Source organism: Amblyomma americanum, chromosome 1 (assembly GCF_052857255.1).
Source record: "Amblyomma americanum isolate KBUSLIRL-KWMA chromosome 1, ASM5285725v1, whole genome shotgun sequence".
Classification (NCBI taxonomy): domain Eukaryota; kingdom Metazoa; phylum Arthropoda; class Arachnida; order Ixodida; family Ixodidae; genus Amblyomma; species Amblyomma americanum.
Window position 1 is genome coordinate 123,952,276 of NC_135497.1, and position 129,945 is coordinate 124,082,220.

The window sequence follows — 129,945 nt, forward strand, 5'->3', positions numbered from 1 at the left end:
TGGTGTCGTCCGCAGCGACGACAGCGCCTGGGGTGGGGGCAGCTGGCCGTCACGTGGTCGAGGCGGCCACAGCGACGGCACTGGATGGGGCGGGGCAGGGCTGGCCGCAGTGAAAGTCGTAGCTTGTAGACGGCCACATGGGACGGTGGCTTTGGCGTCCCAAAGCGGATCTGCAGGGTGGTGCCCTGGCCACGCCGGACTTCCAGGATGGGCACTGGTGCTTCTAGTGCTGAAGGCAGCTCGGCGTCCCCAAGGTCAGCAGGCACTCCGTGAACGAAGCCCGTGGAGGTGCCCTTGTCTGCAGCCGGTCGTGCTCGCACCTCTATCCCAACAAGGGATTGGATAGCAAGGAGAGCTGCCAGGGCCTCCTGGGTGACTGCGTCCGCAGCCGCCACGTTCCGTGAGGGGTTAACCCGCACGGAGGCGACACCTGGTATGGTGGACAGCTCCACTGCAACCTGGAACCTGCAGCGTTGCTGAAAGGTGTCGCCCTTTTCCCGAGGTCGCAACAGGACAGTCCCCACCAGGTTGTCCACCGCCTCAGGGGGAAGGGGGGGGGGGGGGGGGGTGGGACGGCGTGGCCCACGTCGGCACCCTCGTGGTTCCTTCAGGATCCAGCCCTCCTCAGTGTCCCCCTCTGCTGGGGGAGGGGGTGCCTCAGAGGTGAAACGGCTTGGGGGTGAAGTGGTCGCTCTCTTACACTACCAGGACGGTGACGTAACCGATGTCGGCAAGGAATGTCCGGCAGGTGATGATGCCCAAGTGCGCATGCTCAAGAACATGTCATTGATGTCGCATTTTTGAGGACTGGTAGGCTAAACCATGCAGTAATCCCTCTCCGCTGTCGCAGAAAGGCTGCAGCGTGCCTCGGCGGTTGAAGGTGTCGAGCAGGTGAAAAGCACGGCCTGGACGAAATCAGGAAAGGATTCGTGAACGTCATTGTCGCTATACCTCCGCCGCGCCCACTGGCCGGGATCCGTGAAGTGGTCGCTCTTTTACACTGCCAGGACGGTGACGTAACCGATGTCGGCAAGGAATGTCCGGCAGGTGGTGATGCCCAAGTGCGCATGCTCAAGAACATGTCATTCATGTCGCATTTTTGAGGACTGGTAGGCTTGACCATGCAGCAATCCTTCTCCGCTGTCGCAGAAAGGCTGCAGCGTGCCTCGGCGGTTGAAGGTGTCGAGCAGGTGAAAAGTACGGCCTGGACGAAAAACAAGGAAGGATTCGTGAGCGACATTGTCGCTGTGCCTCCGCCACGCCCACTGTCACATGACGTCGCTAAAGACAAACCTACGAGTCAGCATTTCTTACTTGGCTGCCATCTCGCAGCGCATTGCAGCGAAGCATTTGGCGTCTGCGCTCAAGTGCAAACGTTACCGTTATGCTGCAGATACATAATTTCGACACTTGCTGCACCTTCATACGTATTCCGTGTTCTCTTGAGTTCATATACTGCGAACTGATATCCCCTAGCTCAAAGTGTTTCTTGCGTCGTCTCAACCAGAACCACTGAATTGTTGCTGTTGTTGCCGTCTCAGAAACGAAGGCACATACCCACGGTGGGGGATTGGCCAGGGTTTGGTGCAGATTCAAACAGGGGAAAAAGTCATCCAGGCTTATCTCAAGCGGCAATAAGCTGTCCACTTTCCACTAATTTCCTCTTCATTTTCAACTGCAACACTTAAACTATAGTTGACTTTTTTTATTTTTGCGATGCCATGGTTCGTTTTCCCCAACTTTCGGCATAAATTCGTATGCGGTGGACGCACTCCGCAGTCACGTTACGACCTCAGATTCAGAAGCTGCGCTAAACAGGGAAGAACGGCCGATTGGGCGAGTTGGAAATGCTCCATAATATTAAATCAGCGCTAAGCAACAGGTACAAAGAACGAAGGGAACACACACAACGGCGCTGTGTGTGTTCCTTTCGTTCTTGCTCCCTGTTGCTTAGCGCTGATTTAATATTATGGACTAAATTAGGACACTGGAACACTTTTTGGGGCTAGGGGGCATTTAAACATTTAATAAATTTTACTTTTGTTTATATTTTTATATTATGCACTGTTCAAATATGTCTGTTTAATGCACATAAAAGTTACAATGAACAGAACAGCCTTATAAAGATGTACGCATGAGTAGTGATCGACTGCATTAAAGAAGTTCGCGCATAGTCTTTCAATTCTGCTAATCATGCTCATAAACAGAGGTCAGTTAATCAACCACTTGTGTTGGGTCACGATTGGTTTAGACTACTTAAAACGAAGAACTTCTACAGACAGAAATGGTGGGGGGGGGGGGGGGGGGGCACTTCTTGCGAAGAGAAAGAGTGGGTGCGAAGAGCTTTAAAGAGAAGAGAATGAGCGGGCGGGCGGCAACGGATAGCGAGCGGGAAGCCGCCGTTGCCAGTCAGAGCCGAGGGGTGCATGGAAGAGTGGAGCGGGGGTACGGAATGTCACTTATGGACTGGATGCCCACGCCCCCTGCTCGCGTGAACGCAGATGGTGACGCGTGCTCTCCTGCATTAATCGCATCGGTCGTCCGTGAATCCTTTTTAGTGTGAAATCACTTCTAGCCGCACTCCTCGGGTTTCAGCGGCGTGTTTGTGTGCAACCTTTTAGCAGCAAGTGTCACTGGGTCAGTGGACACCTCAATCGCGCTGTGAGTAGGCGGTGGCGTCCGCCTACAAATTGAGGCAGTTACGCGCGTTTCCTTTTTCTAAAAACCAACGGAAGGTTCAGACTCCGTCGATTTTGGGGAAGGAAAGACGCATAACTGGCTCCCTGGATAAGCGGGCACCCCAATCGCGCTTTGAAGGACGTGGCGATGGTGTCCACCTGCAAAAAGCCGTGTTTTCGTACAATATTTCGTGATTAACAATGCTCAACAACCAGCCATTTTTTTGCATTTAACTCGCTATTGAATCGCCAGCACAGGTATACATTCCACCGAAACTTACTGGTCTCAGTTTTGATATAAACGGGGAATTGGGACGTTTACATAACCGAGAGCACGATAAGCCTTCGTGTGCGCTAATCAGCGCTCGTCGAGCGCATGTACCGATAAATTTGTGTCCGTCACATTGCTCCTATAAGAGGTGTGATAACTAAGTAATTGGAAGTTCAGTTGCGTTGATAAGTACAGGAAACCGTAAACAAGGAGACGTGGAATAACTGCACATTACTAGCGGTTTCTTGCAGATTATTACCTCTAGTCATGCAATAAAGCGGGCTGAACGACAGTAATGTGATATGTGATCCGCAGCATGATTGCGCCTTTATCCATGACGTCTGGAGACGGGGGAAAATATTGAGTACGCTGGTGAAGGCAGGCGCTTTTTGTGGAAAGTCTGTACCCCAAGCAGCACAGGTAATCGGCACAATACTGCAACAGGATGGTTCCATCCTGGTCCTTTGTAGGACCGGCCTTTGCCAATAGGGGTTCCAATATTGGGCCAATTACCTGTGCTGCTTGGGACGCTGCGCGTAGCATTCACAACGTGCATGAAGTGCTCGCCTACGAAAAAGTTGCACAAAAACGTACTGAAAAAAAAATCTCTGCATGATTACAATACTCGATACTGCGCGTTATTACTGTGGAGATGTCGCGGCTTATTTCTGCGTTTGAATGTAGAAATTTTGTTATTTGTTTGTTTAAAAGTTGAGAAGTATTCAAGCAGGTATCATTGTTGGACCTTGTGGACGTCACGCTGCGCTTCCGCTTCGGTAGCTTACACACTGCGATGCGCTTCTGCACGGGCGGCGCGTTTACTGCTACATCTACAGAGTATCGTAATCGTGCCCTTTTCACCCCTTCTTTAATTCCAGGTGTCTTTAGTCCAGGTGCCCACCACCTGTATGACTGCTACGACGCTGTTCTTTACAACGCTTTTAATTAAACTTGTACACAAACCCGCGCAGAGCGTCCGAGAGGCGTTTCGAAGCCTTTGACGGGGCGAATGAATCAGTACCAACGTGCCCAAATCGCAGTCAGCTTGTCCACACAGCCCTTTTAAGAGCTGCGCTGTAAATCGTGCTTGCATACGCTCAGAGTTATCGCAGCCATCGCGTTCTAATGCGCTCGCCTCCTGACCGTCACGACCAACGCGAGCAGTATAGTGAGACTTTTTTAAAGCCGTGTTTTTCGCAGCACGCGGAGAAAACGGTACGAAACGGCGGACGACTGATCATGTGGGCCAGCTGCACAGCCGGCCGCTCAGTACGCCGCGTAGCGCGACGCCCGGCCCGAGCGGGTGTATGTTTGGTTCGTAATTATTCGCCGTCCGTTTTCAAGGTATCGCGGGCAAACGTCGGGGATTCCGCGGCGCGGGGCGGGTTGGCCGGTTCCGGTCGTGTTCCCCGAGGCGGATGCGCTCCGCGAGCTCCTCTTTTGTTGCGTTCCGGGCAGTTCGCGCGCCCGCGGATTGCCGGGCGATGGCTCTCACGCGCTGCTGCGCAAATAGCGGAACGCCGCACGAGTGGTGCTCCTCCGTCCGAGAGCGGCGACCATGCGTCCGGGCCGGGAGCGCCGCTCGGGCAGCGCCAGTCCAGCCCGCCGGCGCCGCCGAACGCTGGAGGGGACCCGTCCGCTCCGCCACCGGCACACGCACAGTAAGCATGGCACATGCGCTGCCCGCGACGCGCGCCGGGAAGTGGCCAGTGTCCGCCGCTGGCGTGCACCCGACAGGAGGGATTGTTTGCGCCACTCTTGCTGCCGTTAAACGCTCAGCGCCGCCACTTCTACCTAGCCCGGCTAACGCCGGGTTTCGCGGTTCCCGTTAGCTAGGCTCCAAGTGTGTGTATCCATGCGCAACAAACGAGGTTATTTTTTCTTTTTCATTGACGAAGGAGATTTATTAAGTAAGGTGCGACCAGTGCGCTTATTTCATCTTGAGAGCCGTGCTGTTTGTACAAGCGGCCTTAATGCAGGATAGCCACCGGCATATCACTGCTCTACTTACTGGCGTTAACGAAGCCTCAATCGGCGGCTTATCTGTGTGTGTGCTGCAAAGTTTAGGGCAGTTGCTATGCGATACTTTTTTCATGTTGTCAATGTCGCGTAACGATGGTGAGCTTCGAAATATTGACCTCCAAAGTCGTCCCTTCGCTCGCCTGATTACGCGATCAAAAGCGATCGTCCCACGCAAAATCGTTCCCACTCGCCTACTCCGAGCCAGCCACGCTCATAATTGTTTCCTTTTCAGTCGCCGGACTCTACAAATCATCGCCCGCTCAGCACCCAGCTGGCGTCGCCGCACTTCCGCCTCATCGGCGCTGCATGGGTCATGCGGTGCTCCTCAGTGCGTAATCAGGTGGTCTTTGGCAACGGATATATCTCGAAGCTAGCTCGCGCCTGCTTATAAATTAGCGTGAGGCGGCTTTTCGAGGTATAATTACCGTCCCACGACATTCACGATATAAGCGTATCGCGATACTGTAGGGTAATTAAAGCTTTGTTGCAGCAAGTGTTTTCCGAGTTCCTGTCCCTGTACTCTTGCGCCGTTTTATTCCATTTACGATAAAGCTTGTTGTATGTATTTTAGCTATAGGTGCATTTGTGTGAACAGTTATTCCCGAGAGAAATCGCCGCCCAGCTCAGTGACAGAAAGATAATCACGAGACAGGTCAACTTATTTTGAAGATCGTTCGTGTCAAGCGACGTAAAAACTTCCGAAGATACATAAGCTGCCGTTTTTCTGTTACCCTTTCCTGGCCACTTGTGGCCCACCATGTCTCATCTAAAAAAAGACGAGAATAATTAGTTCTTCCGTACTCGGCTCACACTGTTAGTAGAGCTCCCTGTTGGGCAAACCTTTCAGTTCGCTAGGTTGCACCGAGATGTCCCAGCGGGATTACGGCAGCGCTTGACCTCGTTCGCCGCGCAGCAGAGAGAAGGGAATCTCGTCCGTGACCTTGATATTGGACGGTTAGCTCTTTATCCTCGTGGCGGCCTGGCGCCGTCTGCGCTGGGAATTCGTGTTATCTGATGGCACAATCGATATCGTAAGCAGAAACGCGTACGAAATACCAGATTGCTTCCTAGGGCGGTCTATGGACCTCCTGCATGTTTGTAAACAAACGAGGTGGCGCTGCAGTCGCTAGCGAGCTCGTGGTAGGCAAAAGGTCGGGGAGTGGCGTCGCGGATAGGTGTTGAGCGCGGGTTTTCAAGGCTTGTAGGCGCGTTTCCAGTTTCTGCGAATCATAGCAATGGTCGATGCTTCCAACTTAGTAATTTGTTGAAGTACACGAGCTCGCGTTGGCCACGTGCGGCCTATAAAGAGAAATAGTTTGCCACTGTATTGTATATATGGTTAGTAGTAAACATGTACAAAGCGTTCCTGCCGTTTATTTATGCGCTAGGCATTGAATAAAGCAAGTTTTGACACTCTGCACTAGCCGGAATGATTTTACTTCGGGAGAATAGTGAGGGGAAGTTCTGGCCTTGTTTCGTCGGAGCAGACATGCGCTCATCGTCTGCTGACATATGTACGTGTCGCGCTGTGCGAAAAGTGGGGACAGCGTCGTGTCCCTGATCTCCTGTCTCGCTTCGCGCTGTTTTTAGCCGCATGACCACGCACCAGCCAGGCCGACTTGTCCTCTTGTTAAGCTGGTCGATTTGGTGAAAATTTTTGATTTCTAGAATTATTTCTTTCCTAGCCCTGAAGTCTAGTTTCGTGACGAAAAATTATAGCAAAATATTGAGTACATAAATTTGTACTCAATTACGCTTCTTAGAAGTGTGGTCGTCAAAAATTGTGAGGTAATTTCTTTGATCTCAGTGCCGCATTTCTTTGACCAAAGCGAAGATGCCATAAACTTTAAGGTTCGTTTTGTGACCTCTCACATTTTCTGCGACTGGATCACTCACCTTCGTAATTCGCATGAAAATCAAATGATTCCCTTTTTCGCAAACTATTCCTGAGACGTTGAGGAGCTAATAAACCTCTCGATTTATTTCCCTACACGTGCAGTACTGTGTTAGTTATTTCTTGTAAGAAACGTTTTCATGTAACTATGCATGCATAAGTACTGTCATATAGAAAAAGAACTAATCGCGTCATCGTACAGAACAGGGCTTTATGTACATGCTGGCATAAAAAAACTGCGCACTATCTACTCAATTATCTGAGACCTTGGGGGGACTTGATGACGGCGTTAATTATAATTACCCAGAACTGCACCAGGTATAGCTATAAATAAAAGGAATTACTGAAACTAGCGTAGGAATTTCATATTTGCACCAAGTTTAGCTACATATCGCGTGCAGGAATAACGAAAACACTTTTCATTGCCGCGTCCCCTCTCAATCTCGCCACGTGTCTGTTAGTAGCACGCCTGCGGCTGCTTCTTTCCAAACAAGCTTCGCGATCATGTACTACCTCATGAAACATGACACATGCATGATGCAATGAAAAAGCATATGGCGTTTAGCACACTTAAGGTACGCTATTCTAAGCACACCAACGCGACCGCGCAAGATTGACACAACTTACCAGAATTCTTTCTACTCGAATGAAATAATTACGTCGTCATATCAAGAAACAGTTTCAAGTAAATATTAAATGTCATAAAACGCGCCATTAAAACATGATGTGCTATTAACAAAAAAAAACGCATTCCTTGGGGGCGAGTGAACCTGTCGGCGCCCCGTGCACTCCGGCTCAAGGTGATAAGTACGTGTGCAGCTGCATATGTCTTTTTTTTCCTTGAGCAATTATGAGCCTACTATCCTGAAGTTCAGGTGAATGAACGCAGTAACTTGCATGCTATTAAGTGCATTGAGTGGCAGTGCCTATCGACTCCCAGACTTCGCGCTTTACTACCGTGTCCCAATGCCTGTTTGCCAGTTTCCGAATGCGGCATTTATGCGCGAGAAACCTATCGAGGCTAATTTAATATTTTTTATGCTACTACGCGGATCCAGCAGTGACGCAGCTGGTCAATACATGCTGCTTCTACAGCGCACAGGCTTGAAGCAGCAGCCGGTAGCTGCGGCAGCTGCGGTAGGCACGGGCAATCGGAACCTGTTTTGCCTACCATGCGAAAGTCGCTGCTAACATCAGCGCCACCGCATCTTCGTGACGTCGCGGGGTGAAGGAGGTCCATAAGCCAATCATGGTCAGCAACGTGCAATAGGGATACACTTTTCCGGCAGGCCATGCGATTCCGAGTCGTGCGTCTTTCTCCGGCAATATGTTGATTCGACTGTTATAATGTTTGCAGCACATATACCGTGTGCTTAAACTGACCCCTATGTGGTTTCGTTTTCAACAGAACTAGAGAACGGTGTATATCCAGGTATCCTATATATATATACATTTCTTTTTGACTACTCATAGTCTAATAGTCTATAGACTGTGTATAGACAAAACTCTGCTAGAAGTGTGTGGCCATAAATCTATAGACTGTCTATAGGATTTCTATTGCCTATAGACTGTTCTTTGGGGTTCGTCTATAGAGAGTATTTGACAGAAGTCTATGGACAGTCTATAGATTGTCTAAAGTTTTTGTAAGGGGCCTCTTTGAAGTGCACCACGCAGCGCAAGTTGCACCTGAGTCCGCGACCTCATTTCGAAAGCCAAAGCGCATTACCCACCGCAAAGCCCTGTCCTCAATTGCGCCGACGCTGTGGTCTATAGCCGAGTTTGCTTTCTAGCTTTCTCTCAGCCAGCGGACCGATAAGCGCTACGAGCTCAGGAATGTCTTGGTGCGGCGTCACGCTCTGACAATGTCATGTTGGTGCTTATCCGGTTGGTCGTCGCCAGGAAGTCTGCGGCATTTTCGAGCTCACTACGGCTGGTCGAAGAAGCAGAACTTCAGCTTGGGACTTTCCAACGCTCATAGCGTTTACGAGAATTTTAGAAAATTCGCTCGTCTTGCATAATTGCAGGTTCACATCTGCAGTGAAATTCCACGCCCTAATTCTGCCAGCAGATAACGTATTTTTAATGATAAGTGATATCTCATCTCTGTTACAATTATCCCCGTAGAGAATGTTTATTTAGCCAAATAGTACCTTGCAAAGGTAGGTTGCAAGTTGCAACTTCTAACGTTAGCGCTGGTCCTGTCGGGTTTGTTTCTCTTTTGTCCCCGTATTTCGCGCAGTTTTCTTTGTGAATCATGAACCAACTAGCCCAAACTAGAGTTCTCGTTCTAACGTTAGGGTCAAGTCTGCCGAGTGCAAAAAAGCTTGCACCACGACTACGATGCTCGGTAAGGCGTTAGTTATTACAGCGCAGCTGTTGCGAGTGGTTTCAGTGTTTGAATGTAGAAGTTTTTTTTTTCTTGAACAAAATTTGGAGCACTGAAGCCGCTTTCGCAGTTGGGTCTTGGCGGCGCCGGCGCTGTGCTTCTGTGCGGGTGGCGCGTTTACGATTAAGTTTATCGAACATCGTAATCGTCATACGAGTTTAAAACAACTGCGCTGTAATAAAGCATTATCAAGTATCGTAACTGCATGCACCTTTTTCGTACCTTCCTTAATTACTTTATTCACAATACCGTCCAGGTGTCCACCCATTGTATATATGGCTGCCACCACGCCTTTCCTTAGAGCTATACTTATAACTCCTGCACAGGCGCATACAGAGCGGCCTGGAGGCCTTTCGAAGCAGCGTCTTACAAAGCCGCCACCCGTTTACAACGAAGTTTGTAGGATGCGCGAGGCACGACCTGCGTGCAAGGGGTGGTCACGTGATCGCGATGGAGGGCCATACGAGTGGTGACGTGTTCAGAGATGAGCGCTTGCTCCACTTCAAGACGACGAACAGCTGTGCTAACAAAGGAGTAATTACTCATTAGCATCCGCCCAAGATAAGATATACAGCTACAATGGAAAGGAATAGAGCTTTCTTGAAAGCTCCGTTGTTGAACAAACATTCGTCCTGGTCCGGGGATCCAACCTGGGACCCCCGCCTACCCAGAGCAGTTGCTCTACTAACAGGGCTAACCAGGGCTGTTGGCAGATGGTAGGGCGAGGCCCATTGATCAACGACTCAAAGCGGGAACAATGTTCATCCAATGATAATTAGTAATTACTCTCTTATTACAAAGTTACTCCACCTTGGGGGTTTCCCCTAAATTCATTGGGCTAATAGCTGAGCTGTAAAACAGACCACCTTACTTACGCGTATCGATTTATTGCACTGGTTCTCACACTATGAGAGAAGGCTAAGCGGTGGCAGGAGTAGCACTGTATGAAAGTTTGAACAGCGGCTTGAATCTGCTGCTGACTCTCCCAGTTTGGTTGCCACAAGTGAGCAGCATCTTCAGTTGCTTTGCGGCAGGTTAAAACGCGGTGTCTGTAGTTTTACTAGCCATCAGCGCACTACCATTGTACCTAGGTTCGTTTTAGGAGTTTGGCAACTGGAATAGATTAGGTGGATAACTAGCAGTGCTCTGAGACGCTTTATTTATTTATTTGGTTATTTATTTTAAAACATAATTTTGCTTATTAAAAAACTGAACAGTAAAAAATAGAGATAGAGCTGCAGTTCATCGTTTCGTCAAAATATCCTCCTTAATTCCGGTGTCAAGTCTGAATTTCGCAACCGAAGCGGGTGACGATTGTTGAGATGAAGCCCATCGTTGACTGATTAGCAGTTACTATTTGCGCTTGTCGTGGTACGTGTCTCACGCCGAGTACTTTACCACTTATGAGCCGTTGAGACTGTGTGCCCATGGGGTTTTAAGCCATTCACTGATTGGACATCATCGTCAAATATTACTCCGGACATTATCACTTTTGTTAATAATCGTGTGGCCATTGCAATAATAATGGCTAAAATGTGCACGGACAATATGCGAACTTTTTTTTGACCTGGTCCGTGCTCTGTATCTGCGTTCACAGAGCGAAGAGCTTCTACTCCCCCCGGAGCGTACGCACTGGTTCTGCGCTCTTGGCTGTGACCGAGTGATCGACGCATTGGAATGCCGGTCGCCGAGGACGCCGCAACGGCATTCGGTGAGCTCGCGCAGCACTTCTCCGCGAAGCCGAGTAGCACCCAGGCTCTGCTACCGGTAGTTTAGTGTGTGCGTATGAGCTCGGGAATGGAAGGTGCCGGTTATTTGGAGGCGGAAATTTTTCACTCTGTCCCGCTCCCCATGAATATATCAGCTCCAGAATGCATTAGCCGGCCAGTGTCACCCAAGTGTAATCGGCAACGCACAAATTACATATTTAATAGCGATAAGATTTAACTTGTGATAGCAGTATCTTTGCCGCATCCCAATCCCCGCCCGATGACTGCACCTGCTCCCGGGCCGTCTTGAACGACGTCACCACAAGTGGCAATTCAAGCGGACTCAAAGTTAAACCTTCATAGCCGCCTAGAAATTCGGAGAAAAAAAAAGGAATCTGGAACACAGTATAAAAGACGACCAGCGGTGCAATTCTATCTCTCTCTCACTCTTGCCCTTTTCCCTGTTCTTCAAAGCGCGGGCTGTGCGCCATGTGATGGAGTCGGCTTTCCGGGCGGCGCCGCTCCTCCTTTTAGCACCCGCGCACGACTCAGGTGTGTCGCGCGCGCGTCCTTTCATTTATACGGAGCTCGCCTCACGAGAACCGCAACGGTCCTCGACCCTTCATCTCATTGTGTCTTATTTTGCGTCAGACAGTCACTCGCGACTCCGTCTTTTTTTCGTCCGGTGCGCAAAGAGATCGCCGCTGCATAGCGCAGATGTGACCACCGGCACGGGTTGCTTTGACGCGGCAGCCCTCGGCGCATCATAAACAACTGGCTCGGCGACTAAGCTCTCCGCGTGACGCCGTTTGAAATGCCGCCGGGCTCAGGTGTGCTTCGCCCTGCGCTTTTCTCTCCGCGACTATTTTCCATGCCCTTTTTTTAGCAGAAGATGAAACTACATGCTCGCGGATCCCAGCAAGCGCAGTTTTCTTCGCCTCGTCGGCAGCTGCTTGTTCTCTGCATTGGGGCATTTGAGTCGGCGCAGCAGCTGCTCGCCAGCACGGATGGCGTCGATCGCCAACGCTCTTTTTTTTTTCCTTGTAGCCCAAGCATGAGACAAGGGTGCTACAGCACATACGCTCCTCCTGATTCTGATTGGGCTGCTTTCATGCTACATCGCTTCGTGCGCAGCCGGAATTTCTTACACGAGAAACTTTATCGTCCACTTTCCCAGGGTCGAACACGCTGCTGTCAAGCGTTCCTCACTCCAGGATACGGCCCGGCATGTTTTATTTTTCTGCGCATTTGGATAATGCTTTGACCCTAAAGCAAGGAACAGACACCACAAAACTCATCGTTAACACAATTCCAGCTCGTATTTCTCAACCTTGCCGGTGTAACATCGGTCGTAAAATGCGATTTATTGGTCCTGTTTTGAGCGATGATGATTATGGATTTTTATGGCGCAAGGTATTGAGCCAAAGAGCGCCATGGCGCAAGGTATTGAGCGGAAGGGTCGGCGAGGCAATAGTGTTGCTAATACATGTACTTACCTTTCCCAGTAGCGAGTGGTTTTGTACGAAAAGTTAGGCCAAACGAAGAATGATTATTTTCTGTATTTAATTAAAATGTTCTTACAGTGTAAGTTTAAATCGAGTGGGCACTTGGCTCTGTTAGAACAACGGTTTCTCTATTATCAATGCATGTCAGGACAGCCGAAAATGGTGAATCACGCCCTTTCCGGTTCCTCACTCCGAGCCTTCCCCGCTTCCTAGCTTTTCTGCCCATTCTGGCAAGTGGGTCGGCCGCACTGCGCCACGTCGCGGAAGGTGCAGGAAGTGCAGCCGGAGTGACGTCACGCGAGGCTCCCACCGTACGCGCCGGAGCGCGCATATTTGCGAAGGACCGGTGAACGAGGCGTCTACGCTGCTCCCATTGGAAAGAGGGTGATCTGATTTAGGCATTAATAATAACTGAGGCGTTGGTTACCACGTTGGAATGCAAGAAATTATCCAAGCCAGAACTCGGCGATGGTGCTATTCGGCCTCGGAATCGTTGCTCGTCGCGAAACGACCGCTGCGACCGTTGGGCCGGTTATTCATCGCTTGTGAGCGAAACTGAGTTCCTTGATTCGGGACGCGCTTGAGGGTGTTAACATCGCGACTGGGAAGCGCGTTTTTTTTTTAGTGTGGTTTTATTATAAATGGCACCTGCTTCAGCCACAGGCATCATAGCCCTCCACTGGGAAAGTGATAAAACCCCAGTCAGGAAGGGTGTCATGCATGAATACACGATCTCTCCAGTACGATTCATAGAGTGTTTACAGGACGTATTCAGAGAAATATATTGGGACGAATTAGGGATAAAAGTTGATGGGAACACCTTAGTAATCTCCAATTTTCTGATGACATTGCGCCTTGCTAAGCACTCGGGGGACGAATTGCAAATCATAATCGGTGGCCTGACGGGCAAAGCAGAACGGTTGGCCTAAAAATGAATATTAAAGAATCTAAAGTAATGTTTAGCAGTCTTGGAAAGACGCAACAGTTTACGATAGGCAGCGAAGCATTTGAAATTGTCGGAGAGTACATCCACTTAGGGCAGGTAGTAACCGATGACTTGGACCACGAGAGCAAAAAAACTAGGAGAATACGAATACGGTGGAATGCCTTTGGCAGGCACTCTCAGGTTATGAATAGCAGCTTACCAGTAACCCTCAAGAGGAGTGTACAACAGCTGCATCTTACCGGTACTCACTTATGGGGCAGAAACTTGGCGGCAAACGAAAAGGCTTGAAATTATGTTGAGGACAGTGCAGCAAGCAATGGAAAGGAAAATGGTTGATAGGTGTAACGTTAAGACTGCAAGAGCAGAGTGGGTCAAGGGACAAACACGAGGTAACGACATCATAGTCGAAATCAAGAGGAAGAAATGGGCATAGGCAGGGCATGTAATGCGAAGGCAAGATAACCGATGTTCATTAAAGGTAGCAGACTGGATTTGAAAGCAAGCGCAGCAGAGGGTTGGCAGAAAGTCAGATGGGCGGGTGAGATTAAGGAGTCTGCTGGGATAAGATGGCCGTGACTGGCACAGGGCTGGGTTAATTGGAGAGGTATCGGAGAGGTATTCGTCTTGCAGTGGGCGTATTCAGGCTGTTGATGGTCATGACATTATTTTGAGCTTAAATAAAGAATCACGCTGAAGTTATTTTAAATAAAGCAGCTGAAATAGGTATTTCTCAACACCACAGCGAAAATTCCAATAGCAGAATTCCAATATAATCAAATAGGTTATTAGTTCTGCTATTAGAATTTGAATCTGACAGGCTATTAGATTCCTTGACGCATGGTAGGCAGCATTTGCAGGCCTACCGTGGTGACACAAGTCTCCAGCTGAAGCACGCATACACTAGCGCCCTTTGCGAGCACTGGGACATGGAAAGTACGTATCCGGTACACTTCCCGTATACAAAAGTACGCAGCGATCAATGGTCATTTATAGTCCCCTATGAACAGCGTAGCCATAGGTACTAGTGGCGAGTTGTTGACCAGCAAAGATGTCTAAATAAATACTATGACTAGATATCAATTTTGTGTCATCTAACACTGAACAGGTTTTTCTGCAACGTTCTGTTAACTGAGGACCCATAAAGAAGTTAGCGCTGTTTTTGTTTCTGATTGCTCATGCTGCTTTCTCTCCGATTGATAAAAACTTAAATTAGACCAGTCTTGTACACGTTACAGAAAACAAGTGAACTATTACAATTACTTTATCGGAAATGCAACTGATTTCAGTGATGGGTTACAGTCCGTGACAAGTGATTGAACAATTACACAGAAGTAATCGATTACTATTACGTTATTTTTCACCCATATTTTATTAGCATATCACAAATATACACGGAAGAAAATGTGCTGGTGCGGTTTGCTGGATCTATATTCCGTTGCAGTACATACGAAGTTTTCTTCGGCATTTTTTCCACGTTTTCTTGTGAACATATCAGTAGCCACACTGAAGGGCATCTCTAAGCACTGGGGGGAAGGGGTTTCCTTTAACATACGGAGGCCATGCGCACCACCTCAAAGTTTCGCAAGCGCCGCGCTTCGCTGTTGTCCGCGCTCAGAGAGACAAAGCCCAAGCCCACTAAACATGACATTCCATTCTGCCATCGTGGGTAAATGCGAAATGAGAAACGCGGAACCCGGAACACGGACTAGCCAAATGCAGGCAACGCGGTCTTGCATGTGCGGATATCCTTGCGCGCGCGGCTTCTTCTTCTGCGCAGCTCGACCATTGTCGCTGAAACGCGAGGAAATTCCGCGCTACGCCAGTGTTTGCCACCGCGGTGAGGTTCTCGAAGGCCTACCACTGGCGACAACTTGTTTGCGGTAAAAAAAAAAGAAAGTAACAGATTATTAGCAATCGATTACTGACAAAAATAATAGAATTACCGAGAACGTTGCACACAAAAAGCAACCAATGCATTAAAAAACTCAAGATGTGATTTACTACAAGTAATCAATTATTTGTAACGCGTTATGTACAGGTCTGAATCAGACTGATAAGGGATCTATACTGCAAATACATGAATGTATTAGACGGAAACATGTTTGTATTAGAATTTTCTTATTGGGCATGCTCTGCAGCTTCCACGTTGAAAATTTTGGGCTCAAGTTCAATAAAATGTTAGCTAAGTTATCTTTGTTAATTAACAAATTAGGCGCATTAAGAATATTCTGGCGTGGTCAAGACGACTGCCTTCCACCCTTCATTAGCTGCATCTTCGTAGAGCCCACTATTTTTAACTCGATTGCGTTGAGGGTCCCGTTCAGCAGAGAACCCGGCGTCGTCGTCGCCGGCGCGAGCTAAAAATCCCAGAGAAGCAAAAAACAAACTGCAGGTGGTCCTGCATTCTAGGTCATGTGACCTCGTGACGTCATCAAAACATGCCCACCGTGGCGGGTGCCATCCTGCCCACCGGACTGTGAGCCCACAGTGGCAGGTAGCAGTTAAATTAATGATTGGTCTCGAGAGGTCGCTAAATATGATGTTTTTGGCTTCCTACAAATTTGGGTCATAACGTCTCCCTCATGCCCCTAGCCGTGTCTGTCCAATGATGCTTGTTCAGTGAAATGTACAGTTGCTGAAAAGGGAGGTCGGGAAGTTTCCACGACTGGGGACGTATGGGCCGGTGGATCTAGTCTAGCAATGTGTTGTCCTAGAGTTGGCTTCCCAACTGGTGGCAACAGGTGCGGCATCATTCCTCAGGTAAACCCCACGGGCTATTAACTGCCGCCAACCTCGCTGGTGCAAGCAGTGCTCATAAGGCTGAAGCTGAGCGCCCTCATGAACACTGAAAGTTTTACTCAGCTCACTGCATCATGCCTATTTCGTTGATAACTTGTTAATGTGACAAGTGTATCGATGAGGCAGATGGAAAGTATATTACAGAGCTGTTCAAGTTAGAGCACACCTTAAAGGGCGCGCACGGCCTAAGAGGTAGAAAGTATGGCTCCTAGATTGCTTCCGCACCGAAATAATCGAAAAGGCACTGCCGAATCGTCTGGGAGGACAATCCAACGGAAAAGCGCCATGACCAGAACATTGAATACTAGTCATTAAATACTCCGTCATTAAATACTAGTGGGATGTGTTCACAGTACGCAGGGCTACTTTTATCAGAAAACGCATCAATGCCTAATAAATAAGCTGTATGTTCTAGGCCCCGAAGCAGTCTCAACTTGCCCTTTCTTTAGATTAGGTCCTCCAACAAGGCAGGTGTACTTCATTGGTACGTGATAAGATGATTGGGCATAAATAATGAACATTGCTTTCCGTTAGTCATGCAACCTTTGTTACAAACGATGTAATGAACCCTTCAAGAGATCTCATTAAATCCACAGCTCCTTGACAACAGACAAGAGAGACATGCGCCGCAGGTGCTTCCATTCTTTTGAAGAACTGCGCACTCTCGAACCCTCACTGCTATATCTTCCGCACGTATCTGCCATTTTGCTCAGGTCAGCTACTTTGTTAATGCAGGTCATAGCATCCTGCTTGTAACAAAGAGCTGATGCGGGCTTGAACGAACAACAGTCTTGCTTCGTATCTGCATGTTCAATCTGGCTAACGGCTCACACTCTCCGCAAGCAGGAATACCTCTGCGAGCCTAAGATCCAGTATGATCTCACCGATCCGCGCGCTGGCCCTTTGTTTGAACTCATCGCGACCGACTGTACCGAAGCTACGTGCAGGCGCGCTGTTGTTCGCGAGTGGAGCTGCACGGAGGATCGTGACGCTGGGGCACCTGCCCGCCATCCGATCACGAGTCGCGACGCCAGGTGCACCAGCCCAGAGCACGGCTGGGCAGTTCAATGAGCGCAGGCGCCCTCTGCGGGCTCGATTGGGCACGCTCCGCCACCACGCCATCCACGTCCCTCCACCTCCAATCGCTCCCCCCCCCCCCCCCCCCCCCCCACGCACACACACTCCACTGGCTGCTCATTCTCAATATAGACAGATCGCGGAGAAAAAGGCGTTGTGCAGGACCGCTCAGCGAGCAACAGAGACTTTTTAGAATAGGGGGACCCTATCAGAGGGATAGCGGAAATAACTGGGCGCCAGTGCGCATGTACAAGCCATACCGCCCCTAAGGTAATTGTCCGGCGCGTGTTCACTGGCGGCCCGCTTTTCTCCTATCCGCCTAACAGAGAGGGTGCTTCTATTCTAAAGTAGCAGTAGTAAGTGGTATTATTAAAAATAACAATAGGAAGGAAGGAAAAGATTTTTGCTAGCTCCGGCATCAGCCATCGATACTGAAGCACCTGAGCTGGGGCAATATTCGAAAGCTAGCTAATATCGCTGTTCAGGGAGCCGCACCTTTGAGTGCTAAAATATGACTTAAATAGCCGGATCAGGCCGCTTGCGTACAGCGTGGGGTAAGCTAGCAGGCAGTGCGCAACGAGGTATAACTTCCGTGTGAAGCACGAAAGAAAAAAACACACAGTGTGCGCCAGCCATGCCTTATAGCGGTCTCTACGGGCATCACCTTCTTGTACTGGGGAGCTGCCATTTCTCGAAATATGGACTATGTGCTTAAATCATTAGAAACTTATTTTTTCAATGATGCATACCCCAAAATGTAGCGCCTGTTAAAATTGCAGCGAGGGAGCCAAATTTTGTGCTTTAGTTGTCCCGCACATGAAGGTTTGGCTTGGTTTATGGGGGTTTAACGTCCCAAAGCGACTCAGGCTATGAGAGACGCCGTAGTGAAGGGCTCCGGAAATTTCGACCGCCTGGGGTTCTTTAACGTGCGCTGACATCGCACAGTACACGGGCCTCTAGAATTTCGCCTCCATCGAAATTCGACCGCCGCGGCCGGAATCGAACCCGCGTCTTTCGGGCCGGCAGCCGAGCGCCGTAACCACTCAGCCACCGCGGCGGCTTTGTCCCGCACATGAAGGCGTGAGAGAGATGGAACACGGAAATGGAAGGCAGGAAGGCTAACCAGAAGACTCCGGTTGACTGCCGTGTACTGAGGAATGAAAAGAAGTGATAAAATAGGAGAGTACAAGACAACAAAATAAGTGAAACGTAAAAAGCGGACGCGAGGAATGTACGGCACAGTCCGAACCTATCGTGCAAGCTTGGCGCCCTAAGAAAGCGAGGCAGTCCATAGCAGGCATTCAGGGCTGACGATCGCTCGAGTACCCGTCCAAGGACCCTGTTGTCTGGCAGAGGGCGAGTATCAGGGTGGTCAAGTGCACTGCACAGCGCTTATTTTCCTGCACTGAACCGAGGGGGCAGACAAGGCACTATATGCTAAACAGTCTGCTGCCACAAGCGATGCAGATAGAGCTGCGGCCCAAATGAATGGAAAGCACCGAGTGCCATGATCAGTCGTCTGTGGGCGTCGCAGACTTTGGGCAAAACAAATGGAACCTTACGAAGCGATGTCGGAACACATGCCCAAAACATCAACAAAGAGTACAACGTACGTTTCATACGTTTCTGCCAGAAATATTTACGGCTAAATATTTAGTCGCATATATAAACCACCGCTAACGTGTTGGCGCTTCTTTTTCACGTTGCTCAAAGACCGGTTTTGCGCAAGTGATTGTATGCTCGACCAGTCGGTCAGGTCTGTAAATGCGCTGTCGAAGTACCCACGCACACAAAGTTCAGTCATCTACGAGCTACCTGTACATAAACTCAAGCTTCCTTTTATCTTTCTCTTTAACTCCTTTTAATCTCATCCTCGTCTGTATGCTGGCCCGTTGGACGTTGACTGAACATTGTCGGATTAACCTTCCTGCATTTTCTTTTTTCTCTATCTCCCTCACCTTGTACACAAAAATGCAGTTTCTGTGAGCATCTGTCCCGGATTTCATTTCACTTGTCCTTGGTCTTTTACGCGCTGTGATGACACAAGCGTAATGAGAGGAATAAAAAATCCGGAAACCACGCATTGTGAAGCACTCGCTTCCAATGCCTGCCGCACAGATGGATAAAATCTTCTGACGAAAACAACCTGGTAGTCCTGGGGCCTAGTATACTTTGTGATCATGAACACGATATCTTGGTGCAGGCAGGGCCAGATGCTTTGCGATGTTGGGTACCGTGTATCAAATATTTTTTTAGGATGCAGCTTTTCTAGCAGGCTGCTCGCTCAATTGAGACTCGTACACTAGATCCCTTACGATGCGGCACAAGCAAATAACGGATGGCGGTGTTTTTTAGTTGTACGCAAAAAAAAAAAAGAACAGCTGCAAACTGAAAATAAAATGAACGGAGATTGTACGAAAATAGAAGTTGGAAGACATCAAATCATTTGATCTCAACTGGACCTCATGCATACCATCCGGGAACGTTACGATTAAAGCCGCATTGTACAACCTCTCCACAACCGCCAATGGGCATCGAACACAAATGTTCGTTCTTTATTATCTATTTGTGGGCAGCCTTTTCACCAGGCTATTACTTAATGAAGTCGAGCCGCTCCCTACATCCCACTTCCGCTTTTAACACTACTTTTAAGAAACGCAGACTGAAAGTCTCATGAACGAAGCGGTGCAAGATCGGCGCATTTCTATTTCGCATGAAAAAAAAAATCAGTTTACAACAAATTACATTGATTGAAGAAACACCATGGATCACTTTAATCGATGAATTTAGCCGATAAGAAAACACAGAAATGGACCCTGTTCACTTCGTTGAATGCAGGCTTTTGCTGGAGTTGCCAGCCGCCAACCAGGACTGATCAGCCCGTCTATTTCGTTTCTTCGAGCCTTACGTACCACAAGACCAACCCCGACATTGCACGAAAATAGCTCTCTAACGTTAAACAACAGTTAGCGGAATCTCGTGCCTAAAACTTACATTCCACACTAGGGACCGTACTTCTTAACGTTTCCTTTCGTCTTCCTCTCTTTTGGTTTCGGTGGCTGGCCGCTGCTTCCCGCTGACGTAGGCCTCGTCAGCTGACATCGATCACCGAAGGCCAAATTAACAAAAAACGAAACGAGACGTTACAGAATATGGTTTCTAGTGTTGTCTACAAACTACCGCCTATAGCGCCTTGCCCCCATTCTCCGTTACCGCATAGGCAATTGAAGGCGACTGAGCGTGTTCTGCAATAACGGCTTTCTTCTGTCAACAATCGTGACCTTTCTAACCAGTGACGTCACGGCGGCTTTGAGCCCGTACGGGGCCTCGCAAATGTGCGTCTCTTGCCCGATAATAGCTAAACGGAGAAAATGCCAGACCTCGGCGCGTCGGCAGATGCGAGCGATGCTTTTGTGCGTCGCACATAACGTCGCGGTGGGCGGCGCGCGCGCTCGCGCGCAACCTTGGAGTGCGTGCGCGGGCATTTAGTTTCCGCCACCTGGCTCGCGCGAGGAATCCATGTCGGAAGACGGGCGTCGTCTTCCGCGTCGCGCGCGGAGGCCGTTGCTACGTCCAGCGGCTCGCCAGCGGCGCCGTGAAGGCATTCGCTGAGCTCGCGGCGGCGCGGACGTACAGATACGCCGCGGGGTGCGTTTCGCCGGCGCTCGCCTTGCAGCTGCCGCTGCGTTCCGCGGAATTTACAGACCCCGACAATGGAAAGAAGAAGAAAAAAGTCAGCCATGGCGGCGACGGTAGACGTCCTATACGGACCGCGGAAAGGCAGAAAAAAAAACTGGATGCGCCGAATCACTCGCTGCCTGTGGATCCCTCCTTCGGAGCGTCTTCCTTCAGCTTCTTCTGGCACTGTTAACGGGCGACGCATGCGGTATGAGCGCAGCATTCTGATCTTCGTGCTCCTGGGTAATACGCGGGTACAAACACGACTTCGAGGTTCATGGAAGGCCTGCGACGCGTCTCAGAGGCACAACGTTGAAGAAAGCAAAGATAGCATCGAAAAGGGAAAGAGATAACTCGCAAGCGGCACAGCAGAGTGCATGGGGAGTTATCTCTTATCTGAGGAATAGCGGTCATAGTGCGCATGACCCATCCTTGCAGATGGCTATCGCAGTTATTTGTCCTGAATAATGGCGCAAGGATTAAGCAATGGCACGTAAAAGCTGCAGCGCTCTCAAGGCTGCTGCAGTAAGTACGATACGCCATGGAACAGAAAGGAGTAAGTTAAAAATCTACGAGTGGGCGGTCTCGTACCCATTTTTGCGCTTTACTATTAACCACACACGTAAGAAATCTGAAGCCGGTCATACGTCCTGCTAAATGTAGTTATGCTTGCTCGTGTATATGCGAATGCCCCTGGTAGTGCGCTTTGTATATGTGATCGCTGGTACGCCGTGTGCGTTCCCGTATCCATAGGAACCACACACTATATGATGTGCCGATGATGGTGGTGGAATGCAGTGTGATGCTCCTCTTCTTACGCTAAATTTCTCGCTCTTTACTGCTCCCAGCCGTATACCGCTGCTGGCATGTGGGGTTTGACGTCCCGAAGCAGCACGTTGGCCCATATACTCAGGAATAACCTCGTTTAGACCACAATAGACACTGATCCTGTCGCTGTACATCTCGATTTCACGTGGCACACATGGACACGCAAGGCAAACAATATGTCCAGTCCACCTTGGTATAGCACTCTCATTGGCGGCCTGCAGGCGAACGCTGTGATTTATGGTTACGACATAATGCGACAACAAAGCCGACGCCGGGCACCCCAGGGGATGTCCCATTTATGGGCATCGCTGGAGAAACGATCCAGGAGCCACTGGCTGCAGGTTCAGGCGTTGGCCGCTACAAAAGAACTGAACCTGCGTTTGGAGCTCATTTTCGCAGTCTATTTCTGGCAATCCTTTCGCCGCAGTAGATGGGTCCTGTCTAACCCTATTATTTCGAATCCCCTCGTCACGGGTCTACTGTCGCATAGTACGCGCTTTTCGCACAATGGTTCTCGGGTGACCGCGCTGCACAAACGCCGGGGACAGTTGGCGGCGAGCTCTGTCCAGCGGCACTGCAGCATGCAGCCCTGCGCGCACTGGCGCTGTCGCGGCCAGCTGGGCTGGAGGGAGGGGCGGCCCGCGTGGGCGCCCCGAAAGCAGCGTCCCGGAACCGAGAGGAGGGGCGGCACTTTTGTCTCTCCGCCAGGGGCCCATTACGTCTCGGTTTCCGGTGCCCGCGGAACCCGGGGGGAAACGGTCGCCGCCGTGCGGTTGCATTCCGACCCGAAGCAGCGGGAGCGTCGGATAGCCACCAAAGACAATGCCTGGGTGGATCGCCCGGCACCACTTTTCCCACGCGTGTGTGTCGCTCGCGCGCTCCGACAGGCGGCATAAATCTCGCTGCCCGTGCTCATGTCACCGCCGGACGTCTCTGTCGCCCGTCGGACCCGAAGCGGTGCGTTGCTATGCAGGTGTGGTACAGGTACGCCGATACGGCGACACGCCGGCGCTCTGAAGTACTCTACCTGATAGCCGCGCCCGTGGCGGTGCGGTGTCGCGTCGCCTATGCTGTGCCTCTGACGACTTTATCGGTGCTGAAAACAATGGCGTCCTTGCTAGTGCCTACAACGGATAACTGCTGAATGTGGTTGCACGGGGAATCAAATGGGCTATCAGTACAACAGACACCCGTGCTTCGCTGTTTACCTTCCAGTGCATGTCATGCGCCTTGCGAAGTCTGTGTGCCACATTTTGAGGTGCACGTGAAGACGTGACCACTTTTCTGTCTGTGTTCACAGCGCATTTTCCCAGAAGAAAAAATATATAGAACAAAGTGATTGGTATAGAAACTGTTCCGAATGCACATTGCGCTTCTTGAACTTTATTTGCAGAAAAAAAAATATGTGTGGTTCATGAAAAGAACTTTCTCGCTCAATGGCGACGTAAAACAAACAAACAAACAAACTAACTAACTAACTAACTAACTAACTAACTAACTAACAAGAACTCATGGGCGACGTGGTCCCGTGGTCCCGTGGACTCGTAGTCCAAATAAGAAGCTGTCCCATATTAACAAAGGTGCTATACTGCCACGAAGAAGGTATGCACCAGTGGCATGCTCCAAAATCAAGGCATCAACGCTTTTGGTTTGAGAGCGTCATTCTGCCCGCGTTCGCCAAATTAGAAAAAGGTGCGGCAAATTGCAGCACATGAATGGAGGAAGTAATGGCTCCAAGTTTAAACATTTCTCTGGTAACCTAAACGCGAACGGTGTCTTCACGAACCACAAAAGGTTAAAATTTTGAACACGGCCGTATGACCTCAATAAACAAATAAGCAGGATTTTTGTTTTCTAAAAGATGATTGTCGGAGGGGCGTATAAGCCAAGCAAGTAGACAGCTCGAAGCTTAGCTTCTAACGAACCGAAAGCTGCGGCACGTACAGAGAGAGGCGTGGTTTAGCGAGGCTATATACCAAGCAGTAATTTTGTTCCAAAACACTGTACATGATTCCGCGAGAGGCGAGACTGGAGCGGGATTTCCATTTGGTTTAAAACTCCCCTACGTCTGACAAGCATACCTGCTGTTCCAGGTGTGGAAGGCTTTTCTGCATTGTGCATCCTAACAATGCATGACATGTTTCTGACTCTGTCTACAGGCCCTTATAGGTTCTTCTGTTGAAATTTTAGAACACCGTGAGGAGTAGATGCAAAGTCCTCAAGTAATGAAAATTTGAAAGCTTAAAAAAAACTGCGTCTGTCACTCGACGCCACACTCAAGACTGTACATTCGTAGTGTCCGTTGCCGATCGTCAAACATAAATTAGATCGCCTTCATTTGATTCTCCTCTGATATATCTGACATTAAAAAAACTGCATGCTGCTTTTTGTTTTGACCTGCTGCACGTTCTAAAAAGATTCAAAGGAGTTCTTGCATCTCAGTTTATATGTAGCAGATAGCATTTTATGTGGCGCCATGGCCAGAGCACCTGATCACAGGGCAGCAGCGCAAAGCAATAGATGCAAGAATGACAGTAACAAATGCTGCACCATTAGCAATGAAAGGCGTTGGCCAGCTTATAGTAAATATCACTTGTAGATTTTTTCTCGTACAGGCAATGCATGTATGAGTGCTAGATGTTCACGAGAAGTAACATAGGCAGTATATTGTGTCAACGTCGGAAAAGGCCCTCCACTTTGCCTGCCGCTCTTCCACAACCCATCCACGTACTTCCGGAACCTTTCCCCCGTGCTGGCCTTAACCTTCAAGAATATAAACGACTTATGACGTACCGCAATTCTTGAATTACTCGAAAAACGCTACAGTTACAGCTCAAACGTAAAAGACGGGAAAAGATGAACTTAAAAGCCCTAATTCATCCCTGTTTGGAAAAAAAATGTTACCAGCGTTGCAGATAAACTAAACAACACACGGCGAATGGAAGAGAAAAGTACTGCAGCCCACAACTATGTTCTTTTTTTTTTTGGTAGATATGCCTATGAAATTCTGGAGAGTAGTCAAGACAAGTTACCGTTTTAGTTTTACATTTTCAACTGACGGAAACTGCGTGCGCGAGCGATGATACTGCGATTTGTTGTGTCTTCAGTAACCATCCAGAGTACGTCTTTCCCCCCGTGTACCGAACATCGAAATCCCTGGATATGGTATCTTCGACATTTTCTCAAGCCTAGGCGTTGGCAATATTGCTGGGCCGAATACAGTCTTAGCATTTTGAAGTAATATGCAGAGGGGTGGTCGAATCATCTGTGTGTTGTTCAAAAAGGTAACTGGGCGACTCACTCATGCCAGCCGCATGCATTCTGAAGGACCGGCAGAATCGCATCATTGTGCAACTCAGAAGCAAGGATAGTACTGAAAACTATAGGCCTAGCAACTACGTGTAAAATTTGCGAACACCTGATTTTCTACACACAAAAAGAAACAAACAAAATAAACTTCCCGGATACCACTTAACAGCCCACTCCCTCAAGAGAAAAGTGTACAACAGCTGTATCTTACCGGTACTCACCTACGGGGCAGAAATGTGGAGGCTAACGAAAAGGGTTTAGCTTAAGTTAAGGAGAACACAGCCAGCCATTGAAAGGAAAACGATAGATGTAACGTTAAGAGACCGGAAGCGGGTCGAGTGGCTGATGAAACAAACACGGATTAATGGCATCCTAGTCGAAATCAAGAGGGAAAAAATGAGCTTGGGCAGGGCATGTGATGCGAAGGCAAGATAACCGAGGGTCCTTAAGGGTAACGGAGTGGATTCCAAGAGAAAGTAAGCGGAGCAGGGGGCGGCAGAAAGTTAGGTTGGCGGATGAGATTAGGAAATTTGCAGGCATTGGGTGGACGGAGCTAGCAAAGGACAGGGTTAATTGGACAGACATGGGAGAGGCCTTTGCCCTGTGGGTCTAGTCAGGATGATGATTATAATGATTATGATGATAATGATGATGATGAAGCGATGAAGTGAGGGCGCTATTTTTACCGCAACCTTGACCCCACTCCACTCTCTATCGTGTTTGCCATCGAGTCAGCACCCACACAGTCATTCTTCATCTCATAAACCTCGATAAGACTAATTGTGTACTTTATGAGACTGTACATGGAAGATAGTAAATTACCATCGGCTGCGAGGATAATCGGCGTGGACATGTGCGATCGCCGTCGTCATGAGGACGATTATAACAAGTCTCGTTATGGCATGAGAAGAAACAAGGGCAGCCTGGTTATTTTTGGCAAAAACGATACCTCTTCTCAATCGAGACTGTGCAAGTGGCGTTTTTCTCGCAGCCGCAACCGAATGTATCTGTGTTTAGGGTTGTCCGAGTAGTCTATTGCGGATAAAGCACGGATGCAATGTGGGAAATAATGGTGTCAGAAAATTACTCTTAAGGCCTTTTTCGATGTTAGCTAACAGGAATGAATAAAAATGAAAAAAAAATTATTTAGAAACCATCTGTGGCGATTAGCTGGAGGTATTGCGTCTTGTTTATCTCTCTGTGATCCTTTCATTCTTAAAACGGCAAATATATTGAATTTTTAGACCCAAACTAATGTTGATAGATAGGAAAGCATACAGGGTCTGTGCGGTTAATATATCGTGCGTTTCACCTAAAATGTTCTCTAAATTTAAAAAGAAAGTTTTTTTTTTAACTAGAAGAGCGCTTTTTCGGCGTAGCATTGCCAGCGGTGCAGTGCGTATCATGATACAGTCGATACCTGCTAAGTAGGAGGCTGTTTAGCTAATATTGAATAGTGAACGTTTTACTATTACTGTTTAATAATTTAAATTTCCTCAACTATATCCTGTCCTGCTAGACTCCATATTTGTTGAGAGGCGTGTAGCCCGCCGTACGTAACATCCGTGCCAATTTTTAGAATTTCGAAAATGCAGTCACCTTCGCCGCTCGTGAACCAACGAATTTTGACTATTTCGACGAATTACGCGCACTGGAGGGGTTGCTTTACCTGCAAGCTTTTCGAAAGCGCATGTATTGTGGTGCGATGTAGGCAATTCCTGATGGGCCACAGCGCCGAGGGTAACTGCGTTTTCGAAATTATAAAACTGATATGGATATTACATACGGTTAAACTTCACCTCGGAGACGCGAAGGCTGTCTTCTATAAGTGTTTATCAATCTTGCCTGTATCTTTTTATTATAGTATACGTTGCCATGCGTGCACGAGAGGGGAAAACACTTCTAAAAGGAAAGTGCAGTGCTACAGGAGAGAGCTGTTCAGCTTCAAAAGTGAAGCGGGTAAAAAAAAAAAAACACCTGCATGCATTGTTTCGTGCACGTGCGTCAGAAATAGGAGATCAAATCTGCTTCCTTGTATCCGGAGGAATTAGATGCATGAAATTTCTGTAGTTCAAAAACCCAGGCCCCAAGCCACAAAGCGGACACACTTTGGGAAAGTCAAGCATGCATGGCTATAAATATCAGCATCACACGCCCGACGCAACGTTGGAGAATCGATTAAACCGAACATCGCGCGAGTTTGTTTCGCGTCCAGTTCACGACTATTTGTCGGCATGCGCTTCATTTGTGAGGACGTCCTTGCAGTGAAGATGCGCTCATGAGCTGGTCACTGCACTAACCTCAGTGGCACAGGTTAAAAAAAAAAGAAAGAGCAAATAACTTGTTCAAGGGAAGAAAAAAAACAGCTGATAAGAGGCAAGGTGACGGAAGGTGTTGAGAAAACAAACAATGGCTTAAGAATAAAAACATAACACAACTGGCACCGCCTACACGTCCGACCAGCCTGAATGACGAGAACTCGTGCCGTCGGTCGCTGTGCTACCAGGCTGCCACGACTTCCGCAGATGGAGCCCAGCAGTTGATGGATGAAACGGCGTGCATTGGGCTGTCACGGCGGTTCCACGCACGGCCACGCTCCGCCTCTGCCGCTGTCTGATTTTGCACCCATCGAACGAAGCAAGAGCGGACGCGGCTTCCTGTCGTTCCGAGGACGGATTGTTTCCAAGCAGCAGGGGAGCTTAGTGACATTTCAAGGAAAACAAGGGTGCCAGTGCTCGGCTTGGATGCTTCCCCTTGACTATCGGCCAGTTATACGCGCGCAGAACTGCTCACTGGAAGGACCCCTCTTTTCATCGCAAATGCTCACACCAAAGCCGCGACTGCCGTAATCTTAAAAGGAAATGACGTCAGATTGTCGGTTGGTCAGTAGCAGAGCTGAGCGTTCGGGGCGTCGTCGAATAGCGCGAGTATACGAGACTAAGACGAGCGCAAGCAGTACCAAAACAGCCTTACGTTGTGCTCGGCTAATATCTGCTCTAGTTAGTTGGGTTAATTTCTTGATCCACGTGTCTGTACGCGCATCGTTAAAAGAGCCTTGGTGCGCAGCATGCTTCTGCACCACAAAACTCTTAAGCGCGCTTCCCGATGAGATGCGAATTTGTAATGCGAGGGTAATTACTCATTATTTAATGAGTGGTTACTTCCGTATTACAAATTTACTACACCTTAGAAAATTCCCCCCAAACTCAATGAGCTAAGATGCGAATTTATGCCACTAGGTCACGTGAGCACGACCACGCAAATGCCCTGGTCGTTTGGCCGCAAAACAAGCGGGTAAGTCGACGAATGGATGAATAATCTATATAATACAATGGGGGCTGGAAAATGTAAGCGGCCGCCTAGGCCTGCCTTACAAGGCACTTTCTCCTTCCTCTCACTGTCGGGCGTACGGAGCGGACGTGCGCAGGCCGCTCGCCCCGCATAGGCGGCTCGAGTTGCTATGCCGATCGGACCAGCCCACTGCGGCGGCATACCTTGCTCAGCGGAAGCACCAAAGGCTCACTCTCCCCGAAAGCAATAAAGAAGCGAGACACAAGGTGTGATGCATGCGGAGTCCTCTCGGCTGGCCGCTGGGGAATCCAAAATCGGCGCTCTCGCGGCTGCGCATGCGCCGTGACCGGCGTGACCTTGCGCTGGGCGCGCCGCCCAGCGGACGCGTGGTCCGCGACCCAATCTCTCTCGGCGGGTCTCCGCGGGCAGCAGCAGCAGCCGCCCCAGCAGCCGACTGCGCCGATACGGGCCCCAGTTTGAAAGTTGCCCGGCAGCTCCGCGAGCGTGTTCTCCTGACCGTTGCTCCTCGCGGCGCGTGCACTGCGCGGCCGCACGTAGCCGCTTCTCCTCGCGCGTTGCGCTGTCTGTGCAGTTCGCTGAGTCCGTCTCCGAGCGCTCTTCGTGCGCATACCGGACCGGCCAAGTCCCTCAACAGGCCAGCCCGCGGGGGCGGGGTGGCGAAATATGGTCCTGTGCGGCGGACGACCGGGGGCTGACGATGACGGCCGCCAACTGCTGCGAAGCACCGAACAGCTCAACCAGCAGAAGCAAGGCAGTGAGTATGAAAAGGGACGGGGCCTGATAGCGTCCAAAGGGGAGGAAGGCGCTCGGGGACCTCTTCGGCCGACGGCGGCCCAACCGCTGGCGCCTCGACGCCCGCGTGTGGTCGCCGCACACGTGGGAGATGTGGCGGAGAAGTGGCCTTGCAGGAGAGGGGTGTGCGTGTCTGAGCGCCGCGCAGAAGTGTTGCCCCATGCTTTCGTTTTGTTTTCGTTGTTTTTGAATCTCCGCCGTGTAGCGCGCTCTGTCCGATAAACTAGCGCAGAACTGCGGACATTCATAGCGTGGGTGCGAAAATTTACGCTCAACCTTATCTAACTGTGAAGCGGAAGGGTGAAAAGTTATGCCAGCGACACGTGCAGTTAAAAGTGATTTCGGGTGAGCTGCTCGTTCTCATCAGTGCTACATGACGCGCATCATATGTAAACACTCGTGTCAACATCGCGTTCCAACTTGCCAATTCAAGAAACTAACCGTTCACTTCCACCGTTAATGACGCAGAGTGCAAAACTTGCGCAAATTTAGAACACAAAACTTGCGCAAATTGTTGAAGTTGTAATCTTGCATCGCATCCTGTCGCTGATACGGATTTAATACAGTAAGCTGTTAGAGCTGGGCTCCATTTTGGCCCTTCTTGTAAAGCCGTAAATGGCGGTAAAGGGGAAAGAAAGAAGGCAAAGAAAAAGCAGGCATATTGGCAAGTTTTTGCTACATCATTTCAGTGTACTTTACCTGCAATGTCTGGACAGAAACGGTAACCGAGCACTTCCGTCACGGAACCGTAGCACGTCTCAACCGGGTCTCGTAGTACGAGAGTCGCGTCACTTGTATCTGGGGGGGCAGCTGCCGCACGTGCGCTTCTATCACGCTTTTGTTTTCTGTTTGTTTGGTTTTCGAGGCCACTTTGCACCGAGAAAATTTGGGACGCCAGCTATCCCTCCTGTACGCGCCGTTCGCCCGCAGCTGCAGCAGGCGCACTTGCGACGCCATGGAAACGGGAACGCTTCGAGGCGACGCGCAGTGTGCAGCTGGGCTCCCGCCGCATCCATCCAATATTTGTATATACATGTAGGTCGCAACCCTCGACGCTATGTGGCGCTGTTCGAAGAGCAGTTGTTTCCCAGTTCGGCAACTAAAAACTCTTATAAGCACGGCGCCCAGCGCAAAACTTTCACGCGTGAATGAGTCGAAAGGATGGGCGTTGCTAGCCTGCGCTGGCAGCGCATATTTGGCGCACAGGGGCAGCCGGAGAACCAACCAGCACGCACACAAAAAGCGACATCAGTGACATGTGCAGAGCGACATGCGATTCCCTCTTAATGTACCGATCTGAGGAAGAGACTCTGCTTACGCCGAAGACACAAAACAAGAATTCTATCTGCAGCCGAAGGCATGCTGCCGAGGAGTATGTAGGATTCGGGAGGGCGCAGGCGAGTTTTTTACGGTTTCCTGCTCTAAAGGACACGCCTAGGAGGAGGGTCCCGGGCGGCCGAAAAGAGAAACCGTGGCAAACACGAGGGCCACGCGTTCCGAATGCGCGGAACGAGGATCGAGCGAAGGTACAGAGGAAGCGGTGTGAATCGGTGGTGGCGCGACGGACGCTGTGTGGTCGTGCGCGCGTAGTTAACAAAGCGTAGCGGCCGAAAACAATGACTTTGCCTTGCGCGAACTGAGACGTTAGGGAGGGTTGCACTGTGGATGGCTGCTGAGAACTGACGGTATACGCTTCAAGAGCGAAGCCAAGTTTCCTCGTGAGGCTCAACGTGTGACCTTTTGTGGAAGCCTCTGAGTGTACACAGGTCGCTTTCACTGCGTCTGGAAAAACTGACAAGCTGGTAGGAGGGTGCGAGCACGAACTGTCTTGAGCTGCTTCCCTGCCTGCAACGAAAAACTCGACCGTGGCCCCCGGAGCAAAGCGCCGTGCTGATTGCAGTGAGCTAGAATATGGGTGCACGGTAGTATATACACCGTTCTAGCGCATTGTGTACTGTACAGTGCGTCACTTGATGTCGATTTCCATGCGGATGTAAATTTAGAAGCTGCTCGCTGGCCAATACTAATTCATATTAAGTGTCATTCCACTCAATGCTGGCGATAACTTGCTGGTTGGCGTTCTTTATACGTTGATGGAACAAATTATATCCTTTGTTGATCGTTTAAATTTTGCGCCCGTACCTCTTGAAGTTAATCGGTGAGATTGCGAACCCTGTATCGCTCCAATGGAATGTTGACTCACATAGGGGTGGCATTTGATTGTATGCGCCATGGTTCCCTCAGTCGTGGAACTGGAAGCGCTGCAGGTGTATAGTCAGGGGCCATATAAAGTCATCTAGATCGCGAAAAGCGTTGAAGTCTTTTCAAAAAGTAATCGGTCTCCGCAGTTAACCAGTGCTAAAGAAAGGCAATCATGGTATCTCTGTAACCGCAGCCTATTTTCCAGACGCCGTGCCATGAACTAGTGTAAAGCATACTAAACTCAGGGGCGCCGATATCTAAGCTTGTGAATGTCCATCTGTAAGAATCGTGAGGCTCAAATACGGTAACGTGTCAAATAATGTTGTTTGGTTTAGATTGGAGATAAAGTAGTCGAAAAATTCATTTGACTGCACTGGCCACCTAATATTAATCCTCATGGAGCAGCCAGGCGCGGCACATTTCAGGTACATGGTAGATAAATAAGCGAAAAAAGAAACGACTTCCTCTCTCCCGGCATCGCAAAATGAGCTCGTCGACGGCACATTTTCGCAACCGGATACGCAGGTATATCCGGACAGCGAACTCTCTCCGAGCGTAAGTTTCACCGGCAGTTCCATCCGATGCATGCATGCTGTGGCTCTGCGCTCGGCATCAGTGCGAAGCGACGGGTATATTATACAGGGCCAGGCAGCGGTGCAGTCAGAGAACGAACGCGCCGCTGTAGATACACGATGAAAAGTGGGAATATTTTGAGACACGAGTGTCTCTCAGTGTCAGCGATGAGTCGCGTTTATACGTGTACACGCGCGAAATGCGGGCATGATCGCGGCCGACGAGGACAAGCTTGCTCGTTGTGCGTGCAGCAGGTTCTTGGCTCGTGGAGTGCATAAGCACGCGAATACATGTGCGTTGCAGTGGAGACGGCGGAGTTTGTTTTGTTGCCGTATACAGTTGAACCTCGTTATAACGAAGTTGAGGGGGCCCGTCGATTACTTCGTTATAGCCGTAGCTTCGTTATAGCCCGTGTTGACCGAGCTTCCGAGGGGAATCGTCATTGCTGGTTTCATCCATTATTTCTTTATAACGAAGTTGGAATAGAGGTGGCATGGTTGTTTACTAGACTTCGTTAAAAGGACCCGCTCAATTAAACAAGTGGACAGACGACGGGGGCGGCAAAGCAACAAATGGGGCGTATCTGTACTCATTCGAGAAATTTTAGAAGGAAGATAGAGGAAAAAGTTGCCTTCCCTCAATTTAAATATGCGTTATTTAAGACGAGATGAAGCAATATCTTGCCCGTAGTTGTCGTCTTCATAGACACTCGAAAGTTTCTCCCCAACTGTGGGCGCATTGCGACCATACACAGCGGCCGCGTTCTGACTAGCGACGGCAGCTTTGTTGGCGTATCTCGCATACCACGAGCGCCCTTTTAAACATAACCCTCTATCCGCACGTGCGACCGGCGGAATGGCGAGCTTTCTTTCTCGTCATTTTACTGTTGCAACAGCCGCGACCTTGGCAGGTGTCGGCCTGTAATTATGCCGGCTAAATTCGCCGAACTCGGCTGTGCACTGGTTTAACGAGTCTCTCGAGCTCCTCCGAACACTTGGAAGATGGGGCAGTGTGCGATCGACTGAAGCGCCATGGTACGGACGGCTGGTTGCTCTTACTCAGGCAACCAGCTGGTCGCTCTCTCTCTCTCTCTCATCTGCACCCCTCTCCAATAGGGGCCCGAAAAGTCATTCGTCGTCATATCGTGCCTTCTGACATCCCGGTTAGCCGCGCATCATCCTTGGCAGGTGACGCTAAGCAAAAGAACGACTTTCAGTTCGCCTTGAGACAGACAGCAGGGAACCGTTGAGCCGGCTGAGCTCTTCTGCCGCTTTGCATGAACAACAATCTTATTACTTGGGGCAACTACGTTGTCTCACGTGATTAGATTATTTACGAATGGGCTGTAATTGCTTAGCGAGAAGCGTATCATGCGTATTCTGTTTGCTGACCTCACAGAATACAAATGAAGCAAGAACTTGTTCCTGCAAACGCGGCGAGGGCTTTTGTGACAACTCAACGCAGTCTCATCATTAGTGCGTATTTGCTGGCTGGTATATCTAAAGAGCATGCCCACAGACCTCGAATATATGTTCTACGGTGAGAGAGAGAGAGTAAAATGACCCAAAGTAAAAGTTATGCCTCCTCAAACTTTGGCAGAGCAGAAACAAAACGAAAGCGCAAAGAGAATTCGACAGTTTGATTTCGTAATTTACTAATTCGCAAACAGGTGACTTCTGTATTTGCAATACAGAAATGCCTATATCTACGACGCTGCAGGCAGAGGTATTTCTAGGTTTCCATAAGCGACTTGTGGACAAAACAAAAATGTGTCATATGGGTATTGGAACCGCACAGTCTTTGTCAAAAGTGTGCATCACAAGGGGTCTGCTTCTCAGCCCTACAGCGCAGCTCTTCTTACATAAACAGGGGCCCTGATTTCACGAAGGCGAGAGGAACTTAAGTCCTTAACCCTCCCAAGCTTAGGAGCGTCAAATGTCCAGAAGAGATCCGCTACACGGCTTGGAATCAAACCTCTTGGGCTGTATACTTTTGACAAAGACTGTACATAAATATATTCAAAATAGTTTGTTCTGAGAAAAAAAAAGGGGGGGGGGGGGGGTAGAGAATGCTGGGGAGGGGGATGGCAGAGCAAAAGAGAGAACATGACGGAATCGAATGAGAGCGGCTGCTCGTCGAACAGGTGGCGGGCATTATTCACTAGCAGACCGTGTCTTTCCGGTCGTTTGAGTCCGACTCGCGCCCACAGCCTCGGTCAGCCCCATTGACTCCCCGGGAAGGGAGCTGCACTGCCTGGGCCGGCAGTCCCCGGTCTGGCCAGCTACGGCGGCTATACGCCACCACCGGCTGCGTGACAGATACACGGCAATGCATTCGACGCGCCTCGCCCGCCCCCTGGCGCCTTTCGCTCCGTCCGTGCGCAGCCCTCGCCGATGCCGGCCGAGACTGGCGTCGCAGACAGCGCGTGTCTGCTCTGCCCTGCTCACCTTGCTCCCCCTGCGAAAATTGAGGGGCAGCCGCAGCGTTCCGCTTCGCGCCGTGCACGAACGGATGCGGCGCTCTGTGGAGCGGCGCCGACACTTCAAAAGAAATGCTTTGCCCCACGGGTCTGGCTTGCGCCAACGAGCTAGACAGTGTGATGTCCGAATTAGCGTTGAGGCCGCGACTGACTGTCGTCTGCGCCTTGCCTCTGAGACGCCAAAAGTAAGTCGTAGCTGGCCTCGCGTGGCTTGCTCCGAGGAACTAGAACGTCAAATATTCCTAGACTATACGGCCGACTTTCGTTTATTTTGCCGTCTGGACGGGGGATAAAGTACGCGAAGCTAAGGCTCACCTCGCTGCGTCGTTAAGCGCACAAGAAAGTTGATTCCTCGGCATAGTTTACAATCTTATTCTGAAGTTTGCCCTTACTACGCTACTAATCACGCGCACAACCTGTACACATTTCGTATTTTGTAAATAGTTTGTGTATATTACCTCTCCCCCTATCCTCTCTCCCTGTCCCCTCACCTCTTTCATTTCATGTCTCCATTCTGCCTGCTATACTTTATTTCCGCTGCCCCGTGTCAGATGCTTCAGTATCGATGGCAGATGCCGGGGCTAGCAAAAATCTTTTCCTTCTTTTTTATTATTATTTTAATAAAAAACACTTACTACAACTAATTACTACGTTCGAGCAAGCCAGACGAGGTGTTTTGGGCCAGATACCCCACGTGCGTATATAACCTCATGTTTACAGTCGTGCTCTGTAACTTACTCGCTATATGTGCGCACTGCGCATAAAAATATGCAAAAATGCGAACTGATGAGTGGAGGGACGTCGTGATCATTTGCTACTAGGGGGCGTGAGATTGTTTTGTTAAGTGGCAAAGACGCCGCACATGGAGTGAAAGGGTTATTCAGTTTTCTTTAAGTCTGTTGTTGTTATGTTTTGTTATTTGCATAGATGTTCAGGCTGCATCATGCCAGCAATCTTTTACCATAAAAAAGTAGCAAATGAAGCATATAACTATGAGAAGGTATACAGAGCTGACAGATAACAAGAGCCGAAGTAGCTTAATGCTTCCAAACTAAAAAGTGCAAGCTTTCCAAGACTACTACTTTGGTTTTTCAGGAGTCCAAAATTTTTTCGTAGTATGAATGTTTACTTGCACAAAAGAAAAATAAAACCTGAACTGAAAGAGCCGTCGCGTTAGCTCAGCGGTTACGGTGCTCGGCTGCTGACCCGAAAGACGCGAGTTCGTCTCCTGCCGCGGCGGTCGCATTTCGATGGAGGCGAAATGCAAGAGGCCCTTGTGCTGTGCAATGTCAGTGCATGTTGAGGTACCCCAGGTGGCCAAAATTTCTGGAGCCCTTCACTACGGCGTCCCTCATCGCCCGAGTTGCTTTGGGACGTTAAACCCCATAAACCACACTAAACCATAACTGAAAGTTGCGAATAGCACCGGAGGCCATTTTTTTCACAAGGTCGCGGGGTCAGGGACCGTTGAATGAGAAATCTGCTGTGTTTAAAATTAATAGGTAAGTCCCACAACGGCTTCAATCCTACAGTGTTTGAAAGACGGGTTTGCACGTTTTTGAATTCAGCAACTAGAAAACTGCACGAAGAAGGCAAGACTAGAGGAGAGGCAAGAACGCACACGCAAACTTCCAACAGGATTTATTTCGAGTAAACAAGTGCCCTATAAGGCTCTTCAAAATCACAAAATATGATTTTTCGTACACGAATCCTTTGCGTTTGCACCTCGTTTTGTTATGTTGAAAACCCATACAAGGCACCTGCTTTGACGAAACAAATCCAGTTGGAAGTTCTGCGCTTTGCGTGTGCGTCTTTGCGTCTCCTTTCATCCTGTGTTCTTCGCGCAGTATTATAATTGCTGAATATATGAACCGAGTAGCGCAACATCGTGTCTTACTACGTTTTTGAAATTCGGATACTTTCAGATTTAAACAATTCCCCTGGAAATGAAGAAGCGTTGTGAGCACTGCCGCTCCCGCTTGCTTAATAGTGCTTTGTTTTCCGTTTTGGGGCTGCCTTTACTAATACCCAAAATAACGGCTTTCTTTTCTTGACCGCTTTACTTACATTCCGACTGCAACTGCACGACCCTTGCAAATACTCCGCGCCAACGGGACCTATAACTTGGTGTTGCACTGCAGCGGTCACATTAGTCTGTGTCTCATTTAGCGCCGAAGGTGGTTGAGCAGGCAGGTATTCGCCATGCTGATTCTTAAGACCTCATTTCGGGCTCACAACAGATCGCTTCTTTTATTACTCCTATCACACCCATCCCGTGTAGCTGCGTAACGGAACTCCTACAGCCCAAAGTCCAAAAATCGGTGTGATTGTGCCATTGCTAGTTTGCTAATCATCTCGGTAATAAAACAGCTAAAGCCTCCACATCACCATGTCCAGCACACCTGCACACGAGTACACATGCTAAAAACTTTTAAGCAATATTTGGTTTCCAAGTATTAAATACAGTAGGCTATTCCTTGCCACACGGCAGCTCAAGCTCCGGCCAATGATAGGGCAACACAGCCTCTCAGAGGTTCAGTCACCCCGCTGGGGAGTGTAGTCAAATGGCTACGAGTCGTAAGAGCAGTGAGACAGCTGTATGACATTGAGAAGTGTATTTATCAGAAAAACGCCAGCTCAAGCTAGACTGCATCATCCATACCACGCTGTCATCTCCCTCCGAAACCCAAAAATCACGGCTTCTTGCTGGTTCCCGGGCTGGCTTCGGAAAGCGGGGAACAGCAGTCAAGCAGCCGGCATAAGCGCAGCCTACGCCATCACAGTTGGCCGTGACGCTGTATTCAAATTAAATAACACGCGACCGCTATATACACACGTTAATCGTCCCGAGAGCAGTGGTCTTCTTGCAACCACAACGAAGATGAGGCACGCCCTCTCCGTCGGAACGAACGAGTGCTTGCACCTCATTGGGGCTGGCATTCTGAAGCCGCCCGCGGTCAACCGCCCTGCTGACCTTCTACCCTCCCACCAGCGACCGTGGCGTCTCGACACTCTGCGCCATGGCGCGCGAGGGCTTCCCCTGCGTCTCCAGCAGCTCCGGGGCCATGTGCTGAAAGCGGAGCGGGTCCACCTGGGGATTAGCCGCAGGGGTAGCAGCTGGAAGGAGGAGTATGGCAGCAGCGCAGTCGACAGCCAGCTCCAAGAAGCGGCCTCCAAGATGATGTCCGTGCGACCGGCATACCGCCTTGCGCTGGGTGCGGGCAACGATGGTCTTGTGTCTGGCGCCCACTCCAACCCCGTGCAGCGGTCCGCGCCGAACAGCGTGCTCTCCAGGTGACACCGAGACCAGGTGACGCAGGCGCTGCGGGTACATCAAGGCCCGCACAGCATGACCTGTTGCCAGATGGGGGAGTCGAGCGGTGGCGTCGTTGACAACCAGCTGCACAATGCAGTCACTTTCGCCACGATGACGATGCAGGCCGAATGCAGCGACAGGCACCGCGCGCTGGGTTCGGGAGACGATGGCCTTGCGAACAGCGTCGACTCCAAGCCCGTCCAGGTGTTTATGTAGACCGGCGTGCTCCGCTTTGCCATCGGGGATATCAACCTCGCATGGATGGTGGATGGCAAAGATGCGGCAGCTTGGCATAAGGTCGTGGCGACGTTGCATCAAGCCGGTAAACGCTGTGATGTTCTTTGATGAGTAGTCGTGTTGAATACCTACTGGCAGCGTCAGGTCCAGGAGGTGCAGCCACTGGCCCTCAGACAACTGCGCACGAGCAAGGGAGATACTCCAAGGCGCTTGCGGCTGATGCAGTTCACACGTGTAGGACTGATCCTCCATAGCAGCAGGGGGCCCGACGACGTCCTCCAGGAAACCAGGGGCGGTGAGCTTGTGCGCAGCGCAGTTGGTTCGAGCGTCGCGCCGGGCTCCAACTGGAAGGGCCCAGGAGCTGCGTGAAGCGTCGGCGTCGCCCTCTTCGAAGAACGCCAGCACACTGGTTTCGCTTTACGCTGAAGGGGAAACGTCACTCGCTGAGAGACTAACCGGGAGGATGGTCAGTTCCGTCGAGCGTTGAAGCAGGCAGAGACCAAGCCCAGGGCGCCCGCAGCTTGTTCCAGCAGCCTAACGCCGAGCGCAGTTCGAATACGCTCGTGCCGAGGGATGCGTGGGAGTGGAACGAGCTTTTTTTGTATTCTTTTCTTCCTCGGGCGCACAGGGGGCGTTGCATCACATATATATATATATATATATATATATATATATATATATATATATATATATATATATATATATATATATATATATATATATATATATATATATATATATTACTCCTGGCACTGAAATGCATTCACTGCGACACTTGGTAGTAAACGAAACGTCTTTGGGTGGCATTCAGTAAAATCAAATGCAGAAACCGAACAAATAACACGAGAAAGTTAGTGCGAAACTTAAGAGGTGAGAGTTTATTTTGTTGCTTCTTTTCTTTTTCTCTCACTGCTTTGACCAGTAAAAGGAGAACCGCAATGACATCTATGTTGCGAAGGCTGCTGATATTTACTTTAAGCGCCAAACACTGATACCTCGCGCAGCATGAATTGTTTCGTAGAATATTATTCAATGAAGGATAGCTTCGATTAAAATCCGCTGTGAACGCGTATAGGTATCAGCATAGGGACTTATCTAGTGAAGCACTAAGTGTTGTTCATGTTTCAATGACATCACAAGTGTCGACAATATTTTGTTGATTTGCACGCATTAAACATTTGTTTCTGCATCCCATATGCTTGTCTTTTTATGAGCATTCACTGATTAACCACGACATTTTCTTTTAGGGCTTGCAGACCGCTCATTATATTTATCCCATTTTTATTACTGCGGCGAGAGCGCAGTTTTAAAAAAATGTGAATTTTAAATATCTTACCCAACTTGACTCTGATGGTCTAAGTAAACAGCTGATGAGGCATTAAGGATCGTCATCGTCATGGTCGTTATCGGCAAAGGTCCTTCTCGTGCTTAAAAGAGGCTGAATTTTTCTGAGGTCTGAGGTTCTTAACACTCGTGTAATCCATATAAGGTCCATATATCAACATTTTTATATCGAAATGAAAATGGCTGGGATGTCAAACATAGCATTATTTGCAGTCGCTATCGCTTAGTGATGTGGATAGTGAGATACGTGTACGTATGAGGCCTTATTCAGTGATTAACTACTGTATTGTCTTTTAGGGTTTGCAGATTTTGATTTATTTTTACTACTTTCTTACTAATTATTTCTACCCTCTCCAATGTCGCTAGTAAAAGTAGGCCCTTCCTAGCAGTTTACTACCTATGGTCGTTAGTAGCTGGTTAGTAACCGTTCCTTCAACATTAAAACAAAGTCGTAGAAGATAATTGACACAGACCGCTGCGTGAATAAAATGGTTTTGTGAGTAAACATTACTGCAGGGACGTGCGGTTACGTAGACTAATCTGTTTTTACAATCACTACTTCATAATTAAAGTTGGTATCTTAGCTCAACGGCTAAAAGCAACTAGCCCCATAACTTCAGATTTAGGGAGTATGTAAGACGAAAATGTTCACCTCTGATTTGTGCTTTTCTGGTATTCTGAACCTTTGTGTGTTTCCGGTAGGATTGTTTGATTTCGTCGCTTCGTACAATTTGCACACGTAATGCCCCGTATGTCGAAGCCTAAGTGTGTGACTTACGGCCAGCACGCTGTGGTAGCACTCACTGGTGTCGGGCATTGGTGAAATTGAACAGATGGCGTTTTTGTTAATTTTCTCAGGGAACATTTACCAAGCCACGCCGACAGACCGTACGAAGAACATAGCAACTCATGCGAAAACAGCTTCATCGCATTTTCTTAGTAAATACTATTACCCCTTTTTTGTGTGTGTCGCTGCAGTGCTCTTCACTAGCTTCTTTGAAGTAGTAACTTTCACTAGTTCAACTTTTTGACATACCTCTAATTACTAAGGTAGTGGTTTTTAGAACGGATATCTGGTTAGTACTTAGTGACTGTCTCTGGCCTTTTTCTTAAGATACCTCTGATGGCATTAATGTCAGTTTAGTTACTATAGTAAAAAGGTTGCCGGTCACAAAGAGGCGCCCATATGTCATTGCACTGTGTCGGGGTCCTTGACTGCTGCCTTTTGCTTCCTCAATGCATCGTATAAGAATGGTGAAGGATTCATTTTGGCGGCAAGAACGCCAGCCAGTTTGTTGTTTCTATAGATACCTCTTTATGCTGAGTACTGCACAAAGTAGTTCAAGGTAAGCACCAACCAAGCGATATGGTCGCATTCGTCGCTATACTCATATGTGCGTATAAGCGATTATCGAACCATGAAAGATACGCGTGATCATGTCAATATTCTCTCGTTCAAACAGTATGTTGAGGACCTGTGTTACAGGTTCATTACTAAGTAATGTTGAGAGATGTCGGAAGTATGAAAATGTAGCTCGGGCATTATTTGACTGCTGAGATCGAAGGTGTGGTGTGGGTGGGCGCACACTTTTGTACGTGGTGAGGGCGGGGGTGCGGTAGCAAGGAAGTTTTAAGAATGCGAGGGCGGAGAAGCAAAGATGAGGACATTTGCCCGCCCCTCATTGTCTTAAGTTAGGAGCGAGCCTTAGATCTCCTAGGGCACTCATGACAGGCTTGAACGCAACGAAAGCTGTCGGTGAGTTCCTGGGGTATGACATAATGCGCTCTATTCTCTTTCTGCGTTGTTTTCACATAGCATCGACGCTAGTGGAGCAGTGTTGAAGCTTGGATCCTTTACAAAGATGGACCGCTGTAAATGATTTATCGAAAGGGCCTCCAAAGGCCTCCAAATGAAGGACACTAAGAATTCATAATTCGAAGCCTGTAAAGACCGCTGGTAGCATGAAACAGCGCGAGCAATCATACATGCAACAGGTGGTGTCTGTAGTGCCGGACAGTACCCGCGTTGGGAAGCATTTTATGCAGTGCTCTTCTTGATAGCATCAGGTCAGCATGAAATAGCTTGAGGCGCATAGGATCAGGGGTAGCCGCCTGTCTCTAACTGGCGCTTCACAGCAGAGAAGTCAAGCATGTGCCCGTTTTTGCTAGCCATTTCGCAGGCTGTACCAAAAATGGTCGCCGTGAAAATAATTAGCGATGATGCCACCATCTGCGTTAATTTGCTTGTCTTACCCTGCCGTATCCCTTTGGAGGCACTTCAGTATTCGGAGTCCTAAACTCAATAGGTGTCCTCAATGTTCTTCGAACACCTCGGCTTTTTTCGCCGCTTCGTCGTCCAGCGAACACTATGAATGTTTTCGCGAGAAACCGTCAAGTGCTGTAGCGATGGTCCGATCACGATGGGCGGCATAAAGCATGTGATAGCAGCGTTCTTGCTAATCGCAAAAGGTGAAAAAAGTTGGAGCAAAACATGACGCAAATCCAAACGACAAGCCTTTCCTCACCGTCCACCCATCTCTCAGGCGTCCATCGCGCCTGCTGTGAGGCGTCTCTGTACTGCCGCGGAAAATCTGAAAGCCACAGCGAGAATAACAACTCTCGGCGAGGCATCCTTTCCGTGTCGTGAAAAGGGCCCGGCTGGCACTTGCCCAGAGCCTCGGCGGAATATTATCTCCCGCTCGCTGTGGTGGGGAGCAAGTCCGGGAAAAATAAAACACGTTATGTCACTCGCCGTGCAGCCATGGCCACTTTTATTTTGAGCTTCCGTGCGTTTCAGGGAGCGTTTAACGACCTCGTGCTCCTTTTAGCGCGTGCTAGCTCTAGTACGCTCTACACTTACGTCCCATGTATACTTGCTGCCAACAGCTGTCATGCACGGTCGCGACAGACACACGCAGATCGCACCGACGTGTTGTGAAGCGCCGCTCGGCTATCGGCAGCGCCGAAGACCCCGCGGAGCGAGGCACCTCGTCGCATCTGTACTGGCTCGCTCGTTTCCTGGACGGGGTCAACACACGAGGCGCGCTGACCACATGGTCCGGCAGGGCTATTTTTCACCTGCCGTCAAATCGATGGCGCAAGAGCCGTCTTTTTCTGGCTGCCTCGACGCGCAAGCGCGTGTTTATATTCCTTATGGTTAGTCGCCATGACGACACTGTTGCCTCGGAGACCCTTTTATGTCGGAAACCTCGCGGCGTGTCGACACCCCTCCGTTTCTGGGCGGTGTATGGGATGGCTGTGATTAAAGCTAGCTCGCGAATAGCGCTTCTTTACGTGGACAGCAAAAGTTTCCTTCGTTTCCGTGAGCGGTTATCCGTTTCTAGCCGCCTTTCAAGCAGGAGATAACTTACAGCGCGAAAAACTGAAACACTGTTTGAGTGCTGCAGAGTTGCCTGCATTTTACAAGGATAGCCAGAGGTGCGGGCTAGTCGTGCTTTTTGAAACAGCGCAAGGGACACGAACGCTGATATTTCTCCTCCACCCGCAGGTGCGCTATTGCAAGTAGTTTCGTAGAATATATAAAAAATCGAACTTTAGAGTTCGCTCGGCACGGCGATGCGATGATAAGATAGCCAAGCGAGTAAATGTAAAGCAAAATAGCAGTGCAAGTGCCCTGATTTTGTTTCGGCTCAGTCTTTCTGCTGACGGATAAAATCGCGAAAGGTATAGTTTTCTTGACACAGGTAACCACATGTCATATCAGATAGATATGGCTGTGCTGTTGCGAAGCCTTGACTTACCCGCGGCATGTGGGGGTCGCTTAAAAAAGAAATCGTACAAAAGGGGGCAGGGGGTGCGGAATAGCGTGTCCAGCGTGCTCTGGAGCACCGGGCTTGACGCAGAAGTGTATCGTTTAATTATGAATACGTGCTCTATAGAAACGAGATTTTGGAAGCTTATGAACTCCAGTGCGAGGTGCGACGAATGCATAGACATTGCAATAAATTATGAGACGTCTACGCAAGCTGCGCGCAGGTGAACTGGGCGAGTTGAAGGTGCAGCCCTTCGGTGCATGTACGGAAAATTCAGCGCGAAACAAGACGAAGCTGGAAAGCAAGAGCACACACACGAACGCTCCTCGTGCACTTTCGGCGCCGTTTGCGCTAGCCCAACCCGCGGAGCCTCACAGCCAGCAAAGAAGGGCGAGCACGCACGCACGCACGCACGCACGCACACACACACACACACACACACACACACACACACACACACACACACACACACACACACACACACACACACACACACACACACACACACACACACACACACACGCGCGCGCACACACACACGCACACGCACACACACACACACACACACACAGCAACGAAGCGCGTATACAGCCGATGGCGATCTGCTGCACTGAGCCAAGCGATCTGCTGCGGCTTTGCATACCTCGTTCGGCGCGGCTCCGGATTGGATTTTCTCAGCTAATATCTGATTGTGCCCCAAGACAACCCGCGCCAGTGGGTCTTAGTGTGGGTCGCTATGCGCATTTGATCAACCGGTATACATTATTTCGTTGTGCTTAGTGGCAAGAGATAGAGAGACGACTGCACACAACACTTCATAATGGACACAAAATTTAAACCAGCTGAAATAACTTGCTGGCTAGTGCCTTTATTTCTTGTTTCGTTTTGGTATTCTTCCTTTGTGTGCATTGTTCAGCTGTCTGCATTCGTGTCACGGACGCGGCATCTAGCAATTAAGAATATGGCACCGATTCAACCTCTTTTTTTCCGGATCAAGACACTCGTTAACAAGGGCACCTCAGCAGTGCTCTGAGGGCGCTCTCTGTACAGGCGCGCCGGAAATTGCGAAGTACTGTAGTCAGAGCGTTCCGAAACACGGGCTCCTTTTCACACATCTAAAAAAATAAATAAAAATTATGATCAACGTGGCTGACGTGCTAACTATATTTTTGCTGTAATGATTGATAGCGGCAAGAACTTAGCTTATAGCTTATTTTTGTTTTTATACATATTATGCATCCATGCATGCGTGAATACAATTCATGTTTTCGTATACGTACCTTACCAACTTTCCTTTATTAATTAAAGTATATAGTAAGTCGGCGTGTGCTCTGTAGATTTTTGTTTCTTCGCGTCTCGTGTTTTTTTTTATTTTCTTTTACGCCGTTTGCTGAGGTGAATGCGTGCCAACCAGTGCACCTTTTCTCCTGTGCAAGTGAAAGCATTGTGAAAGGGAACAACACGCGAGTGCGTGCCGATGTGGACGATGGCGTGCCGGCACGCCCTGCTGCGCATTTCTCGTCATATCTGCTGTATGTATGGAGATTGGAGCTATGCACCTGGATTGTGTGTGTACCGCCGAAATAATGACACTCTTTAAAATTGGATTCACGCCCCGTTGCAAGAGCTACGCGCAGCGTCTCCAATATATAGTACGGAATAATTTCAGAGGAGTCAAGAGCGACCGCAGTGGTGGCCTAGCCGTTTGAGCATTCGCCTCAAAGGTGCGGGGTTCGATCCGTAGTGCCGCTGGGTACGCACAGGTAATACAGTGGGTACAAGCTTTCCGTTGGCCTGGTGCTCGGCTTCTATAGGGTGCAGTGCTTAGGAAAACGGGTCTCTGGCCCCACGTCATGTTGAGTAGGCCGAAAATGCCTTATGCCATGGCGTTTTTTGGCCAAAGGTGCCATTGCCCCGTTGAGGGAGTCCTGAAACACCTGCTCGTACGTAAACTCGCTCAATCACTGAATTGTGTTGTCATGAACACCCTAGCCAAATAATACACTTTCACGCGCAGCAAAGAACCAGCAACCGTGCGCAAAAGTTTGCGAGCCCTTTCCGGTGACTTTTTCATACTTCCATAACTACAACGCATTTGACGGAATAGAGAAGACACACAACAGAGCGCTGACTGACAACTAAATTTATTGATTCAATGCACATGGTAACTAGCGCTAAAGACAAGGGCCGAAGAAAGAAAGACGGACACCACGAACGCTTTCTTCCGTCCTTGTCTTTAGCGCTAGTTACCATGTGTACGTTGAATCTAAAGATCACCAACTAGCCCACTTGTCCGCTTTAAATAAATTTATTGGATGGCCAACAGGCTTTTTGCATCCACTGGTGACTAGATAAGGAAAAAACGCACAAAAACATCCACGGGAGGAACTAATGCCGGCTGGTAACTGGCGCATGTCAAATCTAACAATCAAGATACTTGATTTCGCTTTGGCACAATGCTACTGACGGTGCGTTTATACAATCGTCCTGCAATCTTACAATAATAGGTGCCTCCAATATCTCTCTTGTTAGTGCGTCACGATTTTTTTCCACGGCGCTGCATTCTGTGTACATCGGTTCACAAAGTTTGCTGTCATTATCTTCTGCTTTGTAGTCCCTGCAATGTTTGAATACGTAGCCTGAATTGGCCATAAACGAGACATTGTCACAATGCTCTTTTAATCTTTGCTTAAGACAGCGGCCGGTCTAGCCAGCGTACTTGTTCCCACAGGAGAAGGGCAGAGAATAGACGACACCTTTTTGACAAAGACCAAAACGATCACCGTGCCTAATTGAACACCCACGTGGTTCACAATTCCTGACATTTACCTTTTTGCACATGCTGCACAACTTTTTAGGCGCTGAAAAGACAACATCAACATCAGCACGCTTTGGAAATTCTTCTGAGGCTGTGCGAAACCTATGGCACGACAACAACCTTTCGTTTCTCCCTTTGCCTAACGAAGTCGCTAGTGTTCTGAGCTCTTAGGTATTTTTGCGGTTTTTTTTTGTATTGGGGTTTTTCGTACTCGCGCATTCCTCCGTTTCGTGCTCCTGCGTATGTCGGTTAAGAGGTGGCAATTCGATTCCTTCAGAATTCGCGCAGCAATCATGGCCCCGGCCAGTCAGCCGCGTCGCTCCGGCGGGTCAGGAAGCTCGTCCCCCGGGGAATTCCCGCGAGCGTCGACAGCCAGTGGTGGGGCCGTCGAAGGAGCGCCGACCTTTCAGCGTGCAAAAAGTGACGAGGGGAGAGGGAAAGGCGCGAGACCGGTGAAATTCAACTTATGACTACAGGCAACTCAGCTTCTACCGAACGCATTAAAAAAATTCTACAGAAGGATATTTGTGAAGCAGTGCCCTTTAACATCCCAGGCATACCACAACTTTATTGAGAGTCCCTTTCGGAGCCCCTTTAAAAACCGAATCGTCATTGAGAGTCACGAGAGCAAAGGGGGCCTTCATCGGCACGCTGATGGCGTGCACTTGTGCTGCGTATCAGAAGTGCACGGCTTAAACGCCACGCGTCCGAGTGCGCAGCGTTTTGGCGGCTGCCATGTGTCAGCCCTGAGATGCGAGCAGCGTGCGAGCCGTGGCCGAAGGGGCCTCGTGCTGCAGGACGTGTACACACTCGTGCAGCCGCACTCGAGCCCGCTTTGTTTCGCAATCTCTTTTCGTATCGCGCACGAGCGCGAAAACAGGAAGTCACGCAACCGGAAGGTTTTGGTCTATTGTAGTCGTAGCTAGTCTAGAGCTGGTTGCGCCATTGCAGCTTACTTACACCAACGAAACAAGTATACGAACACATGAAATTGTACGTATTGCGGTTTCATGACGTAGAAAGTGGTTTATTTGTAAAACAGATGGAAAAGGTCGCATAGACAGATGTCGGAGTTAAATGCATGACAGTATTTGAGTGCAAGTAACTTATCTGAATATTATTAGTTAAGGCGGGCATCCGGTAAAGGACGTTGTCCCAGAGGAAGTCATTTTGCGCGATTAAACAGTGCAATAACGTTTTAAATAAACCGGCCGCATACACGGTCGGAATGCGTTTCATAATACTGACAGAGTTGCTGGCGGTGTGTTAATGCTCTACTAGTGAGCACTATTACGTACCAGTTGATCTGTTTACGTGTACATCATTTTCACTGGTCTGGTGGCGCAGCGAAAAATGTTTGGAACTGCGCGGCATACTTCTGGTCACTATAGTTGTGGGCGTGCAACTATAGAAACATGCTTCGAGCGTTATGCATGGGTCCGTAATGTAGGCTTACTGGGGGTCATTCCATAACAGCGGTGAGCTGACTACTTTAATGACGCGCATCAGACATCCGGCCAGTACGCGAGTTGTCTTGCCAACAAAATGTTGGCCGATCGTTCATATGTTTCTTGTCGTTGGCGCGAAAACGCAGTGATATTTCTCCAAGTAGTGCGGCAAAAAAAAAGGAAAGAAAGAGCGGCAACGAAATGAGTTAATCACAAGTACACCGGCCTCTAGGACAAGGGGACAGAGGGCGCACACTTAAAGCTAAACGTTTATAGTCGGGAGCTCAACCCCGAGTCCTTTAAAACCTTCAGGAACGCCTTCACCGCTTTCCTTTGAGATGAAGGTTTAGACCAAGGCCCCAGAATCTTGGTTTCAGTGAAAGGACGTGAGTCCAAGAACTAGACTGAGCAGCATGTGACAAGAAATTTAACGGGACATACAATATGGAACTTCCGAACATTATTGGTTAATGGTTTTATGGGGCTTAACGTCCCAAAGCGACTCAGGCTATGAGGGACGCCGTAGTGGCGGGCTCTGGACAATTTCGACCACCTGGGGTTCTTTCACGCGTACTGACATCGCACAGTACACGGGCCTCTAGCATTTCTCCTCCATAGAAATTCGACCGCCACGACCGGGATCGAACCCGCGTCTTTCGGGTCAGCAGCCGAGCGCCATAACCACTGAGCCACCGCGGCGGCTCGAACATGACTGTATTGTTGTATGTTGGGTTTAGCGTCCCGGAGAGACACACGGGCTATGAGGGACGCCAGAGTGAAGGTCTATGGATTTATTTCGACCGCCTGGGGTTCTCTAATGCGCGCTGACATTGCACAGCACACGGGCGTTTTTGCATTTCGCCTCCATCAAAATGCGGCCGCCGCGGGCGGAATTAAATCCCACGACCTTGGGACTTCCAAACGTGAGGGAAAGCCAAAGCTCTTTGTGTATTTTTCCTCACAGTACGCGTACCTGTGGAGACAATTTTCTTCGCGTAACGAAATCGCGAGTGAAGTATTCAAGTGTCTGGCCGCTCTCTCGGCCACAGATGGTTCCTGCCCAAGGTCTCGACGTTGAGAAAGTGATAAGCGGCGCACTGTTTTGTTCAACGTTCCCGATTTCAGCGGTGGCACCGGTTGGCTGCAGAAAAACAGTATTAATGTAATGTCGCTATGTGATGAGCGGTAACTTTCCAGGGCGCCAGTGCAGTATACGATATGAAGGGAACAGTGAGAATCCGAAAGATCACTGCGTCAGTTTGCTCACTTATCGCGTGACTGTTTAACTTCCAGGCAACTTTTAACGTCGACAGTGGCAGCAGTGTGTGTTCTCTATGCTGTAGCGAAGACAAAAAGAATAAGAAAAACAAAAAGAAAAATGAACGGAGGGCGCGGCGGAGTTGCTCTGTAGCACAGGAAGGTGATAATAAAGTTTCTTGGACACGTTGGTACTCACAATATGCGTACACATCCCTACTTCCGTACAAAAAACAAGGAGCTCTGCATGAAGGATGGGCCTTTGCAGAATACATTGTGATAGACACGAGGCCTTATATGGTGCATCCAGCACATACCTTCTGGAGGCAGAAACTATTGAGTTTGTACTGACAAAGCTTGAAACGTTTCTTCCGTCAGTGCTCGCGATTAATATCGTATTTAATTATTATCATTCGACCTGATCATCCGTCTGCTGTATTACAGCACAAATAACGTAAACCTGGTATTCCGAAATGCAGTATTAAGAACTATTCATGACTGCTAAATGAAGCGTTTGCATCACTGCAAGGCTACGAAAAAAAAGCAATCTTATTATGGTAGACACCAAGATGTATTGACCTTCAATAGAGAGATTTAGCATACCTGAGACATACTAGCGGATACGTATACCGGTTTTACGTACCGAAGCTGCGCATGCGCATTGGCAATCGCGTGGCTGCGTAGGACCACTGCGCGCGCGCGCAACAGTCGTACGTAAACCCGGTATACGTCTCCGGTATAATCGAAGTTTATGTAACCGTAGTTTGAGTCCAAGACGAAGCTAATATTATGACACGAAAAGCAGTCTCAAAAGAAAATAATGATAAAGGTAGAAATAGAGACAGAGAGAAGGACGGTGCGCCGTCCGGATGGCGTAGCGCGGGGGCGACGAACCTACAATGCAGCATAAAACGATCGCTGTTGCCCGAAAGACCTCAATCGTCTTCCCGTAGAGGTACTCGCGCAATATAATAGCTGTGGAGCACTTTCATTTTCATACTTTCCATTATTCTGTTCCCCCCATCTTCCTTTCACCCTTCTTTTTCTCCGGTCTTCCACGTCCCGCCGTAGAAAAAGGCGCGTGTCGTCTTTGTTCCGTCTTCCCCGTCGAGTGAGGCGCGCGCCGCGAAACAAACCGCAAAAGAGCGTTTGCCGGACTCCATTCGGCCAGCGCACTTTGTTGGCTTACCCCAGAGATGCTTCACCTGAGCGCGCCCAGGACAGGTTTTGCGACTCCGCTTCTGCCGTGTTCGACATACCGGACGTGACGTTGCCGCGCGTCGAGCGGAAGCGCGACGGGGCACGCATTTCTGGCGCTGGCTCGCGGCGCGCGTTTTACGCGAGCTGCTAGGTTCGGTATTTGTGGCTTGAACCTGCCAATTAGTTTTGCTCAACTGTCTTGTGATATCGACTGCTTATCGCTTCCCGGCACTCCCTGACCTGGCAGCCTCAAAATGGGTGAGTCCACTTGTCTAATCCGCGAACGTCAGTGTACGCAGCTCCGAGTGGCAAACGTACGCGGACGGTATCAAGGTGTATACCTCGGGGCGGGGCTTTGCGAAGTGACGCGGCAGGCTTGCTTCGGAATTTCTGCGCCTGTAGCGTATAAATAAGCGTCGCAGGATCGGCACTTGATTGGGCGTGTTGGTTTTTTCGTGCTTGATACTTGCTGTCTTCTGCGAAGAAGTTCAGATGTCAGGTCGAGCAGCGCGTTCATTGTTTCAAGAGGCACGCTGTTTCGGTCGCTTCGAGCCGTTTGCTCCAACAGGTGGGCTCGGGCGTCAACTGGTGATCGTCGCGCGCGCCAGTGAGGATCAGCTCCGACAGTACCCTGCCGAATTTGCCATGACTCAAGGGTGCTGGCAGGACAGCGGCGGCTGTGAAATGAGGTGGTGACCCCAAAATCAACGCGACGGACGCGCGCTTCCCTTCATAGACATTACGGAAGCGTGCCACTGGCGAGCACAGTTGCATGCTATGAATAGCGCGGAGGGAGCGGATCGTATCGCACCTTTTGCGCGTACACTCGAGTTGAGTCGTTGGATATTTAAGTGCCAAGAAAGTAACGCTGTGAAGCTATGAACGGGCACGCTATGGTAGAAGGCGTCGACCACCTCTAGTTCTGTTACGTGTGTTGAAGTCTCAGTAAACGGGCGCTTTTGCGTTTTGCCTCCATCGAAACGCAGCCGCCGCGGTCGAGTATCGAGCTTGCGACATGATGGTCAGCAACCGAACGCCGTAACCGTTGAGCCATCGCAGCAAGCACTTGAATGTGCTGTGAGTTCTGTTAGACTTCGGGGTTTTTGTATTTGTAGTCGTGCTGCATTAGTGGTCACTGAAGCAATCCCGAGCTACAGAAAAAGGTGTGTGCATACTACAGCATTGGTAAAAAGTTTAGAGCCCAGGGAAGCTGTGTGGTGGTGCTTTCGTAGCATCGAGGAGGTGCTGACTTTTAAGGGCGAGGACCAGAGTTTCTCTTGCTTTCAAAATATGGGACGCTAGGGTTGCGTAATATCTCAAGCAAACACCCCTGGGCCTGAAACTTTTGGCGAAGGGTGTAGGTACGTGAGCGCTTGCGTATGTGAGAGTTTCGGGAGAGGGGGGGAGAGGGTAGTAGTGAACAGCGATGCCAGAGTCGCGCGTCATTTTGTGTGGTACCTTAGCGCTGTGCCTTGCTAAATCATTACTACCCAAACCCCGAGCCCACCCTTGAGGACCTTGTGTTCTTTTCTTAAAATAAAGTTCCTCCTCGTCCTTCTCGTGCCTTCATTTGTTCTTCTGCCAAGGAGAGAGGTGGAGCCCATTTTACATGTTTAGTTTGTTTATCAACTGTTTTGACTTATAGATTATGATGTCAATCGTGTACAGGTCTGTCCAATAGGAGTTCAGAAAAGCCCCTTAGACCTGTTTTCAATTCTGTGGTATCAACTGAGTTTTTGTTGTTGTTTGCACTTGCTTTATTTCTAAAATCTTATTTCTGTTTACATGATTTCTTGCATGCATTTGTCTGATAACATTTCCCATATTGCACTGTTGCAGAGGCTTGCTCAATTCTTAAGTGAATTGGTAATAATGGAGACTAGAGTGAGAAAAAGAGACTTCTTGTTATAGCAAAGTCAGCAAAATAGTACGCAGAATACAAAAGTGCCTTACCTTGTCAGTGTGAAGTAAAATGCTCATGCTATCTAGCTAACACTGGTCAGCTGCCAGGCACATCAAAAACCGTGCACTCAGTGTATATCTAGGTAAAAATGCCTATCAGGTCCCACAGGTCCAAATACTAATGGCAAAATTCCCAGCTGGAAACGTTAGGGCCAACTGGAACCAACGTAAGCCAACTGTTCATAGTTGACAACTTCACCATAAGCCATTTCAGCTGAATAATACTCTCATTTAAAGCGGACAATTGGGCTAGTTGCTGATCTTTAAATTCAATGTACATGGTAACTAGCGCTAAAGACAAGGACAGAAGAAGGAAAGACGGACACCACGAATGCTAGACATCAACTGGTTTTATGCGCTTTAGGGTGTGATCTATTGTACATGTTTGCCTATATCTTGAATGTGTCTGTCTGGAATAAAACCAGTTGATGTCTAGCGTTCGTGGTGTCGGTCTTTCTTCGGTCCTTGTCTTTAGTGCTAGTTACCATGTGCATTGAATCTAATACCCTCACATGGACGGAGGATGCTTGCTTTAATTCACAGGCATTCGTCTTGCCTGAAGGGTCAGACTTTCCAACCTTCTTACTCCTTCTATTTTTCTTTCTGAACATGGACCAGATTTTTGCCCATGTTTGTGCCATTTGTGCCCTTCCTCTTTGTGTATATAATATGCTTTGCATTTTATTGTAGTTAGAAATTTATATTGACCTTTTTAAAGAGAGAGACACTGACATGGTGTACATTTACAGCACTTTACTATACAACAAAGTAAGAGTGGTTTGATTTGTGTGTGAAGCTCCATTTGAAAATAAGAAGTTTCGAGGTTGTTTCATTTCTTTGAAATTCTTTATTATACTCCATAACCTGTGTACCTTATCAGAGATATTCATTACACAGTAATAAATGCAGAAATTTTCACTGGTGCCTGCTGTGAATACTCACATATGTCGATGGGAAGTTTACAGTTTTCATCTTCATGTGAAGATGTTTTTTTTCTCATGGTATAACAATGCTACTGTCGTGGTAGGTATGCATTCTTTCCATGTTTTATATGAGGACATGCATGGCTGGGCCCTTACTAACAAAGGCATATCAGTGTGATCCAAGGTTCTTTGTTGCAAATGATAGCCGCCAGCAATTCTTTTGTGTCGGGTGCCTTATTTTTATGCAGCTCAAGGAGAAATAATAGATGAATGGGTGTGTACAGGTTTCATTATGGTGCAGTTAAAGAAAATTACATCCGTTGTTTTACAATCCTGAATACGAAGGAAAATCGTTGATAGTGGCGTTCTTTTGTCTAGGAATACTCAGGGGAGACTTCTGTAGAAGAACTGAGAATTGGGCGAGTTGTGTGGTGATCCATAGTATTAAAAACGAGCGCTAAAAAACACTGACTGAGGACGAGACTAGACACACAGAAGGCGCTGACTTACAACTGCAGTTGTAAGTCAGCGCCTTCTGTGTGTCTAGTCTCGTCCTCTTTCTGTGTTTTTTAGTGCTGGTTTTTAATACTGTGAGTCTTCTGTCTTGGGTGTGGAATCTTTATAGTAGCGAGGTAGGCAGAGTCACTTTGGGGCATTGAACCCCATAAAACCACATGTAGTGAGGGGCAGTGAAATTGCCTAAAAAGCTTCAATGTAGCAGGAGTCATGAAACTTTCAATAAAGATGGGAATTGACGAGTAAGTGTTAGAGGTGTCTTGGATCCTGCCCATGCAAGGCACAGATGTGGCTTATCTCAGTCTTTTTCATGGAAAGCTGTTCGATTTCTTTATTCGGTAGTTAATGCCTCATTGAGGTGGATGGGGGCATGCGGCTGGCCTCCATCCTTCTTGACCTTAGTGCTGTTGTGCAGTTATCAGGTTCATTATAGAAGCCCACAAATATTCAATTTTAACAAATTTCAACGTTGCTCACAAATATGCTGTGAAAACAACGAGAGATTTGGTTTTTAGGACAGTGTTTATGCTTTTGGAATCTTCATGAAGGTGAAAAAAAAAAAAAAATGGAGTAGGAGGTGATATGAGAACCGTTGAAGCAAGTAGTTAAATCTCATAAAAAAAAAATTCTAGAATATTCCTGGACCTGGATCATTGGATGAGCTACTTGGGTCGCTGTCAGCCATGGACTGATAGCCACCTAGCACAGATCATCTGCATTTTGCCTTCTGAGGAAATAAATGTTTTGCAATCCAATCCTAGGCTCGATATATATTCATTTTATGAATATAGCAATCTGTTATGTGGTGGTGGTCAGGTGCAAAAGTGCATATGGCATGTGAATGTAGTGCACATTATGGTAGCTAGATACATTAAAGGCAATCTATGGCGCTTCCATTATTTAAAATATATGCGACTTAAGCCTTCAATGAATTAAGAAAAATTTAGGATGACAACCACAAATGAAAAAGAAATGATCTAAGCTTCATGTCTTCTTCATTTCTGGTGTAAAATCTGTCTTTTGCTTTAATTATCACATAGTTTTGTGATAATTGCCTTGGTAACCATTTGTAACCACTGCTGAAAACTTAACAAATTTTCCTGTTCTCGAGTTGCCAAAGCAGTCATTCAGTCTTTTTTACTTCATTCTTCAGCTGCCTTTCAGCATGTCAGGGAAAACATCGAGGACCTCAATGGACGTGTGGGTGTTCGGGACACTGACCTCATTTTTCTCAAAGGTCTCATGGAATCGCCTGTCATGAGCTGCTTAGTGCAGGTATGGCACTTTCATAAATTTTTTTCAAATCTTGTCATTTATCATCATAAGGGCATTGGACATTTTATTACTACTTTCGAGTTTTTGTTTAACTTGGAATAGTGATCAGCGAAATTTGAGGAAGTTGAAAAAAGCTACGTTCTGCAACTTCATAGGCTGGCATTTGCATGTTAATAGCAACGTCCCTTGCAGCTGGCCATCTATGCATGTTGTACAAGGCATTGGAGTCACTGCCCTCTCTCTGTCAGAAAGCTAAAAGAGTGTAATTGGCATGGCATTTATTATCATGGTCATATTGTCTACATCATCGCTGTGGTTGTTATTAGTGAGCAATTTAGGTACATTGTGCTAATTCATTTATTTTTACTGATCTTTGCTAAGTCCAGTTAGTTGCATAGAATGGAGGCATTCTGAATGCATTTCAGCATTGTAATAAGGTTTTTGATGAGGCACAAATTACATTGTTTTCATCCTGTGCTTGCTAGCTCAACGTGCTGTCATCATTGTACTCAAGCAGGAAAGTTGCTTGGACCAGTTTTTAAGATCCATAATATCGAGTGTTTGCAGCACAAAAGTATGAAGGCAAAAGACGTGTGTGTTCCTCTTGCTTTTGTCTTTCATTTTATGCTGTGAAGACTTTATATTGCGCACTTGAGTATTTTTTTATGTAGTGCTGTGCTAATCATGTGTTACTGTTTTGGAATTGTGCAGAAGAATAAAACATCAGTGAACAGCAGGTAGAAAAATAATTTTGCATTCATTTTCTTTTCTGCTATTTTTTACCCTTTTGCTGATATGTTGCCTTCTGTGTTTGAGATGAGGTTGAAGTTACTTGTTAAAATCATTTACATGATGTTACATTCATAGATATGGAGAGTCTTTCACCAGACAGTAGTCATGAGAAAATTAATTTTAGAGTGGGGCCAGTGCCTCAGAAATAGCATCAATGTAATTTCTGAGGCACTGTTAAGAGTTTCTGATTCGGAAAAGGTCTAGAAATGTCAGAAACACACTAGCGTACTGGTATTCGCAGTTTGGCGTAAGAGCCAGTACCATGGTATATTTATTTTTGCATAGTTTTTCAGTGTAATGAGAACTAGTCGACTTTTAACATTAAAAAGTTTATGGAGGAGGTCGATGTCAACAAAATGTGCACTGATCAATATGATACCTTGTATGCTGACTGAGGATATGTATAGCATTTGAAGTGCTAATGGTATTCAGGGGAGTGGTTAGCCAAAATGAGTTGAGGAGGTAACCCCAGCGTGTTATTTAAAATGAAAGTTCCAGCTGTAACCTTACATGAAGAAGTTCCTGGTGTATCACGGTACAAAAACAAAGCACAATTACTTGGCATCGTTTTGATCTTTAGCATCAATATTTGGTTATTAGGTGTTACGGCGACATCCATTATGAGCCGTAAATAAAGTTGGTCGGTTCTGTTGCTGTGAAATACATGTAAAGTTGATAAATTCAGTTAAATTTTCTTTCTTTGTCTACCAGGTCCAAGATCATCTTGAAGAGAAAACTACCACTTTCAAGCCTGTCTCCACAAACAATGTAGAACTTTTGCGGGATGTCTGCCAGGCTTGCCGTAGAGTCAGTGGTCGTGACGCCCAAGAGCTCGCCAACATTCTTAGTGGTCCTCACTTCTCAGTATGGCTCTTTCTTGAAATTATTCTTTAGTGTCTGGCCTTATTGACAACAGTGAAAAATATATATTGCATGTCTTACCCCTGGTGTAGTTTCACACTCTTTTGTCAAGCCTAGTGGGCTGTGTGTTTGAGGTTGGTGTCGTCCTCTGTGGCCTGGCATTGCATGTGGATAGCTGTTGTGAGACTGCACATGGGCGTTTCTTAACTTTTGTTGCAATGGTGTAAATAGACCAACTGAATTGATTCATGGCAGTTGTTCATGGCCAAGGTAAGCAAGAAGTGAATGTTTGTTTCTTTTGATAAGCAGGTTTTCTAATGAAGCTTAAAAAGATTTTTGAAAGGGTCTTGTTCTTTTTTTCTTCTATAAAAATTAAGTGTAAAACTGGCTTTAAAGGCTGGTGCTGGCACAAAGTCACAGACTACAATGGCAGTCAATAGACTTTTCACCTGCACCCGCAAGCTTAACCAGAAACGTGAGCCACCAATAATGTGGCCGAGCGCAGTGTTCTAAATGAGGCCAGTGTTGGGGAAAAACTTGCGAAAGTTCCGCCATTTCATCCACGCTTGTATGCTACATGTAGTGTTGTGCCTGCTTTTGAGTGTGAGCTCTGCCACTTTTGCAGCGATGCTGAATATGTGTGAGAAGTCTTCCTTGCGGAAATTTTTTATACTCGCTTTTTTTTATTTGAAAAATGGAGAACCTTAGAGAATATTGGAACAATGCAGTCTCCATGACTGCTTAGCCCTTCATATTTGATAAACTGCACTTTGTTACCTTTGGAGTGCACAGGAACTAATTTGGGGCTCTTACTTGTCTGTCCAATATGAAAAATGTTTGGTATGTTCAGTTATTGCTAGGGGCTATAATTGAATCTGCTGTATCACCATGAATAGTTATAACCTGTTGGTTGGGTACCCTTGTATTTATTATGAATTTTAATTCATTAGACGGTCACTTCGGGTGCATCTTGGGGTGTTTGGCATTATGTTTTTTGAGTATGCCCATGAGTGATAAAAATGTATTGCCTCCTCAGCTTCAAACTTCAGTAGTGACCCAGTTGGTGTTATCTGTTGACGTTCTTTGTTTATTACTCATTTTTGTCCTTCAGTAATGCCCTAAGTGAAAGAGGTGTAATTAATATAACAGATTTGTCACTTCAGGGATAAAATTTTGTTCAAAGCAGAGAAGGGGGTTTTTGCCTTTGCTTATAGGTTCACATAATAAATCTACCTGCAAGGTTTCTTTTGTTTCACATCTTTTAAATAACAGAGTGTTGAGAATTCTCTGCAATAAGTGTTGCATTAGCCGCAGAATTTGTAAAAAAAGCTACTGGAAAATCGTGCCATACGTGTCTTCAAGGTTTATTGAGATCAAAATTGTAAAACACTTTACCTTGCTTATAAATTTACCATTCTTAATATATGCATCAAGAAAAACAGTGAAAGCTCGAGGGATAAAAATGACTACCAAATGAGTATTGGAGTTAGACTGCAGTGAGTTCTTGTATTTTGTTTTTGATGGTTCTCCTTTTGTTCATGGTAGGCCTTGCTCAACGCCCATGATGCTGTAGCTACAAAGAGCTATGAACCTGCTAAACCACTAGCACTTGAGAAGGAGGCACCAGCAATGGCACCTGAGACCCTGAATGACACTATCAGGATGGTGGGAATCAGAAAGAATGATGATGAACCCTTGGTGAGTGGCTGTTTCATTTCCAGCTTGCTGCTTTTCTTATTCTGCATACATGTGGTATAAAGGTGCTTTTGCTTAATGTTTTCAGGGGATAACGGTACGAGTTGAGGATGACAATTTGATGATAGCTCGCATCCTTGCTGGTGGAATCATTGATAGGCAAGGTGAGTTTGAGTGCAAGCTTTCTTTTTCACTAGATGCTAGGATTTGAAGTAGATTTCTTGACTGACTGATTGTGATGCTTATGGCAGTATCAGACTTCCCGACCTTCCTTGTGCAATATGGTTTCATGTGATTTGAGGATTCTTTTCTACTTGTTACTAGCTCTAATCTTTTCCTTTTGTGGAACAATAATGAATACCAGAATGGTAGTATTTGCTGTCTGTTAGTCCCTAAAGAACTAAAGTAATATCATAGCTACTTTTCTGATTTGGATATGTGTTTTATGCCTTTTAGTGGTATTCATGATAATGTATTTTGCCTTTTTAAGTTCTTGTGTGACTTTTTTTTTTTCAAGCGGTAACTTATGTTGAAATAATAAATAAATTGGTTTTTGAGGAAAGGAAAGGTATAGGAATGGTCTCATGTCTTACTGGACATCTGAACCCTGCTGTGAGGAAAGAGATGAACAAGCTTACCAAAAAAATTTGCCGTCACTGCATTTTCTGTTTTCAACTTCAATATAGGTTGAGGTGTGAAGGTCAAAGCATGCTTAACTGTAAAGTGTGGTAAAGGCATGCTAAGTATAAACCTCATGTCATGACATACACTGAATGTTCAACAGAGGAAGGCATGTCTGCACTAGTTATTTCATTTAGAACATTCAGTTTGTGTTTCCTCATGGTTACTTTTAAAAGGAACTTTCAGAACATGCACATTTTGTTGTGTTAAAGGGAATGCAACTTAGTATTGTGGACACCTTGCTTATATTTCAGGGTTGTTACATGTTGGTGATACAATCTTGGAGGTCAATGGAGTGCCAGTTCACACGCCTGAGCAGCTGCAGCTGCAACTGAAAAAGGCCCAAGGCAGTGTTGCATTCAAAATCCTCCCCTCATATCACGACAACCTGCCAACATTTCAGGTATGTGTCTGTGACATCAACTGACATATTACAAATGTGAGGCTTTTTTTTTTGTATGTGTGCTTGAATGGTACTTTATTTTGCAGTGTTTTGTGAAAGCACTGTACACATATGAGCCATCTAAAGATACCCTTCTACCATGTAAAGAAATTGGGTTGCCATTCAAGCAGGGTGACATCCTGCAAGTGCTCAATCAGGAGGATCCAAACTGGTGGCAGGTAGGTACAAAATTATAGTCTGAAGTATTCATGCACCTCTCTTTCAGCACATCTACTGGTCACAAGTGAGCCAGCAGTCAATTTTTTTGCTTGGTTTAATCTTCCTTTTTTTTTATTGCATAATCAATGATGAATCAGGCAAAATAAAAAAGGCTGCTTCCTGGCAAACAGTTTTTTTACCCTTTGCTATACACGCAGAGCTGTAATCTGCCCACAAGAGTGCTGAAACTGTTGCTGCTTTGATTGCCTCTGGAGTTTTTTGAGCATTTATGCTTCACAATGCGACGACTCTGCTAGACACCAGCATGCCAGTGATGCATGTCTCGTCAGATGTCAGGCATCAGGTGGTGATACGTACGAGCTCATTTAAACCTGCAGTTTCTTTTATTCTTGCTAGATTGTTGTAGTTTGCTAAAATTCCACATAATATTTCAGAAAAGCAGCAGCACTACAGAAGTGAGTGCTTTATAGGGAACGTGCTGAAGTGAGCATTTTGGTTTATTCACAACACTCACAACTCATATGTACACAACAGTTTTTTTTTGGCCACAATGACTCTAGAATAGGTGACATGTCTGAACTACTGAGGCTAAGCTTTCACTTTTTTTTTTGTCTCTGCAGTGCATCATGAATCAGTTCATTAGCTGGGCTCTAAAGTCTTAATAAACAAAGTGCACATGTCAAAGATCAGGCAGACTGGCATGAGGTTTCGTGGTGCCAGATTAAGCGGATCTTAATTGCATTTGAATTGATAAGTGTCATCAGGTTGAATCTACTACTTTATTAAAGTATCTCTGTTAAAGCAATTATGCTATCAGCTTGTTGGCTTAGATTTGAATTGTATTTTCATTATTTTTGTAGTTGTTTTTATTGTGACTAATTTTAATATATTTGTTTGATTACAAAGCCTGAAGGTTTTCGTGTGTCATTCTTTGCTTACACAGGCAAGAAGAGTATCTGCTTCAGGTCCGGCAGGCCTTATCCCATCTCAGGAACTTGAGGAACGAAGACGAGCTTTTGTGCGGCCAGAGTATGACTATGCAACAAAGACAAGTATGCATTAATTGCTGCTTTTCATGAGACAGATATGTCACAGGTGTTGAGGACTGCAATGAAAGTATTTTTGCATTTTAATTTCACATGTGCATAGTACCTGTTTTAAGTAGTATTGTCAACTTGTTGCTCGCACGAGCCTGTTCGCAGTCAAGATTTTGCATTTAGATTTAAATTCATTTTGCTGGACTGCATACTGTTGTCATGCAGTACTTTATTTTGACATGAGCAGGCTTTAACCATTATAGGCAGGTACTAGTGTGTTTTGCATAACTGCAATGTTTCCCAGTTTCCCTCCTGTAATGTAAGGATTTTTGTGATTTTAAATAGGTGTAGAATTAACACTCAAGTTCCCCAAACTAGAGGGGAATCCATTATTGTTGTGTAGCTAAAGCTGCATGACAATGAAAGCTTCATTGCTAGGTTTCAGCCAGCTGCCAGTGTTTTACAATGGTGTGTCACCACTGCACTTCAGTGGTTTGGAGCTCTGCCGTTTCTGGTTGACAGCTATTGGATCTCAGATGTGCAGACCACCTTACAACTAGTTCGAGCTTGGCTGACAGGTGCTCTGAGCAAGCATGATGGCAAAGTTTGTTTCACGCTTTTTCTTTATAAAACGAGTGTGCAGTGTTAAACTTGCCTCAACTGTGGCCACATTGGTTTGGTTTTTATATCATTTTATGTTTGCATTTACCTTTCTGTTGGGTCAAGCATCGCAAACAAATGGTGAAATGAAAATATTTGTCTAAATGTGCTTGAAGCAATACATGGCGAAACTTTGTAGTATTTTATTGTTTTGGAAAGCTAAGGATACTGCATTGCACAGTTTATTTGTGGTACAAATGTTTTGTTCACTACAATCTAAGCACCTGAAGGCTGTAAATTCAATGGGGATGTATGCACAGATTTGAAGGATGTTTTGAAATGTTAAATTTAATTGCTATAACATGGGCAGTGCTTTAGTCAGAGGCAAAACTCAGCATTGCGCGTCCCTCATAGCCTGAGTCGCTTTGGGACGTTAAATCCCCATAAACCAAACCAAAACTCGGCATTGCAGTATTATGTAGTTAAAAACATGTGCTTGCAGCATGAGCAGTCATTGACGCCATTCCTCTTTAGATTGATTCATGTTGTTGCTTGAGCTGCTGCTCTCAGTGACCGCTCTTTCATCACAGTGGTTTGTGATTCATTGTCCTAAATGCCATCGTGGAAGGGGTGCTCATACTTGAGCACTAGCAACTTTATGGTTGCTATGGAAAACGTTGAGAAAATTTGGACAGACTCTATAGTGAGAGTTAGAGAACAAAAGTTTTTTCTTGGGGGGGGGGGGGGGTACCAGATGCCATATGATGTTTGTACTGAATTTAAACAGCAGTGTTTATGTGTGGTACTGAGGGCCCGTCCATTTATGCAATGAACAAGACTTGTGTCGGCATCTGCATATATCATTGGTGAGGTTTTGGGCAGTTTTATAATATTTGTTTTGTATTTTTGCCTTTTTGTTCTCACTTGTGACTTGTGCGGGGATGAGATAGAAAAATGTAGTAAACATAAAAAGTTGAAAAAGATACTAATAAATTCAAGATACATTTGCAGGAAATATTTTGACAGTGATGAGTTATACCATTTGTAAAAACATGAATGTTGTATGAAATAGGTTGCAGTTAACTTTCCTTGCTCCTAGTTATGCTTTTCTTTTGCAAGTTTCCTACTTTCATTTCAGCATGAAATTGCTAATTTCCTGTAGACAGAACTTATTCTGGTAGATAATTTCTGGTGGAGTACATTCTCTTCATATACTTACAGCTGTTAATATTGAAATTATAGAATTCTAGTGCATCGTACCGCTATTAAATGTTTGCATTATTTACTTTGGTTTCAGTGTGTTGGCTTGCTGTGTATGATGTTTGTGTGGGATATGAGGAAAAGGAGGTGCTGCTCCTTGGCGATCTAAATATGAAATTTGGAACATCCTAAGGAGCTGCTGCAGATATTTTTTGTCATTTTTTTAATTTTTACAGTGTACAAATGTTATGAACATCAAAGCAGTGAAAAACTAAAAATGTATGAGTTTTGTGCAGCAAACAGCTCAATTTTGATGTTGGTCATTACAAATCAAACTTTTGGGGCATGATACTGTAAGCGTATGCCTTGCGGTTTCTTGTTAATGTACACTGTGCCTTTGAAAGCACTCTACCACAGGCTTTGATTAGTTTTGTTTTCAGTGCATTTTATACACACTCATGTCACCAGTAGACTTGCAGTATTATTTAAGCTTATTTCTTGTCTCTATGTGATAGTGCAACATATTTTGGGCCATTTCCTACAGAAGGGTTGGTTTATAACATGTTAGTTGTGTGACCAGTAGTCTGTGAAGTAAAGCTTGCTTAATTTTATCATTTTTCTAATGCAAAAATAGTTTCTGTAGCCAGGTAGTAAATGTGTGCTTGACATAATATTATCTGTATCCATCTCTTTCCAGAAATGTGTGGTACAAAGATTACTAAAAAGAAGAGAAAAACAATGTATGAGAGCAAGGCATCAGCAGGTATATTTGCATTTCTGCTTGTGTTTGTTTTTAATTTATACTCACAGGCACGAGAGTTGAGTTAGATATGTACAGCGGAACCTTAATATGATTCAGTCACACCGCCCCTCGAAAAGGCCACCAAAATGGCGATTTAGAGTCAAGATTTTTGTTTTTTGGCAATGCAGGAATTTTTTTGTGGTTGAAAGCAACACCTTTTGGCTTACAGGATGTAAATGGCCCTATGTGTATAAATGCATGGGAGAATATGTGGGTGTGTTCTTTTTGCTTTTTTTTTTGCCGGTACAAATATAACGATAATCGGTTATAACGATCAGATTTTCTAGTTTTGTCAGTATTGTTTACTCACGTACTCATCATAACAGTCGGCTCAGCTGGCTGATGTGCTGGAACCATTATAGTGAAAGTGCCACATTCCTATTGCTCATATATATATGCTTTGAGATACTGCGCAACAAGAATGCACTGTGAATTTCTGGAGCACTTGCAAGTGCCTGTGAACACATAGCTGTTTTCTGGTGGTACACTCATTGTAGCCTGACTATTACCATCTGCCATTTCCATCTGCAGGCAATGCTAACATATCTCATTCACTGCGCTGTTGTCTGACTATGCTCACTCTTAAGCCAAGAAACTGTGAGTTATGAGTTCAGTCAGAGTTCGCTGTCATCGTCGACTCGGAGAAGCTCATTACTGACCCCACTGAGTAGTTTCTAAGCATCCCAACAAGCTCAGAAAGCATGCATCTAGAATATGCCTGTATGTGCCTGTATGTGTATGTAAAGTATTTGCTTGCCTGACCATGCAGCAGTTGTCAACCGCTTCCTTGTTCTGACTTTAATTTACCTGTGATCGTAAATGCATAGACAGTGAAACATATCTGGCATTGATTTTTTTTGTTTTCCTCCATGGCTGTTGGTGCAGAACTGCTTTGCATAGTAAGGGAAAAAACAGTCGTGGCCAAAGCAAACAGAAAAAAAATTCTCACCTTATGTATATTGTCATATTGAGGTTAGTTTTCTGCATAAAAAAATTGAAAATTGAAAGTTAAAAATTGGTTTCTTGGGGAAAGGAAATGGCGCAGTATCTTTCTCACACATCACATCGGAGGACACCTGAATGGGCCCCATAAGGGAAGAGATAAAGGAGGGACTGAGAAAAGAAAGGAAGAAAGAGGTGCTGTAGTGGAGGGCTCCAGAATAATGTGCCGTAGTGGAGGGCTCCAGAATAATTTCGACCACCTGGGGATCTTTGCACACGGGATCGCCTCCATCGAAATGCAGCCTCTGCGGTCGAGTTCGAACCCTGGATACTCTGGATCAGCAGCTGAGCGCCCTAACTACTGAGCCACCACGTGGGGTCTGTATAAAAGCGGCTGATTTAGGTTTATGCACAGTGTGCACATGTGGGGTAAACCAAGTGCTCTCCCTTTTCTCTATTTGCTACTCTCTTCACACCGAGTTGCAGAAAAAATTAAGGTGCAGTTGTGATGTCCTGGCGTTGTTAGTTGTTTTGAAGGCTCACGGAATGTCTGTACTCGTTTCATGCATTTCCTCTACACGAATGCCCAGGAGGGCTCTGTAGGAACCTGTATAAATAAATAAATAGTTTTTTTTAGTGAGCATGTCATTTGTACTGAAAAAGAGCTTCGCTAATACAAGCACAGCGCGTAGCAGTCGTGCAGGATGGCAGAATCAGAGGAAAATGTGTTATATTTGAAAAATGAGAACACGAGTTGCATTGATTATCAACTGAAGGGTCATTTACCATTTACAGATTTTTATTTTAAATTAAAACTGTAAGAGATATGTCAGTGCAGTCTATGCAGGCAAATTGTACAACTAGGTGAACATTATGTACCTGATGTGGATTGATAATTACAAGACTAATTTACTAAAGTTAGTTAATAAACTTTTATTTTTTATAATCAGGGGCAAGGTTATATTGCGAAATTGAAGGCTGTCAGCATCAGAGGTGAGCCCTGTTTTCAAATTTTCTTAATCGGCAGTGTGGTCCGAAACTTGAACATCAAAAATACACATTTGAAAGCTTGTTGAGTTGGCTTTCCCAAATTGCATAGTTACAAAATGGCGTCGCTTCGTGTGGTATCGTCGCTGAAATCAAGTTAACTTCTACAGTATCAAATACACAAACGCATCAAATGCGATCGAAGTAAACATGCATTGATGGAAGGACAACTCAACGATATTGCATGTGCATATTCTTGACATTCGACATTTCGAACCACATTGCCAATTAAGAAAATTTAAAAACAAGACTCACCTTAGATGCTGGTGGTCTCCAGCTTTGTAGTATAACCTTGCCTCCTGAAATCAAATAAAAACTACTAATTATAGTTAATTAGTCATCTAATTATTGATCTATATCAAGTATACCAGGTGTCCCAGCTAACTTGAGTCAAGGGTTAAGAAATAAATTATTAGAGACAGGCGAGTGAGACCATCTGCATATTGGTGACAGCCATCTTGCGCACCACAGGCAATTTTTCTTTTGCTTATAATTAATAGTTGGTTTAATTATTTAATTTAAGAAATATTGACTTTAGACAACAAATTGCATTTGAAGAGTTGTAGAGCGCGTTCAGAAACCCTCATTTTATCATTTACGCTAAGAAAGCCCTCAATGGTGTCTTTTTTTTCCCAGCTCCAAAGAAAGCCCGCGAAATACAAAAATAAACCACGTGACTAACACATTCGCACGCCATGATCGTGCTGCTCTCATGCGTGGTTTGAGCAATTGAAATCAGGTGCAGCTTTGACTCGGCGGCCCTGCAACAGCGGCAGGCCGATATTAGCGGTGGCAACTCGCACCGTCATGTGTGCCAACTGGCCAACGCATACGAGAAACCACCGCGAACATATCGGCCTGTCGCTGCTGAGGGGCCGCCGGGTCAGAGTTGCAGGTGATTTCGTTTGCTCAAACCACACTTGAGAGCGGCATGATCGTGAACGCACGAATGCGTTATTCATGAGGTTTATTTTTGTATTTCGTGGGCTTTCTTTGGAGCTGGGAAAAAAAGACATGCGTGTGGGGGTTTCCTTATCGTGAGTGATGGAATGAGGGTTTCCGAACGTGCTCTACAACTCTTCAAATCTAAAGTAAATATTTTTAAATTAGATAATTAAACTTAGTTAAACTATTAATTAATTGTGGGAAAATTTGCCTGTGGTGCGCAAGATGGCTGTTACCAATATGCAACTGGTTTCGCTCGCTTGGCTCTATTAATTTGTTTTTTAACCCTTGGCTGAAGTTAGCTGGGACAGCCGGTATAATGTCCTCCTTGCTGTACAATCCACTTGCACAAACAGCACTGACGTATCTCACACAGTCTTAAAAATAAAAATCTGCAAATGTTAAAAGAAATCAGTGAGCCAAAACGTAAATGGCACCTGTGTGCTGTGCGATGTTCAAAGATCCCCAGGTGGTCGAAATTATTCGGGAGCCCTCCACTACAGCACTTCTTTCTCTCTTCCTTCTTTCACTCCCACCTTCCTTCCTTCCCTTACAGTGCGGTTCAGGTGTCCACAGAGACGTGAGACAATTGCTATGCCATTTTCCTTTCCTCAGAAATCAATTTTTCAAAATATCGCCCTCTATATATTCACAAGGGGCAGGGGTGGAAAGCGAAAGCATGTTAGAACATGTGCATACTGGAAGAAAGCAAAGTTCCAGCAGCGTACAAGGCATGAAGGTCAACAACGTTGATGGTGGTGTAGGCAAGGTACTTTTAGTGCGCAAGCACTAAGTACTAAGCACTCACCGATTTCGCTGATCTTTGTTTGAAACCTTCTTGACCTGAAATAAAATGAACTAAAATAAAACAGTTTATGGCCACGAGTGGCTTTCGAATCTGCAGCAATGCAAACAGATCAGCAACTCTGGCCACTGCATTAGAGCACTACGCCATAGCCGCAGCTGAACATCCCGCACGTTTAAACTGCTAGTCTCTCACGCCATGCTTTGGATGTCATCTTCTTCATCAACTTCCATCCGTGCCCAATGGATCCAGAACACACTGCTATCGCATTGCCCTCTTTAGGTGCATTAAGCGGCCCCATAATTTTTTAGCCACTCACTGATTTCGCCAAATCTTTGTCTGAAGCCTGCTCGACGTTGAAAACCATGCCTCGAACCAAAACTGACACTGAAGTGAAAACCAAGCGCTAGTGCACCTAATTTGCATTTGGCCCAACCGTGCTAAATCATCTATTATTTTTTTCATCTGCCAGCCACCACCAAATTCTGACTGAACATTGCTTTCTGTTCTTTGGCTGTGGGGTAAGCCTCGAGGATCAATTGCGCGCATTGGTTTTGGTGATTGTGTAAGAATCTCAGCTTCATGAAACATGGGATGGCATGAGTAGCTGCAGTAAAACTTTGCGAAGTGTGCATATATTTGTCATATTTAGTGGCGCTGAATGCTAATAATTCGACCTTAACGTACAGTCGCGAGTAAAAAAGATCAGCACAATGACATCACAAGAACGGTGAAAATCAGTGTGTGGACGGCGCGGCACTGTGCTTTGCTGACACACCTGGCACTTTTGTTATCGGCATGTTCGTAACTGCAGTGCCGAGTGTTGCTATCCACTGCTTTGGGGGCACGTCACTAGTTGTAATATTTCGTGACTATACCTTCCTGGCTGACCCTCTGCAAGATGAGAGCCACATTTTGAGAACTGGTGAAAAATTTTCCTGTGATATTACTTGTATTGCATCTTTTGCTGGCATCATCTTTGCACAGTCAGCTTGCATAGCAATTGTAGGACATGTGCTTGCTAGCTTCCGAGACTTTTAAAAGACATCAATACCATATCAGGTTCCTACTTTCATCACTCTGAAAAATATGGTGCGTGTTGGGATGAAATCACCAGGGATACTGATTTTTAACTCCTGAAAGCAATTGTGAGAGGGCTGAAATGTACTGCATGTGGGACCTATTTGTGTGGCAAGTATTAGACCCCTTTTGCATGATCCTTTGGGTAATTCAAATTCTGGTGAGCAAAATTCTCTGGCTGCAGCGAGTTTCAATTAATGCAAGCTGTCAGCAGATCTACATATTTCTGGGTTTACAATGCTGTGTCGTCAGTATTGTGCACAGCATCCCTTCAATTACAACTTGTCAATGCTTCTTAACGTACCACTTCACCTTTACAAGGTGCTGTGTTTGCTGCAGTGACATGTTGCATCATGGTATTAGGCTGTCTTCGAAGTCTCAAGTCTCACAGGTATTAGAGGAATATGTTAAAAAATTACTTAGTTCACACTTAAGATATTGATTTCTACTTCTAACTACAGCTATAGTCTCTAACTCTTGTGTGATGTCCTTGTGTTTATTTCTTTCTGCTCTTTTGCCCATTTAGAGTTTGAAAAAGCTGAGCTGCTGTTGTATGAAGAGGTTGCGCGGATGCCGCCTTTTGAGCGGAAGACAGTAGTTCTCGTTGGAGCACGGGGTGTTGGCAGACGTTCACTGAAGAACAAGCTTATTAGCTACGATCCAGCACGCTTTGGGACACCACTTCCTCGTAAGTTGCTTTCTGTTTATGTGCTCTGCTATGTCAGGGCACAGGAACACTTGACAGCTGCATCAAAATTTTGTTTTCAGTGAAATTCTTTTCTGTGGCTATTTCTGGCTATAAAGGTGCATTTATTGCTGAGAAAATTAGATTGAAAATATTCCCGCCACTCAATTTAAACTCGCCGCGACGCCCTACACGGAAAAGGACTCCCTGATCACTATATTGAATTACATGATAGAGTAGCCTATACCTCATCTCACAAGCTGTTTGCATCACTGTGAAAGGTAGAGAGCTCTCATCCAGTCAGGGCCAAGGAAGACATCAAATAGTTCCTCGGATATTTGAGTAATGTTGGGACTATTTCTCAAACAGTTATTTCAGTAATTGAAAAGACAGTTCAGAATGGTGTTTTGAAAGTGCAGCAAGTATTTCATTCCCTGCATAAATTAGCAGAGAAAGTCCACACGAACACAGCATTGCGGAGACCTGCTGCGAAGTGGTCTGCCACCATTCGTGAACGTGGCATCCGCTGTGTCGGTGCTCTGGTGCTCTTTCCTTCCTAGGGATGGAGCCACCAGTTGCGGGGTTAGGGGCACGGAGGAACACGTTTTGCAGCACACGCTGTTCTGATTGGCTCAGATCACTGCAGCCTTCACGGTGCTGCAAACGGCTTGTGAGATGGAGTATAGCGTCTGGAATTTGGGGAAAAAAAGGCTGTTTGCCTGGGAAAGAAGCCGGTGGCGGTGACACCTCTATTTCGTTTCTTGGTCTTTTCTAATTTATAAAAGATTTGTTTTCTGGAAGAGTGGTCTCTGTGACTAGCATTTGATAATGCATCAGTACTGGCTGACTTCTATTTCTACTCATCTACTCAGTGTCCCTTTAAAGAAAGAACCCTAAGTGGTCTAAATTAATCAAGAGTGCTCCACTACAGTGTCCCTCACAGCCCATGTGTCACTTCGGGATGTTAAACCCCTCAGTTTGTAATTTACAATTTGTTTACGAGTACAGCCACTTTTATGCTCTGCGGTTGGAGGTTTTGAAACAAATAGATTCAAAGATATTTACAGGTAAGAAGGCTGCATGTTATCCATGTTCCACTAGTGCCTGGCAGAATGTTGGATGTGAAACTGCATGAACTTTTTTTTTTGTGTGTACAGTATGCAGCTGTAAAGGAGCTTAACAGGCTGTAGAAGCTGTGGCTAGAACGTGTCTTTCATCAAGTAGTTGTAATGCATTCAGGCTTGTGTTCATAGGAAACATACCACCCTTACATGGGCAATAGCATTATTTTTCAGTAAGTTGTTATTGTTGTTATGTTACAGTGTGTCGTATTAAATCATTGTGTCTTTATTTAAATAAAATGAAAGGAGCTTGTTTAGCTCATTGTAAATTGGGAGGGGGAGCAAGAGTCTAAGGGTAAAAAGACTTGTTATTCCACGTAATGCCTCTGATGGGTTGGTATGTGGAACTATCGACTAGCTGAATAAATTACAAGGATACGTATGAAGCAAGCAGAACTAAATAAGGATATGAGAAGGCACACGTAAGATAGGATGCAATGAACCAACTAGCCAAACCAAAATTTTGACCTAAATTAAAAAGAAGTAACGAAGGGATCTACACACATTATATGTCTATCTTCATAATAGCAGGCAGTTTTTAAGGCTCTTTATGGCCATGAGAAACATGTTCAATTCAGTTTTGAAGTGAAATAGTAGTAACAATAGCTAGTAATTTTGTAAAGAGCTTTTATTAAGCATTTTTGTTTTTTACATGGTCACTAGCAGTGCCTGAAATGGTTGTGCTAATGTTAGCTACCCTCCACTGTCAAGTATAATTCAGTATCGAGTGTGATTGTGACGATACATGATTTTTATGTTTCACATACAAGGTACTCTATGTAAACTTGGCTACCCACTCACTTTCATGGCAGTTTGACTTTTTTTACCAGGTTTTAACAAAACTGTTTTATTATGTGGCGATGCAGATACATCTCGCCCAATCCGGGAGACAGAAACGGATGGCAAAGTGTACTACTTTGTGTCACGTGAGGTAATGGAGGCAGACATAGCTGACAACAAGTACCTTGAGTGGGGTGAGCATAGTGGTCATCTGTATGGCACCAAACTGGACACCCTGCGCGCAGTCATCCGCTCCGGAAAGATGTGCGTGGTGGACTGCAGCCCCCAGGTATGCCCCTTATGCTGCACTTGAGAATAACTTAAGGTCGTGTATTTACTGTTGTGCTGTCATACATAGTTTCTATGTCTCCAAGGCCTTTGACACTTTTGCTGGACTACCTTCTGAATTGGAGCATAATGTGCCGATTATGACTAAGCTGAAGTAATCTGGCTATTCATGAAGCATTAGAACAATTTTTTAGCCCGCAGCTTACAGGTATCCAAGGAAGGGGCATGTGGAAAGTACCTTTAGTTCAAATATATGGCTTGTATTTCTTCGACCTGCTTTGCAGATGTTTTAATGCTTTCTTTGTTCTCTGCAGTATGTAAAGATTACTGTGAGACTTCTTGTGGTACCTTCTGATAGACGAAGATGTTTTGCTACTGCTGAGGCCACTATATTCATTCCAAATGGGCTCATGATGCTCTTGTAATTTGCAGAAATTGAATATTGGCCACTTACCTTGTATCACACTTGCACATAGCTAGCAACAATGGCTTTGAAGTGCATTTAATGAAACTGTGGTATGTGCACTACAGTGATTTTACCTTTTGAATTGATTGCTCACTATGGCCCCTCATTTGTCAGGGCCTTCATGTGTATACAGCAGCCTATACTTGTGTAGCGACATTAACTAAATCAATGCGTACAGCACTTCACTGCGTATTGTGAGTGCATTGTGGATGCAAATGCTGGCGAGCATTTCCATAAATCGCGTGAAGGTACACATGAACAGAATACAGTGAAAGCTCGTTAATTCACAACTCGTTAATTCGAAATTTTGGATAATTCGAAATAGTCATCGTGGTCCGGTCCGCAGTGCATAGAAGTCTATGCGCGTAACAGCTTGTTAATTCACTCAAAAATTGATGCGGCCACCCATAATTCGAACTGCGCGCCGCCAAGCGCCGCTGTTGAAAACCATCGTTGGAAGCTTTCACGGCAGAACGATAGATGGCACAACCATCGGGGCGCCGCTAGGGTGCTGGAACAAGTACTAACCAGTCTTTCCTGCCGCGACTGATTCAAGGAACGACGTTTTAGTGTTTTAGCCCTCGTTTTGCATGCCGCTTGCTGTGAGCTTGTGTCCGTAAGATGTGTTCGCGTGGGAAATACTGCGCCAAGACGGTGAAGCAGAAAGTGGCAATCTTACGCGAGGTGGACGAACGGAAGGCCAGCAAAGTGGAAATCGCGAAGAAGCACGGGATTCCACCAAGCACGTTGTCGACCTACGTCCGAAATAGGAAGGCCATCGAGGATGCCTACGAAGCCGAAGATTTCGCCAGCAACAGAAAAAGGCTCCGATTAGCCAAGTATCCGGAAATTGAGACCGCTGTGATCACGTGGGTGAAGGAAATGAGAAGCGCAGACATTCCACTGAGCGGCCCAATTATCATGGCGAAGGCGGTCGATTTCGCCCTGCGCATGAATGTGGAAGATTTTGTCGCTTCCGAAGGATGGTTTCACCGCTTTCGAGACAGACATAATCTTGTCTTCCGGGTGTTGTCCGGAGAAGCCAAAGAAGTGAAAGCAGAAGCTTGTGCCACGTGGCGAAGCGGTGCTCTGCAGCAGTACTTAGAAAGCTACTCGGCACAAGATATATTCAATGCTGATGAGACGGCTTTGTTCTATAAGCTCCAGCCCGACAGAACAGTAACATTTAAAGGGGATTCCCTGCGTCGCATTCGCGTGCTAGAAGACAGAGTGACTACGGTAGCCCTCAGAGAGAAGAAGCAGAAGATGATAACAGATTGTTTTGCTAAATAAATGTTTTTCGTGCCCTTCGTGCATCAAACGCGTCCATTTTTGCTCACTTTCATTAGTTCGAATTTTGGTTAGATCGAACTGGCCTGGCGGCCCCGTGGAATTCGAATTAACGAGCTTTTACTGTACAGTCAAGCCCACTTATAATAGCATCCACAGATATAACGAACGCTTGCTTATTACGAAGGAGTACAGTGCTACCGTCAAAATATGCATTAGGGCTATGGCAATTCGTCTCAGATACAACGAACAACTGTGGTGACACCACTGAGCTACAGCAAACGAGGAGACACCATAAACTTGCCCCGAAGTTGAAAAACTGGCTCTTCCAGCGAGTGGGGAACACCGGAGGGCACCTCTAAGCTCCCATGACACGCTACAAAAAGAACATGTCGATCCAAAAAAGGCCCAAAAAAAATGACTGAAGAGGCGGCATTGAAACTCATGCACAGGTCGATCATTGCCTGCACGTGCACCAACGGGGCAAAACATCCTAAGTGGAAGCAAAAGGGTGATGGGTGCAAGACGGTGGCAGTGTCAAAACTGAAGCTACTGTGCATTGTCGTGGATCAGCTAACTGCAGTGATCTGAGAAATTTTAATGCCTTGCTGGCCATGCTGGTGACGTGGTATGCATCGCCTGCCAAGTCAGCTCCACCTTTTGTTCTGCTACTACATGCACACAGTGCCAGACAACAGACAGTGCAGCTGATTCTGTAGGCATGTGCTCTGTGTTCTACTTTTGCAGGTGCAAGGGCCCAGAAACGATAGCTGACACTGTAGAAAACTCTTTTGATCAGATGCACGTAGACTTGTGGCAATGCGTCATTGATGCAAAGCTGGTTGGATGTTGCCTCCGATGACAACGTTCACACGAACGACATTGCAGAGCCATACTATGAGGAAGCCCTTGTGCACAAAGTGTGAGAGCACTCTCCTACCGCTAGAAATCTGATAAAGGTGGTCGACCTGCAACCAGCTGCCTAGCACACTTCAGCCACGATCAGTTGTACCTAGGGCCTTTGGTTTTCAGGTTTTATTTTTTCTGTAATTTGGGGGGTAAACATCAGGCAATATTTTTCGAGCTCAAATATTGGGGAAAATCGGGTTATTCAGGAAAAATTTTCGTAGTTCGGGGTTTTTGGCGTCTTTTTTCCATCGTAGGAAAGTTTAATACAACGGTTTGTTTTTCTGCTGGGCATAAAATGCCCTATATTTTGCTTATTATTTCATAAATAAGGAATTCACAGGTTCCACTAAAAAATTGTTCACGAATTAAAATTTTTTCTTAATCTATTACAAATATTTCATTGCGTATATTATCAATATCGTACGAAGCACTGCCGCATCTGAGCAAGACCAGTCTGCCTTTATGCGTACAGTGTGAGAACAGTATCACAACGATAATTTTAAACACACAAGGTCTAAGGATTAGGGTGCCGATATCTTTGGTAAAGCTTCATACAGTGACTCCGATAAGTTGCCTTTTCGGCAGCCATGCTTTTGGCCTCTCACTTCTAAATCGCCCTTTTTGGAACTTATCCTATAATTCATCCACCTCATAAAAATGAGCGTTAAAAGAAGTTTATAAGATTTCTAGTTGACCGTAGGCACCCCTCAGGAGTAAACACTAGATATCCACATATTTTATTGCGGTCTCTTGAGCTCTGTGAACTGGAAAACCAACATCATCTTGAAGGCTCATATTTGGGGAGAAATTTGGTTTACCACAATTTTTAAGAAATAATTTCGGGATGCAAGAATTGGGTAAAATTGGGTTTTACCCCAAGACTAAGGGCCCTAGTTAGGGTCTGTTATCTTGAAATAGATGCACTTGATATAGTTTTAAAGTAATAAATGCTATTTTTGATGAACTTAGTATCTTTAGCTGTAATATGCAGAGTCCTCTTACTGCGAACACCGGATACAATGAACATAGTCCATATTTCTGTCGGGTTCGTTATAAGTGGGATCGACTCTAGTAGGTGAAAAACATTGAACAACGTGATGAACAAAATCGAGTACATTGTTGTACGAATTGGATCTTTTGGAAAGAAGGTATAGAGGTGACTGAATGGGGCGGTGCCTCCAGTCTGAACTAGGCTTTGGAATGAAATAGTTGCAATCCAAATCAGTCCAGGAGCTGGGTCCTGTGCAAATCAGTCGGGAAATTTTGAACTGGTGGTCGCTTCGGAATGAGATGTGTGGTGGTGGCAAGAATCATTTTTGACATCGCCACACCACACATGCCTGCACAAGATGGGTACTTTGTGAATTAGGCACAGATAGATTTTTCAACAAAGGAAAAAAATCAAGCAAGTTGAGGTTTGTCCTGCAGGGAAAGGTGAATCTAAGTCGGAACTCTTTTTCTTACTCCCCATTCATGCCATGCTGGGTGCACACCTGCACCCGTTGCATGGAGGCTGCACATCACGATTCCTGATTAGCGTAGCACGGTGCTAAAGCGTGATTATCAAAGCAGGAGAGCTAGACATCTCAGTAATGTATAAGCAATGGTTTTCATAAGTTGGTTTACGTACGTTACATACGCTATTGCAGAGAAGGACTTCAGCCGGTGCGCGATAATGCTGACCAAGAAACAAGTGACCAAGGCAAACAAACTTTTACTCCCTAATTTTGTGCTGTCTGCTGTACCAGACCACCAGCATGTACATAAGTGCGCGTGGAACTCTGAAATACAGTGCTCCTCTTAGATTAGGTGCAAGTGCAGGACATAAAAATTTCATGAATAAAAAAAATAAGAAATGGTGCCATCAACAGACATGTGCAAGTACGTCATTTTATGGTTGTCCATGAACTAGACTAAGGAGTAGCTGCAGTGTGCCCCCAGGAGCTGGTAAAAACTGCCATACAAGTAGGCCAAGTGCATTTCTGTTCAGCAGGAATATGTTGGGAAGGTTGATGCTGCAACCATGCTCTAAGTGAGGAGTGTCAGCAGCAGGAATAGAGTGCTAGTCATTTAGTAGTGCGCCTTATGTGTGCTATGACCCATCTTTTGTCATTTAAAAAAAAAGTAGCTCAGCTGCACCACGTGTCATTAGGAACTCATAGTTGGCAATGTCTTCTTGCAGTATCTGAAAATCCTGAACACACCAGAGTTCATGCCTTACGTGGTCTTCATTGCTGCACCTCAGCTGGAGCACTTCCGACAGATGCATGAATATGGGCGTCATCATGGATATGGAAGCAGCCGCAATCTCACGGTAGGATGTGTATCGCATAATGATAGTGCTAATGTGGGAAACTATTTAAAACTGAAGAGTAAATTGCATACACCCTAACACCTACTCGAGAGGTTTGCCTGTCCTGTTAAATGAGCCACATTCAGGGCTGCTGGTTTGCCTGGCCTTTTAAATGAGCCACATACAGGGCTGCTTGTCTACACCAGCAGCCGTGAATGTGGCTCATTTAACAGGCCAGGCAAACCTCTCGAGTAGGTGTTAGAGTGTATGCAATTTACTCCCAAGTAGACCAGCAGCCCTGAATCCAAGTTTGGTTACGAATTCATTCAAGTTCATATATGTTTAAAGTTAAATATATGTGCTTATATATACAAAGGGTGTGTACATTTAGATGAATTTGTCTTACTGTAAGCTACAGTGCTGCTGTTATCTTGGGCCAACGGCTTTTTGTTTTTGCAAGCAGCAAAGTTTGGCCCAAGTGATGCAGAAGACCATGGATTAGTTATTTTTTAATTTATGCCCTTTATTCCTTGGTATGATTTCTTTCTTTGCTGCAATATTAAAAAGCTTTCTTGTTATTCTCCATGGTTAAACTTCTCATTTAATTACTGTCATGTAGTTAATATTAGTCAGCTGGGACCAAGCAGTGAAGCTCAAGAGTGATTAAATTTAACCATATAGTAAGGCAGTTTTTATGCTTCATCTTTCTTGCTCCTTCACAGTTTAATTCTTTGCTCTTGACTATTGCTGCTCTTTGCTTGGAGTGAAACTTGGATTATTTTTTTTTCTTCATAAATTTAGTTTGATAGAGCCATGAGTCGACATGGTTCACGACGGGCAAGGACTCTTGAAAGCTTGGCATCTCTTCAGGAGGTAATGTACTGTTTTATATATATAATTTCCCTTAGTCTAAGTAGATTTATGCTTAAACATTGCCATAAGCTATACCACTTAGAATTGTGGTTATCAATGAAGTTTGCTGTTATGAGGCAACAGTTAGGCTGTGAGAGCCGTTGTAGTGCAGAGTTAGAGCTAACTTTGAAGGGTATAGAACCAAAATACAGTATGGAAAATTAGGGATTGGCTCTTGCTTTGACTGTTTTTGCTACAATTTATCAATGACGTTTGTGATGGCGAGCACAATGCAAATCTATTTTTATATACCAGGTGTTTCTGCAAAGCCTGCCACTAATTTTTTAAAATAGTCTGAAAGACAGCTTTTGCATCATAGTAATGCCAGTGGTGGCAGATGTCAAGGGGGCTGGTCAATCATGTGAATTGTAAGCTGGTTAACTAAATTCTAATAGATAAATTTTTAACTATGTATTACACTTAGGCACCTGGTTGCAATGAGAGATTTGTAGTTGGCCGTAGTAATTGTCATATCAGTTTTTAGAATTTAAAAAATGTGATTCAAAAGCAGCACGGCTGTGGAGCGTACACAGGGAGGCCTACCTGTACATATCATCAGTGACATCGTGGAAAAAACAACGCGGAAAGACAATGGACGTAGAAAGAACAGACACCACAAGCGCTGACTCTGAACTGATTGTATACTCACAGAACAACAAAAGAGAAGATATGGATGAGGTGCATTTAGATACCATATTTACTTGCATAATCTGCGTACTCTGTTCCTAGAATTAAGGCTTCAAAATGGGGGTGTGCAAATTATGCGGAGATTTCGCGAACACGTCCTAAAAACTTTAAAAAGGTTATAACGCAGAATTTATATGGCATACTGCCACGTTTAAGTCGACTCTGCAACTCGCGCCCCACGCTGGTAAAAAAAAAGTTGACTCGAAACATAACTCGACGCATAACCCCCCGCGCTCGCCCCGTTCCACGTTATGTAGTTCCTTGCAGGATGGCATGACGGCACGTGTGCAGCTCAAAGCAAGAAACCCGGAACGATACAATTGCAAAGTCAGCAGTCCGAGGCAAATGGAGACAAAAGGCGATAAAACGGCGCCGTCATATGCGGCCCAGCTGAGTAGTGGCAAACAGAATAGCCAATGGTTTGGTAGTTATGGATTATGATGCAACTCACGCTTCGTAGGTTACCAGAAGTTTACACTCGCAGCCTATCGTACAGGAAATTGACCACTGGTGTGAACGAGCCAGGTAAACGGTGCACAGTTTACTTTTTCTTACTGGAAGCAATTTACAAACAGATTACCGACTGTTTTAACACCACGCACTCGCTTTTCGCAACTGCGCGTGTGACGTAGCCGAACCTATGTTCCCAAGCCTGCTGGTGTGCTTGCGTAGCAGGGAGTGAAAATAGATGGGTAAAAGTATTTGTTTTTTTTTCTTCAAAAATCCGGGTAATAAGTTGGGGGTGTGCAAATTATGCGAGTAAGTACGGTACAACTCCATTTCATGCAGGACAACTGATGGGTCACTAACACATGTGTGCTTGTTCTTTACAGATATGGTAGGCCTCTAACACCTTCCTTGTTAGTTGATTATGATGCCGAAAAAAAATTGTGGTTTGGTAAAAAAAAGGCTCACACCCACGACATTCACTACAATGCTTCACTACTTTGAAGAAGGCAGTTTCTTCAGAGATAGGTTATGCTCCTGCAGTCATACATTTAAGCAGCGGCCAATTTGTCCAATGTACGTACTACCACAGGAGAGCGGAATTTTATAGACCACCGCTTTTTCACAAGTGGCGTGCTGGTTTACAAGGTTTACTGCACATCCCCTAGCCCTGCCATGCCCTTCACTACCAGAGTGTGTTCCGACCATAGTGCAGATTCTGCCACATTTTTTGGGGGCCAAAAATAGCACATTGATACTGTACTTATTACCGTCATTTTTTTATTTGAGTGAAATGTTAAACACATGGAAGAACCGTTACTTTTTTCTTTTTCTTTCCGACTTCAGCAATCGTGGGTGATAACCTCTTGGTATCTTTAACTTTCATAAGCACCTTATTGAGGCGAGGGACAAGACATCCTCAGGAAACCCAGCCAGCCTTAATCTGCCAACTTGTTCACAGAAATTGTCATTCATTGAGTTAGTACCTGACTTGTGCAAAGCTGATCCCAGGCAAGCCGCAGCAGTGCCACATTTCACAATTTTATAATTTCCTGACTGAAAATTTAAAAGCGGCTTCACTGACCTTGGGGAATACTTCCAGCACACATGATCCTGCTGAAAACGGAGTTTAATGTCTAGGAATAGCAAATGGTCATCAGTGGGCCTGTCGAAGGTGAACGCACGTCCAAATCCACTTTCTTTAAATATTTTGACTACATCCACAACGTGCTTGATAAAACTAGGTCTGTCTACGAATGCCAGATAGTCTTCAACGTACCTGAAAATCTTTTTTGAAAGGCTGCTCAAGTCTCAGCAATGCACTTATCAACCCTAGAAAGGAAATTATCGCTAAGTATCGGAGCTACTTTTGAACAAATGCATACGCCAGTTTTTTTAAGAAACAGACAGCCGTCCAATTCAACAAAGGTAGAAATGAGATAAAAAGTTAACAACTCTAAAAAAGAAGCAACTGAAATATCACAGGCATTAACATTAGCGTTCTTCATCGTTATTTGTGATGCAGTCACTAACATTTCAACACAGTATCTTGCTGGAGGCGACTAGAAAAGGTCCTTGACATCTATACTGAACGCACAGATTGCACCATGGTTCTGGTGTCTAAGGTAATCCACAACAGCCAAAGAATTTCATGTCTGAAATGGGTCTTCCAAAGCAAGATCAGTTGCGAATCAGCTCTTTTGGTGTCTGTTCTTTCTATGTCCATCGTCTTTTTGCGCTGTTTTTTCCAAGATGCTGTACCAACTAGCTCAGATGTCAGTATTACTTCATCAGTGGCATGCGTGTCATGGGACTTTCGCTGTCCTGCCACGGCCACCGCTCGAGAGCACCAGCCAGGGCAGTACATAAAAGGTCATGTAACACATGCTTCACCGAATGACGTGTACTGCTTGAGATCCCTGTGTGCACTCCACAGCCATACCGCTGCTGAATCGCAGGCTGTAAGACAAAATTCATTGCGGAAGAGTGCCGGGTGTAATCGTATTTTTATATTGTAAAAACTGATATAGCCATTACTAATAGCCACCTACAGATCTCTAATTCCAACCATGTGCCAAGCGTAATAGTTAAAAAATTAATCATGTGAATTTTTTATTCAGCTTACTAGTTGACATGATTACCCTGTTTCCTGACATCTGCCACAACTGATACTCGTATGCTTCAAATGCTATCTTTATAATGCAAAAAGCCAGTTAATAAAAATCACTGGTGGGCTTTGCTGAAACACCTGGCATTTAATGCTCAGAGAGCTAGTTAACAGCTCTGTGGCTTCTATTGTGTCAGATTCCTTCTATTCCGGGTAATCAAAGGTATTCTTTTCTATGCGGTATAGTCAGATTCGTTTGGACTTCACAGTACTGACCAAACTCACTGTAACTAACCCCGGACTAGGGGCATTGGCAATAAAGGTGTTTCACCACCACCTTTGTAATTATTCAATGCTAGGTGATACTAAATATTATGAGCAGTTCTGTCATGTCTTTCTTGTGCCTTCCTCAGAAGTCAACATGCTACATACAATCTTTTGAAAATGCCATTTGCTACATATTTTGTACTGTCTATAATGTTGGGAAATTTGGTTGTCCTACCAATATAAGAGTAACGGAGCTTACACAACTTTCCATCTGTAGCTGTTTTGCTCAAAAAGGAGCTTTAGCTCAGGCTCAACTTTAGTTTTCATATTCAGGCGCATGGAGAACGTAGAAATGCTCACATCAGAAAGTCGCTGCACTATTTGTACATAATTGGTTTTATGCTGAAAGAAGAGATTAGAATCAAATTATTTGAAGTGGGATTTCCTAAGTTCTCATGTTTCTAAAAATTGCCAGAAACGCACTGAATTGAAATTTTCAAAAATATATTTTTTTGGCCTAGTCTGTGATCTTGTAATGAAAAAAAAACATGTCACATTGCTGTAAATTGCACCTGTTAGAATGTTTAGAGGAAACGAGATTGGCGTCTTCAATTACATTGTGGTAAACTACGACGTTGGGTGTTATTTGCAAACATGGAGGAAGAAAACCTCAAGAGAGGCCCACGCTATCTGAGCTGCATGTCAAAAGGTGTGCTGGAAGTCATGCACTTTCACAAGGACTACTGGGAGTCATTGGCCATCGGCACAGCAGTAGTAACATTGGGCCCAGCTGCATTGTCTGCTGTGCATGCGCGAGCACGCTGAGATGGCAGCCAAGAAGGGGGGGGGGGGGGGGGGGAGGGGGGGGCAGAGCAGGAGGAGGGAGCCTTCATGTGCGGCTTCAAAAACTTAGGCATAACCGCCTCTCCTGAGTTCTTTCCGTCCTCCATGTTTGAAAATTATTTTTTATAGGTGACTGCACAGCATAGAATAAATTTTAACATGCCAGTTTTGATTATGCTTATGTGCTCTAACAGGTGTAGTTTACAGCATTGTGAGGTCTGTTTTTAAGTTGCAAAGCTATAGAGCCGTAAATGTGAAATTTTAAAAAGTTTTCTTCGAGTTTTGTAACCTTTGGCAACGTATTAGTAAAAATTTAGGCTTAGATTGAAATTATGCTTCCGTTAGTGGCTAGGTACTGAAATAGATATTACAAGTAGTCTTTCTCATTCAATGCGCCGTATTTCATTCAAATTAATTCAGCAGCTGCCTGTGGGAGCAGTTTGGTGGCCCTGATGTCTATGCATGAGAGAACTACCGTATTTACTTGCATAATTTGTGCACTTTTTTTTTGTCTTTGAATAAGGCTTCAAACAGGGAGTGTGCACATTATGCAAAAATTTTGTGAACACGTCCTAAAAAACTAGAAAGGTCATAGCACACAATATATACTGTATTTTGCCGCCTATACGTCGACACTATAACTCCCCCCTCACTGGCCAAAAAAAAAGTTGAATCCAAATATAAGACAGAGCTGCTCCTGCTCCACCTACCTTATGTAGTTCCCTGCGGGATGGCATGACAGTGCGTGTGCAGCTCAGTGCAATAAATTCACAACAATACTATCACAAAGCCAGCAGTCAAAGGCAAGTGGAGATAACAGGCGATAAAACAGTGCCCTCTCATGCAGCCCGGCTGAGTAGTGCCAAACTGAAAAGCAAACGGTTCGGTAGTTTCGGATTCTGGCGCATGCGCACCTGTTCATCCGGGAAAGTGACCGCCAGCGTTGCCGAGCCGGGTAAACGGTGTGCAGTTTGTCCCCTCGCCACTTGCACCTTTCGCAGCTGCACATGGCAAAGCGGCCACACCATTCTTCCCAAGCCTGCCTTGTGCGCACCTGCGTCATCTCGTGCATGCTGGGGGTCTGTCACAGCGGAAAACATGGGGAGCGTAAAATGTGCGGGTAAAAGCTTTAGCGCGAAAGCGCTACTTCACCAGCAAAGCTGAAAAACCCGAGATGTGTGTGAAGCATCAACCTTTGACGGAGCACCAGTGGTGGAGGTCTTGCTTGCACAGCTGCATTGTCAACGCATGGAACCATCACCCCCTCCCCACGCGCGGCTGCCAATAATGGCTGACGATAAGACCTTGCATGTGGTTGCCTTTGAGGCGGTGTTGTCTCAAGTGCTTTCGCATGTCCTACTCGGCTTTAACTGCGTTAAAACCCTACCATTTTTTTTTTTATAAATCCAGGCAATAAATTAGGGCGTGCAAAATGCTTGCGGGCGCAAATTATGCAAGATAATGCGGTACTGTTGGGCTCAAATTCAGGCTTGTTACTAAATGCCTGCTCAAGCCCAGTCACTATGATCGCTGGTCAGGTTTATGAAGTTTTCATGGCTGTTACGCTATAGCTAATTCAGTGCCCTGAAATTGTGCATCGCTGATTGTAATTGCTTTGGATAGTCTGTAGGAAGGTCATTTCAGTTTATAATTTCAAGCATAGCACTTGACCATAGTGCTGCTATTACTCTATTAATCTTTCGAGTATATTCTGCTTGCAGCTTATAGATTATGATGTGTTTATTTCACAGTACTAAGCAGAGGAAATTTTTTGGGGCTTCAAGTAGTGCTTCCCTGTCATGGTTGTGTATATTGCAGAAGAGAAGAAATCAAGAATTTTTCTCATAGCGAGCAATATGGTTATTATGCCTCTTCACGTAGTGTGCAAGGTTTACAGATTAAATGCAGCGGTGCTACGCAGAGATGTGTGTTTTTTTGGTCACCATACCGTTATCTCGAAAACAAGTTTTGTTTGCCTTTGGTCCCACTGATAATTTAAAGGATCGCGTATGTCCTGCAGCTTCTAGTGCACACCAGCCAGGTTGTGTCCAGCTAGGTTGAATACAGCCAGGTTGTGCGATCTGATTCAGAGAATTTGTGATCTGATTCAGTGCAAAAAGTGTGTATTTGAGCCTATAAAAAGAAGCTTTTGCTGGTACTTTGAAGTGCAATAAAATTAATCTTACTGAATTAGCAAGCTCTTTTTCTGTGCAAGTTCTGTTTATATTTTTTTTATGCCTTCTGCTTTTTGTTTTGAAAGTTGACTGTTTATGGTTGCATGTTACAATTTTTTCTATTTGCAGAGAAAGGGAAAAGTATGTATTCACTGTAGTGTAGAAAGTAGTAGTAGTTTCAGTTTTTTTATTGCATTTATTTCTGTTTTCATTCTTATGTTTTGATGCATGCATTTTTTTTCTCGACAGCAAAAGGGCCGAGTATGTATCATAGCTGTAGACATGCGTAGATATCCTAGTGGGTGCTTTATGTTGGAAAAATTTCCTTTTATTTATAACGTCATTCATGTATTGCAGTGTAGCTGACAGTGCAGTTATTTGGTCTGATTCTTGTGTTGTATTTCTTAACTTCTGTGGAGCCATACCATTCGTGTGGCTGGACATTTGTGCACGTTGTAATGCTTAAAAACATTTGTCTGCCGAAATTAGTTCACTGTGGAGACATTTGCTTCCTTACAGCCGAAGCTATTGAACCAGAACATGAAAAATCCTTGAGAATTCTTGAAAGAACGTTCTTGTTACTATTGATTTATTAGGGAGAGGGAGAATTGGGAGATGTTGATCTGTGAGGATTGACTGCAGGTGACAAATTATTTTAATTATGAATTTAAATAACTTAATAATACTCCAAGTTGCTAGGCTAAGAATTGATAACAATCCTTGTCGTTTAGTTTAACGTTGCTGTTTAATAAAGACTGCTTTTAATGTCACTGCAAAGTGTAAAAAAGAATAGTTTTCTAAATTTTTGCAGTCACATGTGCGTCTTTAATAGAAGCTGCTATTGCCAGAGGGCATGATAATCACTGAGCTGCGATTATAAGCCATGAATACCATTGTAGCCAGAGTTAAGCCTGCCTTTTTGTACAGGATGAAGATCTCAAGAGGACCATTGAGGAAAGTGCCCAGCTTCAGAGAGCTTATGAACGCTATTTCGACACAATCCTTGTAAACAACAACTTTGAAAAGACCTTTGAACAGCTCAAGGATGTGGTTGATTCACTATCAACAGAACCTCAGTGGGTGCCCATTTCATGGGTGTACTGAAGTATTTTTTGCGAGCGTGCTGGCAAGCGACGCCCTCTGAAAACATTATGGCTGAAGCCAAGGGTGTCTTTTAGTTGGCCTGTGCCAACAAATTTTGTCAAAAGCAAAGACAAGGTCTGGAAGTAGTAGGTTTTAAGAACATTCTTTTAGATAACAGGCTGATCCTAATCAGGTACATGCTTAAATACTGCAATTTTCCTGCAGTTTGTGTTCAGAAAAAAAATTGAGATTGTGTGTTGCTTTTACTGCTTAGTTGTGGTTGTGTACTTTGCAGATGCCATAACTCAATATGAATGAGTCTCATTTTGTAACTACGCCCCCCCCCCCCCCCCCCCCTTTTTTTCCTCCTTTTTTTTTTCATGCCACTTGTGTTGGCACCCAAAGAGTGCCTTCCACAGCCATTCTAATTCCGTCCTCTTACTTGATATCTTGCCTTTGAAAGGCTGTACTGGCTGTGACAAGTATGAAAGGAGGTTTTAAGTACTGCATTCAGGCATTTAAGTTGATGACCTTTTGTTGGCCAAATGAAGAATCTCAAAGATAGCTGTCTGAGCAGCATTGTTTTACATCAGATGCTGTTTCGTGTGTTGTGCATTCCATTTTGAAGCTGTTTGTTGATTTTGCCTTTTGATTACACACAGATGTGTGCACTCCTCACATGAAGGGTAGTGTGTAGACTTGTGTTATGTGTGGAGTGAACACAGGTTTCTTGCCACTGTGTATAACCGGTGATGCCACCTGCAATACATAAACATACATATCACTCATAGTACATCATATCAGTTGCATACGGTTCCATGCAGAGCACGATGATGTTTGACTGTTGCACTTTTATCTGTATAACGTCCCAGTGAGATGACCTAGATACAGCGCGTTGAACCATTGTCTATGTTGTGTTTGCTAGTGAAAGCACATCTGATTTCTTTGCCTGTGCTCTTCTTGCTCTGTTGTTAAAATAAGCAATGGTTTTAAATCTGCGAACATCATTAGTGCTTACTAATGACTGTTCAAATGGCGTGTTATTTGTTAAAATATGTGGGACTTTGTTAGAAGAGGTAATAAATGATCTGATATTATCCTTCATTTTTATGCAAGGTATAGGACTTGTGGTGATAACGAGCGGAGATTATAAGAGTAACTCAACTAGATTTGATGTGAAGCAACAAGTTTGGAATACGCATGCCTTTGTCATGGCACACATGTCACAGTAATTGTCTTTTCACTGATGCTGGGGCCACAATTACTGAAGCCAGTGCATAAGGTATGGATTTTTGACTGAGGCAGGCCCAGTGCAGCGCTGTACAACTTGTATGGTCTAATTTACGTAAATATGGATGGATTTTAAAGGGCAACTCAAAACGTTTCTTGAACGTCTTGAGTTGGTAGGCGCATCACATTCCTTAAGGTCCCCTCTCTCCGTCACAACAAACCATGTTTAAAAACATGAAGTGGAACAGTTTTAAAACAGCTAAAATGACAAATTGAAACCCAAACTCAATCCATGGCCAGGGATGATGCTCCACGTGAAGCAGTGATGATGCCATAAACATTACTAGAAAAACACTTGTACGCATGTTGTATGGCTGAAATAGTGGCTGGTGACTGAATCCTTTCATAACATGCCTGAGACGACCTAATATGAGCTTTGCAAAACTTTGTTAGTGAAGCAGGGAGCGGGTATTGACATGTGGCACGTTTGTGACGTTGAAAATTCAGTGTTGCTCATAGAAATCGTCTGAACTGAGGCCACGGAAATGCAAACTTTAAAATCAATTTGTGCCAGAATGAAATGTCACATGGCTACCAAACTTGGTGGGAAATAAAAAAATTAGGACAAGAAAAAAATTTGCAGTATAAGGTTCATTAAATAATGGTAGTCTCAAAAAACCTCGCACACGCATGCACACACGCACACGCACATATCACCACGCACCTTTTGTGAAGAGACAAGAAGGCTTTTGTCGCATTAGATCAAATTTTGGTGAGTTACTCTTATGATGTATATGTTTCAGTGCCACAAGTCCACTAGAGTACATTTGACAGAAAAATGAAATTGGGGAGATCATTTGCAGTAGTATTGTACTATAGCCCAGAGGCTTGACCTGCATATTCTTCTGGTAACATTATGCTGCAGACACAGGTTTAACGGTACAGACACACTGGCGGCAAAACGTGGGCGGCACGCCAGTGGCGGCAAGCCGCTTTCCGCGAAACCTGCCGCGGCAGCGGATTGATCTGCCGCGCAAAGGATAGGTCGAGGAGCCATTTTCGGCGGCTTGCCGCGTGCCACAGACCGGGGAGACCAATGATGAACGCCCGAATTAGTCACGTGGGGAGCGTCAGTGCCGCCACCTCTTAGCTCCTAGCAAAGTTGCCTTCCACAGGCTACAGCGAAGCCACGCGTGTTCCTCCACTAGCAGGGACCTCGACCGGTCTGGCAAGAAAGGAGCTTTGTGCGGCCGCGCTTTCCTGCGCACTCCTCGCCACCTGTGCCGCCAGTGGCTTGCCGCACGTTTTTCTGCCAATGTGTTCGTACCTTAAGACAGCAGATGTGATGGTTTTGGGAAACAGTTGAACCTGTAGCTAGCTTATGTTACTTGTTGACTCAAGCTTCATTTGCAGAAGTGAAATGATGCTTTTAAGCATGTGGGTAAATAATGTACATGCTTGCTTTATATATGAATGCACGAATAATGAATTGGGTTTGCTCGGTCGCTTGTATGAGTGGTGTGCTGCTGAGCTAAGAAGTCCTTTCTATGCAACTTTGAGCAGTGAGTTAAAGCTCGGCTGAGCGAAATGCGTGGCTTTGGCGCAGGATTATGTTACAGAGGAGAAATTGGTAGAAAGATTATATGCTTAATATCATGGAGTACCTGTGGTTTGGCTTGTCTTAACAATGTGAGTGGTTTTGCTTTTCTGGCAAGAATGATTCAGATGAGACAATGAACGGGATTGGGAGGTCTCGCTTCATTATAATCTGTACTTGTGTGGTTTTACGAGAGGTACCTTGCAGAATTTTGCATGGGATGTTGCCTGTGAGCAAAGATCAAATACATTCCAGGTTTTGGTGACATGCAACTGTCAGTCTATTTTTATATTCATAGATAAATGCATTTTAACTCTGTAGTGATAACATGTGCAACAGCAACACTTTTGTGTCATTTGACAAGTGCTCAGGTATTCAAATGATTCATGATAGAGGTGCTAGTAATAACCAAGAGTGATATGCTTTGGTATATTCATATTTTTATGAGTAATAAGTTTACTTTATGCAGAGGTCTGTGAATTTTGACACATATTTTGGATATTCATGTACTGCTGATTTGTATGCAGCCTTGAACAGTCAAGTTTATAAAACCAGAAGCATCTGCCTTGCTTTAGGAAATGTTGCTCATTTGTGTAATTTGTACTTTGTACTTCATGACATCACAGATATGTTTGACTTTACTTTTCTTGTAATAGCATAGTGCATTTTGCATCATCAACTGCTACCAATTGTGTGCCATGCAGAATTTTGATGTAAATTGTGATTACAGGCAGTGCACAGCTCTTAGGAATTTCACCACGATCTTCAAGGTGCTTTCATTTCAAGAAGGAAACGTGCTTTTCCATGCAGTAGGAAATGTGTGCTTTCATTTCTGTCATTAGCATTGAGGGAAAAATATATAATCAATGTGATGCTTATTTAGTGTTTAGGCTTGCAAGTTTGTCATACTAATAGTCTTTACATGTTTTTACTTTGTAGTGGATAGGAAACGGTTGTTGTTCATGTCAGGCGACATGCTCTGCATATGAAAGGTTCACATCTGTTCAAAAATTGGATTCAGTAATAATTGGTAATGTGTTGAATAAATATTGTGCTGCCGGATTTGTTCAACCAAAAAACTTCCAATTTTAGGCAACACTACTGAAGGGAACATTGCAATGCAAGTTATTTTTGCTCGTATGACATTATTGTACGCTGACATATTTTGAGGTATGCACTGTAAAAGTGCAGGTGTAGCTACACTGCATGATTTAAATTTAAGTGCCAGTTATGAACAGATGGGGTGGGGTGGGTGGGAAGTCGGGATTTTTTGATGCCTCGGATGATAAATAGCATTCACACTTCCCTTAATGGTTGCAGCACACAGTTTTGTCCCCTTTAGCTCTTAGTACTGTGGCTCTTAATGCTGGCTGTCTGTGTTAAATTTGAGGAGCTTCACAGCCATTTTTTTTTTTCTGTGAATAGGGGGCAAAGAAAAATAGCCAAATGACTGTTTGATGTCCAGTATGGCTATTGTGAATCATTTATTGCTTTTCATTCAACCTGAGCCTAAATCCCGGTCTGCTGTGGAAGTGTGCACAGCTACACACAATGATAACTGTTTATTAAAAGCGAACTTCCAAGCTTAAACTGTCTATACTAATGAAGACTGCGTGCTGTGATGCGCGAATTGTGTGCATTGTTGATCATAGTGTGATCGTAGTGAGATTTTGCTTCTGGTTACAAAGCTGTATTTCTGCCTTTTTACTAAGTGGTGAAACCTGTTCCCAAGAGTAGTGCACTTTTCAATGGCCTGTGTAATTTTTGTCATTTAGAAATATGGAAGCAACACTTGTGTGTCTTGGACCTCAATTTGGAGCCATTGCATTAGAAACAGATCTCACACTGTTTGAAGACACTGTTGCATTACAGATGAAACAGACTGGCATCATGTTTTCATGGCACTATACAGCCATTTTCTTTTACACCTGTGCTTGAATTTTCATTTGTTAGTTTGTGTGTGCTTCTGTATCTGGCATCTTTACAACTGAGATTTTTATAGACCTGTTACCTGGTTGCCATTCTGGCATCATCCGTCCAGAGGTGTGCCTTTGACAGCTGCAGAATAAAGTTGGTGTTCTGTTCATTACAGGACACTTCCTAATTTTGTGCATTCCATTGTCTCTGTATCTAGCATGATGGGCACTGAGTACTACTTGCTGCATGCCACAGTGGCTCTGCAGTATTCAGTTATCACATGCATATACGCCATATTTGCATTGCAAAATGTGTAGTGGTTTTAAGGCATTTTATTTTCAGGACTGGTGCAGATTGGGGGATACCTTTTTGTGCTTTTTGTCTGGTAACACACTTGCAAAAAGCCACACATGTTCTCAGAATTGAATTTCAGTTCAGTGCACTTGATAAGTCATACAGGTCTGGAAGCTTATCATTAGGCACTGTTCTCTTATTTTACACGTCATTTTCTCTGACCACATGTGCCATAAAGCTGACCCTACTTTGAGAGCTTCCCTGGCCATTCATCCTGGGATTTTTCTTTTTTTGTGTAGAATAAGCTGTCAACACTGAAAAAATTTACTTGTGTCAGGCCATTGTACGCTTTTGCATGATTAGTTATATTTAGTCGTGCTGTGAATGGTGCACTAAGCCATGCCATCACACAGAATGTGCGTTTATTGTGAGACATATAGTTTCAGGTTTGATGCACCTCTAAGGATGTGCTGTGTCGCCACACTAAAGATAATCGACTGGCTGCATTAGGCTGAATGCTGCTTCAAGGTGAGGAATAGTGGTGTTGGTAAATTGTATTCGGTGATTAGCCCCGTTATAGATTCTTCTGGGTCAGTGAAAAAGGGTAGCACAGTAGAATAAAGATAGGATTCACACCAGCACTACCACTAAGTAAGCGTTCACAATTCCACCCCACAGTCTTTGTTTTGTCATGCTACCCTTCACGGTTCTAAAGCACCAACTCATTTTTCAGTTGGACACTTTTATGTTAAACTGATCTTTGTTTTACCTTAAGGGTAAACAAAATGTCTGCACTTTGTAAGAGTTATTGGTCAAAATAATTACTTTCCTTCATTTCTAATAGTATATACAAAGTGTCCCATGAATTGGAGGCTGCCAAGGGTTTTAAAAAAAAAATCTACAGATTGTGGAAATTAAACACAAGCAGTATTTTTGGGGGTTGTTGAGGGCTAACAGCAGCATTTTTCAACGCTGCCTAATGTCGAGCGCCAAAAGAAAATGGGTATGTTGTGGCTTTTGCAAGAAAATGTTCTTTGCGCTCTGGTCGAAGTGCCTGATATGTGGGCTGTGCGACTGGCAGCACTGCCCTGGTGGCTGCCGACATGGCGCGCTCAAGTTTGCCCAGCCACACTGGCTACTGCGGGGCTCCCACACCTTTCTTTCATTTTGGGGTTTCACGCATTTCCTTCAAAAACAAAATAGATCTGGAATAATCCTGTATTTGTAGAAATATAGAGTACGTGGCACCATTTTGCAGTGTCTTGTACTGGTCTGCAACTTACTAATCAGCAGTTTGCACATTTCTCCAGTGGTTTGAAAAATAATCCTTACTAATAAGTTGGTGTGAAATGAAAAAATGCTTCTGCTTGCTTTAGATCGCTGCCCGCTGTATTATCCCAGCTGTATTTCCTTAGTGTGTGCTGGCTTTATTATTTATTTTTATCCTGTAGTTTACGTTGCCTAACTAACTAGGTTCCATGCATAAAACTGACTTATTTGCCGAATGGATGGTGTGGGAGCTTGGTTATGGTTGTGCAGGGAGTTGGATTACAGGCCACCTGCTGAGGTTGCTGTCCATAATTTGATTACGAGTTTATGCTGCATAAGCGCAGGCATTCAGAAAAATTACAGAGCTCAAGAAAAATAAAATCCATTATTGAAAACTGCGCACACGCGTTGTATCGACTGCCGAATTTCGGGCGATCAATTCAGCAGGCCGATCAGTATAATTTCTTGGATCGTTCAGGGAGCTGGGCATGTGAGACCTTTGTCCTCCAGTACTGGGCTGCTGCCGCCTGCCTACACGCGAGTCCATTAGTTTTGGAATTACTTATGCAATAGAGCGGAGGACTCGTGCACGCGAGCAACCCTGCCACGGCACCTCGCACTTTAGTGAGACCTCGCTGCCTGCTACCTATCCCCCTTCATTTGCTATTCCTATTCTTTTCTCCTTCGCACTCTTTGTTGACCACACACTGACTGTAAGAGATTTTGGACATGGCATGCCGTTTTTTTTTCCTTGTTCACTGAAATTCTTCAGTAGACTTTCTTGATTCACGACCTAGTTCTTTCACATTTCCTTTCGTGGTTTCTGCGCAGTTTCTTGAAGGTCAACTCGCATCGACTCACGCGCTGTGCGTGTCGTTTTCGCTCGATTCTCTTCGATGCCCCATCGCGCCGTAACGCCGCTCCCCGCTCTATTTCCAGGAACTCCAGTGATTCCAAAGGTTTTTTTTTTTTTTTCAAAACGTACGCTGTGGTAAAGGTAGGGATTAGCGATTGTTAAGGTGGTGGTACAGTACCGCGGACCATTGGCGCAGCACAAGTGTTCTTCCTTCAGCCTCGTGTCGCTGCAGGTTTAGGTTCGGTATAAACAGGCTGCACTTACTGTGCACAAGCATCTGCGGCGTTGTATTGCCAAAAGACCGTTTACAATATTCCAGCGTGACGCGGCATATACGTGCGGTACCTTGCTTTGGTAAAGTGCGTTTTGTGATGCCAGCGTGTTATACTAAATATATAGCATTCAACACAACCGGAGTGTTCAGTGCCGAGAGCAGATTTCACGCTTGAAGTGGCAATACGTCGAAACGTTTCCGCAGGTGTGTCCGAGCGGCATTGGAAAACTGGGTATTTTCATTAATTTATTTTAATTTTTATATTTTGTTTATTTTTAATTTATTTCAATTATTTATTTTATATTTTAACTGGGTATTTTTATTTTAGTTTGGTAATATACAAAAAATTGCTTGTTTACTAAATGGACGCTTTCTTCGCCATAGTATATCCGACGGATGACATCAGAAAACAGTTGGGGCATGTTAAGTTGCAAAATGTGGTAGCTAACATCTTAAATATTAGGCGTCCTGCTGTTAATCAGAATTTTGGAGCTTGCTGTTAGTAATAGCCATAAGCCGCTGCGGCGCAAGGAATTTTTGGCCTCCCGACGCGTAAAACCGAAACCGGTGATTCGAAGCGCGCATTGCCAACACGGCGGCGTATGTCACTTGCTCTGCGACACAGAGCACGTGACACGCACGCGATCAGATGACCTGTGCGTGTGGGGTGCGGCAGCGCGCGCGCGGCGCGATACGCCGAACACCGCAGACGGAAGCTTTCGTTGTTACGAAGGCGGCAGATATCCGTTTTTTGAGTTTTCTTTTGAAGACGGGGCAAGGTGTCATTTCTGCCCATTCGGGGGTCATGCTTTTATACCCGAAAGGCGACATGCTTTTATACCCGAACCGTTCGTTCAGCGGAGATGGTACGAAAATAGCAGGTCGCGGGAAGCGAAACGCGAAAACGTTCATGTGCTAATATTTCTGTGCACTTTAGGGTCATTCCACGCCAAACTATCTCCCGATTTATTCCAGAAAATTTACGGCTTTTTATCGCTCGGTCGAAAGTAATTTCCCTCTATAGTTTTGCGGAAATTTTTCCTGTCATGCGGCAGCCCTTTGAACTTTCCAGACGAATGCAAGACTATAACTCGTTAAAAAAATGTACAAGAAATTTTTCTTTCGCGGTTCAAGTTTTTGCGAACAATGCAGAAGCATTGTACTTTAGTATCAGTCAGCAATAAACAGCCAACAGAAAACCTTGATGTGTTTTCAGTTCATTACTATAGCCCCAAAAGCATCATTTTTATCATTTTTTTTCCTCAAGAACGTAGGCGACATTCATGAACAATATAAAGTGCTTTATCAGATTTCTTGGACATAAACATGCATTACTCTGTTAAAATGTTTGTACTCGAATAGAACAGAATAAATCTCACGAAAAAAAATTGGAAGTTGCAAATGATGCGATTTGTCGCGTTTTCACCTTAAATTCCACACTGAGTGGTCCAGGTAAAAATACAGACTGTGGTCCCTTTGATAGCTGATGTTATCGTAATTTCGCTCAGCGTTATTTATCGAAGTGTTGTTTTTGTTTTAGGCGAGAAACGAATATTTGAAGTTCAATGCCACCAGCAATTGTCCCATATTGCCACTACGCCACATGGCACACTCGTCAGTTCCTAAGAGGCACAGGCCGGCTGTTTTGTGCTCCAGAAAAAAAGTTCGTTCCTTACTGTGCATGTGAAGATTCGAGTTCAATGTCGGTACGGGTGAAATGCGTTTCCGAAGAGAATGCAAAGAATTATGGAAAAATCGTCTGCTAGGTACTTACGATTTCAATTTTTTTTTCCACTGCTTGAGTTGGGAAGAGACTGTTTTTTCAAAATATTATCAACTCTTAGATTTTGCACCCTGATGATAGAGCATTTAATTAGCTTTCATAAAATATATTACACTTGTGTGTTCGCGATTTCAGAGATGCTTTTTAAATCCTTTTTGTGGTCACGTCTAGCGGAAAGGTGGAAGTTTTTAGAGGTTTTATTCGCATTTTTCTCACTTCACTTTCTTTGCAATTTTTAGGTTTGGCGGCCTTCTAACGGAGCACGTTATTAGCGTTCAGCAAATATATTACACTTGGCTATTTGCGACTTCGGAAATGCTTTTGGATCTTTTTTCGTGATCGTGTCGAACGGAAAGGTGCGAGTTTTCAGATGTGCTTCATCCGCATTTTTCTCAAAATAGCATTTCTGGAAGTTCGTGTACTTTTTTCTCAGGAACTATTAGGCGTAAGCAAATAAAAATCTTCCCAGATTTTAACCAATGCCTTTTACAATACTAGTACCAGAATCGAAAGTACAAGTCCATTTTTATTTTAACGACAAAAAAAAAAACATTAATGGGTCGCAATTTTATTGCACCTGTTGTGCCGCCAAGTATAGGTTTTCTTTGGCTTCAACATTCAGGTTGACTTTTTACCGCCTTTCTCGTGTGATAAAAGTTCTCTAGCTGTTTCATAACAATACTTATACAGGCTGTCCAGGCTAACTTTTGCCAAGGGTTAAAAAATAGGATATTTGAGGTAGGCCAGGGAAACCACTTACATACAACTACCAGCCGGCTTGCGCATCTAGACAATTTTTGTATTGCTATTAAGTAGTAATTAAGATAATTTTCCTAAATGCGTAAATATTGACTTTAGACAGCAGATGTGAATAGCAAAATTAGCACCGTCAGAAAACCCCCATTCCATTTATTTGCGATAACGAAAGCCTCACGTGTACCTTTTTTCTGAGCTCAAAAGAAAGCCCGCGAAATACCAAAAAATCACGTGACAAGCGCATCCGCGCGCCACGATTGTGGTGCTCTCAATCCTGGCTTGAGTGAATGAAATCAGCTGCTGGCATGGTGCGACGACACCATTGCTCCGGCAGACCGATATGTCGACGGTGGTTGCACCGTCACGACCCCATTGCTCCGGCAGGCCGATATGTCGACAGTGGTTGCACCGTCACGACGCCATTGCTCCGGCAGACCGGTGCAACCACCGTCGACATACCGGCCTGCCGGAGCAATGGGGTCGTGACGGTGCAACCACCGTCGACATATCGGCCGGCCGGAGCAATGGGGTCGTGACGGTTCAACCACCATCGACATACCGGTCTGCCGGAGTAATGGGGTCGTGACGGTGCAACCACCGTCGACATATCGGCCTGCCGGAGCAATGGGGTCGTGACGGTGCAACCACCGTCGACATATCGGTCTGCCGGAGCAATGGTGTCGTCGCGTCATGCCAGCCGCTGATTTCATTCACTCAAGCCAGGATTGAGAGCACCACAATCGTGGCGCTCGGATGCGCTTGTCACGTGATTTTTTGGTATTTCGCGGGCTTTCTTGTGAGCTCAGAAAAAAGGTACACGTGAGGCTTTCGTTATCGCAAATAAATAGAATGGGGGTTTTCTGACGGTGCTAACTTTGCTATTCACATCTGCCGTCTAAAGTCAATATTTACGCATTTAGAAAAATGATCTTAATTGCTAATTAATTAATTGCAATACAAAAAATTGCCTATGATGCGCAAGCCGGTTGGTAGGTGTATGTAAGTGGTTTCCCTGACCTATCTAAAATATCTTCTTTTTTAACTCTTGGCTAAAGTTGGCCTAGACACCCTGTATACTTCAGTATCCAAACGTGTAACCTTCATGCACGTTTGTCAGCCTCAGAGATCCGTGCTGTGTTTCGGCTATTTTGCCATCGCGTTTGTACCTTGTGCTTGCGAGATTGGCCTGTGGAGGCGATACGGCGATAGCTGTATGTTAGTTCTTGCCCTTTCCTACCTTACGAGAGCTTTGTTTTCAGTAAGAGTGGTCTTTTTGTGTTCAGGAGCTGGCATTCTATTGACGCAAGCCAACTTCAATTTCTCCTTCGCTGCGGCGGCGAATAGGCTGTTTCCTCCGTTGCGTGAGTGGTTCGCCGGTACACTGGTACGTTGTTGTCAGGGTATTGCTGCAAAAATATATCTTAGGAGCCCTGCTATACGTGGATGTCCGCATGATGTCACTGCTTGTCAGCAATGCAGAGAGTATGGGGACAGGAAGTTTGCACAATGTGCAGTGGAGCGCTTACAGCACCATACGACAGAGCAGTTGTCGTCAGCTACTATTTCTAAAGACGACTTGCGTGTACCTATGTAAATACGAGGCGGTGTTTGTAAACAGCCATCGCTGCGCGCACGGAACCAAGGGAAGCGCGAGGTGTTTTATGCATGAATGTCCGTGTAATGGAAGGCCTTATTGCGGCGTGCGTGTATGAGGATTTGTTATTTCCGTAGAGAGAAAGGGGAAGGGGATGATATATTGATTCTTTTTGTAATTCTTTTTGTATTTCGTTATTGGCTCATGCACTCGCTGTGACTGGAAGCATGCACTCGGACGGGTGGATGGTAAGAACCTAATATAGTCGTACGACAAGATTGTACCAGAGTGACCTTATCAATTACGTGCCTTGCATCCACTGCTTATGAACAAATAGAGAGCGCAAGGCGTGGTTGTTCCGAGATAAATAGTGCGCGGGGAAGGCGATCATATTGTTCTCGCTTTCCACAGTAGACGTGATTAAAAATATGTATTCATATCTAAAGTATCACGATGTCATTGAAATTTATGAGCACGAAAAAACGCGAAGCAGAGGAAATTTTAGCAGTTAAAACTTATGCGACAATGGGAATGTCTCTGCCTTATTTTCCGCGCAAGCCGCATGGCAGTAGCTCAGTACGTCTTGCTTACCAGAAGTGCTAGAGGCAAAAAATAAAAATAAAATACGCTTCTAGTTTTGTCATTCACCCATTGTACAAGTCTCCAATGACGATGTTAATTATTTTAAATTTCTTCCAAAGTGCGCGTCCAAGTCCATGGCTCCGCAATCACGCCTGCCGTTTTTACGTGCCAGGCGGCGATTTCTTCTTCATCTCTGTTCAGTCGTTTTGCACCGTCGTCGCGAGTAACGGAGGACTGGCTCACAGGAGGGCGCCAACATCAACAAAAAAGCGCGAGGTTGTGACGTGAGGTTGTGACGTGAAACAAGCAAGATTCTACCTATAGGCTGCTCCCAGAAATAGTGGTAGCTCCGCCACATTGGATATAGAGGTGGCATGTTTGCGCGTGTATATAACAAACCTGGTTGCGTCTTTCTGCCTCTGTAACTTACGGCTAGAAGTTTACTTTTCTGGGCGCCACATCCCATGGCAAGTGCACGCAGCAATTGCTGAACAGAGAGGAAAAGTTCGCGGGTTCTGTTTCGGCAATCAAACGTGCAAACGTGTGGGCCAGCGGAAAAAAAAAATAAAAATCAGGCGTGACTCACGGCGCGTCGGTTTATCGCATCAACTGAGTAAACATGGCGCAGTAAAGAGGAGTAAGCGTATTGGAGCCAAAACTGCGCGGGCCAAGCGCGAGTTGTGCCCCTGAAGCGGCCCTCTGATAATGACAGCAATGTGGCTGTCATACGCTGCGTACTTTGACCATCGAAGAAGATTGGTCCGTGTGATTTGAGAGTGTCAGCATTAACCGGCCGTTTCGCTACTTTCGTGCACATCTTTAGCTGTCGACTCGTATGTTGTTTCAAAAAGTGGGCTTTAAATTTATTATTTCATGAAATGAAAGACTCGCAATAAATTTCCGGACGATCATCCAACGACCGCTTGTTCGGCGCATGATATTCTTCATATTTGCTGGGGCGACTTTATTACTTCACTACGACCGAACTAGTGGCATTGAGGAAATTTTATTAGTTGCAACTTAGCTATAGTACAACATGCCTCAGCAGCAAACTGCCTTATTTTATATTTGGGATAAGAGCTGGACTGCGTCTGCTCTGCTATAGGCGAACAACTGCTGTTGCGTATTATGGGAGCCCGACGAAATATGTCGGCTCCGGACGATCGAGGAGGGAGTGAGCGAGCGAAAGCAGAGCGGAGCGGAGGCCAGACGCGCTGCGCCAGATGCCGAGTCACTTGATGCCAGGCGCGCATACCACTGCTCGTGTAAACAGCACGTGAGGAGCGCCGGTGCCTGCTGCGATCAGAGCCTGGGAACAGGAACGCCCGAACGACGACACGGCACACCGTGAGTGCGCGGCAGATTAGGATTTAGAGCAGTGCCATTGCCGTATTGTGCAGTGAGGTGGCGTTCAAATCATTTTTTTTCCTGCCTAAAACAAGGACCACCGCAATAACAATCGCTGATCGAAACTGAAATGATATTACTGTGAAATTAGGTGCAATTTGCGCCTCATTTCGCCTCAGTGGCACCTCAGCGCCACCTCAGTGGCACCTCAGCATAGATTTTCGGGCTGAGTATGCGGCAAAACGCGCTTTGTTGCAAATTCAGAATTTTTTCTGAAATTTCTTTTGGTCTATTCGAGTTGGAACATTATAAAAGAATATTGCATCAACCTTACAGCCGAAGAAGCGGTTTATGTTGCGCACAAATGTCGCCTACTTTTTGAAAAAAAAAATCTAAAAATGGTAATTTTTGTGCTAAAATAATGAACAAAACGTACCTAAAAAATTTTCTTCTGGCAGTTTATTGCTAGCTGATACTGAGGTACAATGTTTATACATCGTTCGGGAAAATTTTGAGCTGTGAAAGAAAAATAACTTTTTTGTTAATTTTTTAATGTTACCTAGTTTTGCCCTTATCCGGAAAATTCAAAGGGCTGTCACATGACCGAAATTTTTTTCCGCAAAAATATTCACTTTCGACAGTGCAATAAAGAGCCATAAATTTTCTGGAAGAAATCGGTGAAGGTAGAGCACGAACTCTGGCGCGTCTGGCGTGGAATGACCCTTTAAAGAAATTTAAGGGGACGAAATTATACCGGTGACCAAGAGTGTTGTCTTGGCATGTAAAAACCAATCAGCCGTAATAAAGTACGCGCCTGCTCTGGTTTCAACCATCGTATTGACTTCCACGCAGTTAAATGCGATGAAGCAGACCTGACGCTATAGCTGCCAGCGACTTCTTGAGTAAGAAATAAACCCTTGCTGACCCTTGCCAGCACCGCGTGCGTAACCTCGTCCTGTTGTCAAGAGCACATCACGTGATCACGCACTTGTGAATAAACTGTGCTTATGTATAGAGGGAGAAAAGGTAGCGGTGTTCTTGCTGCTGCAAACGAAAGCCAGTTGTCCGCATTTTTGAGTGTTGCAGGCAAATTTCTTCATTGCAAGACTCAATGTGCGAAAGCATATAAAGATTTTTTTTTTCCAAATGAGCCAGATCCACCTATACGAAAACCGAGAAAGGGACGAGATTTGGTTATCTGCACAAACAGTAGCGCTATCCAAGATGTTATATGGTATGGTTTACATGTTACAGAAGCTCTACACAACGATGTATTGAAATATATGCAAATAATATAGTCAATATGAGCATGTAAACTTTGGATTTGACTCTTTGCAATGTGGAACTCTGCGCTTGACACAGTTTTGTCCAGAAGACGTTTTATACGGCCGTTTACAAGCGCTGTTTATGAAAACAGTGCCTAAAAATTATTATGATGCGAATACAGCAGAGAAACAGTTAAAACATTCATTGTGTGCAATCAGGGGCAGTGCTTTGCTTCAACAGAAGCAAGCAAATACGAACAGCAGGCTTCTGTCGCAAGCGCTTACGCGACAACCTTCTTTTCCAATGTCCACACTTCGGCAGCGGCAAAGTAAGCTACCTAGAATATATGGGATCTATATATTTTACTTCACTGCAGCATTCTAAATCAATGAGTAGCAGCGAAATGGTAGGCGCGTTCAGGAGGCAAAACGTCAGGACAGTGGCTATTATTGTCGTTTTCTGTCTGTATCTACTATTACGCTTGTAATAATGAGTTGAGAAAGCCACTTGAATTGAGAAAGAAGTCGCCCAACTGAGTGCTTTAACGTGCACTATTGCAGAGGCGCATCCTTGCTTCATCGGCGACAGCCCTTGCAAAAATGTTTTGAGTTTAAGTTGACGCTTAATTCAATTTTCTCATTAGAACCCTTTGATAATAAATTGACTAGGTTTTGAATTTTTCTATTGACTTACGATAGCAAATTGGCCACCGCGTTAAAACTGAAACAAAATGCAGAGCGGCAATTAGACTCAACTGAGCTCATTCGTTCTTTCGAACGAAAATTTAATGTCTATCCAGTACCTTAACTCACTGACCTTGAATGGTAGCAGCCTACAGCTTGGTGCTGAAACGTTACCGGAATGCTATAAAATTATTTATTTTGGTAAAAATTCATAATATATGCCGTCCGTCATATTCCTGATCTCGCTGAAACATAATTCACGCTCTCCATGATGCGTTTTTAAGCTTTGAATAACATTTTATAACCGGGATCGCCAAAGTTTACAGCAAATACCCTCTGCCAGCATTGCGAAAGCAGCAAGTAACAGGCACTTGGAGACCGCACTACTACACAGCATAAACATGTTACAGCCATACAATCGCCTGCCCTAAACCTACATGCTCCTGCTTGTATACTCGATATGAAGAGTGTTTCAGCTAGTATAAGTTGCGAGTTGTTAATAACCGCAGATTTCAAAAAGGATTTAAGCGCCATTGCCGCATTCTGTGAATGGAAATGTTTCATTTCAATTCATTTATTTTTTCCCTTAAAGACCCGAAGGCATTACATAAGGGGGGAGCAAAATCAAGGTCAAAAGAGAAAGAATAAATTGACAAAAGAGAACAATAACAAAACAAAAAAGGGTATGTAACAGTTAAATGATCTTGTCACGCGTATACAATCCAAAGTAAAATTCACGGGTTTGAAACACGAGAAATATATATATATATATATATATATATATATATATATATATATATATATATATATATATATATATATATATATATATATATATATATATATATATATATATATATATATATATATATATATATATATATATATATCAAATAACATCCTGTATATCTTTTGTCCCTCGACACCGGAAGAGGTGACGTACAGCCGCAGCACTCTTAAATGTCTGCACACCAAGAAAAACACGCTTTATGCACGTGTTATAGAATTCTTTGAAAGTTGAAAGGAACAGCTCAGATATTCACGCAACATTGTTTCGCAAATGAACATCCGTTGATGTCACCTGGTGGGGCTGAATGAAGATCAAGTAGAATTATTCAAAGCTTGCCTTTGCGCGGACATTTCTAAATTTATTAGGCATCTTTACTTTCGCGCCTAAATTCAATGCACAGGCCAGGTGTTAAAAAAGTTCTATGCAATTTCAATTTCTAATTTTCCAAGCTTTTGGATAAGTGCCTATCGCTAGAAGTCCTCACGGGCCGATCAAACACATCAAAGAGAACACGTCAACGACATTTGCGAATCTGCACCTCCGATTCCAATCCACGTGTCAATAATGGACCCTTTGCAAAACTCTGGATGTCAGTTTCCCTGCACAGCGAGAACCCCTTCAACATGGCAACCCGGCCTCTTTTTTTCGGACAGAAATTAGGTGCAGCTCTAGCAACTTCTGGTCACAAAATATTTCCGCGGGTCTCTTGTGCACACTTCTGCAGTGTGCTGTATTCGCAGTAAAGGGGTTATGCGCTCTTTTGGCAAGTCACTGCTTGGCAGGTGCGACCCACCTGCCGCGTGTTGCACTCGCGACGGGGGGAAGAGCAACTGTGTCAAGCTGCTGCTCGCCAGGTGCGTGCACGGCATAAGTCTTTCTGTTTGTCTCCAGCCCTGCACCCAACTTCTGCCCTTGCTTGGGACAAGCCGCGCCGCCATGGTAAAGGAGGTGTTCATGTTGAGGGAGGCTAACTTTCGCAGATTTTCAAATGATCTGCGAGGCTTTTCTGGACGTGATCGCATCACTTTACATCACGCGAGATTTCTATCGTCAGACAGCGCTCGGAAGCGAGTAAATACCGTTCCATAGCTACTCCACAATGATTTATTAGGCGGTGCACTCTGCTGCTCACTGTCGGAGCAGATGTTGTCAATACTTATCGGCAGAAATAAACTGAGCGGAGCAAAAAGCAAAAAAAAAAGTTAGAAGGCCAGGACGTATACCCTGGCCCTAAAATTTCAAGCACATATTTGAAAAAGAAGTCTGGCTATAGAAGGGGAACATATGATCAATGAACGAAAAAAGAACGTAGTATTAGTTTGCCGATGACAAAGTCCAAGTTCATTGGTGAGGGTGAGTGGAGGCAAGGATATGACATAAGACTACAATGTTTTTCGAAAATAACACAACATGCGGCCACTCCTCACGTTCGTCTTCCCGTCACTCTGCGTTGGCTAGTCTCTGCGAGGAAGACGGGGCACCGGCTGCAACTCAACGTCATGATGCAGCCGTTGCGCCATGCCTCCAACGTCCCGCTGGCCATGAATGAAGGCGACCGTGGCGCGCGTCTTCTTGTTGTTCTTGTTGTTGTTAGCCTATCAGAGGATGGCACATAACCACACTGGGGGATCGGCCAAGAATCGGGTGACTATTCACGTGTATTCAGGTAATTAAAATGAAAAGCACGCTGGAAAGCAACACTGGAGGATTCTTCCTCATGAACAGAAAAGGGATTAAAGTTTTGATTTCAAAATTAGTAATAATAATAATAATAATAATAATAATAATAATAATAATAATAATAATAATAATAATAATAATAATAATAATAATAATAATAATAATAATAATAATAATAATAATAATAATAATAATAACAATAATAATAATAATAATAATAATAATAATAATAAAGACAGGGACTGGAAAGAGTTATTGAGTCAAAATTTACTAATTGAGAGGAAAGAAAATTTTGTAACCCTTAGCGTGGAAGTCGGTAAGATTCTAGCAGGAAATTTATAACAGCGGTACAAACAGATCTGTGGATGAACCCATATAAGGTGGCGCCAAATGATAGCAAGAGCGGGCTTCTTAAACTAAGACCAAGGGGCCGCAAGGGCTCCTCCGGCAACCTTCTTCTCAATCAGGTGTATCGGCGACAATAGAGCAAAAAATGCTCAATGGATTCAAGCTCATGGCAAAATGCACAAAGTGGAGAGAGCGCCAAACCCAACCTGTGCAAATAGAAATTTAGAGGAGGTATACGGCACCGCAGCCTGTCAGAGATACTTCAAGCTGCCGAGATCGACAAACTTGCCTGTTCCAAGAATATCTGAGGTGCTGATAATCCGCCGATGTTATAAGTTTTGTGTCTTGCGTGCTTAAAAACGCACGTCGCCGAAACCTAGATGCTGTCATATAGGCTGTAGCCGGGATGATAGGCAACACGGGGCCGCTTAGGGAAGCCTTCGCGAGAGTATCAGCGATCTCATGAACTGTCATACTGCTGTGACCGGGAACCCATACTAAATGAACAAGACTCAAATGCGGGGGAAGCAGGGACAAGAATGTGTTGAAAATGGAACCGTCAACATGCGCAGCGAGGGACGAACACAGAGATAAAGAATCGGTAATTACTGCCACTGCGGTAATAGAGGGGTCTAGCTTGCGTAGAGCAAGTACAACTGCTAGAAACTCTGCTTAAAAAATAGGGGTGAAATCTGGAAGCCACCGTGAAAAAGACCAGTCTAAATGCGAACAGAATATTCCCACACTTGCCTTTTCATTGCACTGCGTCGGTTGCAATTGCAATTTTTGTAGGTAGGGTCCTTAGATGATCGTTCAGTAAACCATTTGGAATACAGGGTGGCAAAAGTTTTGCATTTTGGGGGTAAATATCGTCGAAAACAATGTGGACAGCGGGCACTCTGTATAGCGCAGGAAGGATGTCATAAATCTTCACATCTAAAGGCTCAAGTGATCTTTGCACAAACGCTACCTGTGGGGTATGAAAACGAGACCAGAGGGCACTAAAAAAGGAGGTCGGCTGGCAACAGAAAATGCTTTGTGAACGGTGGAAATGAGATTCGTGGATTCTTAGGTAAGTCTGCACAGTTAAAAATTGAAGTCCAGATAAGAGAGAGGGAATGCGGGCTTCAAGGTACAGCACATTGGTAGCCACAAATTTTGGGAGGCCGAGGCACATCCTAAGTGCTTCCCTCTCCAAAAGGACGAGAGGACGAAGTTGTATGTAGCCGAGCCTGAAAACAACACAGATCTAAAATCAAAAATTGACATACATTTTGTAGATCTTTAATAGCGCATCTCTTCGCATGCCGTACCGGTGACTACACAATCTACGCAACATGCCCACGGCCCGAGGCCCCTTCACCGCGACATGGTCAATGTTGGGTCGCCCGGTGAGTTTCTCGTCATAAATGACCCTTAGGTATTTTAGGGATTGAACCTGCAGTATTGGTTGTAAGTGGCAAGTGAGAGAGACCACTACAGGATTCTGTAGAGGGAAAACAAGGATGGCACACTTGCTAGCATTAAAATTCAGGTGTCAGCTGCTCAGCCAGCGCTCAAGTGTACTCAGATATGACTGCAACAGACCATGCAGGGAATGTATATCCGGCGCAGCCGCAAAAAACGCAATGCCGTCCGCATAGAAGTAAGTGCGTACATGTTGATGGAGAGGAATTGAGCTCAACAGAATATTAAAGAGCACAGGAGAAAAAACAGCAGAAAAAACAGCTCCTTGCGGTACACCTCTCGTTTGTTTCTACCTCTCTGGATGGACACCATTATGGACGCAAAAGAATTCCCTATTATAAAGAAATGCAGATATCCAAGCAACTATATAATCTGGAAACTGGAGAGACTGTAGCCTATGCATTAGGATGGAGTGTTCTACACTGTCGTAAGCTTTGGCGACGTCTAACGCAACCAAAGCCGTGACCTGGCGTTGACGACGAGCAAGGAGAATTCTGCTCTCAAGATCAGCATGTGCATTCCATATCGAACACCGTGGCCGGAATCCGAGTTGACACGGGCTGAGTACATTTTTGCTGTCCACGAAGGCAGACACCCCAATTAGTAACACCCTTTCTATTAATTTTACCACGTTTTCTGTTAAAGAAATTGGCCTAATATTATCCAATTCATAGCCTCCCCCCTGATTTTTATGTAAAGGGATCACCTTGGCCAGCTTCCACTCAGGAGGCATCCAAGCGTGTTTGATAGAGTAGTTTATGAGGTGCAATAAGGAGTCAGGGGACTCCTCTTAGAATCTTGAGCATCTTTGTAGTGACACCATCAGGGCCAGGAGCAGCCGCTAGTAATCTCTGTACAACTTGGGAAAGCTGCGATAGATTAACTTGTGAGGCATTATTATTTGGCACCACTGACGCAAACAATATTGGTCGCAAAGGCAGTAGAGACGAAAGCCGCGTTTGCAGGCCCGTGGAAATTAATTCAACCGCCTGGATAGCTTCTTTAGGTGACATAACTAACGACTGTAAATAACTAGAGGACGTGAGCAGTTTTCTGGACCGTAGAAAGCCGAATAGTGCACGTCGGTTGCCTGACTTCGAAAGATAATCGAAATGTTCTGAGTCATATTTTTCCTTCGCACGAGAAACTGTGCGTTTAAAGGTGGCTGCAAAAAATTTATAATCACTAGTTATTTGGGCATTGGTTATGAAGAAACTTTTCCATGCTGCCTTCCTCCGCCTGTAATCTCTTGTACAGTCCGCATTCCACCAGTTAGAAGAATTCCCTTTTGTTGGCCGCACCAGAAACTCCGTCTTTTTACGGCATTCTTCTATAGCCAGACATATGCTTGTTGACTGGTGGGCCTCGGCGATGCTAGACACTGACGCAAGGGCAGAGCGCAACGCCGTCCGAAATCTGTCATAATTTATATGTGGCCGCAACTGAGAAGACGCAGGAGTTACACGACATACGATATCAAAATGAATAGGTATATGATCACTTGAGGTGCCGCAATCAACAGTCGACCAATCCGTCACACCAAATCCAGGACTAGTGAACGTGAGATCTAAAACGGATTGAGTCCGTGCGCGAAGATAAGTGGCCGATCCTGAATTTAAGCACATCAGGTTGTGATCAGAAACCCAGTCCCAAAGGCGCTTGCCGCATGAATTAGTCCTAAAACCCCAAGACACATGGTGAGAATTGAAGTCCCCAGCCACGAGAACTGGGTTTTTACAGTTTACGAGTAAAAAATCCAGAGGTCTAACATCCTGGACTCCATTGGGGAAATAACAATTTGCTATGGAAAACGGAGAGCACCAAGGAAGTACCAAGTCTAGTGCCAAAATCTCACAGTCAGCAGACATTTGTTGAAAAGATACCTTAGCCCTGTGGCAAAATTTTGAAGAGACTTAAGTTAGTAAACCAGCTCCTCTTGACCGGCGATCTATGCGAAATGAACGGTAATTTTTAAAATGAAAATGTTTGTCGGTTGAAAGCCACGTTTGTTGCAGAATTGTGACATCCGGATTAAGCTGGGCAGAAATGTAGTGTAAATCTGTGGAAGCTGAAAGAATAGAGCGACAGTTCTACTGTAGAACTCGGAACGACGCTATGGTTGCGAAAGCCTAGCAGCAGCAACTGCCTGTCCCAAAATGGTATCCTTGGGCTTGGTGTCGAGCTGTTGCTTCTTTGGTTTGGGCTGGGCACGTGGAGACGACGAATGAGATATGGGGGACCCGCTGCGCTTGAGAACCCGCCAATCAGGCTCCATCATCTCGGAATCATAGATGATGCCATCATCACTCGAAGTACCCGAGGTAAGTGCCGCGGAAGGGGCTGTAGTACGTTCATGGGGCTGAGGTGCTTCAGGAATTGTAGACCGGGTAAGAGTAGAGGGAATTGCTGTAGAGAGAGGGGGCAAACCGGCCTGCACGGCATGTGTAAGCTGAGTCGCTAGAACGTTTTTAAAGCACTCCGATACACTTGCGACAATCCTTTCTACCATTTTAGACATGGAAGCCTCCACAGCAGCCGCAATTGCCTGGGACAGCGTCGAGTCTAACATGGCTCCTTGACGAGCGGTCACACCTGCATAACCGTGGGCACGTTCTTTCAACTGTGTAATAGGGTCACGGCGCGAACACCGTTTTCTGTCAATTATCTCTATAATTTGGATTTCCTGCGCTCGGGAGGGACAATTTGAGTAGTTTGCCGAGTGGGCCCCACCGCAAAGGCAACACTTCTCGTTCTGCTCAGTGCAGGTGCTCGTTGCATGACCATCCCCACAGTTGCAACACCGCGAGTTGGATTTGCAACCACCGGCGCTATGGCCATAGCGCCAGCAGTTGTTGCACTGCAGAGGCCTAGATGACAAAGGGTCTACCCGAAAAATTAGAGGCCATGCCTTGATTTCAGAGGGGCAGAAAGTTCCGACAAAGGTGGCAATCACAGATTCGGTAGACATCCGCATGTTGTTTACATCCCGGCTACAGCGGTGCACAGCAACAACACCTGCAACAGACAGAAGCTCAGAGGTCTCTGCTGGAGACAGGGAAGAGTCCATAGCCGAGGTCTGGCGATCTACACAGAATACCGCCGCGTCCAAACTGGCACACCTCTGAGATTGACTCATAATGAGAAGTGGCTGACTGGACAGCAGCCCGAACAGCTGCAGGGTTGGTCATCTTGATTGCACCGCCATCCTGAGGCACCAGCGCAACAGGGATACTGCCGACGCCGCTGCGCAAAGAAAGCTTCCAAAGGCAGGAGATCAGGGGATAGAGAAGCCGACCAGGGGGAGCTCCCCTGGCCGGGAGACTGGGTAGACATTGCCCGGGCTTACCGCCTTACCACGTGCTTAAAGCCCACAAAACGAGAAGCCACCCGAAACTTGGCTGATCGTTCCCAGCAGAGCAGAGCAGGTCAGAATCGAACACGTCCAGAACAGAACCACCGCCGTGGCGCGTCTTCTCTGGGTGGTGCACAAGTTCTTCCTTGTATTCTATAGCACCACGGAGGCCAAGTGGCAAGAGCGCAGCGGTTGCGTTGGCAGCAGAGTCGGAAGGTAGCACGAAAGAGTCGAGTAGCAGCCTTGGGCAGCGGCAGTTCTTTCGCGTGTCTTTCAACATCGCGCTGGCCATATGGCTCAAGCCCTGAATATTTATCATCAGTAGGCTGCACCGTGAGGCAGATGACTCGGACAATATTGCTAAGCAGGTGTTGAAGCTGGTCCGTGAGTTCGTGTGTGCCTTCGATGACACAGCTGGAAGGTGTTGCAAGTGAATCACTGGCGTCAAGACCAAGGGTTTTCGTGAGACGAAAGACACCGGCACAGTCCTCGACGATAGCCAGGCGTCGCAAACACATACGGGGCCTTAGAAAAGGGTCCGTCGTAAGATGCAAAACATGAGTGACAGCACAGTGAAGAATCAGGAGGGGTATGAGGCGGTCACCTTTACCATAACGGTGGTGGTCTGTGCACCACGAGTACCAAAATTTCCCGGTCGTAGGCAACGATGGCTTCGTACCCGACCTGCGCTGTAGATTTCACTAGCTCCTCTCTGTCACCAGCGTGTTATTTGGTGTCAAGTATAGAGTTTTTGTACTTGGAGATACCATCGATGACGGCGCTCAGCTGCGATGCCTTAATATTTCACCACGTGTACATCTTATGCGTTTTTCATGCTTCTTTCTTTTCAGTCTTATACGAGCGAGATGTATGTATTCGATGAACATGCATTAAAAATCTGGTTGTTATTCAGCGTCGTGTCCTGCCTCTCTCTTTGTCTCGTGCTGCGCTGCTCCCGTCACAAGATCATGCACCAACCAGCCCAAATTTTCACCTTGTTAAAGCACATTTCATGTAAACAGGTAAGTCTGAATGGCCTAGCCAGCAAGCATTCACGCGAGTTGACAAATGTATTACACTACCTGTAACGTAAGCATGTGCCTGAAATTTGGTACATGTGTGCGCTTGGATGTCTGAAGTCTGCATGCAAAAGAATAAATAGTTTTATTGAGCCAGCACGGAGATAGCGAGCATTAACCTTTTGGGGCTGTCCCCGGGACGCACAACTCTTTGGACACGGCTAGTTGTAGGGACGTTTTTTGGATGTCTTCGGGAAAAATGAGCACCTCCTGGGGAGATTCCAAGTGTCCTCATGGGATATTTCTGGGAGATTTTGAGGAGGTTTTGTGTTGGGATGGGCATCAACCCACTATCGCTATCGCGTCACACCGTTAAGGCGGAGCTCAAGTGGTTTGGTTGGTTTATGGGGTTTAACGTTCCAAAGCAACTCGGGCTATGAGGGACGCTGTAGTGAAGGGCTCCGGAGATTTTCGCCACCTGGGGTTCTTTAGCGTGTTCTGACGTCGCAAAGTACACGGGTCTTTAGCATTTCACCTTCATCGAAATGCTACCGCCGCGGACGGGATGCAACCCGCATCTTTCGGGGCAGCAGCCGAGCGCCATGACCACTGAGCCACCGCGGCGGCACGGAAGGTAACATTCAGCTTCTGGCTTCTCGCCGTCGCGCTTCTGTATACCATGCATTAAATAAAAATTGCTGCGAAGGGATTTACCTGCATTCTGCACATTTTATTTTGGGGTTTCTCTTAATGTCTCTATTGTTTTGCGGATTACCGCCTCTGTCACACACCTTCCTCTCAATTTCGAATACTGGAGCCTTAATCTGAGCATCGGTGAAATTACTCAATGTAGCGTCAATGTGCACTTGTTCGCGCCGTTCTCGGGGAAAGGACGCGCCACATGCCCGGGAAGCGTGGCGCTCTTCCAGGTTTGTGCGACAACCTGCGGTTCTTGCTTTCCTTCTCGTGCGGGTGCCCTTGACCCCAGCGCGCACTTGGCTTTTCCCTGTCAGATGCAGTTGCGCACACGCTCGCGGAGATGGAACGGCGAGTTAAGTTCCACACGGTGGAGTGTCGTATATACCTCGTCGAGCGGCGGTCGCTTAAACTTTGCCCTCGACATATATATATATATATATATATATATATATATATATATATATATATGAAGGGAGCCAACAGTCACCGAAACCAAGGTGCATAGGGGAACGTTAATTTTTTTTATTTTTTTATTATTATTAATGTGTTATGCTTATCAGTGGGATAATAATACTTAGATTAATAAATCGCTTAAAGAAAAAAAAAGCAGCAGAAAAAACAACCATGCCGCCGGTGGGATCCGAACCCACGACCTCCGAATATCTCGTCCGGTGCTCTTACCAACTGAGCTACGGCGACGGCTGTCCAATCTGCTGCTCTCGTGGGTATTTATGTTTACTGGGTGTAAGCGAGCCTTGAGAGTGTTCACCAGCGCCACCCTCGACCATAGCGGCGGACGTAGCACGTCCTGTAATACCGCGAGCGTGACGTAGAACGTCATATAACGGTGAGGGCGGAAACTGTGCGAGAGCCCTCTTATGCTACCTACGGCATCAAGACTGCCAGAACCGAGACCCTCGTTAAGCTATTCGCAGACAAGTTAAAGGAAATGAGGGGCCCGTTTGACAAATTTATGAAGGGAGCCAACAGTCACCGAAACCAAGGTGCATAGGGGAACGTTAATTTTTTTATTTTTTTATTATTATTAATGTGTTATGCTTATCAGTGGGATAATAATACTTAGATTAATAAATCGCTTAAAGAAAATTACTTATAAAGCAGCAGAAAAAACAACCATGCCGCCGGTGGGATCCGAACCCACGACCTCCGAATATCGCGTCCGGTGCTCTTACCAACTGAGCTACGGCGACGGCGGTCCAATCTGCTGCTCTCGTGGGTATTTATGTTTACTGGGTGTAAGCGAGCCTTGAGAGTGTTGAGAGTGTTGAGAGTGTGTATATATATATATATATATATATATATATATATATATATATATATATATATATATATATATATATATATATATATTTATATATATATATATATATATATATATATAGTATATATATATATATATATATATATATATATATATATATATATATATATATATATATATATATATATATATATATATATACACACGCCGTCCCTGGAGTGTGAACATCTATGGACTCTAACCGAAACCCCTGAAAGCGAAGGCAGACGCCAAGTGCTCTGCGTCCCTATTTCGTCTTTCATCGTTTGTGCTGACAATCAGGCGAGGGAATTTTTCGCTTCGCAATGCGACTTGTTCAAGCTGCCTCAGAAGACAGATATTCGTTTTTAACGAGCGGAATTACAGGTTGATATGAGAACACTTAAAGTATGCAGTGTATATGGGTATGTAGTTTTCTATTGCCTCGGTGAGACAGCTCCATATTAACATCTAAGCCTATAGGCCTTTAGCAACCCGACATTGGAGAGATTTAGCACAGCTGTACGGCGAGTACGGCAAATACGGTAACGTGTACTATACGTTGCCGTTGCTGCTGTTGCAGTGCTTGCTTAGCCGTGTTCGCCTTATGGTCACAATTACCGTAGTTAGCGTATTTACCGCACGACGGTGTTAAACTCTCTATTTTAGTGATGGTATAGAGGTCCGGCATACAGCGCTGACACGAAACGCTGAACATGACGTGGCACTGCAAAAACCGGGTATATAGGGACTAAAGTGTATTGGTTTGATGCGACAGATCACATTTTATTTATTCAGGAGCAATAGGCTGCGCTGAAAGTTGAAGGGCAAATCAGATATTCATGTAGGGCAGATCAGAGGAACGACTTTCGCTGCGGCAGCGTAAACCGGTCATGCGATGACTAAATCATGAAAGTTCTAGTCACCTGTCTCTACTTAAGATTTAATTTCTTTTTTGCTAAAATCAACAGACAAGCAATCACGCCATTTATCCGCATGATGATGATATTGCGGTCGTACCATTTGCAACGGATGGATGGATGGATGGATGGATGGATGGATGGATGGATGGATGGATGGATGGATGGATGGATGGATGGATGGATGGAAGGAAGGATGGATGGATGGATGGATGGATGGATGGATGGATGGATGGATGGATGGATGGATGGATGGATGGATGGATGGATGGATGGAAGGAAGGATGGATGGATGGATGGATGGATGGATGGATGGATGGATGGAAGGAAGGATGGATGGATGGATGGATGGATGGATGGATGGATGGATGGATGGATGGATGGATGGATGGAAGGAAGGATGGATGGATGGATGGATGGATGGATGGATGGATGGATGGATGGATGGATGGATGGATGGATGGATGGATGGATGGATGGATGGAAGGATGGATGGATGGATGGATGGATGGATGGATGGATGGATGGATGGATGGATGGATGGATGGATGGATGGATGGATGGAGCGTCCCTTTGTGTTGGGAGATGCCACCATGCTCGACATTTTTCTTTGCATTTATCTAAGCTATCTGTCAAATTTAACGGTATTATCTATAAATCTGCGAATTTTCTTTAAATACAAATTACACTGACCTTTACAGTTTTTGCCAATCTTTAATCTTGAACTTGCACCCTTGTGTTGACAACATTTTATCGTCCACTTCCGTCAGGCGTTCTTCATAGCATCACACTCTGAGCTTCCCGTGTTTCCCGTTGCGTCACCAGTTAGGGCCAGGCCATCCGTCAGCCACCAGTAGTGAACACAGCGCAAATCTGTGGCAATATTTTCATTTATTATTGAGCGAAAACTAAAGAGCGGGCTGTGAGATAATGCGCGATGATGCTGATACTGATGGCTTACTCTTTCTGCGCGCTGCAGAATCTGAATTATTAAATGCTTGCAGCGCTCGCCCCACTTTCAATCAATCAACGAGCATTTATTTCACCAACAAAGTGTACAGGTGGTGAAAAAGGGCGGCGGAGAAAAAGCTGCAAGTTTCGCAGCTTGACAAAAGCCCCGTCAGCCCCTCGAGCAGCGACAGGCTATAGTAAATGTAAAAAAAAAACGCGCATGCACACACACTGATAACAAAAGAAAAAAAGCATGTAATCGATGCTGATCAAGAGTTACAAAGACAGAAATACCACTCAGATCTGTCATTTGTGATAACATATGTTGAACAGAAAACTGTGACGAAATAGCACATGGTTATCAAATATGTAAATCTTGGAAGGCACATGCATGCAGTACACAAGAGACACAGAAAAACACGATTGCACTTGTAATTGAATATTTCATTCATTTTTGTCTAGTAAAATGTGATGCATATTACGTACAAGAATAATTCTGTAAGGCGCCGATTATTTAGTGTAAATATATCGATACCTAGTTGATCAAAGTAGTTTATTAGTTTAGGTAGAGTACAACTTGCCCGTTGCCGACCGTACTCTGTGCGTGAGAATGGTATTTGCCATGGGGGTTGGTGTCTATATGGGTACACGTAGTGGGAGCGTTTGAGGTTGGCATTTGGTAAAAATGAGTCCAGTTTTCCATGGACTGCACTTTTATAGTAGTTTGTTATTATACACGTCTGCCACTTTAGGTATTTTAAGTGTCTGAAAAAATCCTTTCGTATGTTCAAGAAAATGTGCATTTTGTATGGCTCGTACTGCTTTCTTTTGTAAAATAGTCAGTTTATGCAGGTTTTGGGACGTCGTATTTCCCCAAACTGACACACAGTAACAGAGATGAGAATGGAAAAGAGAATGGTATATGAGTTTTTTTATGCCGACAGCAAGTGAATGCCGGGTTCTGTTACGCACTCCAACTGATTTGCGATTTTTTGTACACATAGCGTTAATATGTTCATTCCAGGACGTGTTTTCTGAGAAAATTACTCCTAAAGTTTTAACGTGTTTTTCGACTGTGATTGAGTAGGGGCCTAAAGTAATGTTTCCAGCCACATTTGTTTGAAACCCTGCTGCACTAAAAAGAACACATTTTGTTTTAGATTCATTTAGCACTAGGTTATTCTTTCAGACCAATCTTGAAGGCTACAACACACAGAGCTTGCCTGTCTTAAAATGCTTCCCAAATCCTTTCCTTCCACGTATATGGTGCAATCGTCTGCATAGATAAAGAACTTACAGGTTTTACTGATTGCTACAATATCATTTATATAATAAAGAAAAGGTACCGGGCCAAGGATGCTACCTTGTTCTCACGGCCATAAGAAATCAATTGAGTTCGCCACGCATTAAAAATTTCCCCGCAGATTTTTGATGTTCAGCGTCGTGCAGAAGGGGGTGGTAGCCGCGCAAACTAGAAGCGTCTGTCCCGATTTTCTGTACTCGTTTTTATCGTAAGGCTTTCCTGCAGCGAGTGTCTTCACCGTAGCAGCCAGATCTTCACACGACCGATGTGGGCAGCAAGTAATTGCTGTTCCGTAGCGTTCGTTCGCGTTGACTGATTTGACGGGGCACTACGCTGCTCTCCGAAAGTACCACAGCTGTCAACCAACTACAGCAAAAAGAAACTGCGAACGGCCAAGATCAAACCGCAGGTTTTTCGCCAATCTTTCGAGGGCGCACAAGTAAATGCAGTGTGGCTTAGCCAAGCCAAGATTGTGTTGTTTTACATGAAAATCCCTCTACTAATTTGCAGACAACTTCACGATTCCACGCATCCGGCGATGCCTACCTATGTTTGAGAAAGCTAGAGCCTGAATCCGCTTTATTCGGCAGCCGCCAGGACTCAAAACGTGCCTCTCAAAGTTTACCAGAGGCGAAATTCATTGGCCGGAACAGGAGAGAACACGAAACAGAGTGGCCGCGGTGGTTTTTCTAAAGCGTCCGACATGCGGCTACTTCAGAGAAAACAAAGTTAGCGTCGCGAAAATCGAGCAAAAGGTCCTTGACGCAATGAATAATAGTTTGCTGGATATGAAGTTCATTACCGGGGATGAGTAGAGAGGATTAAATTGCGGATGGCCCCAGTGTCTTCCCTAAAGGGTTAAACACTTGGCCACTCAACACGTTCATCTTCGCATCGGTGGTCGACTATACCCAAAAACGAATATGGTGCGCTGGCTGCAACTCGACGACCTGATGCAGCCGCCTCGCCCCGCCTCCGTCGTCCCGCTGGCCATCACAAACGGCCGGCCACCGTGGTGCGCTGCTTCTGCAGGCAATGCACAAAATCTTCCTCGGCTCCTATGGCACCATGGAGGCCTGCTGGTGGCAAAAGCACAGCAGGTGCACCATCAGCAGGGTCTCCGGTAAGAAAGCGTCGAGCAGCAGCCTTGGTCAGCAGCAGGTGAAGGTCGTTCTCGTCTTTGGGCGCATCATCAGTAGGGTCGATCGCACGTCGGTAAACACCAACAGCACCATGAAACAGTTGTCGGACGGCCTTCATGAGATCTGCACGTTCCGCGACTTTGATGGCAGTTGAAATAAGCGCAAAAGACCTACCAACACCAAGGTTTGTAGTGAGACTGAAGACTTCGTTAATATCCTGGAGATCTTCCAGCAGGACGTCGACTTCTTTCGTATCTTCGATAATAACGAAGCCATTTGTCGTAAATGCACGATGGGCTTCGAGAACGAGGCTCATCGCAATATGGAGAAGTGATAGCGCAAAGAAATATCGGGAGCACGAGGTTGTCACGTGCACCGATATTACAGTGGGGTACGTGTGGTACGGGAACCAGAACTCCCCGGGTGCGGACAACAGTGGCATATGCCCAATGTGTACGGTAGTCTTGACCAGTTGCGCAGCTTGCTGTTCGTGGTTGTTAGGAACATGCTCTTTGTGCTTGGACAGGCGACATGTAGTGCGATTCTTGTGAGTAAAATTCTTGCAGCGCTCCGCGGAATTGACGAAGAGCAGAATGTCGTCTGGTGCACCGAACAGCAGTCGTGTGTCAGCTGCCTGCATGCAGGAAGCGCACGGGTGGTCGTAGGCAACTAGGGACTCCCCTTCCAACGGCTGCGAATACGGCACAAGACTCGGGTCGCAGAGTGGCCGCGGGTGTTGTAGCACGGACATGGGCCAGTGTTTCTTCATCGCATCAGGACTCACGATTGCGGCGTCTAGGAGTCCAGCGACGCTGCACCTGTGGGTAGGCCTCTTGAGCTTGGGAGTGGCGCCGTGCTCTAACCAAAAAGGGACCCGTATCCGTTGCAGCTGTTGACTTCGTCGTCCACAAATCGCGCTCACGTACTGCTCCGGTTTCGGTATCCTACAGGGTGCTGCAACGTCGTCGTGTTGAGCTATACGGTGAGAGAGGACATCGTTTGATGTCTCCCGGTGGGGCAGCAAGGCTTAGGACTCGAAAGATGATCAGTGGGCCCGGCACGTTCTCTGGGCTGCCTGCGCCGAAAGCGATTGAGGGCACGTGTTCCGCGAGGTGCGCGAAAGTGGAATGAGCTGCCTTCATCTTTGCCTGCGTCAAGATTTTTCAAAATGGTGTAGAAAAACCGGTGCACCACTCTGCTTGTGTGGGACCAGAAAATTTTGGCCCTGCCTCGAAATACGGCATCCAGCTATGGCTTCTTCCTGTAGTCCTGCCACACAGTAGCCAAGGGAATCGACGTGGAGAGATATGGCTGCACTCTGCAGTAGGGTCTTCGGTGTTTGCGTTTTCTCCGCTTATTGTTTTTGTAGCATGCTTCTGCCACTCTGCCTCGCACACTTCTCTGACCACAAAATATTTGCACCTTTCTCAGCGCGTTGAAGATTTTACAAATCGCATCGTTCCTACAACCTTAACTAAGCGCTCAGACCTCGCGGCACTGACGCGCCAGATGCCCTGCAAGTGTGGCGCTTCTGCTTCGTTCGTGCGACAACCTTTTTGCTTTCAATCACATCTGCGTGCCTTTTGGCATAAAATGTGATATACTCGTACCCGACGTTTTGGGCAGAAAAATTGTGAATATTGGAAAATTGTAAGGAACTAGCTGTTACAGAAATATTGAAGGTAATGGGTCATTCTTCTGATTTGTAGCAAAGTCTTTGTTTCGAAGTTTATCATCGCTCGCATCATGCAGTTAAGATTGCCATAGAAAACCAATTGGGAACACTTTTGATGATAGCAAAAACGTTATCAGCAAAAAAATGCAAGCCTGTCCACGGGAGATCTGCGGATATGTTGACTGTCATTGTGAAATCTTAAAAGAAATGAATAAAACCTGCGGTCATTGACCCTTCGTATTTAAAAATGCTTTTCCAGAATTGTTGGGTATGTTACAAATGGAGGTGCAAATCTGATTTCCCTCCCTGCCGTATTTCCGGGAACCAGAGTAGGCGTGCAGTTGTCATTTCCCGCCGACAAAAAGTACGGGATCACTCACACTCAAGGGCGCCATAAAGGAACGCCGTATTCGGCGAGGGTCAGCGTCTGCAGATTGAAACCGTGCCATCTGAAAGTGAAGGCAGGCGCAGAGTGTTTTGTGTTTCTTGTTTTGCCTCCCAGTGGTGCGTGTTTATTTTTCTTTTGTAACGATAGCTACATTACATAGCATTTCGAGCCTTGAGCGTGCCACGGCGCCGCCACCCTGTGGCTGCGCCGCCACGCTGTCACCTGGTTGGTCACATGGTGCGGAGAAGCTGCCGGCAGCGCGGCGCCGTGGCTGATCACGTGAGCATGTTCCACTCGGCCAGCTGTAGCTATCGCGTCACTCCAGGTTTAACCAAAGCTAAACCACCGCCAATTTTTTCACGAACGTGAACAGCGCTACGTATATGGAAGAATACACAGACAACACACACTAATTAGAGGCGGATTCATGGGTAACTCTTGGAGGGAATGGGTGGAAGGGGGGTGAGGTCCCATATGAGCGCCATGTATTTCTTGGACTTCTTTTGGTCGAAACAATTGGTACAGCATGGTTTTCCTAAGCAAAAATTTCTCGATTTAGTGGCGGGGAGGGGGGAGGGGTGGAATAACAGCCCCTCTTTAAATTTGCCCCTGCACACACACGACTTAGGGCTGCGCCTCTTATTTTCACGATTTAGGAGGCGCCCCTTAAATGGAAGACATTTTTCTGCTTAATTTTTTGAACTATATTGTACCATACGTTCCCCAACAAACATGAAACCTGTTTACATGAAATGTGCTTTAACAAGGTGAAAATTTGGGCTGGTTGGTGCATGATCTTGTGACGGGAGCAGCGCAGCACGCGACAAAGAGAGAGGCGGGACACGACGCTGAATAACAACCAGATTTTTAATGCACGTTCGTCGAATATATACATTTCGCTCGTATAAGAAGGAAAAAAAGAAGCATGAAAAACGCATAAGATGTACACGTGGTGAAATATTAAGGCATCGCACGCAGATAATCAATTTCTCTGTCACGAAGCGCTATTGAAGGTATGCAGACGCATATGTCGCTCTTTGGTCGGATTTTGAAGGCTTCTTTAATCTCCCTGGTCCGTTGATCAAAATATGACGGGATGACCATTGTGTTGATAAGCTGCGGAGTGCATGCATGCTCTCTGCAATGTTTTGCTAATTCACTGCTGACGGCGCCCTTTAGGGATGTTTTGTGCTCTCGAAGCCGTTTATTCAAACAGCGCCCTGTTTGACCAATGTATGTGCGTCCGCATGACAGAGGTATTTCATAAACTCCGCTTTTCACACATTTGACATGTTTTTCAGGTGTTTTTTCTTGCATTGATTTTTTTCTTTGCTCGCTGTTGACTTTGGCGCACAGGCTTCTTAACTTGTTGGGTGCTGACTTGAGCACTTTTACACCAGCTCTTGCTCTTACCCTTTTGAGACTGTGGGAAATGCCATTAATGCAGGGAATGACCGCGTACGGCTTCCTTTATTCTGATGTGGTTGTGACATATTTTCTGCCTCTAGGTGCTTGCAGAATCCCTTCTGCGACACTGGATAGCAGTCTCGTCGTGCAACCTGCTGCTTTCAGCCGACGGTTCTGGGTGTCAAAACTGCCTTGAACCTCATGATGACAGGATCTCGTCTTGTCTTGTTGTACGCCTTTGGAGTGAACAGAGCACAAAAAGGCAAGTAGAAGACCAGATGAACATGGCGCTGGCTTGCAACAACATTTATTCGGCGTACAGGAAATCTCCGTTTGTTCGTGGCGAAACAAAAACAAACAGTCTAGGAAAAGTTGTTTAACGCATGTGGCCGTAACTTCCGTCCTCTTCTGGTAAAAGAGAAACTGAGCATATGCACTGACATAGTCTTCGCCCCCTGCTGCTGTCATATCAGCTTCCATATGTTACTGTATCAGTTGCACTTCGTATTTTTTAGAGCAAAACAGTTGCGAAGTGAGGCATGCACCCACAGGTACTACAAAGCAATCATCCTTCATCATAGTCAGTTTCCACCTTGTTGGCGTACTCTCTCAACTACTTGCAAGCATACTAACTGCTTGCTGCATGAGAAATGATTGCATGCAGTATACCACACGTTGTGTGCTCACTTCACGAACTGTTAGTAACAACTTATGATAATGCATGGCGACACGACTGACTACTTTCACTATCCAGTTGCGCACATTGCAAAGCCATGAAAAGAACATTGATTATGTTTTGTTTAGATTTCTCTGAAGAATTCTTGCCCTGACGAAGTGGACGAAAGTTTTCAGCAACTATGTATGCGGTTGATATGTGCCAGTTGCCCAACTTATATTCACATTTGCATTGAAGAAAAATTGCTGCAGCCATCACGTTTTGTGAATGCAGTTTACTCACAGCTTTAAAAAAAAGGCAGAGCACATTGTTGCTGTCATTCTTTACCTTCACACTCTGCCACACAATCTCCAAAGGTTGGCCAATGTTAAGGTTGGTTTTTCAGCACCTAAAATGCTGGGTAACATACGTAAAATCATGATATCTGTTAACTCAGTGAGTGTTCAGAGGAGTGCAGGGTCTTGTCTCTCACTCACGGCAAGTAGTACGTTCGATACAGTGGCTGGTGTCATAAAACTCTCAGTAGGCCTGCCAGCAAGGTTAAAACGGGCCATGAAGGATGCATGGCTGCGCATTGCAGTATCAGTGGGTGCATATGTCGGTTCACAGATTCATTCTCAAAAACATGAAGGTAAATAGGAGCAGAAAACTAAAGAAAATCAGAAGATTGCAGCAGGAGGTGGTGACTGTATCAGTATATGCTCGCTATCATGACGCAGAGCTCGCGTAGCTAATGGGTACATGCAGGCATTAAAATATTTATCCTAGCATGTCTGCTTGGTGACCTGCCATGAATATATATATATATATATATATATATATATATATATATATATATATATATATATATATATATATATATATATATATATATATATATATATATATATATATATATATATTCGGACATTTGATCTTCACTTCACTTTGTTTTCCTCAAAGACCACCTCTGGAGGTATTGCATGAAGGGTGGGGTTAGATATTTGAGGAAAAAAATAGAAGTACCAGCATTGCCTTTGAAAATGCATTGTAAAGGCTTCGAGAAGTGAAAATGGCCATGTGGTGGCGGCGACTTCATGGGGAAGGGCATTGCAGTCCACAATAGCTCGGGGGAAAAAGATCCTGAAAACGTTGTTGTGCGAGCAACAGGGCAAGTTGTCTGAAACGGATGCACAGCGTGGTGAGATATGTGGGGGCGATGCACAATGTAAACAAAGGCTGGCAGTGCAGCGTCAAAGTAAGAGGCTTTCAAGGCTGTCCTTCAGAGATGAAACGCTGATGGAATAGGAGTATGCATGATGCATGACATTGACGGCATGGCTTTGAATTGATTCGAGCGCATTTGTTAGGTGTAACTGAGGTGGGTTCGAGATGGGACTGGCGTACTCAGGTTTTGATCTGATGCGTGTTTTATATGCCAGAAGTTTCACGTGTTCGAATTAATTGTGTTTTAAGCAAGTGCTATGTTTGTGTGGTCTGCTTTGTTTCTGCCTATTCATGTGTTGTTTACTTCGAAAATGTACCAGAAAGGTGAAATTTTACTGCAGCTCTATACTGCTGTGATGCTTTAAATGTTTCCCCGCGCTGGTTGCTCAGTGCCAAGGGCGCTCACCGACCCCGGTGACAAAATGGCACCCATGTGCTGCTCTGTGATATTGCAAATGGTCTAGGTTAATTCGGAACCCTCCACTGCAGCAGCCCTCATAGCTGAAGTCAGTTTGGGACATTAACCCTAGATATCAAACCATGTTTCACGTATTGCCTTAATTTGCCCTATTTCTGAACAAATTCTATTTTATTTTCAGCATCGCTTCCGGGATGTAGCTAAAGCACCAAAGAAGCACCTTTTTGCTGGTGATGGATACCATCTGTCGGCTGGTGAAGGAGTGGAGGAGCCGGCCGAGATCCTTGTCAGGAGCCTGGAAAAGTTGTATGGACCAGGTATCCTTGCTCTTTCTCAAGGGTGCCAACCAGGCACATCATTTACGCATGCCATCACTGCGGTACAAAGGGCCATGTGAATGGGGACTGCTACGAGTACCGCAGGCCGTAGGACCTGCACTACTACCTGCAGTGCTCGTATCAGTGGGTACTGTAGTGACAGTGAGACCTGTTTCTGCTATGCTTCTGAGCTACATCTGCTCCTTGGAATCTGTTGACATCATCTGGGATTTTTTTACATGCATTGACAACACAGAGCATGCTGGCGTTTTTGCATTTAATCTTCGCAGAACTTGCCACCGCTGCGGTTGAAATTAATCTGGAGCTCTCCACTGTTGTGTCGCTTATAGTCCGTATGAAGATTTCCGACATTCAATCCCGCATGACAAGGATTTCAAGTCGACTAACGTTGTGCTGGCTTGCTTGACAGCCTGTATTGGCAAGCTGGAAATCTTGGATGGGAAAACAATCGGGAAAGTGTGGAATTCTACTTCCCAGCAAGCTATGTCCTTGCGAATGGCAAGCTGTTTTATATTCTTGTGGTGCAGCTACGTCTTCACTGCTTCGGAATAACGGCACCTCACAACCATGTAGTGCTGCATGTTGCCACTAGTCGAATACTTTTCATGGAGCCAAAGCACTTGCAGAACTTTGCAGTGCCCCTTCACCAATGTCGTCACCTGCGGTACCTGGTTCCATATTTTCCACAAATACAAGCGACCATGTATCATACAGCTTGCCACTGTTCACAAACTGTCACAAGCAAACTGTTCAGCTCTGAATCGAAGACATGTAATGAATGCTGCAGTTTGCGGTTCGCATTGCCGACAGTAAACTTCGAAGAACAGCCAACAACCAGTATCAGACGAGGTAGCAGGCAGCTGGCTTGGGACCCATGGAGCTGTGCAATCATGAATGCATTCATCAACGACCAACACAATGGCAATACCAGCTTATTACAAGGTACAACCCAATTGTCTGCTGGTCTACAATTAGGCTTACACCAAGCTGCAAATTACTGACAGATGTCCAACAAACCTGTTGGACACTACGAGCATAGCCACACAGTGGTGATCATGTCTTCACCTTTCTTGCAGTCTGCACAGACTGTGACCTGGCTCCACATTATGTACAGACTCGGCCAACCCAGGCCTTGAGCTCGAGTGAACCGTTACAGTTACAGCCTTGTGAGTGCCCTTTCCAGCTCCCTTGTTCAGGCTGATCAAGCGTGAAGCTGTTTGTTCAACTGAGCGAAATAACAAACTGCTGCCTCTGCTGCAGCTCTCTAGCCCGCCACATCATTATTGCAAATGGGGTCTGCCTCCTGCTACAAAATAAGCCTGGTACTGCGCCCTTTTGCAATGCTGTGGTGCACACGTCTTTCATCCAGGCCTGTCATTGACACTGTTTGAATGAAGTGCCATGGAGAGTGTTGCCTAGTATCTAGATGCCTAATGAAAAAGCATCAATGCCTCTGCCAGTCAGGTGCAACAGCACCACTTCCTCTTTGGCTCCCGGCACTGCATAGCAGCCTTTCAGAAGATCTTCAGGGCTTGCAGCTGTGTTGTGCAATTTTCTCTTTCAACGTTTCAAGCTACAGAACACTCAGTACTGGACCTGCCTCCAAGAACATGTCTATTCTTATCTTGGTACCCCGGTTGTCTTGAGATTTATAGGAATCTATGTCTGCAAAACCAGCACCACCTTTCATTTGGTGAGCCCAGCATACAAGAATTTCTCAAGGTTAAAATTAATCAAGTTCACAAGCATTGTCCCCGTTTCCATTCCGCTGTGGTGCCTTGCATGTCACTGCCTGGGTAGAGAAGGAGGCTGGTATTGCACTTCTGTTTTTCAGTTAGTTAGTTATATTGATTTTAATGGCGCAAAAGCAACTATGGCTATGATGCGCCAAACACACTTCTGTTTTTCAGAAAGGGAAGGAGGGGTCACTTCAATCATTGTAACATGTTGCGATGTGATGTGTACTGAGTGTACTTAGTGAATGACTGCACGTTTCCAACTGTTGTGTGTGTATTGCAACTGTAGAAACTGTTTAAAAAGCACAAGTGCAGTGGTGTGCAGGTGTTAACTTTTATACAAAAATTTTAGCTCTGCACATTTCTTGACCCAGTTCCTCCTCTCATGTCTTTTTTGTGGTGCCGAGGTAGAACGTTTAAATAGCAGGGTACAAGTAATGCTTATGGAATGTCAACATGGGTAGCATTGGTTGAACGGTCCTACCTGTTCTGTGTACGTGGCAATGTCTGTTCATCGAGAAATATGACACTAAGTGTTTACAACAGCCGCCGCGGTGGCTGAGTGGTTATGGCACTCGGCTGCCGGCCCGAAAGACGCGGGTTCGATCCCGGCCGCGGCGGTCGAATTTCGATGGAGGCGAAATTCTAGAGGCCCGTGTACTGTGCGATGTCAGTGCACGTTAAAGAACCCCAGGTGGTCGAAATTTCCGGAACCCTTCACTACGGCGTTTCGCATAGCCTGAGTTGCTTTGGGACGTTAAACCCCTATAAACCAAACCAAACGAAGTGTTTACATGTTGAGTGTGTTTCTGCCAGCACAGTTTCTGCGCTTCTCTGGCTTCTTGGAGAGTGGTATCGCAAATTTGTGCAGACGAAGGATTTTCTCACATTCAACCATACTTTATCTATTGGTCAGCCCTGCAAAATTCCCACTGGTTCTTTTCATGCGTTTTTGAGTGCAATCTGCATTGGAGTGTTATGTAGCCATTTGCTGTTCATTAGAGTTTACACTGACCACGTAGCTCAAAGAGGTGTTCCTAAAAGCCTTGCACCCTGTCGCACAAAAGTGTACTTATGGTGTGGAATGGTAAGCGCTCTGTATGTGTGCAAGCCTATAAAGCAGAGAGAAGGCTTCGAAGAGGAAACTCAAGACGCACTTTACACATGACTGAACAACAAACAAAACAGCGCACTACACATACACCAATATAAGGCTACAGAAAACACCGCAGTCCTATCACACTATTGGTCCTCACACGTAAACCACAAAGTCGCACTTATAGTCTTGCTACCAAAGGCGGGTGACTCGTGCGCTATCTCGGACGCGGAGTAGGGAAAAAAACCCAGGCGGTACCTTGTTTCAAGAGACGCCGCTCTTCCACGAGAGGAGTGTTGAGGAGGATCAGGTGAAAAGAGACGGTACTGCCGCGTCGCCTTGGCTGGATGTCGGTGTTGGGGCATCCTCGTACTGGTGACGAGGTCTGGGAGCTAGCAACTACCGCTGGCAGAGTCGTCGATCCGGAGGCGTTGACACAGGGCCCACGTTCCAAAGACAGGGTCAGCGTCATGATCCACAGGACCGGGGTATCAACCGGTGGGGACCACGCCTGGTCAGTAGGCCTCGCGATTAAACACCTCCTGCAGCAGCTGACGGCCGTGCACCAACGTCCGCACCTAGAATATTCCTCCTCCTGTCCACGTAGGAAGGAAGGAAGGAAGGCCTCAGACGTTGCTGGCACATACCCACTACGGGGGAGTGGCCAAGACACAGGCGGTTAATTACTGGATACAGAAAATTTTTGACGGGAAAAGCAGTGGAAATAGTATGTAGTCTGATAGATTGGAAGAGGGAAGGAAAGGGGTCCAGTTAACTTGGAGATCGAAGACGGGACAATTGCTTAATGTGCATAATAGTACACAATGCCTGTAATGTTGCAATGTCTTACTGACAGAGATCAGGAAAAAAAAATTAGAATGGGAGTCGCTGCGTTTCTTGAAGAACATTTTGCACAGCAGAGCGCACACTCCTGTCGCTTCGTCCAAGCAAAGAAGCGCCAATGGAAAGAACAACCGCGGAAGACACAGGCAAGCCCAGTTGATGAAATGGAATGTGCAAAAGACGCTTCCTCAAATGAGAAAAGCGGCGGCAGAACAGCAGGAAGTGATCTATTGTCTCAGGTTCGGCACAAAAAGGGCACAGTGGGGAAGCTGCCAGGCCAGATCTGTGAAGGTAGAAATTTAGAAGGGGAACCCGGCAACGCAAGCGCGTGAAAGAGACCTCTAGTCTGCGTGAGCGCCAGTCTTTGCTACTCCAAGGATGCAGAAGATGCTGATATTCGGGAGACGATGTAAGAGCCGAGGCAGCAAATTCCTGAAATATTGTGTAGCTGCGAAACCTCACCGCAGCTGTATATGCACACGATGGTAGGACAGCAACAATTGGGCCGCTGAGAGAGGCTCTTGCTAAGGAATCTGCAACCTCATTTAAGTGAAAGCCCATGTGACCTGGTACCCAAAGCAACCTTACCGAATTTAGATGCAGCGGAATCAGGAACTTAAAGAGGCGTAATGGCCGAGAGTCAGTGGGCGAGGATAAGGAAGAGCAAATGGACAGAGAGTCTGTCATAACCACGACCTGGGAAACGGTAGATTCTAATTTTCGTAAGGCTAAGATTACTGCTAATAATTCAGCCAGAAAAATTGGAGTGAAGTCAGGAAGACGGAGAGAAAAAGACCAATCCAGTGAAGGTGAAAAAATTCCCACACCTGCCGTTTCGCGATCCTGCGAGGCATCGGTAGCAATAAGAACATGAGAGGGAAAGGACCTTAGGTGGTCCTGCAATAGACCCTGAAGAAGCGGGAAGGGCTGCAGCTTTGCATTCGATGGGAAAATGTCATCGAATTCAATCTGGACAGATGAGAAGTTGTTATATATTTGGCGGACATCAGTGAAATGAATATTTATGCGATCAAGGAGGGACTGCACGTAACATATCTGCGGGGTATGAAATCGAGACCAGGCAGCACTAAAAAAGGCGGAAGGTTGACTAAGAAATATTATACTGGAAGCGTGAAGAGGGGAGTCGCACAATTTTAAAAATGTTTGAACTGTTAAAAGGCGAAACCTAGCTGATAACGAAGGCATTCGCGCCTCAAGGTGCAGAACAGCATTGGCGACATATTTTGGAAGCCCCAGACAAAGGCGCAACGCCTCACGCTCCAAAAGCACAAGAGGGCGAAGTTTATAGGCAGGAGCTCCTGAGAATAAAACACACCCGAACTCCAAAATTGGGCGGACGTACATTTTATAAATCATCAGAAGCGTATGCCTTCTCATGCCTGACCTAGCACTACAAAGCCTGCGCAGGATGCCAATGGCCCGAACTCCTTTTGCAGAAACTTGCTCAATGTGTGGCCGCCAGGAGAGAGTAGAGTCGTATATTACACCGAGATACTTCACCGTCTGAACTTGAGGTATTATGTTATTTCTATAGACCAGGCAGATGTTTACAGGAACAGAAACTGGAAATACTAACAATGCGCATTTCTTCACATTAAGGGACAGATGAATTCTTCCTAGCTAGTTGTCAAGAACATTGAGGTAATTTTGCAGGGTACGATAAAGAGTGTGAATGTCAACTGCTGATGCAAAAAATGCAATATCGTCGGCGTACACATAAGTTTTCACATTTTGAATGCATGGAATTGAGCTTAGAAAAATGTTAAAAAGAACAGGGGAGAGAACTGATCCTTGCGGAACACCTCTTGTCTGTGGAAATCTCCTTGAGGAAATACCATTTTGGCAGCAGTAAAATTCTCTATTTTCTAAAAAAACAGAAATCCAGGCTACAAAATAGCTTGGGAAGTTGAGTTCCTGTAATCTTAGTATTAGAGTCGAGTGCTCCACGCTGTCGTATGCTTTACTGATATCCAAGGTGACAAGCGCTGCAAACTGTTTTCTATTGCGAGCTAATTTAATACGACTCTCAAGATCAGTATGAGCACACCAAATTGAACAACCCGGCCTGAAACCAATTTGACATGGATTCAATACAGCATTTTCTGAAATGAATGACATGACACGGCCGAGAAGGACCCTTTCCACCAATTTCACTAGGTTCGATGTTAACGAAATAGGGCGTATATTGTCTAAAGTTAAGCCCTCCCCTTGCTTTTTAAGCAATGGAACTATTTCAGCAAGACGCCACTCATGCGGTATCCAAGGACCTTTAATAGAATGGTTAATTAGAGCCAACAGGTCTGCAGGAGATTCATTGAACAAAATTTTGATCATAGATGAAGTGACCTTATCGGGGCCAGGAGCCGCTGGGGATAAGCGCAGAACAATTTGCGACAGCTCAGGCATAGAGACCTCAGTGAAATCACTTGAGGTGCATGTGAATATAGTAGGAGAAGGTAAAGCAGATGTAAAGCGAAGCTCTAGGCCACACGCAATATCTTCTAAGGCCTTTGCGATGTCAGCAGGGGACTGAACGAGGGATTCAATGTTGGCAGTCGGAGGAATCACCTTGTTGCGCCTCATGAAACTAAACAAGGCTCGTTTACTTCCCGATTGGGAAAGGAAAGCATAATGATTTGTATTATACTCCTCCTTTGCACGGGCGACAGTGCGCTTAAATGTTGCTGCAACATACTTATAATCCAGCCAATTTTTTGGGCATTGATTGATGAGAAGTTTCTTCCAAGCTGCTTTCCGTCGTCTATATGCACGCGTGCACTCAGAATTCCACCAATTGTTCGCGATTGCACCCTTTGTTCTCTTAACCAAAAATTCAGACTTTTGCCTTGCATGGTCCAGTACTGAACATAGGTGTGCAGCCTTGCTTTCGGCACTTATCTGAGCGCGAGTGTCTGAAGTGATTTGGAGGGCTGATTTTAGAGTGTCTTTAAAGCAATTGTAATTTATTAACGTGCGCTGATGTCGCTCAGGAAGAGTTAATTTACACGCAAACTTGAAACTAATCGGTACATGATCACTGTTTGTTGCACAGTCAACAGGCGCCCAAGACATAACGGAGACTCCTGGGGAGGAAAAAGTTAAATCCAGGGCAGAGCGGCATTGACTGCGAACAAACGTAGGCAATCCGGAATTGTTGCAGATCAAGTTGTTGCCAGAAGCCCAATCAAATAGCCTAGAACCAAAGCTGTCTGTTTTAAACCCCCAAGTCACATGGTGCGAATTGAAGTCGCCAAGTAATAGAACCTGAGATCGGCTACTAGACATGAGTGAGTCAAGGGGCCGAGTGTCACGCACACCAGACGGGAAATATGCATTAGCTACCGTAAAGGGCTGTTGACCTGGGACACTGAGGTCAACCGCAAGGATTTCACATTCATTGTCCGCATATTGAAAAGAAATGCATGCCCTGTGGCAAAACTTTTTAGATATGAGCAATAACAACCCTCCCCCTCGTGATGACCGGTCAAGCCGGAACGGATGGTAATCCTTGAGATGATAATTGAAATTTGGAGTTAGCCATGTTTCCTGTAAAGCAACTAAATCTGGTAGAAGCTGATTGCATAGGCAGTTTAAATCTATTGAAGCTGAGAATATTGATCGACAATTCCACTGGAGTACACTTAAGAACCCTATCTTGGCGGAAGTGCCGCAGCCGCGACTGCCTTTTCTAGAATACTGGTCTTAGCGTTTTTACTTGCGTTACTTTTCTTTGTCTTTGACTGGGGGCAAGATGGACCTGCAATATTCAGCGGAGACCCACTTCGTTTCTGGGCGCGGAGATCAGACTCCATATCGATACAATCCATAGATACAATCCACGTCGCCATACCTTCTTCTTCTTCTTCTTCTTCACCCCAGGTGTATGGCACATACCCACGCGGGGGGATTGGCCAAGGTGTAGTTGAATAAACAAAGTTTACGTGGAAGATGATGACAAAAATGTAGCACCAATCGTGAATTTTGAAAAATCAATGAATAAAAACAAGAGAACAATATTGACAGTTAAATAACAGACAGCATTTTATACCTCCTTTTATACGTCCACTTCATTTTCTTCTACTTCCGCCTTGTTTTCAGTGTTGTCGTAGTCTTCTCCATTTCTTGCAAAAATACCACTGCACTCTCTTTTCTTCCCTCTTATCTTTCTTTCAGGTGCCATGTGCCAATTAACGTGCCTGTCCTTAGGTCCAGTTTTTTACTCATCCCTCTTTTCTTTCGCTCATGACACACCCTTACATCTGCGGATTTCAGAACCATTAGCAATTCAAACAGTCCAGTAAGGTTTTTTGCTGTTGACTTTTGTTGTGCTCCCTTTTATCCTTTTTTAAGCTAACCTGTGAGAAATGTGACTAGTTAGCATGAAGCACAACCGGTGAGAGCATGGCGTAGTCTCCTTGTCATTCTCATAATTTAATATATTTGCATATTAGTAGAGGCTCATTTCAGCTCAGAGATGAATTCCATTTTAAGTGCCTGACGTTTCCAGTGCCCTTGCAGTCATGCTCCAATTATCGTTGTAATGATGCTATGGCAATGACCGTGCTTGTCTTCCCCTGCCCACATTGTGACATGTTCTCAATGTAGTCATTTCCAAATCACATGGTGCCTGTCGATGCGAGCGCAGAACGGTCCTGGGCGCTGCCCATGCTTACTGCTGATGCTGTTTGCAAGACTCCTGGGGCCGTATTACTGAAGTGTCAAATATCAAAGTTTTCAAAAACTTGCGAAAAATGGATGGTTAGCCTCCCTCCTATTGGTCGGTCGTGGCCGGCGGCCATATTACTTTTTTTGCGTCATGGGTGGCTTCAGATTACGTCACGGATGTGGTAGAAGTGATGGCGTTGCACACCTAATTATGCAGGCGCAAATTGACATTTTTTTTTGTGATCACCTCGAGGCAGTCGATTTTACTGTTGCGTTTGTGACAGAAAATAGCGGCGGTGTACGCGGCGATATGACTGAGGCGGCTCCGCCGGCGCGAGCAGCGGCGAAGGAGGGCGCACGAAGGCGCGTTTGATTCGCCGGACGAGCTGTTTCGGCGCCTTTTTTTGGCTGGAGAAGCAGACTGTGGAGTGGCTATGCGACGAAGTCGCCGATGGACTGGGAGGTGCGCATGCGAGCGTGCTGTCGGTGCGGCGGCAGGTGCTATGGGCACTGCGGTTATTTGCCATGGGCGGCTTTCAGGCTGCCGTTGGTAACGAGGCGCACGTCAGCATCACAAAACTGATGGTAAGCAAATGCGTGCGGAAGGTGCTAGAGGCAATCTGCTAACTTAGCGCGCATAAAGGGTGGTTCCCCGCGGTCACGTCTGTGCAACAGCTACATATAAACAAAACACGCTTATGCTGGTAAAGCACTTTATTTTTCCTAGAAAATCACACTTCGTGGTCGTCTTCTATTTCCCAAGGGAAAAGAAACAGACAACCACACATCACATACAGCAACACTTCGCCCTTTGGCGTTTTGTCATCGATCGTGAGCGCCGAACAAGACAGAAGAATAAGTTGTCTTCGTCGATTTCTTACCAAGCGCTCCCTGCTAGTTTGCTCGGCAGGCACGTAGCCTTAATTGCCTTCGTTTAATTTTTTCTGCGCACTAATTAGGTCAACCGCACTGTAGCTTGATTTCAGACGACACGTAAAAAAACAAAACAGCGTGGAATCGGCTGCTTTCGTGCCATGGAAGAAGGACTCCATGTTTCGTGCAACTCT

The 129,945-nt window shown here is 45.7% G+C and overlaps 1 protein-coding gene, 1 long non-coding RNA gene and 1 other non-coding gene across 4 annotated transcripts; 1 reads left to right on the top strand and 2 right to left on the bottom strand.

Moving 5' to 3' along the window:
- Window positions 1-28,779: 28,779 nt before the first annotated feature.
- LOC144113600 (protein PALS2-like) lies at window positions 28,780-85,087 on the top strand. 2 transcript variants are annotated; one of them, XM_077646769.1, is made up of 14 exons: window positions 28,780-29,168; window positions 54,408-54,529; window positions 56,033-56,185; window positions 57,728-57,880; window positions 57,966-58,041; window positions 58,813-58,961; window positions 59,048-59,179; window positions 60,124-60,232; window positions 62,715-62,780; window positions 68,165-68,326; window positions 70,311-70,513; window positions 75,360-75,491; window positions 76,272-76,343; window positions 83,835-85,087. In XM_077646769.1, the coding sequence occupies exons 1-14, from the start codon at window positions 29,078-29,080 to the stop codon at window positions 84,009-84,011; spliced, it is 1,797 nt and encodes a 598-aa protein (XP_077502895.1). In that variant the 5' UTR covers window positions 28,780-29,077; the 3' UTR covers window positions 84,012-85,087. The 2 variants fall into 2 exon arrangements, with proteins under 2 accessions (XP_077502895.1, XP_077502896.1); XM_077646770.1 differs by lacking the exon at window positions 28,780-29,168 and adding an exon at window positions 49,941-50,111.
- Window positions 46,151-49,972, bottom strand: LOC144113601 (uncharacterized). Its single transcript, XR_013310829.1, has 2 exons — window positions 49,843-49,972; window positions 46,151-46,351 (listed from the first exon to the last, which is right to left on the bottom strand). It is a non-coding gene; the product is annotated as an uncharacterized LOC144113601 (long non-coding RNA).
- Window positions 85,088-109,418: 24,331 nt separating the features above from the next.
- Window positions 109,419-109,492, bottom strand: TRNAS-AGA (transfer RNA serine (anticodon AGA)). Its single transcript has one exon. It is a non-coding gene; the product is annotated as a tRNA-Ser (tRNA).
- Between the last annotated feature and the right edge of the window lie 20,453 nt (window positions 109,493-129,945).

Bases quoted from the DNA above. Each gene is read 5' to 3' on its own strand.
- LOC144113600 (XM_077646769.1), top strand. From the start codon at position 29,078: ATGGTCCTGTGCGGCGGACGACCGGGGGCTGACGATGACGGCCGCCAA. The intron at 57,881-57,965 runs GTGAGTGGCTGT...TAATGTTTTCAG, and splicing joins AGAATGATGATGAACCCTTG to GGGATAACGGTACGAGTTGA. The intron at 59,180-60,123 runs GTAGGTACAAAA...TTGCTTACACAG, and splicing joins AGGATCCAAACTGGTGGCAG to GCAAGAAGAGTATCTGCTTC.